The 131,501-nt window shown below is 39.0% G+C and overlaps 2 protein-coding genes across 3 annotated transcripts; both read right to left on the bottom strand.

The window, feature by feature from the left end:
* Positions 1 to 25,897: 25,897 nt before the first annotated feature.
* Positions 25,898 to 38,245, bottom strand: LOC144057751 (homeodomain-interacting protein kinase 3-like). The gene is made up of 23 exons (XM_077575623.1): positions 38,142 to 38,245; positions 37,343 to 37,597; positions 37,077 to 37,268; positions 34,647 to 34,828; positions 34,445 to 34,568; positions 34,238 to 34,363; positions 34,052 to 34,117; positions 32,504 to 32,691; positions 32,156 to 32,434; positions 31,167 to 31,213; positions 31,034 to 31,097; positions 30,881 to 30,948; positions 30,465 to 30,540; positions 30,341 to 30,393; positions 30,202 to 30,259; positions 29,213 to 29,341; positions 29,088 to 29,122; positions 28,840 to 28,963; positions 28,648 to 28,736; positions 28,404 to 28,500; positions 28,266 to 28,324; positions 28,124 to 28,187; positions 25,898 to 27,893 (listed from the first exon to the last, which is right to left on the bottom strand). Exons 1-19 carry the CDS (start codon positions 38,154 to 38,156, stop codon positions 28,667 to 28,669), a joined length of 2,151 nt encoding a protein of 716 aa, XP_077431749.1. The 5' UTR covers positions 38,157 to 38,245; the 3' UTR covers positions 25,898 to 27,893; positions 28,124 to 28,187; positions 28,266 to 28,324; positions 28,404 to 28,500; positions 28,648 to 28,666.
* A 7,476-nt stretch (positions 38,246 to 45,721) lies between these two features.
* rftn1b (raftlin, lipid raft linker 1b) lies at positions 45,722 to 130,036 on the bottom strand. Of its 2 annotated transcripts, none has more exons than XM_077576757.1 (10): positions 129,650 to 130,036; positions 117,944 to 118,117; positions 88,768 to 88,945; positions 81,926 to 82,034; positions 75,442 to 75,802; positions 66,695 to 66,913; positions 59,741 to 59,850; positions 53,546 to 53,649; positions 47,404 to 47,479; positions 45,722 to 46,961 (listed from the first exon to the last, which is right to left on the bottom strand). In XM_077576757.1, exons 2-10 carry the CDS (start codon positions 118,089 to 118,091, stop codon positions 46,434 to 46,436), a joined length of 1,833 nt encoding a protein of 610 aa, XP_077432883.1. In that variant the 5' UTR covers positions 118,092 to 118,117; positions 129,650 to 130,036; the 3' UTR covers positions 45,722 to 46,433. The 2 variants fall into 2 exon arrangements, with proteins under 2 accessions (XP_077432883.1, XP_077432884.1); XM_077576758.1 differs by having other exon boundaries at positions 75,442 to 75,799.
* Between the last annotated feature and the right edge of the window lie 1,465 nt (positions 130,037 to 131,501).

Below are 131,501 nucleotides of genomic sequence, written 5' to 3'. Positions count from 1 at the left end.
ATATAAACTTCAGCTGTTCTGATAGGCTTTTCCTGACATTGGGCCTCTTGAAAAACTTCCATCTTGTGTTTGCAACCTTAGTTCCAAAATTTTGCAGAAAATTTTTCTAGGGCTGCGTGATTATGAAGAAAATATTAATCACGATTAATTTGGTAATAATTTAAATCATGATTAGGACGATTATTTGTTTTTGGGTGTAAAACAAGAAAATGTTTCAACGTAAAAAATATTAAGACAAATACATTTCTTTGAAACACTATGAAAGTTTCTATCGGAACAAACAAGAGTTATTAAAATTGTTATTTGAAAATACAAAAATGTGCAAATATACATATATTTAAGTGTTATATATAATATATATATATATATATATGTCATATATATATATATTTAAACAACTCAAAATTATTATTAAAAATATTTTATTTTTGTTTACGACTATGCCAATTTTGTAATTGTGGAGTGTAAGAATTGAAATTGTAATTAGAATTTTGATGAATTGCACAGCCCAAACAGAAACACAATTGAAATTTCCCAAATCTGTGTGGGAAAATGTGATGTGGTCCGTTGATATCAAAGTAGAAATGTTTTAATTGGTTTATCTTGGTCAAATTTTTTTTATATCATAAATCCCTGCCATTTAAATAGGGGTGTGCAGACTTTTTATATTCATTGTATAATACAGGGAACCCCTATTTCTTGTAGGCGGTACATACAGTAGATAAAAAACAAAAACACACTTAAATAATATTGCCAGACTCACACCCGCACCGTTCTCCAAAATAGAGGCGGAGCTTGATTCAAGCTGTTTATTTGTCACTTGTCATTTGTAGTTTACTGTAAAACTAACTCATAAAACAAAAGCAAACAAAAGTGAAATGTTCCAGCAAACCATATCCTTTCATTTAATGAATGTCTGCTAGCTTAATGCTAACATATAATGTGAAACACCATAGACAGGCTTAAATGAGCATAGATGTGATAACTGTAAACTGCTTCTTAAACGCACATGGCGCAGCAATGCACAAACAGAGCAGGACTTCATTATTTGTCAGCCAACTATTTTTTTTCTCTTTTGGCCGAGTTGTGCTTGTTTTCAAGTTGTCACGTGTGATTTAAGACTTTGATTGAGCCGAGCTGAAATGAGGATTTACAGGCCGACATGCAGCGCCGCCGCTCGTCGGCCATCTTGGCTTTCATCTGGCATCTTTGAGCTTCCCGGATGCAGAAGAGCGCAGCGTTAACAGACGAGCCACTTTTGTGGAGAACTTCAAAGTGGATCTTGTGTGTGTTGCGCTAATTGTCCCGGCGCAGAGGTGGCGTGTTGGGTTAGACCTGCGGGCATCCACGGGATCACAAGAGGAGCTATGAGAGGAGAGCTTTGGGAGGATTTGACAAGAATTGCCAACCACTTTGGCTCTCCAGTGTCTCGCCTGAGGCCAAAAACGTCCCATGTTCGTGTGTAAGATCACACTTGGAATTTTTTTGTTCGTACTAAGACTAAATAGTATGTGTCAAGTCAAAGAACTGCAAAAAAAAAAAAAAGTGTAAGAGGGGACGTTACATAGGAAAATGCCACTAAAGTTTGGAATTTAATTACAATTTTTGAGAAAATTCTACTAAAATATAAAATGTAATAAAAAAAAAGCATTTTGGGAAAATGTTACGGAAGTTCAGTACTGTATCAAAAAATATGCTGAAAATTTGGGGTTGAATTACAGTTTTGGATTCAATTTTTACAAAAGTTAACAATACAATGAAATAATATCAATTTGCGATTTAATCAAATATATGAAAAGAATAACATGAAGTTTGGAATTTAATGCCACTTAATTTAGGAATACAACCGAAAACATTCTGGGTAAAAAAAAAAAGAAGCTACCTACAATTTTTTGGGGAAAAATGGCACTAAGGTCTCAAATTTGGGAAAAGCGCCACTGAAATTTGGAATTTAATTGCAATTTGGGGGAGATTTGTCTAAATTTCATAGTTTAATGAAATATTTTGGCAAAATGCTCCTAAATTTTGGAGTTAATTGGAAATTTATTTGGAATTTAATGAAATTTTAATTTATTCTTATTTTTTGTGTTGAAAATGTTACTTTAGTTTGTAATAGTGAATAATTGCAGCCAAGTTTGGAATTTCATTACAATTTTTGAGAAAATTCTACTAAAATATAAAATGTAATAAAAAAAGCATTTTGGGAAAATGTTACGGAAGTTCAGTACTGTATCAAAAAATATGCTGAAAATGCTGAAAATTTGGGGTTGAATTACAGTTTTGGATTCAATTTTTACTAAAGTTAACAATGCAATGAAATAATATCAATTTGGGATTTAATCAAATATATGAAAAGAATAACATGAAGTTTGGAATTTAATGCCACTTAATTTAGGAATACAACTGAAAACATTCTGGGTAAAAAAAAAAAAAGAAGCTACCTACAATTTTTTTGGGAAAAATGGCACTAAGGTCTCAAATTTGGGAAAAGCGCCACTGAAATTTGGAATTTAATTGCAATTTGGGGGAGATTTGTCTAAATTTCATAGTTTAATGAAATATTTTGGCAAAATGCCCATAAATTTTGGAGTTAATTGGAAATCTATTTGGAATTTAATGAAATTTTAATTTATTCTTATTTTTTGTGTTGAAAATGTTACTTTAGTTTGTAATAGTGAATAATTGCAGCCAAGTTTGGAATTTCATTACAATTTTTGAGAAAATTCTACTAAAATATAAAATGTAATAAAAAAAGCATTTTGGGAAAATGTTACGGAAGTTCAGTACTGTATCAAAAAATATGCTGAAAATGCTGAAAATTTGGGGTTGAATTACAGTTTTGGATTCAATTTTTACAAAAGTTAACAATACAATGAAATAATATCAATTTGCGATTTAATCAAATATATGAAAAGAATAACATGAAGTTTGGAATTTAATGCCACTTAATTTAGGAATACAACCAAAAACATTCTGGGTAAAAAAAAAAGAAGCTACCTACAATTTTTTTGGGAAAAATGGCACTAAGGTCTCAAATTTGGGAAAAGCTCCACTGAAATTTGGAATTTAATTGCAATTTGGGGGAGATTTGTCTAAATTTCATAGTTTAATGAAATATTTTGGCAAAATGCTCCTAAATTTTGGAGTTAATTGGAAATTTATTTGGAATTTAATGAAATTTTAATTTATTCTTATTTTTTGTGTTGAAAATGTTACTTTAGTTTGTAATAGTGAATAATTGCAGCCAAGTTTGGAATTTCATTACAATTTTTGAGAAAATTCTACTAAAATATAAAATGTAATAAAAAAAGCATTTTGGGAAAATGTTACGGAAGTTCAGTACTGTATCAAAAAATATGCTGAAAATGCTGAAAATTTGGGGTTGAATTACAGTTTTGGATTCAATTTTTACTAAAGTTAACAATGCAATGAAATAATATCAATTTGGGATTTAATCAAATATATGAAAATAATAACATGAAGTTTGGAATTTAATGCCACTTAATTTAGGAATACAACCTAAAACATTCTGGGTAAAAAAAAAAGAAGCTACCTACAATTTTTTTTGGAAAAATGGCACTAAGGTCTCAAATTTTGGAAAAGCGCCACTGAAATTTGGAATTTAATTGCAATTTGGGGGAGATTTGTCTAAATTTCATAGTTTAATGAAATATTTTGGTAAAATGCCCCTAAATTTTGGAGTTAATTGGAAATCTATTTGGAATTTAATGAAATTTTATTCTTATTTTTTATGTTGAAAATGTTACTGTAGTTTGTAATAGTGAATAATTGCCGGCAAGTTTGGAATTTCATTACAATCTTGAGCAACATCTGACTAAAATTCATAATACCGTGATGCAGTTTTTGGTAAATCTCAAAATTGAAGGACAATGGTAGGAAAAATGCTTCTAGAGTAATGTTTCCGAAATTTTGGGGAAAATGCCTCTAAACTTTATAATAACAATCATGTTAAATGTAAAAACAAAAAAAGAAAGAAATAGCAAAAATGCCACCAGGTTTTAGAATGTAAAAAAAAAAAAATTGAGAAAAGTACCACCTTGATTCAGATTTAACCAAAAATGTGTAATTTAACCAAATATGTTTGAAATCCAACCCAAAAAGTTGGAAAAGTATCCCAACATTTGGGTGAAACGGCCTCAAAAGCTTAGAATTTGACCAAAAATGTATTGGGGGAAAATTACATTAAAGTTGAGCAATTAACAAACAAAATTGGGTAAAACTCAGTTCAGGTTTTAACCCAACCGTTGGGGGAAAAATGGCACTGAAATTTAACCAAAAATTTTCTAGGAAAATGCCATTCATGTTTGTATGCAATTACCGGTATGTAATTATTTAGGGAAAATACCACAAAAGTTCAGATTCCAATCAAAATCCCACTAAAGCTGAAAATTTAACAGAAGCTTGGTGGAAATGCCACTACAAGCTTGTAATTTAAAATAAAACGTTTTTGGGTAAATTCAAGTAAAGTTTATAATTTAGCCAAAAACGTGACAGCCGTGGAGTTGGCGCTTCCGTGGCGGTACGAGCCGCTCCTTCATTCAAGAAGCTTTAGCGGGATCTCATTTTTACTAGAAGAATCCCAGAAATATTGCGCCCACTCGACATTCCCATCGGGCCCTTTGCTGGTACTGTTTACTCGCCGTTAAGCCGGGCTGTATTTATGACTCCACGCACACACTTACGGCGCTCCCGTATCGGCATTTTCACACACTATTTCTCCACACGAGTGCTTAGCGCACCGGAGAAACAAAACAGATGCGATTGTCAGCACACACTTTAATCCTCAGGCATCCCAGCACGACTGGAACGGCGCGGGGCGAGGCCCAGTGACCCCCCCTCCGCACCCCCCCCCCCATCACCCGACAGCCGCACTAATCCCTCCTTTCGTAGTCTGTCACACGGTTTCGTCAAAATAACCCGAATTTACACGCTATTTTTTATGGAATTTAGCTTGTTTTGAGGGGGTGGTTCCGTCTCATGCAAATGAGCTACTGCCCACCAAACCCCCCTCATCATTGCAGCATAGGGACCCCGACAAGTAGGAGCTAGGGAGTTGAACGAGGTGAGCAGCTTCTATTTGTTGAAGTACAGCTCAGTGTGAGGAATTTTGCCCAAAAATTTCCACTAAAAGTATGAAATTTAACCAAAAAATGGAAACATCTTTCAAAAGTTCAGATCAGCAAAGGATTAAAGCCACCTCAAGTGCAGCTCTCGGACCCTCGTCGGGGTCTACCATCTGAGAGCTGGGTGGTCTCAGGAAGCCGGCGCCCCTCTCGTTGGCTCGTAAAAGGCGACACGGGCAAACAAGGGCCCGTGACGAATGGCGTGCGACTTCCCGAGGCGTGAATGAGCGAAAGTGCCAAAGAGTGAAAAGAGGAAGCCGTGAACACGCTCGGGACATTTTGAATAGGCTGCGTTTTGGACAGGAAGTCAAGGTTGTGGTTAAAATGGCGGTCAATGATGGAGGGGCTTTTGTCTTCCACACAGTGCACTCGCATCCATCTTGGGAAAGACAGAAAGAAAATTAGCATAGTACTTTTTTTGTTGACATTACATTTAGTTAAAGAAATATATATTTGACTGTGTTTAAAGTAAAAAATATTCGTCCGATTTTAATCGCAAAATATTCCATGATATTAGCATTTGCAATCCAAAATAGCGCCCCACAGAAGGGAGAAAGACAAAATGGAAGGATGATAATCCTAGTCCCAAAAATAAAACAAGACATTGAAAAATGAGAATTAGAAACTGAAAAAAACCTCAATATAAAATATTTAATGAGAAAAAAAAAATAACCAAAGAAAAAAAAAGTCTAATAATTATTTCTATTTTAGCAATTTTTTCAAGAATATTGTGTCATTTTTTGGTATTCACACTAGCTTCGACTTGTCTTGGGTAATAAAAGTGATTTAGCATCATTAGCTGATATAATGTTTACTTGTTTTTATGATGTCTGATTTTTACTCTGTCCTTTGTTATAAAGCAATGTTTAAAAAAAAATTGAGTTGCTGTGCTAAATGTTAAAATTTGAACGTGGGATGGGCAAGTTAAATAATGGTTGGGGGAGGGGGGGGGTTTGCTCATGAGAACACGCACTTCCTAACCATTCAGATGTATGACAAAAATGTCATTTTTAAATATGAACACATTAAAAAAAAATGTAAACACCCGATAAAAAAAAAAAAACGCTGACAAACCTCCAATGTGCATCTTCTATGAAAAAATAAAAGTAAAAAAATAAATAAAAGTCTATATTAAAAAATGAAAAAAAATCCGTCAAGAATCCGCAGGTGCTGAATATTTCAGAATCCACGTTGCTACTGTATAGGAAACATAAAAAAATCATAAACCCAAATTTTTTTGGGTGCAATTTTATTTATTTTTTCAATTCATTGGGGGCCACTCAGGGAGTGTGAACAAGCCACAAATGGCCCGCGGGCCACCAGTTGCCCATTTCTAATTTAGATCAAAATGCCATAAAAAAAATATCAGCTCAACTCCGCCGTAGCTGTCTGCTCTTGTGTGTGTGTGTGTGTGTGTGTGGTTGAGTGTGTTATCAGTTTGTGTGTTTATTCGTGCTAGCATTGTGTGTATCTCATTGAAGGATTCAAAGGAGACAATCGTTAACCCTTTGTGGTCCAAGCAAGCATATTACACAGAATCGTATTTCATAACAAGACATATTCAAAAGTCTCAAGCAGACCCGTTTCTGATATTGAAGACAAAGTCGGCCATTTTGTTTAGTCTGGCAAATTCCATCTTTAATGTTGAAGTTTAGTTTCCTTTAAAGGTCCGCCAAGTGTGTGTGAGTCAACAGGATATGCAGAAACGCCAGGAATGCTAACAGACGGCCGGCCTGCGCTGTGCCGGCTCCGACTTATCAGGCAAGTCCCCACTCGCAATCATCCAGCGGACCGAGCGCAGGCCTTCGTATGTATAGACAATCATAATAACCTCCTCTTGGAAGAATTTGCGATTAAAAACAAAAAAATGACGCAAACACACGCGCATGCCTGGCATAGCTGCCGGCCAAACACGGTGCCTTTTGATGACGTCATCGAGCTAATCGGCACAACCCCCCCCCCCCCCCGAGTTTGTGTTTATGGAGCCGAGTTGGAGATTAGGAGCGACTGGAGCGTTTCCACTGCTCACTGTAAGCAGCCCGTCCACTCCATCCATTTTGTGAAGGGGTCCCCCCCCCCCCTCTTATCGAAAGCCTGGCGACTGGGCCACTGACGCTATCACCACAACAGTGTGTGTGTTGACTTAAAACGGGTCAAACGCGTCAGATACGTCTGTCGCCACGGCGTCGTCACGCCATGGAAACTCGAGCAGCAGCAATGCATCATGGGAGGAGCGTTATCGACAACAATGACGCAGCAGTGGTGGGAAGTTGTTGTTTTTTTAACTCGTGAATTTTGAATCAATTAAAGCCATGTTCGTGAAGCCACTCTCAAGGCCACGCCCCTTATTAAAGGCAAAAATACAACACTACAGTTATTATTGTGACTCAACTTGTTCGAATATACGGTCATTAATTATCAAACCAATTTCGGTCTTCAGGTAATGAACTTTTTTTCAGTTACAAGTACTTCCATTTGAGTACTCACCAATAGGCTACTTAGTATTGATACTTGATCATGCCATTGGGTCTTTCAATTGTGATGAAAATGTGCTTTATTTTTAATTAAATATTCTTCATAAACACACTTTGTTGTTGAACTTAAACATATTTCAAAGGTATGTAATTTACTTGAGTAGTTTGTCTGACATCTTGATACTTTTAGTCTCTACATCTGAAAACTGATATCCGTACTTTCTACTGCATACTTCATCAAAAAGGGCAATACTTGTTCACGTTAGCATTGCTAACACGGTGTTTTGATAGCGTGTCCAGTTTTTTTTCTTTCTTTCAAAAGTTAATGTAAAAAAGTAATCTTACCAAGTAATCTTGCCAAACAATATTGCACATAATTCAGTTAAAAGTTGATGTTTACTTTTGTACTTAATTACTTTTCAGAGTCTGTAGGCTTTACTCATAATCAAGTAAAGAGGTGGCAAAAGTACTCACACAGTACTCAAGTACTTCTACTTGAGTACTGAGTGAGTACTTTTGCCACCTCTGCTCAGTGCAGACATAATTGACAAATGCGATGACTTGTTGTTGGATGACATACGACGTACTAGCATGAGCTCGTCTCCACGCACACACACACACACACACACACGCACACACACACACGACACATTGACATAGAACACACACTCATTAAAAAGATGTGGACAGCGTGGGAACAAGTGCGGCGCTGTTGAGTGGAAGATCAACATGGCGCCGTCACACTTCTCCTTATCATGCGCGCACACAGAAGGCACACACGATTGTGTGTGTGTGTGTGTGTATACTAGCAGGACCCACAATATGATAAGATGCTATAAAATGACCTTTTTTTGTGAATTGGATAAAAAAAAAACATGCGAAGGGAACTAATGAAGGGTAGCACGGTGTATTAGTGTTTAGCACGTATGTCTCACAGCCACCAGGTTCTGGGTTTGAATCTCAGCTCTGCATTAGGAGTTTGTATGTTCTCCCCATTTTAATTTTAATTTTAATTTTAATTTCAAATTTCAAATTTCAAATTTCAAATTTCATTTTTTTAAATTATTATTATTATTATTTTTTTTTTTATTCATTTATTTATTTGTATTTAATTTTTTAAAATATATATTTTTAGGCCACATTCTAAAACCATGCTATCCTAATTTAGGCCTCTAAATTGAGGGTTTGTTTGTATTAAAAAAAAAAAAAAAAATACAAATAATTGTTTGTCTCCATGCGCCCTGTTATTCGCTGGCGACCAGTCCAGCGTGTACCCAATATAATGTAGTACACAACATATATATATATATATATATATATATATATATATATATATATATATATATATATATATAAACAAAAAACATTCTTAACTGTTCTAAACCATGTATTAAAATATAAACTTAAGCAGTTTAACTTGTTTTAGCCAGTAGCCTGTCTATGGTGTTTTGCATTGTATGTTAGCATTAAGCTAAAATACTTTGCAAGTCACTGTATGTAGTTTGGATAAATACACAACATGTAATTCTTTATTTTGTGTTTACTGAAGACAAAAAACAATCCAGTGAGAGACTTGTAGTATTTTTAAAATCTCTTTGGAGACTAGCAAACATTCTGAAATGGCCCACATTGCTAAAAAGCTAAAGAAAAAGAAGAAGTGCGGTTTGTGTGCAAAAGGCATTTTGTGTGTCTTCAGAGGGAAGCATTACGATACTATTGTTAATGAAATCTAATCTGTGGGTTCTATTGGGTTATATGGGACCGAAAGTGTGTGTGTGCGCGTGTGTGTGTTATTGTGTGAGGACATTGTGCTGAGCTCGGGTCTTCAGCAGCCTCTTTCTCCATTAATGCTCCATTAGCCAAATTAGAGGCCTAATTGGGAAGGCGAGGAGATCGCTAATGTGTGTAAGTGTGTGTGTGTTTGTGTGTGTGTGATAGAGTAAGACATCCAAAAGGACGTCCGAGAGGACAGAGAAGGAGCGAAGGTGCAATTGGACGCTGATGACAGAAGCGGCCATCTTCCCGCTTTAAAGGGCCGCCGGCGGTCGCTGACGCCATTAGCGGCTCGTTAGCTGATTAGCTCGCCTGGTGGTGGATGAGCCCCAGGCTAGGTGTGTGTGAGTGTGTGTGCCAGGTATAGCTAATGGTGTTTATGATCGCATTGTGTGTGGGGGAGTTGCTTCTCCTTCTGGCGACATAAATCAGGCTACGTTCACACTGCAGGGTGTGATGCCCAATTCTGATTTTTTTGGTTTGTTAAATCACATCTTTTTATGTACTCGACATTATAAAAAACTATTAGAGTCATGCTAAAATTTTTTGTTCAACTCATTCACTCCAAGCCATTTTCACTGAAGCAACCCCCTTTGCCCCCATTTGTTTTACTGGATTTTGACTGATTTTGCAAGATCCACAGAATATTGTTTTATATTGCTATAAAAACATGGAACCTACCAAAAGAAAGATTAGACTCTCTACTTTCATCAGGAAAAAAGTATATATATATATATATATATATATATTTTTTTTATTTTTTTTATTTTTTCTTTTTTATTTTTATTTATTTATTTATTATTATTATTTTTTTTTAATTTTAATTTTTATTTTAATTTTTATTTCTAAATATTTTACTGTTTTGCAGCAATTAGCATTAGAATATAGCTAGAAGTTTAATAGTTATTCACATTCTTGTTGAAAACACTGTCAAAAAGAGCTTGTTGCAACCTGGCCCTGGCTGATCTCTTATACTCTGCTGCCACCTGCTGGCCGTTTTTCATAATAACTACCATTGCTTAAACGACCTCTTCAGGTCAGAAGCTGCATCGAAGCCTTATGTATGCTCTAGCATAAAAAAACGTATAAATATGTTTTTGGGAGTGAAGGACAAAGTTTAAAAAACGTATTTATATGTTTTTGGGCTTGAATGAGTTAATAACTGTATTTCAATAGAAAACCTGAGTTCATCTGATGTAAGCAGGTAAATTTAACCCGGAATGGAAGATGTTCATTTTAGCAACCAACTAACCAAAAAAATGTCATTTTAGGTTATACGTAGACCATGTGTCCATTTCTTTTCCAATTCCAGACGGTTTTGGCTTCTAGACAAGAAAACTTAAGCATAACGATACGGTCTGTTTATTATTGTAGTGTACAAGCGTCTGTAATATTTGGGTGGCCTCGTTTAGTGACGTGAGAAGGTCAAAATATTAGGAATGAAAATTCTGTGCTTTTCCTCCACCGTGATTGACGGCCGTGTTTAGCCAGAAAACACGGCAGCATCCACGTATTGTGTCACCACGTCCGGCCAAAAGGATGATTGACACCCAGATATTTGTGTGTGTGTGTGTGTGTGTGTGTGTGGTCCAACAGTCGGGTGAGCTAAAATGAAATGTGACTAAATCATAGGACATAAACACTTTAATCTTCTTGTGCTTTAATAGGATGCCCGCAAGGTGATGATACCTTCACCTTTGACTAAATTGATCAATAATTGTAATATCTGTTGATAATCTTTTGCGTTGAGAGTCTCTCCGGGGACAAGAAGCAATCGATTAGTTGAAGTTTATCAATCAAATGATGACACGCTATATCATCAAAAGTATCGGGACACGCACAGGATGTTGAAAACATTTAACCTCTAATTGTTATATCGCGGGTCATATTGACCCATAAAATTCCGAATCTTTAGAGATTTTAGTCAAATGGTTCGGCTAGCTTTGTATTTATGATTTAATTTGTATTTAATTTTTGCTTCATTTTGTGTGATTAACATGCAGCAGTGGGTCATATTGACCCATGAAACCGACAACCAACCAACATGCTTGTAACTTGAATAAGTTACACGCTATAAAAACAGTTGGGTCAAAAATCCTCTACTTGGGTCTATATGTATTTATCTGTAAAACAACTCATAAATATTGGTAAAAAATAAATAAAATAAAGGGTCATTTTGTACCTCGAAGGTTGGGTCAAATTGACCCATAAAGTGGATCGGCCCATTTTTAATCCATAATTGGGTTACTTTTGACCCAACTGTTTTTAGAGTGTACTAACTGTATTTTTGTCCAAATATTGCACCGGTTTTGGTTGCTTTGACCTTCGCCGAACCTTCTGTTAAGTGGGTTAGCCCACCTGTAATTTACGTTGTCCAGCAAATGTTAGCTGGACGGACACAAGGAGGGGGGGGACGGTGTTGGGGACCTTCAAAATTCTTTTGACTTTATAAACAATTCCTATTCCATAATATCGCATTGTGTCTCATCAGACCACAACGCTTCACTTGACTTTGCACTGTTTCATCACTTCATAAGTTCCTTAATCAATTGTGTACTCGTTTCTGTATCTTTGATGATTGACAGTTCATCCGCTGCCCATCTCTCTCTCTCTCCTGATGAAGTCTTCCCGGTTGGTCCGACTCAAACACGTCCGCCGCCCCATCTGCGACATTTCTCTGCAGGGGGCTCGTAATCGAATGACAGAACCCCCCCCCCCCCACCTCCCCCTTCCCCCCTTCCCCCCCCGCCCTTGTGAAACCAATTGTACCGCTATTATCTTCTTAGGGCCCCATTTGTGTGTGTGTGTGTGTGGGGGGGGGGAGGCACTTAGAGCGAGATAGTCACCGAGGGCTAATCTCATATTTGGATTTCTTAGTCATCAGATTGGCCAATGTCAAAGCTCCAGTGGGTCGTCGAGACCTCCTGACCGACGGCTGTTTGTGCGTTTTAGCATTGCGAGGTCGCCGACGTGGGCGTTTAGCGCATTGGCGGTCCTGCGGGGGGAGGGGGGGGGGGACGTGTTTGGACGCCGGGCGGGAATATGGGTGATTGATGGACTGCTGGATGATCAATGTCAAGCAGCTAATCTGCCTGTGTGACACTATGGCGTAAACGCAACATGATGACTCGGCGTGTTGCTGTTGAGGTTGAAAAATAATCCTTATTTCTTGGATTTACTGATACTTCGTTACCTCCTGTGATGTCCATAAGGTAGCATTTTGTATCATTTGGTATCATATCATATCATGTTCTCAACTCAACTTTATTTATGTATAGAGCATTTTAAAAGTAACCATAGTTGCATATGAACTTCTGTTTTCTTTTATTGGAATTCAAGAAGTTCAGTGCCATTCAGGTTTCGATTTCCTCCAGACAGGACAAACGTGTCTTAAGGAGAAGCGTCCTTCTTGCTTAGCAGGACATAGATCTGACTGTCATCCACGTAGCAGTGAAAGGAAATACTATGCTTTCTCAAGATGGAACCCAGGGGGAGCAAATACAATGAAAACAGCAGGGGCCCCAAAATTGAACCTTGTGGAACACCATACAAGAGGGCTGGGCAGGGCGGGACCACGGCTAACACCAAAAAATTCTGTATTTTAGTAATAATAATAATTGTAATAATAATAATGTATTAGAAATGATGTATTTAAGTTTAATTTAATCAAATTAATGTAAATTAAAAATATTATTGACAAAATTATAATAATTAAATAATATCATTTTATTATAATGCAATATACAGTGTACAGGTGACTTTTTCTGTTCATCCTTGTAATTTATTAAAATGTCATTTATTTAAATTTAATGTAATCAAATCAATTTAAATAAAACATATTACTTACAAAGTAATAATTAAATAATATTATATTATTATAACGCAATATTACCATATACAGATGACTTTTTCTGTTCATCCTCCAATTGAATTTATTTGAATTTAATGTAATCAAATAAATTTAAATTTAAAATATTATTTACAAAATAATAATTAACTAATAAATATTGTTATAATGTAATGCAATATTACAGTATACAGGTGACTTTTTCTGTTCATCATTGTACTTAATTAGAATTTAATTGATTTAAATCTAATGTAATCAAATTAATTTAAATTAAAAATATTATTTACAAAGTCATAATAACTAAATAATATTATATCATTATAACACAGTATACAGTATAGGCCTTATAAGTGACTTTTTCTGTTCATCCTTGGAGTCATTTTGTAGCTGTGAGAATCTGTACCCCACTTCCATTTAAAAAAAAAGTGAACCCGAGCCATCATGTGACTTTTTCTGTGTATTCCTATGATCATTTCGTCATCGTATGAAGTATTTTGGAGGATCTGGAAGAACATGATAAATCTTTTCAATGTATTTTCTGTCACTTCACTTTGAGTAGACAGCATCTGGTGTGATGTCGCTGCCAGAGGGCATGATGGGTAGCACTTATTACCTCGCCCCCTCACCACCTCCACCAGCACACACACACACACACACACACACACACACATGCAGTCGTAGGGAATATTCCGGTAGTGGCGGGACGGGAAAAGCCGGGTTTCAGCCGGTATTGATCGGCGAACGTAGGATTATACAGTCTGGCTCTATAGGCTGAGCGGCCTTTCATTCCCGCGCTGAATAGATAGACTGACTGCCACCGCTCTTTACTATGTGGATCGATGCAAATCGGCTTCCGGCCCCGCCGCTCAATTGTAACTCAATTTGGTTTGCCATAAGTAAAACTTTTCCATCCTGATGTGATTACACGGGGAGCTCCTCAGCCGCCCGTTCAAGCAACCTGCCTGAAGTCCTTTACTTCTACTATTGTTTCATATCATTTTGAATCATATGCTATCCTATCGTTTTATTTATTGTTTTGTATTTTATTAGTTTGCATCCTATCATGTTATCCTTTTCGTATCGTATCGGATTTGTGAGGTTTGTATTGTTTCCTCGTTGGCAAAATGGCATAATTGCCCAAGTCATTTTTTGAATGTAACATCTTTTGTTACTACCGTAAATTGCAACCAAATGTTAATGTTTCTGCTTTTCTACGCCAACGTAGCGTGAAAACATCTCAGCCCGAACGAGACAGTAACGAGACGAGTGATGTCGTGTGATTGGAAGAGTGCATTGTGCGAGAAAGCGCGCACACAAATGAACCCCGCCTTTGTCCCGACGACGGCAAGATTCAATCTGGCGACTCGTCACAAAGCTCGCAGCTGTAGCCGCAAACAAAAGCGCGGCTAATATTAGCGCAAGAGCCCGCCGCCGCTAACTTGATTTACGTTTTTTTTTTTTACAGTAATGCGTTGGAGCATTGCAGCTGCCTCGCGGCGCAAGACTAGCGTTTTTGTCGGGAGAACGAGAGGTCAGCGCCTGTCAATCAAATGAAGATTTGATGTATCAGCTGATCAAAGTTTGGCCAGTGTGCTGAAACTAAAATCCACATTGAAACCCCACTTTGAAGCCCTAAACCTAATTGGACACTGTACTTTGAACTGGTTAGGATTTGGTTTGACTTAGTTTTTTTTTTTTATATCTCCAGTCTTTCGTGGGTGCCTTTCCTTACATGGTTTCTCTGTGCCCTGCCATGTTGTAGTTGTTTTTTTTTTTTTAATTTAATTATGGATGCTTTAATTGTTTAGCACCTTGAGTTGCATTTTAATGTATGAAAGGTGCTATATAAATATTGATTGATTGATTAATTGATTGATTGATTGAAAGCCTTACTCTAAGTCAAAACCCTACTTTGAAACTGTAAAACTAGTTATAAACGCTATTTTGACATATTAACCCTAACTTAAAACCTTACTTTGTAATCCTAGCCATCATTTTTAAATCCTACTTCAAAAACTAGTTTTAAAAATCCTACTTTAAAACCCTAAACCCATTTTAAAACCCTACTTTAAGTCTAATCATAGTTTACAACCCTACTTTGAAACCCTGACCCCAGTTTAAAAACTTTGAAACTCTCTCCCTAGTTTAAAACCTTACTTTGAAACCCTAACAATATTTTTAAATCCTACTTCGAAACCCTAAAACTAGTTTTAAAAATCCTATTTTAAAACCCTAACCTCATTTTAAAACCCTACTTTAAGTCTTATCATAGTTTACAACCCTACTTTGAAACCTGACCCCAGTTTAAAAAAATTGAAACTCTCTCCCTAGTTTAAAACCTTACTTTGAAACCCTAACAATATTTTTGAAAACCTAAACCTAATTTAATCTAACTGCATTTTTAAGCCCTAACCCTAGTTTAATTAAAACACTACCTTGACACCCTATCCCTAATTAAAACCCAGATTTTAAAACCTACTTTTAAACCTGACTTTTAAACCTAACCCAAGTTCAAAACTCTATTTTTAAACCCTGACCCTACTTTGATGCCCTAACCCTAGTTTGAAACCTTTTTTTCCCCTCCTAAATAAAATCATCCAACAAATTTTCCCCAACTTAAAATTTAAAATCAAATTCACCCATCCCTCACCAGAGTTCTACTCATGTGGAAGCGTCTCTTTCCCACAATGCTTTGCCGCGCGCGTGTGCCTGACGCCGCTTTGTGGCGCCGGTGGTGAAAAGCGCTGGCAAGAAGCTGCTGACAGGCGGCTGAATCAGGACAGAAGCAAAGAAAAACGTCGCAGATGGATCCAAGCATGCCCGCCGTCATTAGCCTCAACGTAATCGCATCATTTTAGTCATTGGGAAGTTGTCGGGGGGCGGGCGGGGAGGACGGGACGGGGGTTGGAGGGAGTATTACACTGTCGGGAAGTCCTCACGGCCGCTACTCTTGATCCTGATATTAAAACTGATGATGCCAAACGACAAAGTCACTTAGCAGCTTTTAATTCTTACTCAAAAAGGGGGAGGAGAAACGTTGCTGTCAGTGTGCGTTCTTACAAGAACGAGGCGTTAGGAGCTCAATATATTACAAGAAACAATACATTTTTGTCTTTTTTTTTTTTTGCTTCAATTCAATGGCCATTGTGCTGCTCCCTACTCGTGTGCGGTGTAATGCAGACATACGGTTATCCTACATGGAGATGGTCAAAATTCCTCAGTAAACCGCAGCAGTGGTTGTTCATTCAAAGAGGTCAAAGAAAGTACTCATATATGTGTTGGTTAAAATGTAATTTTCTTTGGTCCTTCCTCGGGTCTCCTGACGGCCTCACGGCTCTGGCTGGAAGTGTTCGGTTTAGGTGAACGGTATGGGATTTTTTAATAGGTTTTAGGTGAACTAATGAATACACACACACTCACACGCACGCACGCACGCACACACGCACACACGCACACACATGTTCCAAAAAAAAGAAAAAAGAAAAAAGAAGGAGAGAGCAATGATGATGACATGTCAAATCGGTAAAATTACCGAATGAACAATACTGTGCTCTCCCAAAAAAAAAAAAAAAAATATATATATATATAATAGTAATAATAATAAAAAATAAACAAATGTAAGAACGCGACAATGATGCTAATGGTTAGCATTGTTGGCTAGCCTTAAGCTAAACGCGCTTAACTCAAATAAACGTTCGTAATTGTTTTATATACACGTGTCATTCTCTTTGTTTGACGTTTGTGGCAATAAACAGTGAATCGGTTCACTCATATGTTTTTTTTTTTTTTTCTGGAGAGCTCAGTATTGTTCATTCTGTAATTTTACCAATTTGAGATGTCATCATCATTGCTCTCTCTTTTTTATTTTTATTAAAAATTTTTATTAATTTTTTTATTTTACCATTTTTTAATTTTTTTTAATTTTTTATTTTTTTATTTAGTTTTATTTTTTTATTTATTTTTATTAATTTTATTTTATTCTTTATTTTATTCTTTATTTTATTCTTTATTTTATTCTTTATTTTTGTATTTTATTTTATTTTATTTTATTTTATTTTATTTTATTTTATTTTATTTTATTTTATTTTATTATTTTTTGAATGTGGGTGAGAATGTGTATGTGCGTGTGTGTGAGTGTGTATTCATTAGTTCACCTAAAACCTATTTAAAAAATCCCATACCGTTCACCTAAACCGAACACTTCCAGCCAGAGTCGTGAGGCCGTCAGGAGACCCGAGGAAGGACCAAAGAAAAGAAAAAAAAGTGAGTTCCTCATATCTTAACCCCTGGGCGTTATTTGACCATTTTTTGGCTTTTTGTTGGTTCTGACCAAGCCATTTCAAAGTAAAATAACGCCCAGGGGTTAAGGCAGCTCTGTATTATAACGCATTCACACATACACGCGCGCACGTGCGCACACACCCAGATGTATTTGCAGCGCGTATTTGCTCAGGCCAGGCTGCTCACTGACAGATTTAAAAGGTTTGCGTCTTGATTCTTCAACGCTGGCGGCCACCCGCTGCACATGTGTGTGCGCGCGCGTGTGTTTATTGTCTCACGGCAACGGGCCGCGGTGTTGTCATCACGTTTCGTGCGCTGACCACCGCAATTTGGACACGAGTGAAATTTACTCCGTGTTTTCGAAAGTGCACATGTTGCTTTAGGGGTGCAAGGTCAAGTCAAGGTTAAGCAGTCGACCAGGACAATGCTGATCAAAAGGTTCTTCAAGCTTTTCACCACCAAAGGAGACTAGAGGAACATTCACAGTCAGCTAGCAAAATGCTAGCTAGTTTGGTAGCAATGTTTGCAAGTCAGTGACAAGAAGGGATTGGCCAAGTCATTGTTTAGTAAAAGTTAGTTATACAAATGAATAAGGAAAAAGGTTTTAGTTATTCCGTTTTTGTTTTTTTAATTAATCATCACCATCAAGTAAATGAAGAAGCTTTTGACTGCAATGTGAATTTGTTAAATTGATGATTCCTTACTATTAATAATGTATTTATCAAATTGTTTCTTAGTTGAAAAAAAAAGTCAGTAGAGAATAAATTTTTAGAAATACAAATTGACATACACATCTATGCATTTGTTGCATGTGTAAATATCTATCTATCTATCTATCTATCTATCTATCTATCTATCTATCTATCTATCTATCTATCTATCTATCTATCTATCTATCTATCTATCTATCTATTGTATTTTTTATAGTTAAACTAAAACACACAAAAAATAAATTATATATATATATATATATATAAATTATAATATATGTAGTTAAAATACACGGAAGCGTATTGCATTCACTTAAAAAAAAAAGTCCTGTTTTTCTGACTAATTTTTTGAGGGGAGCGTTGTTTTTTAGAATATTTATTTTCCTGTTTTTTTGGGTTTTTTTTACAAATAATTTTCCCCCTGTTTTTCAGAATATTTTTTTTCTCCTGTTTTTCTGAATAATTTTTTTGGGTTGCTTTGTTTTTTTGAGTATTATTTTTTTTCTTTTTTCTGAATATTTTTTTGACAGAAAAAAAATCTGTGAAACTGAAAAAAATATTCAGAAAAACAGAAAAAAAAATAATACTCAAAAAAACAAAGCAACCCAAAAAATTTAGTCAGAAAAACACGATTTTTTTTTTTCCAAGTGAATGCAATACGCTTCCGTAAAAATATACAGTAATAGTATTGAAATATTTTTTAAGAAAATGATATTCACCATTTTTCTCAATTTCTACACCCACAATTATGCAGTATATCTTAACAAATATTTCAATTTGAAACCTTGGCCGGTTGAACATAGTCACAAAGTAAACAAAGACGACATCATCGCTGCAATTTTCCCGGCATCCTTGCGTGTTTATATATATCTCTAAGACGGCGTCTCTTCCAGGAAGCTTGGGTTGCCCAGCTGTCCCCCAATTCCCCCCACCCCGCCCGCTGCTCAGACCTCAGGTCCGAGAGTGGATCAAGACGTCCAGTGACAGGCTCGTGAAGGCCCCGCTGAGTTCACCTTGATGGATGCCCCCTCCAGGTGTTTTCAATGGGGCACAATAAGCGCGGCCCCTCTAATGCATTATTGGGCCATTAGGACCCGGCCCGCGGAGACCACTTACGCGCCGGCCTATCAATAACGCGCTGCGCTCGGGGGGCCCGGGGAATTAGTCATACTGATGTTCTATTTAATCAGAATCTCATTAGATTTTAACAGGGTTACAGTAACCCTGCTTTCATTTCCATAAGAGCAGACATTGCTCACTGATGTCACACGCACGCACAACCAACACGGCAAATGGAATATAGATGTGTGTGTTTCCAAATTATAAACGTCTGTCACTCAACGTGTACTGATACACACCCATTTGAAAGGAACAATATCAGCAAATAACATTGTACAAGGTCATTATTCAAACACAGCAAACTAAGTGGATTTTTAAAATTATTTTCTTTATGTGTGTGGTTAGTCTCAATGATGCACTGAAATGCAGACCCAATGCACAATAGCTAAAAATGTGCCATATAGGTTTTATTTGATTAAATAAAGTTGAACGTCTCTTATTTTACGTCATTTCTATTCAAAGTCATTCTCTGTCAAGAAATGGCAAAATATTGTACACTGAGGAAACTAAAAGACGCTACTACCAAATTGTTCCCAAATGAGAGTCAAAGTGTGCTCGCCTCACTGTAAAACTCGCCATCGCTTGCTAGCTTAATGCTAACATACGATACAAAATGCCTAGATGGTCTTACGTTAGCATACATGTGACATGAACAGCAACACGCAACAAAATAGAATCCAACATTGTCCATAAAAGCACCAAAAAGTTCAACCAAGCCATTTCATAAAAGTCTGCTAGCTCAATGCTAAAATGTAAAGCAAAATGCCCACATGGGCTAATGGAAATTAGCATAGTCGTTACGGTAATTATAATTCACCAAACAACTGTTGCTTTGATATACAGTGATACCTCGGCTGACGAACGCTTCAGCTCACGAACTTTTCGCCTCACGAACATTAACTCTTTGACTGCCAGACGTTTTCAGAAACGGGTTGTCCCCAGTGCCAGCCGATTTTAAGCATTTTGACTGATCTTTCAAGGTCCATAGAAAATTATGTGTTTGGACTATGGAAGCACACATACTACCAAATGAAAGATTGGACTCTCATCTTTCATCAGAACAAAAAGTTTGTTTCTACCTTATTCCATTTTTGAGTAATCAACAATAGAAAATGGTTAGTTTCACCTCTGTTTTGAAACAAACGTCTTTTAACGTCTTTGGCACTCCTCCGTAGGATTTTACTAAACGTTATTTAACGTTTTTGGCAGTCAAAGAGTTAAATTCGCGAGCATATAGTCTCAGCTGACGAACTAGTTTTCGGCGGACGAACCAAATCACGCGACACGAGAAATCCCCAGAAACTGACGCACGCTCACGGCGTCCCAGTTCATCACCCCCTTTCTTTGAGTGCGGACGTGGTTTGCGTTTGGTAGACATTTTGGACCATTTTGGAGTGTACTTTTGCTATCATGGGACTGAAAAAGACCCAACCACAGGCTAGTGTTAAGCCTAAGAAGACCTTAAAGAAAATTACGGTCGAGCAGAAGAAGGAGATCATCGAAAAACACGAACGAGGTGTGCGTTTGTGTGACTTAGTTAATTACAATACAATAGCACATTTATTATACATAAAATAAGGTATATTTTGTGTAGTTTTAAGGCTTATTTAGTAGAAAATTATGTTTTATGGGGACCTGGGAACGGATTATTCTCATTTTAATGGTTTCCTATGGGAAATAAATGTTTGGAAGACGAACTTTTCGCCTCATACACACTTTCTGGGAACCAATTAAGTTTGTGAGCTGAGGTATCACTGTACACACAGAAAAGTAATATTACTGGAGGTTGCTTGGGTACCTTCTCTGCCTCTTCTTCTTGTTCTTAATGATGTTGCGTGTGGGTCCAGTAGAGCTCAGTGCTGCCTGACATGTTGTGGCACAATGTGGTACTACACTCAAGGAGAACAACAAAATACCGACTCGGCTGTATAAAAAAAAAACCTAAAATTTTTTTAATTTTTGGGGGGGCGGGGGGCGCTAACAGGGGTTGTGGTGGGGAGTTACTGCGTAACTTCTCTAAATAGGCCACACGGAAGTGTTCTTGGTAGGTTTGCTGATCTTGCTGATCTTTCATCATCTTTGGCTGCCTCCCTGCTCACTGCACTTTTTCAATCAGCACTTTATTATTACAGGGGGCCCCCTCCTGGTCAAAGACCCCCCAGGTGCTGAGAGTCGCGTGTCAATAACGACACGGTGCGTGCGTGCGTGCGTGTGTGTGTTTGTGTGAAAGTAGCTGGTAGGTTGTGAGTGCAGAAAGACACCTTTCAGCAGCGTATTTATCAATGTATACATCAATCTCAATTCAACACGTTAGGGTTAAAACCTGGGTTAGGGTTTCAAGCTTTACAGTTTTTAACTAGGGTTTGAAGCCACGGTAAAGATGTGGTTTAAAATGAGTGTGTCAAGTCTAGGTTAGGATTTTGAGCAAATGTTAGGCTGTTAATTGGGGTTTCAAGACGATACTAGGGTTTAAAAGTAGGGTTTAAAATTATTGTATCAAGTCTGGGTTGGAATTTTAAACAAGAATTAGGGTTTCAAGCCAGGATTAGGAGTTTCCAATTAGGGTTTACAATGAGCGTGTTAGGTCTGGGTTAGCGTTTTAAACAAGGGTTGGGGTTTCAAATTAGGGTTTGAAATGATCGTTTTTCAGCCTGGGTTAGGGTTTTAACGTTGAGGGTTTAAATTTAGGGTTTTGAGCCTTGATTGTTATATTTTCGTTGGTTTTCAAATGATGGTTTTAAATTTAATTTAAAAAGCATATTTAAAAAAACAAAAACGTAAATGAGCAATTTCAATACGAAACTTCCAATTTGATTTCTTGTTTAAAAAAAAACAAAAAACTCACCATTTGCCCTGATACCAAGAAAGCAGGTCAATTTGACCCGGAACAAACGATTTGTGCCGTAAAAGTGTGAAAAAGAATTTCATGTTTTTTTTTTTTTGTAGGTTTTTTTTCATGGTTTGTTTCTGACACTTTTTGGCTAGTTAAACATGCCCCGGGTCAAAATGACCCTGTTGCCTCATTTATCTCATTTCAGTACGAATTTTTCTAATCAATTTCATTTCTTGTTTCAAAAGGATCATTTGTCAGCGAGTCATTGTGACTTGAACTAGAATATGTGTCCTGTGTCCATGGTTTGTTATTTATTTATTTATTTTTGACTAAGTACATAAATAAAGTTTTCCAATCCCATTTTTTCATGGTTTCGGACACATTTATTATTACACACGTCATGGGTCAAATTGACCCACCCAGCTGTTCGAGTGTGGAACAGGCTGGTTGAGTCCACCCTCCTCTCTCCTAACAAGGTCGTGGTGTGGCCGCCCCCCCCCCCCCCTCCAGAATCAGACCCTTATGCGGCGTGCAGGAAGCCATGCGCTACGCGGGCATGCATAATCTTTTAATATGTGCGTAGGCGTGACAGATTAAAGCGTCGGGGTGTTGACAAGTGACACAGGAGCCTCACTCCGTACTCCCTCGCCCCCTTAGACAACCCCCCCCTCCCCCGATGACCCCCCCTCCCCCTAAGCCTTGCGGCCTGCTCCTTACCTTCATTAAAGCGATTGGCTTTCCAGATTGTTCCCCGATACTCGCCCGTTTATGTCTGCAGCGATAAGAGGCTTACGCTAAAATGAGCGCTAATGAGAGGAGGAGGACGATAAAGAGGAAGAGAAATTTGAGAGTGGGAGAGAAACTCGTCTCAACTCTCAGGTTCAAGCTATATATAATAAACTATACACTCTTTTTTTCTTTTTCTTTTTTTGAACTATACACTCTAAAAAAGTGTATAATTTTTAGATAACCCCCCCAAAATTTGTTGTGTCAAACATACCTAAATAAGAAGTATATTGGCCCATTTTTGACCCAACTTTTTTTTTTTTAATCCAGGGTTGAAAAGGTAAAACCCTAATTTAAAATTCACCCAAGTAGAGGGTCGGTCCAATGTATTTATTTATTTAAGCAAAATTGGGTGGTTTCAAGAGTGTAATCCTAACTCTGGCATTAAACCTGAATTAAAAACCCTACATCTTGACTTAAAACACAAACCTTGGTTTGGAGCACTAATTTGAAACCCTAACATTTTCTTCAAACACAAATTTAAAACTCTAACTTAAGCTTGTAACAACACTTGGCTTCATACCAAAACTGACCCCCCCCCCCCCCAAAAAAAAACAATTGGCTCACCCTGGCTTGAAACATCCTAACCCAGACTTCATACATAACAATAAAACTATGAGGCGAAAACATACTTCTGACTTGAAACCCTAACCTTTGCTTACCACCCTAACCAAAGCTTAAAATAACAATTTTAAACCCTAACTTGAAACAACAGCCCTGATTTGCAACTGTAATTCCAAATTTGAAACCCTACCCTTTGTTTGCACTCCTTACAAACAAACATGGCTTTAAACCCAAATCCAAATCCTGTGTTTATGCAGTCCCGCTTAGATTCGGGTTAGGTTGAGTTCCTTCCTACTACCTTGATCTTGACACCCTAATTTGAAAGAAACCCACCACTGACCTAAAAACCCTGAATTTAAGGTGCTTCTTTTGAACCTTAACTTGAAAGCCTTACTCCGTCTCCCGTGTCTCATCATGTCCTCATGAGTCCATTAGCCACACAGTCCCAGCTGGGTGCCTCCCTGGGGGAGGTCCAAGTTGGCTGGCAGACCAGGCAAAGGGCCCCCCCCCCCACCCCATCCTCATTGTGTGCTCTGAAAGGGACAACGCTAATTGCGGCTAATTTGATTCCAAAGACGTTTGTCAGTTTTAATGTAAACAGTCCACACACAACCTTGCTAATTTCTTTGAGCTCTCACTTAGCCAGCTGACTGCGACCAATCGTCTGTGTCATAAATGCAAGATGGACGTCAAACCCTTATTTGAAAGTTTAGCCTGTGTGTGTCGGCTTTAAAGTCTCATTTGAATCCCTAATGCAGATTTGATACCCAAAGTTTTTGTTTAGAACCCTGACCTTGGCTTCAAACCTCAACTTTAAACCCCGTTCTAAACCTCAACCTTAGCTCTTTCAACCCTAATTTGAAACCCTAATCTATATTTGAAACCATAATTTAAAATCCCAACATTTTATTTCAAACCCTAACCTTGGCATCAATACCTCTCTTGAAACCTAACCCAGATTTGAAACCCTCTTATTTGTTTAAAGCCCTATCCAGTTCATTGGCAGACGAACTTCCAGCTTCCACTTAGCGAGCCGACTGCAACTGATCGTGCGTGCCGCCGTTAATCCTCCCTGAGCGTCGCTCGAGCGCGAGGGCGTCACATGACTGCCCGCTGAGCACATCGGCCTAATCATCGGGAAGAAACCCGCAAAGGAAACCGGCTTTCGGCACCCACTTAAGACCAATACAGAAGTCGGGTCTTCAATTGTTGAAACCCTAACCCAGGCTCGAAACCCTAATTTGAAAAAGGCTATTACCCTAATTTGAAACCCTAACATGTTTAAATCTATACAGGTATTGGGATACCACCTTATTTTAAAACTCCTTCACTCCCGACTGTTTTACTGGATTTTGACAGATATTGCAAGGCCCACAGAAGAGTGTGTTCTATTTCTGTAAAAACATGGAACCTACTAAAAGAAAGATTAGAGTCTCTTCTTTCGTCAGGAAAAAAGTATATTTCTGTTTCCGTTTTGCAGCAATTAGCATTAGAATATAGCTAAGTTTCATCATTATTCTCAAACCTGTTGAAAACACTGGCAAAAAGAGCTTGTCGCAACATGGCCCTGGTTGATCTCTTATACTCTACTGCCACCTGCTGGCCGTTTTTTGTTATAACTACCATTGCTTTAAAGTGACCTCTTCAGATCAGAGGCTGCATCAAAGCCTTATTTAGAAATGTGAGTAATGAGCTTTTTTTCCGTCATAGCCCCTGGTTGATCTCTTTTGCTGTGCTGCCACCTGCTGGTCGTTTGTGCAATAACTACCATTTCTTCCACCATTCTTTGCAGTTGGGAGGCTGCATCAAAGCATTATGTATGCTCTAGCACAAAAAAACCCCCATAAATACGTCTTTGGGACATTTTTAAAATAGAACGTATTTATACGTTTTCGGGAGCAAATGAGTTAAGGTATCGAGTTAATGTTGAAGCAATGAAGACCTCTGTAGTAGTTGGCAATGTCTAGCCACTGTGTTGAAATCCCCAATTTAAAACCCTAACCCAGGCTTGAAACCTATATTAATAATAAAATCTAAAACCCTTACGTTGGCTTCAAACCCTAATTTACTGCTGTGAGTGAACAGTTCGTTTAGCTGTAATGCAATGAAAGCGGTCACCGATGGTTATCAGGCGTTTGTCCCTTCTGGTACTTTCTGCTAGTTGATCGTTTATCTGGCCATCGCAGCGGCAGGTGAGGCGGCCGGCGGCTTTTGTCTACGGGAAGAGCACGGATTCAAAAAAAGCCGGAGGTCAAGGCGTACCGGTAATCCGGACAGCTGCATTGGTGGGATTAGTTTGGCTGCTCGGGCCCAACTAAAAAAAACACATTTCCATGGCGATGACAGTCCAAAAAATCAGCTGAAGGTGAAACACCAAAATGGAGTTTATTCAATTCTTATTCCAAAAGCAACTTCAGGATCGGATCTCGCAGGCTACAAAAATGGTTTGTGATTCCTTACAAACCTGACAAACAAAATACAATATAATTAAACTTGACTAAAAGTTAGTATGGAACAAAATGACTAATGGTACAAACATAAAGCAAAATTCCTCAGCATTTGTGGTTCACTTATTTTCTTCTATTCTTTTAAATCCCAACACGCTGGGTCAAATTCTCATACAAATGCACTGGGTATAAAAAAAAAAAACAGGGCTGTCTCAAACCCTTTTGGCCCAGTGTTGGGTTAGCTATTTCACCCAATTTGGGTTACTATCGACCCAGCAGTTTTAAGAGTATACTTAAAAAAAAATTGCTGGGTTGTTTTCCGAACACACTCGCTGAGTAGTTGTGGATTTTGAGCAGATTGGGTTATTTCTTTTTCAGGTTGAGTTATTTTGACCCAGCAGATTGGGTCAAAGATTAGATTTGGGCGGGATGAAGACATTTTGAAGTTGAAGGGAATTTAATGTAACATTCTTTCAAATTTAAATCTTGGTCAAATCTGCTTTTATTCTCTGAAAAAGTTAAAATTCTGGGTAAAAAGTAACCCAATTCTGGTAAAAAAAAAAAAAAAAAATCTGCGCCTTGGGTTAATTTGACCCAATTTTGGGTTTTGTATCTAAACGAATACAAATAAAATGGGTTGTTTTGTATGTAACAAGTTATAACCAAAATTGGATTATTTCTGACCCAGCGGTTGAGGAATTGCAGTTGGTAATTAAATTGGTCTTATTTTTAACTGCACTTTTGCTGATAAACTGGCAACTCATCATTATGGAATTTTTATCCCTTGTTGGATCTTGACCCAACAAGCTGACTCAACTCAACCCAATGTGCTGCAAGGTATAAATAGCCCTTTTGGACCCAGCGCTGGGTTAGCCCTTTCACCCAATTTGGGTTACTTCTACCAGCAGTTTTTAAGAGTGAATTTATGGATGACAAGGTCACAGGTCACCAACCTAACCCCCTACTTTTTTTTCCACAGAAATCCTGCCCTTTGTCGGGGGGCCCCTAGAGGGTGTTAATTGAATTGCTGTGCAGGGAATAGCGAGAGGCCGTAATGTTGAGATAAAGGCGACTTAAAGGAGGACTGATCATTGACAGCATGTGTTGCTAATAAACATGTCAGTGTCACACGCACACACACACAGCTGTGTTAAACTACACACTTGTGTGCATTAGAATGTTTGCTTTCAAAACATTCTTCTCTTGCAGAGAACTTTTCAATAGCTTGTCAATCATCACCATCATCATTACTTGTTGTAGAAGGTCAGCCGCGGACTAGCAAGGGTGGCTAAAATAAACAAGATTTGGTTGGGGGGAGGTGGCCTATTAACCATAACCATAATGGATTCCTCAAGTAGGCCTCAAATCCTAATTTGATACCTTAATCCTTGATTGAAACCGGTTATCTAAAGAATTTTTAATTGTGTTATCACTTATAAGAAAGATGGACATTGTTAGCTTATAAATAAAGCAGTGCAGCAAATATCTGTCTGTCATGATGTCTCCAGCGACGCAGTCAGTTTTCCTCCTATTTTGCTTCCTTGTTTTCTTTCCTCAGATGTCTGCTGCTGATGTCTGCCGCCAGACACAGAACTACATCATCCATCCACAATATCTACTTACTTGTGTCATGTCTGGACATAAAGTAACTTTTCACCAACACTAAAACAAAACAAAATCTAAAATGTATCGACCTCATTTTCGTGTTTGAAGCTCATTATTAACATAGTTAGTACAACCACAAAACGTTTCATCTGCATCAGCCGCAGAAGAGCAGCGACACACTCATTTTATAAAAGCGAGTGTGGGTAAATGTCCGTGGTCTTTTAGCGACATCTGCCGCTACTTGATGGTACTGCGTGTAGGATGCCACATCTGGTCACCTGACATCTTTGCACGTCGCTCGTTGGTTGTCCTGGGAAATGGAGGAAGAAAACAGTTTACGACTTACATTTTACAACGTCGTGTTACATTTTAATTTGAAGTTACGTACTTGGTCATTCAGTTTAAAGCCTCTTATTGTCACCATTTTAATTTTGATATTGGTTGCCGGTAATTATTATTATTATTTTTAAATTGTTTAATAATTTTTTTTTGTATTTACAAAAAAAATCCACCAACGTCATGTAGCTGAGTGGTTCGTACCATTTTGCATCCGTTTCAATTGAAGACTCCTTGCATTCAGACTGAGCCTCTCAACCTGCACGGACTAAAAAAAAAAAAAAGAGGTACATTTCTAATTAAGTTGTTTTGTATGCTTAAGGAGACAAACTGTGAGATGTCATACCTGGACGTGCACCAGGAACTCAAATTTGCATTCTGACACTGTCGGGACTATCAACAGTTCTGGAAGGACAAAAATGTTGCATAAAACAAATAAGTTATGTCGTAAATGATGGATATACAGTAGTCCATGCACTCATACCATGTGATTTCCCAACGGGGTTTAGCTTTGTTAGCCTCCTTAGCTTCCAGACTGCGATTACAATAAGTGAAACAGGTGCGCTTCCTCTTTGGAAGCACTGGACAAAGAAATTGAAATTGTTAACGAAGCAATGCAAACCTATGAAGACTGTCTGGTGAGGTGTGTGTGGCACTATGGTAAAAATGAATACACAGGAAGAGAAAAATCTAATCAAAATCTCCCATGTTTTGATGGTTGGACTTACAACAAAATGTTTGGACACGTCACGTCTTGTCTTTCATCTTTTTGGCGTCACTCTCATCTTTCTTCTTTTTGCCATTGTCAGTGTCCACGCTGTTGTAAAGAACAAACAATGATTGGTTAACCAGCTCTTGATAACATTTTCTACATCAATCAAAAGTACAGGATATGACGGGATGCACGCCCTCAGACCTACCCACTGCGATTTGTAGTCATAGGTTTGTTTTTGTTGCCGGTGTTCGCCTTCAATTTACGCGCCGCTTTATTTCTCCTTCTCCAGGCTGAGTAAGTGTTCCGTGTCTTTTTCCTTTTTGTCGTTTCTTGAGAAAGACGTCGAAAGAAGTGAGAGGCTGTTACGCAGACTAATGAAGCACTTCCAAGACTTGACAAGCCAATTTTGCACTTCAGTGTTCCTCCAAGGTGAGTTGCAATGGACTGACTTACTACTTTTTGCCGGGTCGCCATCAGATTCTGTTTTTCTGCAAATAAATAATAATAGTGTGTAATATTTGATTTGATTGGGATCTAAAGATTGGACTAAATACAGCATAGTGTGTCCTGATGCTTACCCATTAGCCTCTGTAGTTTTAGCCGTCAACTGGGTTCTTTTACCAGCAGAGGTATCAGCCTCATTACTACTTTCCGGTGTCTGGACATCTTTGGGGTTCATTTTTCTCTTCTTTGTTATTGGTGAGTCTCTGTCAAGATTAAATATTATAATAGGAACTAGGGGTGGGAATCTTTGAATGTCTCACGATTCGATTCCGATTTTTGGGTCTGCGATTCGATTCAGAATCGATTTTTTTATTATGAATGATTTTTTTTATTCAAAATGATTTGATTGACAATGATTTTTGCTTCAATCTATAGATGTGCAAGGAATCGTAATGATCTACTCCAGTCTGACTCGCTAATGCTAATTAGCGAGCTACTCGGCACTTTTATCACTCAAAAGAACGGCTCCACGCTGCCAAAAAAAACAACTTTTATTGGAATAACTTGATCGTGACTTTTTCCTTCTACTCTCTAATGTGGCTACAACTTAACTGTGTTATTAGACCGCGTGGAACCACACTGCCCCTAAGTGGCTAAATCGAGTACAACATGAACAGCGCTCCCAATAAAGGCACACACAAACAAAGGCAAGACAGTATATAATAATTTAATTAAAATCGATTTTGGGACATTTAAAATTGATTCTGAATCGTACTAAATGAGAATAGATTTTTTGGCACACCCCTAATAGGAACACCTTTAAGTTTGTGGTTTGCTTTGTCGGGACATACAGGAAGTAGGTCTGCTGCTTGGACTAGAGAGTTAACCGAATACAGTAGCACAAAACGGGGGGGTTAGTTGACAATTTCTGGACAAGTGATGAGGCTAAAAAACACTAGAAATGAGTCCGGTTCATATAAAAAAAAAAATCCTAGAGATACGAGCAACCCAACTTACAATTTTTTTTCGCGATACCAGCCGTCGTTTGGATGATTTGTTGCTTTGAGAAATTTGGAACCAACCGAAGTTCCATTAAACCCAACTAAAGTGTGTCTCAACTGACCTTTTACTGATTGGTGTAGGTCTAAAACTGCACCACCTCCTTTTCAAACTTTTTTTCCCTAGTGAATACAGTACATTGAGCAACAAAGAAACACACACAAATATATCTTCTCGGGTTTGTCCAGTAGGTTACCCCGTACCTTTTTGCCTGTGGATGTCGCCTGGCTTGGTCTTCCATTTCCCTCCCATGTTGCTAGAACAGTACAGACATGAAAGATTAAAAAAATGCTTAACAATGATAAGATATAGAACACAAACTCTTACTTGATGCTCCTTGCCGTTAAAGACTCTACGTTGGTCATGCTGGTGGCCGCAGATTCAGTAAACATCTTGGCGATTTCTGGGAAAAGAACGGGGACGGCGTGTTGGTCACGACTATTTAAAACTGTCCAAATCTGTTCAGAAAATGCTTTTAGACATATTGTGCCAACATACCGGGTTGGGTAAACAAAGTAGCCGTTTTTTTTTATTTTGAATAACATTGAGAATTAAAGTAGCATTTTTGAAAAAAAAATTTTTTTTCTGAAAAAACAACTTTATCCTTCAAAAAGTACAACCATTCTCAAAAGATTCCAGCTCGCTTTTATTCTTGCAAAAATACAACTTTGCATACAATTTGATCAAGTTATGCGCCGGCGTCTAATTCAAAATAATAAGAGGAGCTACTAAATGTGACTTACCCGTTCGTGTCGGTTCACCATTGTGGATAGTGTCCTGTCTTCCGTCTCGTTTGGTACTTTGGGACAATCTTTAAAAAAAGAAAACTACAAATTGTAGTCTGATCTTGTAATTCATCCGGACCAAATCCAATTTAAAAAAAGAGGCAAACTGACTGGTTGCTGTTTTGCATTGGAAGCACCAATTTTGCCGCTCTGCCGGTCATCACGGTGCAAGCCCCTGTCGGAACGTCAGAAATGATGTCATCGTTCATATTCACATTCATTCCAACAGTAAACTCAATTGTACCTCTTTGCTTCTGGACTGACTCCTGATCCTCCTGCTGTTGTGGTTCTCTGAAAAACAAACACTACCAATGATCCATAAAGGCCAACCAGAAAATGGGACAATTACATGAAGGACGAGTAGTATTGGACATTTGGGTTTGGTTGGTGTAGTTTTTCTCAAGAATCAGTCTTGTATTTCTTTTTTTATTGGCTTTATTTATTTATGATTATTTATTGTTGGATACAATGGCGCCTTTCTAGCAATATTACAGACATGTGTTGCTAAAACTGGAGTTAAATAGTTCTACTTGAAGCAATGTTGTATTTTAAGTCTTTTTGCTTCAATTTATTCCTTGAAAATGAATTATAATGCTATATTTTGGCTAGTTAGGGGAGCAAGAAGGAAGTTAGTTTATGCGTTATAGTTATTCTAAATTAATCGTGAGAATAATTGGTAATCAATTTTTTTTTTAACCCTGGAGAACCCACGGGGTCAAATTTGGCCCCTATAAATTCTGCTACTTAAATAACAAAGACCACCTTTTTTTTTTACAAATTTAACTTCAAAAGTCCAGAGTGCCACTTCTGACCCCTGCATGGGGCCATCTAGTGGATGAATATTGCACTTACATGAGCCAGAGTGGTGGTGACAAGATGGCTGTTTTGTTGAGCGGGAAATCAATCCAAACAAAACCATCTTCTCAGCAAACCATCAGATGGTAAAATATATATATTTTTGTTAATCTATTTCATATCATGTTGCAGAATGCCTAGGAGTATGTTTTATATATATATTTTGATAAATTAGCAACTCTGAGCTAGTTCAAAAAACAAGGGTTAAAATTGAAAAAACATATTTTGGTGTTCAGTGAACTTTTAGCAGTCATTTAATGTATAATTCATAATTTTCCAAAGAAGAAAAGGGTTCTTGGGTTCTCCAGGGTTAAATCTGCATTGTCCTCAAAAAAATCCACATCAGTCGGGCCTTAGTGAAAATCTTCTGCCGCTTACCCTTCCATATGCCACATGTTTTCAAGCGGCGACGACGTGCGAAGGCAGACCGAACGGAGTCGATGCGAGAGAGTCTTGTGCGGATCCAAGTCCAGGTTGTCCAGATTGAGACCCCTCGAGATGCGTGACGAAATCCCCAGAATGTCAGGATGTTCCCGCTCGATCTGCCAAGTTGGACGAGCGCTTACGTTCCCGCGGTGCGAGGCCGGAGCTGCGCCGACCTGAGTCCCGGAGTTTGGATTCTGACAGGCCTGCATCATTTCGCAGCTCAGTTTCATGCTTTAACAGAAGGAATCGGAGGTTTAACCGACTTAAAATGGCTTGCACAGTTTCTTGCCGCGAACCTACTAGAAGCTGTTGCCGTGGTTGAGCGCAAGGTCGGCCATGGTGACGAAGGGATCCTGGAGAATCTGACCGGGGATCAGTCGCTGGCCGGCGTCAGGCCTCAGCAGCTTCTTCAGCAAATCCACAAAGGTCTCCTGGTCTTGGACTTCTGCTGTGGTGTCTTCGTTTGACAGGTGGACCACTTGTCTGACCTGGATCGGAACACACTGCAAGCCTTAATACCGAGTACGCGACATGAGTCGGACTTTTTCTTTTTCGAATGGATTCTGACTCAAAATCCAGGATTGATTTGTGGTTGGTGAGGTGTTGGTACAGTTTGTAATTATTTGGCTATTTTTCCAAGAAGAACAAAAGGGAAGTCCATGGTCAGAAAAGGAGTACAACAGCTAGAGGTCATAGCATTACTAACTGTCCAATCAGATCTCATTATTTGGGGGTTTCATGTGTAATTGTGCCGGTAAGAACATTGGTTTGGTACGGCACATGGAAATTCACAAACAAACATTTTAAAACCCGTGGGCAGTATTTTATTTTGAAATGGCTTGGTCAGAACCAACAAAAAGCCAAAAACGGGTCACAATAACGTCTAGGGGTTAAAAAGAGTGAAAAAGTCTGAGGTTTAATGGTAACCTTGACATCTGCTAGCCAAGGAATTCGCAGCACTGCGTTTACGGAGTTGACGTGTCGCTTCGGGTGACCACATTTTCAAAATGAAAAACCAGGACGATTTCGATGAAAATGAAATGTATAGTAAATTCTCACCAGTAACTATAACAAATTTCAATCTAGTGACTTGTAGTTGTGTTATTTATTCCTTTAGCTAAATGCTAAATGCTATCTTGGTTGACAGCTCAACAACGCTAAACAAGGCAATGTACTCACCATATTCAATCTTTTTTTGCTTGGTCTTGTCGCCCGTCCCGCATTGTAACATTGGAAATACACCGTCAGAAAAAAAAAAAGAAAAATAAAGAAAAAAAACTAAACAAAACAATAAATAATAATTATAAAAAAAAAAATAGAAGAAAAAAAAAAAAGGAAATACAGCGTCAGAAAAGCTCAGCTTGCTTTGGGTCTGACCAGCCACCGCAGCATTAGGCTAGTAGGACTACATTTCTCATGATTCTTAAAACACGGAAGCAGGAAGTAGTTCTAGTTCCGGTATGATGAAACCCGGCTGCTAGCAATTGCAAACGTTCAACAGCTAAATTCCTATTTTGATCGGTTTGTCGTATGAATCTCCCAAAACTGCGACGCTGGCTTGAACCTGTGTGAAAACCGGGGGACAAAACAATGGGGCCAGGACTCGGGACACAAAGCTTAAAACGGGGACTGGTCCACAAACCTGCGACGTCTTACCGCCCTAGTGTACCTAGAAATGGAGGCAGATTTAGCACACCCGACTAGAATGGTATTTTTGGATTAATTTTCTGCAATTGATTTTTTTTGTTTGGCATTTCTCACCTTGGCGGCAGCATTCGCATGCGATTACTCAGGAAAATGTCATTTCTCACCCTACGTTATAAAGATAAAAGAAACAAAACGTGATACCTTGCAAAGGTCATCCAGAGAGTTGATAAAACAGTCGGTGCAGACGTAGCCAAACTCGTTGGGCGTCTAGGGAGAAGTGATACAAAACTGTCGGAAACAGTCAAACCTCAAGACTTTCCGAGCCGTTCACCTCCTAAAGATCTGAGGCCGTTTAGAAAAAAGTTTTGAAACACGCCCCGATTATACCTTTAGTCTCCAGTAAAACGACTGGTAGCCCTTTTTCATCTCGTAAAAGTAGTATCTTGTCGTGTTGAGTCCGATGTTTAGTAGTCTTTGCGGAATGTGACCCAAGATATGCTCAATCTTTCTCAACTGTGGGGGGGAAAAAAAGGTTAAAGATCAAAGTGTCCTTATGTCAGATCATATTTAGATATTTTTGGGGGAGGTTCTTGCCATGTCGTATTCACAGGTGCTGTAGAAAAGTGCAGAGCCCAGAAACAACTCGGCGATGATGCAACCCAGAGACCACACGTCGATCGGCTTCGTGTAGGGACAACCCAGGATGATCTCCGGAGCCCTGAAAATAGCGACAAATAATAGATCTGGCAAATACGGCGTCAAATATATCTCAAGAATATCTCTAGTCTTTGCGTACCTGTAGCGGCGGTTCTGAAAGAGTTGGCCCTGGTTGGTCTCCGAGACGTGCTGGGCTAAGCCAAAGTCGATGATTTTAACTTTGTACGGCCGGTTGACGTGCTCCACCATCATGATGTTGTTGGGCTTCAGGTCTGCGTGGATAAGTCCAATACTGTTCAGAAAATGCAGGCCGACGGCCAGCTGAAGACACGAACGAGTACATGACATTCAATGATATTAGCTTCATCAAGCTGGCTCGCGAGCTTTTGAAGACAATACCGGGTGTTGTGTCAGATCAGCATACCCGTATCTGTAGCCTTACCCTAAACTCAACCGAACACCGAACCTGTTCTCTACAGCGCATGCACAGAAGTGCAAGGTATGCTAGTCCGATGGGTATGCGGTTTTGTCAAGACACCGGGTCTGGTCCGGTGATATACGCTAGCTCAAAGGACGGATAGGAAACACTTAACAGACCTATGCCAATAGAACTAAAACTAAACTAAACTTTTTTTTTTTTTTCTGGAGAGCTCAGTATTGTTCATTCGGTAATTTTACCGATTTGACATGTCATCATCATTGCGCTCCTTTTTTTTGGTTTGTTTGTTTGTGTATGTACGTGCGTGCGAGTGTGTGTGTATTCATTAGTTCACCTAAAACCTATTAAAAAAAATCCCTTAACTCTTTGACTGCCAAAAACGTTAAATAACGTTTAGTAAAATCCTATGGAGGAGTGCCAAAGACGTTAAAAGACGGGGTTTTTTCAAAACAGAGGTGAAACTAACCATTTTCTATTGTTGATTACTGAAAAACGGAATAAGGTAGAAACAAACATTTTGTTCTGATGAAAGATGAGAGTCCAATCTTTCATTTGGTAGTATGTGTGTTTCCATAGTCCAAACACATAATTTTCTATGGACCTTGAAAGATCAGTCAAAAATGCTTAAATCGGCTGGCACCCACGGCATCCCTTTTCTGAAAACGTCTGGCAGTCAAAGAGATACCCGTTCACCTAAACCGAACACTTCCAGCCAGAGTCGTGAGGCCGTCAGGAGACCCGAGGAAGGACTAGAAAACTAAACTAAACTAAAGGAACACTTCCTCGGGCTGCATGGACATGGGAAGTACAAGAACGCAACACTTTCTGAATTCAAGATTAGATGTTTATTTTGTTCACCAGTAAACCGTTTACCAGTTTACCGGAAACAAAAATATCTAATTTTATCTTTCCTCCAACAAGGTTAAGAACCACTGACTTATGACCTTGCCCGTGCGTCCTCAAATGGCATTTGAGCTGGCAAGACGTTTTTTTCAATTTCGACTGCACTTAGTAGTACGCCAACAATGGTACATTTTTCAAAACAGGACCTATTCTGAAACCCTCCTAATCCCGCCACCGATTTAAAAACTCCAAACTCCAAAGTTAGTCTCTTCAGACAAAAGGTCGATTCGGTGATTGTTCCGCACATTGGTAAAGGTTTACCCGGACTGATTTCTGGTCATTAAAAGGCTTTTCAAGCTTGCTGATGATCAGAAACCAGAAAAGTCAGTACGGGTAAAGCCTTCCACTGCATAGTTTGCCGAGAACAGATCTGGTTCTGAAAATCTTGCTATGGGCAGCGGAATTGTACAACACATTGGATCAATGCGACATAAAGCCTCTCAGTTCCTCTCAGAGGTTGACGGACCCAAAATGTACACATTCCACGTTCACACTTTTACAATAGAGATCCTGACGTCACGTGATTTTCGCTGAACGCGAGGAAATTATAGCGCAAGGACATTGACAGTCACTTTGCTGAAAAGGACCTAATATATATATATATATATATGTGCGAGGTGGACGAGTTGGATTTTTTTGGAGGAGTTTTTTTTTGTCAATTTGCCGGCGCTGCTAATGTGGAATTATCCCTTCTGTTGCCGGCGAGTGCTTTCGAATCTGATCATACAAAAGGCTTTACAAGTTTGTACATTCCGGATTTTTTTTTCCCTTTTGATGTATGGTCAAAATGCCATCAAAGTTGGCAGTTTCATGCAATTCTCGGCAGTGTTATTTATGTACGTTAGCAACTTAGCAGCTGCTAAGTCGGCTTCGGCCACCGTCATTTATACCGGAAAAAGTTTTCTTCATGGTGTTGGTCAGTTTTTAAATCCAACCGTGTCATATTTATTAAAAGGTAGCAGCACAAATGAACGAAACGTTAACGTGTGGTAAGAGTTAGCATCTGCTAATTTAGCCACCATGTACAAAGTGTAACATTGGCCTCTTTTGGTAGCCTGGAGCATGCTAGCGCCCCTTTTTTTTTTTGTGCCTCTTCTCGTTGTGGCAGCTGGTCCACAGATGCGTTTTCTATCAGGCCAAAATGGTTGCGCTAACGGCCATTTTGGGCCGCGTGACGTCTACGTCAGGATCTCTGTAAGACGTAGCTTTAGATGAGGGCAAATGTACCTGATGCAGAATGGGTCGGATCTCCTTGACGAGGAGGCACTTGGTGGGTCGGGTGTGCATGAAGTCCCACAAGTTGATGTCCAATATCTCAAACTCCAGACACATGTACAACCTGTCCACAAAGATGCTTTTGCACTGGACCAGGTTGACTTTGTCCATGTCGAAAGCCATTAAGGTTTTCAATGTGCTGGCCTGGAAAAAGACATTCGGATCAAATCAAGCCATCCATAAGATAGCCAATCACGTCTTCTGCTCTGTTCTGGCACCTCCTTCTCAAACATTCCCGGGTCGTTGATGTGCTTGAAGATCTTGACGGCGACTTCCTCCCTGGTGGCCGTCTTCAAGCACTTGACCACGTCGCCGTAGGTGCCCTCGCCCAGGAAGCCCAGAATGTGGTAATCGGAGGCGGGCGAGTGGAGGACCCACAGGTATCCGTCGGCGTTGCACAGCGAGGAGCACATGGCCACGGCCTCCTCTTCTGACGACGTGACGGCTTTGGCTTGGACCCTGTAAGGGGGGTTCTGCCGTCCGCCATTGTACAGGGTCAGAGAGTGTTAGTTTGTTTTTGGTTTCTAAACAAGGGGGGCGAAAGGGTTGTGTTTCAAGCCTAGGATAGGGTTTCATACAAGTCAGGTTTAGGGTTTCAAATTAGGACTTGAAGTTAGGGTTTGGGGGTTCAAGAGGCAGTTTGAGTGTCAAGCCTAGGTTGGGGTTTCAAAGGAGTGTTTCGAGATTCAAACTTGGGTTGGAGGTTTGAAGATTGAAGATGTCACATTTTCAAAGTAGGGTTTTAAAACAGGGCTAAGGGGTTTCAAATTAGGATATTGAGCCTAAATTAGGGCTTCAAAAAGAGACAGATTTTCAAAGTAGGGCTTCACGTCAGGGTTAGGTTATCAAAGAAATATTTCAATGGTTAGGGTTTCAGATTAAAGTTTCAAAACGGGACTAGTGTTAGAAACATCAACCCAAGATTTTCACCTTGAGGTAGGATTTTGACCGTTTCAAGCCAGGTTGAAGGTTTCATTGCATGGTTAAAGGGTAGGGTGTCGAATTAAACTTACTAACCTGCTCGGCAGCCATTTTCCATTCATGGCAGACACAAATGAATAAAACACATCCACCTTTGGTAGCACTAAAAAAAAAATGACCAACAATTTTTTGAAAATTTTTACATGATAAAATGAGCTTTTACTGGAGTTGTCAGTGCGTAATGGCTCCTGTAAATTCAGTGATGATGTCACATAGCTGTGTCAAGTCTCTAATGTAGCGTACCGCCCCTATCGGCATAGTGACATCACATTTTCATTACATCATCATGTGACCTCAGTTCGCTTATACTTGTGGGTTCATAACAAGCCTGCTGGTAAGTATTTTCAGTTGATCAGAAAGCGTCTGTTATATCTTTAATTTGTATAACTAACTTCTTGTCAGCGGAGCAGGCACGTAGGCTAATTGGAGAAGCTAATAGGAAGTGAGGCTAATAGGAAGTGGCAAACATGCTAAATTGACATTTTATTATGAAAACTTAGGCATTTTAAGGGGCCCCAAATACGACCCCACAACACTCTAGTGCACCTTAGAGGCTTAGAAAAAATAATAGCCGCAAGGACCAATTTCGTCAATTGACATAAAATTAGCAAAATTTTATAAATATTTAAAATAGTTTTCTTCTGAGGTACTGTAGTAGCAAACTACATCTTTTAGATTAAGATTGTAAGGGGTTTTAGAGGCGTAAAAAAAAAAAAAAAAAAACTAAATCACACCAAAATTGTTTAGTAATCCGTCAGTCATTAAAAAAAATTGCTATTTTTTATTTTCACAAAAAGAACAAAGGGTGCTAATATCGACAAATTTGGATATCAAATAATTAGTATTATATATATTCTATGCAAAATATTAAGATGTATTACTTTGGCTTCATTAGTAATACAATATTTATAAGGTAAAAGCCGAAACTGAACAGGAAGTTGTTTAAACTTAAGTTTTTTTTTTCTACGTCATCTTTTGTAGAACAGCATGGAGTTAAAATGTGATTCTTTCAAAGATTTGCCGAAAGTTAAAATACAGCCACCCAACACCAGTTTGATTGAATGGTCAACACAAAATTTAGATGGACACGAAAAACCCTCAAGGACCCAAGTCTGAAACTGAACAGGAAGTTGGCCGTTTTAGTTTGAAGGAGCCAAGTAAGGAAGTAAACTAAGTTATCTGCTACACTACCACGATTAACAAGATAGCTTTTTTTTTTAATTAAAGTTTTAATTATTTATATATATTTTTGTTAATGACTTATTTAATGTCCCTGAAAATGTATTTGTAGTGTTTAATTTAAAATGTACCTTTTTCTTTTTACCTGCTCTTGATGTTGTAGCACCGTTTTCCACTAGAGGGCAGTGTGGCACTGAGGGAGACAAGTACCACAAGTAGCACATCCGGTGTGATTGAGCTATTTTTTTTAAGGCTGGAGTTGAACTTAGGAGCTGAAAATTGACCACTTTTATTATTTTTTATTCCCATCGGTGTCAATTATTCTCCCCCTTCGACTACATTATACATGAAAAGCCTTTTGGAAAAATGACTATTGTTAAAAATAGTCAGTTGAGATGCTGTATAATTCAATAAGGTCCTGTGGATCCTCCATAATAGACATGCAAACCTTTCATGATGTCTCCATGTGTGTGTGTGATTGACTCGTCAATGTCTTCAATTAGCAATCAATCAATGCAGGCAGCAGAGTGCTTTGGTGTTGGGTGTTTGCTCTTAATGATCTTTTAGTCTGTGAGCAGTATGGATCGAGTCGGCCTTGTGGGCCCTTCATAACGCCGAGCCGCGTTATTATGGGCTGAAATATTGACCTGCGAGGGCCGTGCTGGGGCCTCGTGGCATTATTAGGATTTTCGCATCCATACGGAAACAAATGGGACCGTGATGTACGCTCGTGCTTCTCATGCCTTCATTTGTCCGTTTTTGCAACACGTTCACAAGCCACATTTGTGTGTTTACACGCTGAATGTGTGCATGTGTGTGTGTCCAAGCGTGTAATGCGGCCCTTGGGTGCCGTGCTGCGGTGCAACAGCGGCGCAAATATCCCATCAGTGTAAGATGCAAACTTTTGACCTTTTACCACTGAGCAAAATCGAGGGCCAAATGCACATTTAATGACGTTCTGGTTTAATGACGCCATCAACAAAACATGGGTTGGAGTGCTAATGAGATTATTTGATTAAGACATGAGAGTAGGAAATGAATTAGAGTTGTAATGTAATATGCATCAATAATTACTGTAATGTAAATAACAATCTATCCATTATGTGTAATTTTTTGAAAGTTTGTCATTTATAACTAATTGATTAACTCACTGGTGTCCAAACTCGGTCCTCGGGGGCCGGTAGTCCCGCAGGTTTTGGATATTTCTCTCCTCCAACACAGCTGAAGCTCATCAGCAAGCTCTACTAAGCCTGATAACAATCCTGTTGATTGAAACAGGTGCGTTGGAGCAGGGAAACCTCCAAAACCTGCAGGACTACCGGCCCCCGAGGACCGAGTTTGGACACCACTGGATTAACTCATTCACTGCCGTTGACGGCTATAGACGTAAAAAATTCATTTGAACTATTTGTATTAGTTTGACACTTTTTTCCACTTTTGTAATTAAGAGTATAAAAAAACCTTAAAAAAAATTATTAAACATTTAGAACAGATATAAAATTTGTGATTAATTGTGAGTTAATTATTGAAGTCATGTGATTAATTACGATTAAAAAATGTAATCGCCTGACGCGATTAAAAAAAGAAAGAAAAGATTGTTAAAAATTAGGGGCGCCAGGCGATTACAATTTTTAATTGCATTAATTCACTAGTTAACTCACGATTAATCACAAATTTTATATCTGTTCTAAATGAACAATAAAAAAAATGTAGGTTTGCACACTCTTGTTAACAAAAGTGGAAAAAACATGTGAAACTAATGGAAATAGTTCAAATGAATTTTTGACGTCTATAGCCGTCAATGGCAGTGAATGAGTTAAATAAATGTTTACTGATAAAAACAACATTACATTTGCATTATACTTTACTAATAGTTTACCACAATTGGCATCAATTCCATGGCATTGTTTAAGAACCCAATAAAGAAGCACACATGTGGACATTAAATATAAATACTTTTATAATGTACAAATTGTACAGATGCGGCGGCGGGTAACAATAATAACAACGTAGATGGACGGGACAGCATACAGATATAAAGAATACGTTGACACCATCACTGGCATGTTATCTTTTCATACACAAACAGGCAGCTGGAATGATGAAATATTCAAATGTCTCCTTCCTGACGTCAACAAATAAAACACAATTAACCACAATCCCTCGAGTGCGGTTGGCCTCTTATCGGGAAAAGACGGCGTTCCGCGGCTCTCGTGATGGGAGCGCCTGTCAAGGTTACGACCGTTCGTGCCTGTCTGAATGGAATGTTCAGACAAACAAACTGCTATCATGTGACCTTGATGATGTCATTGAGGGGAGGGCAGGCCAATGGGTTGACATGTTTAACAAAATAAAAAAAACAAAAAAAAAATGAACATAAGTAAAATTTATTAAAAGTAATTTCCTGGCAATGATGTAAACGGATGTGTCAAGGCAAAATTGAGAACTTGAGATACAATGTGACAAAATATCGATATCGCAATCCGGTATCGTTGCCATCGTGTTTTCCTAATTCATCCCACATATTTTTATGGTAAATTATGAAAGAAAAGCACATTTTGTATGGTTAATATTCTTTAATTAGGTGTTTTCTTCCAATATATTTATTATTACTAAATGAGAATTTTTAGCTTATTGCCCCTTTCCAATCAAAAGTGGATGCCTCTTTTATAAGACGAAGCAATCAGCAACGGTGGACTCTTAATTAAAATTGTAATGTGGTAAATGTCAATACATGACGTCTGTGCCCTTTGACCCCTTCAGATCCGTAGATGATTGCAGTGTAAATGACATATTTGCGTGTCTAAAGCGATAAAACGCATCATTTGGAGGATGTCAACACTTTTGGCTCATGATTGGAATCCTAGCTGACCAATCACAATCGTAAGATGATTTGCATGATGTTCATGTTAAAAAATGTGACATATACGCTTGGTATGTTTACAACACATTAAAGCCATACTACCCTGGCGTCCACTATAACAAATAAAAACATGAGATAACCCCTCCCCCCCAAAAAAATCCACGTTTTTATGTGGGAAGAGTCAAAATCTGTAAAAAAAAATCAAAATAAAAATGTCCAGCAGAAAAAATGCGGCTGTGAAGGGGTTAAGTGATTTGCATAAGTGAAATAAAACATGAAATAAAACATTCAATCAAAGCCCAAGAGCAGCCCCCCCCAAAAAAATTCCTCCACCAGTGAGTCAATGTTCTTCACATCTTGGAACACAATTAAGAGTGCTTCTCCCCTCTGGAAAAATCAATCCGACGGCCAAATGTGACCCTTGAACCCGGGCGGCCATTAATTAACTCTTTGACTGCCAGACGTTTTCAGAAAAGGGATGCCGTGGGTGCCAGCCGATTTAAGCATTTTTGACTGATCTTTCAAGGTCCACAGAAAATTATGTGTTTGAACTATGGAAACACACATACTACCAAATGAAAGATTGGACTCCCATCTTTCATCAGAAAAAAAAGTTTGTTTCTACCTTATTCCGTTTTTCAGTAATCAACAATAGAAAATGGTTAGTTTCACCTCTGTTTTGAAAAAAACATCTTTTAACGTCTTTGGCACTCCTCCATAGGATTTTACTAAACGTCATTTAACGTTTTTGGCATTCAAAGAGTTAAGTATGACCTCAGACTTTGCCGCCGGGAAGGGACGCGGACCATCAGTTTCAAACCAAGAAACCCTCGGGAGGTAGCTCGAAGCATGAGGTTGGTCAATATAGCAATAGGCAACTAGCATAAAAACGTTAAAATCATATTTAAAATGTCGCCTCCCCTCTGCAACGTTGCAGTGATGTCACCTTCAAAACACTGAAAATAAGTGTCACTTGTGTGCCTCAAATGTACATTTTTAAAAAAAACAACAGTCTGTGAAATACGATAATAATCAACATTAAAGCCTCGCTCATCTGTCTAGTTCAAATTTGGTAGCAATTGCAGAAAATCTTCAGTAGTCTGCCAAATTTCCCGTGGATAAGTGGAATTGGCTTTGCGGGCTGAATTGGGAATTTTTAAAAATCATTTCTGTCTGCGAGGATCGATGGAAACTGACCCTAAAATGGTCACTTGAAAAGCAAAATAAGACGACTTCTGCATGGATTTAAGACGTTTTTGTGGGTCTACTCATAATAGGCAAGACTAGGCATGGGCCGATTACCGGTTTACTATGGTATGAAAATGTTAAGGTTTCAATAACCGCTTATATTATCTGTCACTGGTAATGAGCTCTTCTTTTCTTTTTTTTTGAGGACACTTCTAAGCAGAGTCTTTGATGTGAATTGCCTTCAAATAAATTTAATGTCATTTTTTTTGGCGAGCAGTTACGCAGGGAGGAGGAGGATGGGGTATGCCCTTTAAAAAACATGTACAGTATATGTGTAGGTGTCGGCGTGTACTGGTTAGCCCCAAGGACAACATGAATACCCCCAAATTTGTTCTCAAAATAGCTCACCAGCGATGGGACACTGTGAAAAAAAAAATTAATCAGAAGAAGAATGTTATCATTTATGTATGTGTTTCTTTATTTAAACTTAACATGGCACACATATGGTAATGTACCGAATATTCTTATTTTGTTTAAAAATAAAATAGATTGTGTTGAATTTTAAAAAAAAAAATGCTGTTTTTGATTTACTCTAATATTTCAAATAAGTACATAAGCGTGGGACCGCCAATGTGACGTAAACAGCTTTGACTGGAAAATACATTTAGACGTATTTAAATACGTTTGAAGATACTTGTAAGCTAAATGCTAAAAATATAGCATTTTCCGGTGTAATGCCACAAGGGATTGCCTTGCGCATGCCCCATGGCAGAATGGCAATGACGAACAGAAATCATGCACTGGAAATATAATAAATCATAAAAATTGCAAATACAATTTTTATTACGTACATAATTTTCGAACGTATTGGTATAATGAAGACCAAATGCTATTTTCTATTTTATTTTTTTTATAAGTCAATACTCGATACTTGGCCTTTTGGGTAAAAATGCAACATATTTAGCATTTAGCCTACAAGTATGTTTATTTGCAAATACATTTGAATGTACTTGTTTACACGAATTTGCAAATAAATAAATTTTACAGCTGTCATTTTAATACCCAATATGCTTGCTTCAATCTAACATCGGCCCATGCCTAGACAAGACTACTAAATTTCCCATTGCTAACTGACACTGGCTCTGGGTGGATACGATTCTGGGTGCCGTTACTAAGCAAAATTTTTCAGGTATTTTTTACATATGGGGAAGTCCTCCAAGCAACAATTTACTTAATAAATCAACAACAACAAAATCAAGACAATTAGACTCGTTAAGGCTAACTGGTCTCGCACATTTTTTCCGCTCTACACAAAAACATCACCGGACAAAAAAAAACCACACGAGCAAACACAATGCATCTGGCTCGGGGGAACTGTTACATTTAAACAGCAAAACAATCAAAACCAGAGAAAACTTTCAGTTCACATTCAAGTGTGAACTGTGTGAAATCGGAAAGCATTTTTTCCTGGGGTGGACATTATTGTCAATAAAAGAACTCCTCCCTCTCCTGGTGTAAGAAATGCCTGATTCCTGACAGACGTCCTAACGACAAAAGCCATTAGCGACCTAATGAGCAACCGTGTAGCGGCCGTGGACGCCTCTCACCTTGGCGACCCACCCGCTGTCCCCGCCTTTTACTACACGCCGTTACCAAACGCCATCTCGCAACTCGCTTATTGTGACAAACAACACCCGCTGAGGAGCGCTTAAATAGCCGGCGGTAGAAGCCACGCTAGCTTCCATTACTTCAAAACGAGCCAATTCATTTAGATTCCGTTTTTTTGCGCCACAGGCACCTTGCGTTCGTTTTATTTAGCTCAATTCACATCCTGGCAGTTCGCACGTTTTTTTTTTGGGGGGGGGGGGTTGTCTGTTGTCAAGTGAAATTTAGTAGAAAATGTGGTTTTAAGACGGTCCAAGCTTACGTGATGTACGGATGGCGTGCAATGAGCGAGTTTGCGCAATGACGTGAGAATACGTCAGTTAGCATCATACTTGATTTTCATTAGACTGTTTTATATTTGTGATTTTCATACAGATATTTACTTTAATTGTGACTTTCTAAAAATGTAGGATTTTAGGTTAATTCGTTAGACTTCAGCATGTTCTGACTTGCGTACAAGTTCAAGTTACGCAACCGCTAACTCAGTTGTAAACTGACAACTTCCTATATTTGAATTCACCCCACAATTAAGACACCACAAATGTAAATAATGCTAACCTTTAGCTTGCAGCTAATGGTACCGTGGACCAAAAGTGGGAAATCCAGGTCCAGAAAGTAAAAAACCCTGCCCCAGTTTGGCTTTAGCCCCAAGTGCTAGCTAGCAGCTCCCTAGCTAGCTCCCATAGTGCTTGTTTACTTTTTAGGCAGCTAGCCAGCTAGCATTAGGGGCTAAAGCCAAACTGTGGCAGGGTTTTTACTTTCTGGACCTGGATTTGCCACCTCTGCTGCGGACCTTGATGAGGAACACTGAGTAGGAATCCATCCTCAAACATTAAAGCTACATGGCATTCCCGTGAATTTCACATCTGCTTGTTTGGAACATTCTGTATGCAAGGTGAGCGTAGCAGTCAATGTTGTCGCTCCGACGCTACTTTGGATTGCCTGTCGCAAACAAAGTCCTCCCCCATTATTGGCCTTCTCGTCAAGGCAACCCTTCAGATCACGCAAAACTAAACGAATCAGTTTTTTTTGTCTTTAGGCAGTCAGTAGTACGATGGGGGTTGGCCAGGGTTCTTTGTTGTTGTCTTTTTGGATTTTCTCCAAAAGAGAGTCCAATTTTTTTTTTTTCTGTTTACATCATTCATGCAGCACTCCTTATCCCTTTAAAGGCAGAAGGTGTGCAGGCCAGCAAACAAACAGCAAGCTCGGGTTTGAGGTTGAAGTCCAGTCCCAGCATCTTCAATTGGTTCCTTCAGGTCCTCCAGGGATTCATGGTACATTCACAACGTGCGGTTATACAGCAGTCGGTGGATGAAAGGTGACAGTTTTAGAGGTCGATGCAGCTCGTGACGCTCCCAAGTCCAAAAAAATGTGTCGGTGTGAACCCTGTCTTAAGTTGAAGCTTTTAGAGGTAGGGTTTCCACAATTCCGGTCTACTCTTGTAGGATTTCGTTTATCGTTGGGGTCTGTGAATCTGCCACCATATCCTTGTCCTTGACATCCAGGCCGACTGAGTCTTCGGTCTTGGATTGGTTCTGGTCTGGTTTATCTTCATTTTTGTCTTCGTCCATTTCTAGGCCATTTTCCACTAAAGCTTCAACTTCCTGCTCGTCCACGGTCTCGGCCTCCATTTTGTCAGCATCAGTAGCTTCTGTGACTTCCTGGCCGTCTGTCCTCTCCAGAGGCTCTGTCGATCCCTCTTCGTCAAGTTCAGGCGTTTCCCTTTCTATCTCTTCTACTACTTCAGCTACTTCCTCTTTCGTTTGGAGAGTTTCTACATTGACGGCGTTTGCGTCTTCAATCTTTCCATCTTGCCCGTTCGGTTTCTCGTCTTCCTCATTTCCAACCTTTTCCACGTGATTGGGAATCTTCACGTCTTTTTCCGGTTTAGGTTGAGTCTTCTTGTTTTTGTGTTTGATGCCGTTTTTGTTGGTCTTACCGCGAGGTTTGAAGATCAGTTTCTGTAAAATGGGAAGTTTGCATTAGCGTGGCAGCATTTGGCAAAGTACATCATGAAGACATAAGTGTTTAAAATGAAACAAATCTGACTATTAAGGTTCAGTGGAGAGAAGTCATCGTCTCAAGATGAACGGTGCAGAAAAACAGACTCAGGAATCTGGTTGACTTGTGCTATCTCCTAAATCTTTGGCCTATTAACTGTGTTGTGTCGTTCCACTCACACAAAGGTTAACTTCAGGGGTTATCACTACTATTCGGGGTCATCTACAATAAATGTCCAGCTCTGCTTCTGTAAACATTTCGCCCACTGCCAAGGAATTCACCATAACGCTAACAGAGAGACCATTGTATTGGACAAAAAATAAAAGGGAAAACATCTGGATGGGGGCCACAGAGCTATGACATTAGCCAGGAAAACAACAAGAGAAAAGTGAGGTCGTGTACCTTGGATTCCCTCCGCTTCCGGCTCAAGACGGGTCGCTGCAGGAACACAATCTGTTTGGTTGCCAGACTGCCATCGCTACAGAGGACACAAGAACAGGGAATGGCGTGATCCATAAGTTTCTTGGTAGGCAGCACATTTTTTGGTATTTTTTTCCAGATTTCTGCCAAGATTGAAATGTTTGGCTGGTGGTTCGTCCAGTTTTGTATTCTGGGGCGGTTGTTCCTTTCTTGGCATACACACTCTGAAGTCCCAAATGCATTTCATCCTGAGTTACCTTCAAGTCAAGATGGTTACAAATTTTCCTGGTCTTGGTCTTGAGAGTAAATACTTTGGTCTCTGAGACAAGACCTTGTGTTAGGAACGTTACGTTTCTATAGCACTTTTTGAGAGACAAAAGGTTGCAATGGTCCCCAACTACTGGGCTGCCGACCGGTCCCCAGACCATTTGGTACCAGGGTGCACATAGATTGAACAAAAGTATTGATTGTCAGAGTCTGAAAGGTGGCCCTGTACATACAACTCTTCTGCTCACAAGCCATGAGAAAATGAGTGAAGACAAACAAACGGGGAAAAAGCAAAATAAGGGACAGAAGCAAAGCCTACAACTTCCAACAGGGATGTGATTTTTCCGCTAATTCGCGGAATTCCGCTTTTTTTATCTCCCCCCCCCCACAAAAAAAAAAAATTCCGATTTTTTATTTTTTATTTTCTTAATTTTTTTTAGTAATTCATTGTGTATGCACATGACTCCGACAGATAACATCTTCTGCTATAACAAAGACATTTGTGGTATGCTCTAATATGAGTTACTTTTCATTTGGTCATGATACAATTATTTGTTCATGAAATTTGAACTCTTCAACATTATTTATGTGTTAACTTAGTAATCACATTAGTTAGATATGATGATATTCTCAGTGATAGTTTTTAAAAGCAAAGGCAGTCCAATGTTTTTGAATGTGACTGATTTTGAGTTGACTAAAACTGCCATTTTATATGTTTTACAGTATATGGGATAGTTCAATATACATTGAAAATTTATGCTGTTGTTTTGTCTATTTCTTTGTCATGTGAGTGCATTGAAAGTACTTAAAAACACGGAAAACCCATGAGCTCCGGGGGGCTTCGCCCCCCTTGTCCCCCCACCCTGGACCTAGCTGGGTGCTAGCGGCCCCCAGACCCCCGGCTAAATTTTCAGATAATTTCACTTTGGTCAAATCACATCCCTGTTCCAAGAAAAACCGCTGCATTTACCAGACGATATCAGCAGTTTTACTTAAAATCCTCATATTGATTGCTGCAGGTGGTTCTTGTAACGTACCAAGCCCGTTCTGTGTAATATGTGCTGACTGGCTTCTAAATGAGGCAGTAAAACCTTGCAAACACACACAAACACCCTGCGGATTTGCAGCATCCCATCTTTTTGAAAGTTGCAAACAAATGCTGACTAACGTTATGCGCACGTTGTCATCAAGAAGGAAGAAAAAAGCAGTTTTATCTTCCACGTGATGTATTTTGGATGACTTGTCCTGCCGTTTGTAGTACGGAAGCAAGATCAACTTGAGTCCCGTCTGTATTCGAGACGAAGACTTTTGATAAAGAGGCGACTTCCCAGCCGCTCTCATCCGCTGGTTTCGCGGAACCGTGACCTCTTAACTGCCGTCATTTGTCAGCGCCACTTTCGCACCGGCAACGCACTTTGTAATTTGTCTTAGAGCATCTTTTTTTCCCACCGAACAAAAGCTCCTATGGCTTCCACATGTGCCCGTGTCAGGTTTTGGGTCGGCGCCCCTGTATGATCCCAAATCCTTTCAGTCTTTTCTTTACGCCGCACTCATTAACGAGACGTCTGCTCTGTTTTGTTTTGTTTTTTTAAACGGGCCGCTACAGGCTGATGCTGACAGCTTTATTGTTTGCTTCTGCTTTATGGCTTTCATGTTCCATCCTGCTGTTTTGGACTAAAATGGAGCCGTCCACGTCGCCCACAAGTAAGAGCTCCGGCTGCTTGATGACGGCTCAGCAACATTAAAAGCCCCGCTACAAATATTCCATTTCGCAACATGAAATAGATGCGAGAGTTCTTATATAAACCACCCCAAAAAAAGCCTCACAAAAACATCTTTTTCCATTAACGGCCTCCTCGCGCCATCTCTGCGAGCTATTTTCTAGGCTGTCAAGATTGCCGGACGGCTTCCTGGGGAATCAAAGGCGAAAAAAGCGAGCGCGTTTTCCCAGCAGAAGCTTCAGTCCGGCTTGTTGAGGAAATGACAGGCCTTTGTGCAATACTCTGCTGCGCTAGTAAGACGTCACATCTACTCGCTATTGAATAGACCTGGAGGTGGTAGCGTCCTAATACAACATGGAAGAAGGCTTCAAAAAAGCACATGAAAAGTCACAAACTGCTCTTAAAATGGACGCTACACTGTAAGATTTGTCCTTGACTGGTTTCTAGTTGGTGTTGTTTTATTTATAAACCCGGTTAATTTGGAAGGTACGACACAAGGCGGCCAAATCAGACAAGACGTTGATTATTTATTGTTGGCACTTGAACAGCTATAGTTTTCAGGGATTACGGTTCAAGGTAGTTGAGGCTTTTTCACACTGCACTTAGTTTTTTTTTTTTGGTGTTTACCGCAAAGCACAAGTACAAGCTTGCCCATATTTGGAAGTGGCTGCTTAGCGGCCTACCAGCCTGATTGTCTTTATGTGAGGATCGTTCCTAAGCAAAAACCTACTTTTATATATATATATATATATATATATATATATATATATATATATATATATATATATGAATTTGAAGTTTTACGCTAGTAACAGTTCTTCAGATATTGTCAAACCTTAACTCTTTGACTGCCAGACGTTTTCAGAAAAGGGATGCCGTGGGTGCCAGCCGATTTAAGCATTTTTGACTGATCTTTCAAGGTCCACAGAAAATTATGTGTTTGGACTATGGAAACACACATACTACCAAATGAAAGATTGAACTCTCATCTTTTATCAGAAAAAAAAAGTTTGTTTCTACCTTATTCCGTTTTTCAGTAATCAACAATAGAAAATGGTTAGTTTCACCTCTGTTTTGAAAAAAAAAAAAAACGTCTTTTGACGTCTTTGGCACTCCATAGGATTTTACTAAACGTTATTTAACGTTTTTGGCAGTCAAAGAGTTAATAAATTATCGTTGGTATTAACTGAGATCAAGTCCAATAATCCGTTTGTTTTTTCTCGTTGTTGTAATGACTATGAGCTTTTGTTTTCCTATGCAATCATCAATCGAACAAGGCTTTTTTTATGTGTCCTCGCCGTCCTTTTTTTAATTTTTTTTTTTTATCGTCGAACGATGAGGAATGACTTAATGGCTGCGAAATGTAATCACCAGCTACACTAATTGAATGCAGCCAAGGCGCGACGAGAAAAAACAAAAAAACATTTGCAGACATGTTGTTTCAACGAGCGAGCGAGCAATAGCCGCCGCGCAAACACGCCTAATGAGTATCAGAGTGAAATGTATCATCAAACTGTTTGCAGGCTGGGTGAGAAATAAGCTGCTTGTTGTACTCTATCTAGGCCGGCTTGATTAATTAGCTCTGTTGTGTTGTGGCGTGGAGGCACTTTGCGTGTAAAGGGGGTAAGAGGGAGGGATTGGGGGGGGCAGGGGGGGCAGGGGGGTTGCTGTATGAGATCATGAATCAGTTGTGAAAGAGGAAAGAAAAACATTCAGTCAATGTGCTGATGGAAATATGTAACACTTCTCTCCATTAGTGGGACGTATCGCAGCTTTTTGTCAATGGAAACGTGAACTGACTGAACTGTTTTATGCAGCGTTTACAACAGATCGGGTTGAAATAAAAAGGGCTTGCTGTGGGCGGGCTGTTACTGAAATACTGGTACTGTGATATCGACCTTCCGCATACTGGAATCGACCCCAGAACAAAATATGGATATTTTTATATTTTTAAGACAAATTTATAATCAATTGTGTTTTGTATTAGTGTCAGCATCCCTTTTGGTATCATCAATTGTGTGGAATTTTTCTTCTTACTCATTTTATTATTATTATTATTATTATTATTATTATTATTATTTTGCCATTAGAAGCTTGAAAAATTTTTTTTCTTCTTCTTTCTTTGTTCTACAAGAAGGGTTTCTTGCAGTAAAAAGAAAGAAGAAAAAAAAAACTTCCAACTATGGAACTTTTAACTCTTTGATCCCAAAAATGTATTTATATGTTTGTTGTTTTTTTTTTATGTTTGTTTTGTTTTTTATGCTAGAGCATACAGTACAGAAGGCTTTGATGCAGCCTCTGACCTAAAGAGGACGCTTAAAGCAATGGTAGTTATTACAAAAAACGGCCAGCAGGTAGCAGCAGAGTATCAGAGATCAACCAGGGCCATGTTGCAAAAAAGCTTTCCCCCCAGTGTTTTCAACAGATTTGTGAATAATGATGAAACTTAGCTATATTCTAAATGCTAATTGCTACAAAACAGAAACAGATAGACATATACTTTTTTTGTTCTGAAGAAAGAAGAGACCCTAATCTTTCTTTTGGTAGGGTCCATGTTTTTATAGCAATAGAACACAATATTCTGTGGGTCAAAATCCAGTAAAACAGTCGGGAGCGAAGGGGGTTGCTTCAGTGACATTGGCTGGATGTGCATGAGTTCATTATGTTTATTTTATTTTATAATTTTTTTACCTTTAAAAGTCTCCTTTTGTTATGGATTTTTTTTTTGAACTTTCAGATGCCCACTTCTACCAATGGATTAAAATGATTTGCTTTTTAATGAATGAATTAATTTATGAATTAAATAATTTTTAGAATGGGAAGAGCTTTACTGGCGGTAAAACAAAAAACAAAAACAACGTCCATGTTATCTAAATCTAAAAGTTGATTTTATAAAGGTATTGTAGACTTCGCCCTCCTTTGGCTTTGGCACTCCATAGTTGCAACAAAGGAAAAAAAACAACCTAAATGACCAATAACACTGGCGGAAACAGGCTTCTGACACTAGAAAAAAAACACAATTTATTTGATTTTTTTAATAGCAGACTTCATATATCTTCTTTTAATTTAACCGTTTGATTCTCATCCCCAAATATGACTTCAGTTTTTCAACTAGCTCGAGTAGCCTACCACAGCATTTAGGAGCTTTTCCTACAAGCGTAGAAGCTTTGACACATGAAGTTTATGTCACCGCGTTCCACCTTCTCTTAACCAAAAGCGGATGTCGCCGTCGCCGCCGCCACTAGCGATGAGTCAGTGCGGGCTTAGCCGAGAAAGCGTTTCAGCGTGGAGGGTTTTTCCTGTGACGGGCGGCAGCTGCTCTGCTTTAAAAGTTGCTGAGAAGCAGATTTAGGTCAGCGTCTTAGAGCAGGAAGTTTGTTTGAACCGCAACTCAAGACAAGGTGTGCATGCTGGCTCTGTTCCACTTGATACAATCTAGGCCAAGCGATGGTGGAGAGAAACAGCCACAAACAAGTGTGAAAGGAGATGACCTATTAAGAGCTTTCACAAGTCACATCCACGCTCGGCACACACACGCAATGACAAAAACAATAAGGCTCCGGAATTGAGTATATTCAAATTTGGTAGCAATTGGACAAACACTTTGCCTTTAACTCTTTGACTGCCAGACGTTTTCAGAAAAGGGATGCCGTGGGTGCCTGCCGATTTAAGCATTTTTGACTGATCTTTCAAGTTCCACAGAAAATCATGTGTTTGGACTATGGAAACACACATACTACCAAATGAAAGATTGGACTCTCATCTTTCATCAGAAAAAAAAGTTTGTTTCTACCTTATTCCGTTTTTCAGTAATCAACAATAGAAAATGGTTAGTTTCACCTCTGTTTTGAAAAAAAAACGTCTTTTAACGTCTTTGGCACTCCTCCATAGGATTTTATTAAACGTTATTTAACGTTTTTGGCAGTCAAAGAGTTTGTTTGTTTGACTTTGAAAATGGACAAAGCAAAAAAAGTCACTTCAAACTTCCTGTGTCTTATCAGGCACGTCTTGAAACTTTCTCCTGATAGACACAGCTGCCAAATTTCCTGTTTCTAAGTGAAATTAGCTTCGGGTCTGAATTTTCCCAAAATCTCAGGTGGTGTCACTGCTGCCAAATGTTAAGCATGGGTGATTACCTGTTGGTCTTGATGACAGGTGTTGGCAGCACACAGGTGAGTCTCCAGCCGTACATGGCCAAGGACTGCAGCAGGGGAACATAATCAGCCTTCACCTGCAAACCCTGTGTGGAAAAAGACACACACCGCTTATTACAATCAACCCTGCAAAACAATAAGCGAGGCTTAAAAACAGCATCAACTCTCGCATATGATTATGCGTATCGGTGCTTTTATTCAAGGCTTTTGTGTCATGTTGGAGTTTTCGAAAAAGGTTGGAAAAATGAATCAAGCACGGCAAAAAAATCCCCAGTTGCTATGAGTCAACATAGCAACGCGCTGAGCTGATGACAAGCGTTTGTCAGCACACTAAGACCTTGAAAAAAAACAGGCTGCTCAGTGAAACTGCTCACTTTGTGGCGAACATTCATGTCTTGCTGTTTTAGTTTTAGTTTTTTTTACGAGACACCTCACTGTCAGGAAACATAGAAATTTGAAGACAACATTGTGTTGCAAGAACATTCAAAGTAAGAGCAGAAGTCTTGAGATTTGAGGTTGTCTTGATTTAGTGGTATTGTGTGATTTGGAAGAAGTGGGATTTAACAGAACTCTCATGGGATTTTGTAGAAGTCTTGTGAGATTTAATGGAAGTCTTGTGGGATTTAGCACAGGTCTCGTGAGATTTCACATAAATCTTGTGAGATTTCACATAAGTCTTGTGAAGTCTCATGGGATTTTGCATAAATCTCATGAGATTGCACATAAATCTTGTGAGATTTACATAAGCTTGTGAGATTTCACATTAGTCTCGTAGGAGTTAATAGAAGTTTCGTGAGATTTCACATAAGTCTTGTGAAGTATCATAGGATTTCGCATAAATCTCATGAGATTTCACATAAGTCTCGTGAGATTTCACATAAGTCTTGTGAGATTTAATGTAAGTCACGTGAGATTTCATGGAAGTCACGTGAGATTTCATGTAAGTCTCGTAGGATTTAATAGAAATCTTGTGAGATTTCACATAAGTCTTGTGAAGTCCCAGGATTTCGCATCGATTTAATTAGATTGCAAATAAGTCTTGTGAGATTTTGCACAAGACTCGTGAGATTTCACATAAGTCTCGAGATTTCACATAAATCTTGTGAGATTTAACACAAGTCTCATGAGATTTCACACACGTCAACATAAGTCTCATAAGATTTAACAAAAGTCTTGTGGGATTTAGCAGAAGTTTTGTGAGATTTAACAGAACTTTCGTGGGATTTAGTAGAAGTCTCGTGAGATTTAACAAAAATCTTGTGGGATTTAGTAGATGTCTCATGGGGTTTAGTAGAAGTCTCACGGAATTTAACAGAAGTCTTGCGGGATTTAGCAGAAGTCTCGTGAGATTTAATGTAAATCTTGTGGGATTTAAGGAAAATCTGGTGGGATTTAGTGGAAGTCTTGTGTGATTTGACACTAGTGGGCAAAAGTGCATAAAGTAAAATAAAACGTGAACATTTTGTTTGCCCTCTGAATTGTTTTCCAGTAAAGCTTTCCTCTTAGCTCCGTGAACCTTTTAATTTAATTCAAGTTGTGAGCGAGCGCGTGAAATCAAAATCAAATGCTGACATTTTTCATGCAAATTGCCAATGTAGAATGCATGTACCAAAACGTAATAAAAGGAACTAGTAACCTCAAACAGGAAATGAAGCAAATGAAGTCTGAATTAATGCACTTTGATAAGACAAATAAATGGGAAAAGGTAATGAGGCCCGCAAACAGACACACATAATAAATGTCAAACATCACAAAGATTTAAATGCAATTTAAACTCATTCAATGACGTACGAGCCAAACGCAGCCTGGAGGGAAAGTGGAAAAATAAACATAAAAATGTCAGGCAAGAGAAATAAGTGATAAGCGCTAGACGTGTTCTGCAAGTAAACAACTGCACGCATTCTGCATTCAAATGTCAACAGCGTTAAACCCTCGCCTCAAATCATAAAAAGTTGTCTTCGTCACTAACCACGTCAAAGTTGAGCTTGTTTTTGCGTTCACTCGCTTCATTTTTTATTCATGCGGAGTTTTGAGTTTCGTTGGGTTTTGTTTAAAGACGACACACCTGCTCAGGCTTCCGCTGTTTTTTTTTTAATCCAAACATCAAAATGACACTGTTTCTTCTCTTGTCAAAACAGAATTTGTACGATCTTCAATTATATTAATTTAGACTACTAAGGACAACTTAAATGATGGAGTGGGCCACAATTTTTCATCAGTGCTACTGGGGGCTACATACTGTAGGATCAAGGGCTTCCTAATCTGATGTATGACAAAAATTTCAAATATAAAAAAAAAAACATGATTTCATAATGCGTTTCTCAATGCATGTATGAAAGATCCACTGTCTTAAAAAAATAAATGAATAAAAAATTATATACAGAGTATGTGAGCCGAAAAGTTCGTCTTCCAAACAAGTATTTCCCATAGGAAACCATTGAAATGAGAATAATCCGTTCCCAGGTCCCCATAAAACACAATTTTCTACTAAAAAAGCCTTAAAACTACACAAAATATACCTTATTTTATGTATAACAAATGTGCTATTGTATTGTAATTAAAGAAATACACTGTACTGTATAATAAAGTGTTTTTATTTGCAAAACTTGCAACTTGCCTTTGTGATGGTACAGTAGTTGAAGGCTTGATGGAATGGAGTGGGAGGAGGAGGGAGGGAGGGAGTTACTGTTTGGAAGGAGAGTCCTCCGGTGTGGCTTCTCTTCTTTGCTTCTTAGGAGACTCTTTATCCTTGTTGCTGACTAAAAACCTCTTAATTGACACCTGTTGCTTTCTGAGTTGTAAGGTCTTACGAAACTGAGGCATCACATTATCATTCATCGTGTTGATGATTCTCATAGCCACAGTCTTTTCTGAATGTCTGAATGTCTTTTCACTCCACTTTGCTAGCATGGTCTTGATGCTCTCACTTGATGCTGACAAACGCGCACCTCGTTCGTGTTTGTCGATGATCTCCTTCTTCTGCTCGACCGTCATTTTCTTCAATGTCTTCTTAGGCTTAACACTAGCCTTTTGTGGGGTCTTTTTCGGTCCCATGGTAGCAAAAGTACACTCCAAAAGTACTCCAAAATGATCCAAAATGTCTACCGAACACAAACCACGTCCGCACTCAAACAAAGGTGGCGACGAACTGTGGGACGCCGTGAGCGTGCGTCAGCTTCTCGTGATTTCTCGTGTCGCGAGATTTGGTTCGTCCGCCGAAAACTAGTTCGTCAGCCGAGACAAAATGCTCGCGAATTTAATGTTCGTGAGGCGAAAAGTTCGTGAGCTGAAGCGTTCATGAGCCGAGGTACCACTATATATATATATATATATATATATATATATATATATATATATATATATATATTTCTAGTGCAAATGGCTCTTTTACATAAAAAAGACTATCCAAGGACGGCAACAAAAAAAAAATGCCGATCAACAAACCATATTAAGTGCATTAAAAAAAAAAAATCAACTCATTCAACATTTTAATCTTATTGAGGTGCCATTTTTGTCCTGCATGTCATTCCAAATTCGCCCCAAAAATATTTGGTCTACTCACGTTGCAGTAACGGGCAGTGTAAGACCCAGTGTAAGTGCAAATAAGCCATGTCTGCCATCTAGTGGTGAATGGTGATATTACAACTTACTTAAAACTATAGTCGACTCCTGCACACTTGTGGTTTATCAAATTTTTTAATATTTTAGCATTTTCCATTTTTTTTTTAACTGGGATTTATTTCTTTGTATTTTTTTTTTTTTTTACACATTTCTCTGCTGTTTTTGCAGAAATAATGTTTTGGGGTTTATTAAATTTTTTTTTATTGTGGGGTTAGGGGGTTGAAGGGGCCACTCAGTGTGGTTGGGGGCTGCGTGAACAAACCACATCTGTTCGTATAATCCAAGTCTGCTCTCTTTATGCTAACATATAATATGAAACACCATAGATGAGATAACAGAAATTAGCATACGCTTGATGTTATCGGAAACATAAACCTACAAACACCTGCTACTTAATGGAGTTTGGTTTTCCCAAATACTCACAAGGTATAAAAAAAAAAGTAGGACATTTGATTACGTATGTGTATAAACGCGGGTGCGTTCTTTGATTGGAAGCATCCTTCGCGCTGAAGACGAACACGTCACCAGCTCGCATGTCGCACATGCCTTGCAGTGTGTGATATCTCAGTTCTCCCTGGCGGAGGTGAGAGAAGAGGCGACCCAGATAGCAGCGGGGCTAATTTGCACCAGCGCTCGACGTGAGAGGTCGCGCTCGGCCTGTCAGGTTCCGCCGGTTCGATAAAAAGGACGGAACGCTGCTCACCGGCGATCGCCGCGAGCCTCGTGCTGCGCTAAATCGATGGATTTAGACTCATAAATGCTCAGAACATCGTGAAGATGTTTTTAAGGCAACATCCTGTTTGATTGAAGTCATTGAAGTCAAGCTTTTGCAGTTGTTTGAAGGCCTTTGAGTCAAATTCAGGTAACTGAGGTGAACTTGAAGTAAACGGGGTGGTGAAGATGAAGAGTAATGCAAACGGGTTCAATAAGATCGCTTATGTGACGCGTAAGTCAAAATAACGTAAAATCTCGCAAGACTTCAATAACATGAAATGACCTCGCGTGCTGTGAGAATTGTTCATTTCAAAGAGTTTCACCGTCAATTACTTGGTAGCTAAAATGGCTGAAGTTGTTGCAGTTGTTTCAAAGTTTAGATTTATCATAACATCTATGCTAATCTCTGTTAGCCTGTCAAACTATATAATAGCATCAAGCTAGTAGACTTTTGTTAGGTTAATTTATATGGTTTGGGGAATATTTTTGTGTTAAAGTATACAATGTTTAATCCTCTTGTTTAAGATGTCAGTTTTACATAATAAAAGAAATATATTCTGTTCATTAAACGGTGAAAGCCATTTTCTTAAGTGAGAAGCTTTTTGGTATATTGATAAAATCGGGCCCAACGTTGTGAGCTAGTAAAAATTACAAATCAACCAAAAATGTTATATTCCATGTACAATATATTGTATTATATATCTTGTGCTCTGGTCATATGATTGGCTGCGCTTCACGGAGTCGCCTCCTTATTAGCTCGTTAAGACCGCCAGTGCGGCAGTGGACCGTCAAAGAGGCGAATTGGTGGGACAAGGAAAACGTCCTTTCACACTTCGAAAAGTCTAAATTCCATTAGCGAGATAGCATCTGTATACACGCACATGCGGCACAGAGTACACACATGGACAAGCAGGCATCCGCACACCTTTTAAACACACCGGACAGAAATCCATTTTAACACCAAACCTTTGCTGACGGAAGATGTAATCGGGAGCTGATAAGCGCTACGCACACACACAGTCAATATGTCAATAAGATGTACTGCATGTTTCAATGTTTCATTCCACAAATAACAAAAACAACCAACAAAAGTAGTGAAAGCAAAAAAAAAGAAGAAAAAAAGACACAATTGTTGGTACCGTTGCCCACAAATGTTCAATAGGGTTGTGATCAGGGTTCTTCAGAAAATGCTTGTGTTGTTTTTAGAGTTTCTTGGGTGTTTTTAGTTTTGGGCCTTTATCCCATTTGAGAGCAAGTTTTCCAACACCGGGTAGCTCGTTTTGGCTTCAGAATGCCTCAAATAGTCTGGCGAGAAAATCAAGAGATTGACGAGAACTACGGGCAAAATATGTCGTACATCCTGTTGTTAACTCATTCACTGCCATTGACGGCTATAGACGTCAAAAATGAATTTGAACTATTAGTTTCACATTTTGTTTCTACTTTTGTTAACAAGAGTATTAAAACGTAGAAAAAAATCTATTGTACATTCAGAACAGATATAAAATTGGTGATTAATCTTGAGTTAACTAGTGAAGTCATGTGATTAATTACAATTAAAAATCGTAGTCGCCTGATGCCCCTAATTAAAAAAAAAAGAGAGAAAAGATTATAAAAAAATTAGGGGCGTCAGACGATGACATTTTTTAAATTGTTATTAATCGACCAATCACAAATTTTATATCTGTTATAAATGCACAATAAAAAAATTCTAGGTTTTCATACTCTTGTTAACAAAAGTGGAAAAAAATTGGAATTCGTTCAAATGAATTTTTGACGTCTATAGCCGTCAATGGCAGTGAATGAGTTCAAATGCTAATAAATGCTCAAATGTTTACTGACGTCAATGACGGTCCACTGCTCCACCACGATGGCGTCGTAGGTGGTGTTGGCTTCGCCTTCGCCGGCTTCCTGGAACACGAAGACGCTTTCCACAGATTTGGGAAGCAAATCTGCAGAGAGGAAGGAAAACACGGCGGCCGTGAACAGCCGAGAAAAATAAACACTTATAAGAGCAAGTGTTTTAGAAATCATTTTACATATCTGGAACCTTCAACTTCATACTAGGATTGCAACAACAATTGCTTTCAACACATCAGGTGGTCGCTAACTTAAAATTTTACGGTACAAGCAGAACATTTAGCAAAGTAAATATTCCTATTTCCTGTCATTTTCATTGTATCGCTGCTAAATGCTAAAACAGTAAATGCAGGAAGCACGTCTTAAATTCACATTATATTATAATAATAAACAAGTTATACATCTGCTAATAAAAAAACGTTAAGTACATGTTTAGTGCCAGTATCAGCAAATGGAATGTTCCATACAGAACAATGTGCAGTTCGTTGGAATACCTCGAGGAGATGAACTCCCGCAAGTCAGGTTTCCATCCAATTGTTTGGAATTTTTTTAAGCAAATTTACTGAAAATGTGCAAAACAGACATGCGACTCATGCCCGTTTCCATCTGTTCGTCTTTTGCGAATATAGAAAGGGCACTCCGCCGCTGTAGGTGGCAGTATACACCAATAGAGATAAAACAGGAAGTGACGTCATATGAGTTTGCTTTTGTCATTTTGTGGCGTTTCTTTGCTGTTTTCCATCTAAAATTGCATTCATATTTGCTTCTTTAATTAATTCCAAGAAGATTTCTGTTTCGTCGTCCTCCCAAACAAACTTTACTTTAACGTCCGGCATTGCGTACGTGTGACGTAATACCCGGTCAAAACGCGTGACGTGTATCTGGTCTTATTCGCATTTTCCTTGTTTTTTTTTTGATACGCTTCAAAACTCAACGCCAAGCGTAAAAACTATTTAGCAAATTTTAGGCGCTTTTTCAAAGTTTTCTGCATTTTTCACCATGAATGTTTCCTCACAACATGAGTCGGATTCATCAAGATTTGTCAAGAGGTTCATTAGGAAGAAAATTCACACCGACATTCTGCCTTATAAATCGTTGTGGTGTAAGGAAACCGCATGCTAAACTAGTCATATGTCACACATTCGTTGCCATGACTACTATTTTTATTTTTTTTAACCATTTCTTCTGCTTCCTTTTGGCGGGTGGCAAATACTTTTTTGGGTGCGTTACTGCCACCTTTAGCATGCTATAAAGAATGCATGACTACTACTACTTCTTCCTACCTTCTTTCTAATTTTAATATATACAAGTCATAGGACCAGAGCAGATGCGTTTAAAAAATAATTTTTTTTTTTTTTTTCACAGAAGAGCTCAGTATTGTTCATTCGATTTGACATCATCATTGCTCTCCTTTTTTTTTTTTTTTTTTTTTAAAAAACAACAAATCAATTAAAAAAAATTTAATAAATGTTTTTTTTTTTTTTTTTAAATACATATACATATATATATACATATACACACATATATATATATATATATATATATATATATATATATACATATATATACTTACTAAAAAATAATAATTTTTTAAGAACAATGGAGCAGCAATAAATAAATGAGATGTTTATTTATGTAGGATATGATGCAGGAAAAAGGAAGTGCAAAAGGAGTGACTTGAGTCACATGATCTCAAACATGCTCCAATGCTGATATATTTCCTCCGCATCACATCCCAGACACACTGGCCTTCATGACCCCCCCCCGTACACACCCCGTGTCTCTTCCTATTCCTTTGAAACACACACACATACACATACGCACACACACACGGTCATGCAGGCTGGCCCTGAGTGCTTTCTCATTACTGCCCTGCCATTTCCACACTAATACAGTTTGCCGGAGCCCAGACGCAACACAAGACACTCCACATTTCATTACGAGACCCCAATAATAGTGTTGGGGTGGGAGGGGCGGTGCCTTGTGGCTGGAGCGACAGGAAGGAGGATAGAAAAGCAGACAGACAGCGAGGGGATTCATATAGATGCCCCCCCCCAAAACCTAATTAGGACTGGTGCACTCTCAATTGAAGATGTTTCAGACATCTGCTGGCTCGCTCTAATGCAGACATTGTTCACTCCAGACCCCCAAGACTCCCCCCCCCCTTCAATACCATTCAAACCTCCAGATTCGCTTTTTTTTTTTTTTTTTTTGTGGTCCTCTATCCATTTTGGAAGTGACCGTTTTCCGTTAACCAATCAGCACACTGCATTGTGTCCTTCATGTACCTTACTGGGCTTGGTACGCCGACAGAAACGCGGGATTCGTTATCCCTTAAAAAATCTGTTATGAGGTGAATTGGCCGAAACGTCTAACATCTAGCTAATGCTACATGTATGTTAGCATTTAAGCTAGCAGACTTGTTTGGACAACAAACTTTAACTGGCAGTGTGAAAGGGGCTAGAGTTGTTCTGGATTTTGTTTTGCCCTCTGAGTGACACATATTCACCAGGGGAAAGCCCGCACCGCTGGGCGAATGCTGATGTTTGATGTCAAAGCGATGCCTTATGGGTGGTTAATCATCAATAAATGACGGTGTGAGATGAAAAATGAAATATACATCATTTTGTGCTCATTAGTGCGTGCGCATTAAAGGCTCGGAGACAGCGTGTGACCAGGTCATGTCCATTTCAAAATGGAGGCCGGGACCGGCGCTGACAGCTCATTTATATTTCACACAGTGGACGGGACGGATGTGCTGAACGTGTGTGTGTGCTTGTCGTAGGAAGGCTGGTAATCACTGTTGCCGGGCAGACTCCACATGACAGTAAACGACTGAATAGTACAAATCTGTCAGTACTGTAATTGACTCCCTCCCGCAAAAGGTCTGTAATGGCCTATGGATACCGAAAGATGACTCTAAAGCACTACTTTTGCCTAAATGAAGCTCCTCAACTCACTTCAACATAGTCCCTTCCTTGACACCAAGATGCCACAGGTTGGCGGCAAAGTACTACGTTTACCGTTTGTGACCATGAAGGGCATAAAAGAGCCTATTAACGGAGGACTTTTTGTGCTCAGGCCATCTTGGTGCCATGTTAAAGTAAGTTGAGGAGATTCATATAAACAAAATTGCATGCAAATGTTGGGTGAAAACTTCTGCCTTTATAAAGTCAATAAACAATCAATTTTGATTGATGGGGTTAGATTTGACAATATTGTCACTGTCGAGCAAAACTTATTACTGTATTCTTCGGGAAATAATAATAATAATAATAAATAGCAAATGCTTGTAAGTTATTAAACATCATGCTGTTGGCTGTTTCCAATATTTTGCCCGTCTCAAGTAGCTAAAGAAGGTAACCAAAAATTAATTAACACATTCAAATCAGGATTATTTTCTGTTGTAGATGATAATAAAAAAAATAATAAATAAGCAAAAGGCGGAGTAGTAACAGTAATGTTTGTGGATAGAGGCTAATCCTTTTTAGTCCTACACAGCTTGAGATATGTAACAAAGGGATTAGCTCAGTGCCGGTTGTCTTGTCGCTACATAAGCGCTGGCTTTTTTATTTGTATTTATTTATTTTTTTTACTTTGGGTGCCACCACTAGACAACAGTGTATTTAGACATCAAGGAAACAAAGCTATGCAGCAAATAGGAGACTGCGGCTGCATGGCCTTAAACAGTTGTAGGAAACCACAGAAACTGAGCGGCACTGAATGCATCATTCGGACTCATCTTGACATTGGCTGTGGACAGGAGGCCAATTTCACGTGGAGACTTAAGAGTCTAACACGGCAGTATTTGTAAAAAAAATAAAAGAAAATCCTGTAAAAGTGTTTTCAAGTATGTAAAAAAACAAACAAAAAACAAGTGCACTCAAAGAACATGAATATACCGATAATGTTATTGTTATTTCAACATTATTAATTTAATTTCAATTATTCGTTATTTAATGCTTGACTAATTAAATGTTAATCTGAACACACATTCAATTTTAATATATTTTTTATAAAGTATTAATTTAATTTTAATTTAAAATTATTTTCATTTAAAATATGCATTTAATTTAATGCATTCATTTAATCTAAATTTAATATATTCATTTAATTTTGAATGAACTAATTCGAAATGACTAAACCAATTTTAATACGTTAAATTATTGTCGTTTAATAACTTTACTTTAGTTAGTAAATGTATTATTTTTATTTGATACATACATTCATTTATTTTTAACTCATTCACTGCCATTGACGTCTATAAACGTCAAAAATTCATTTGAACTATTTCTATTAGTTTAACATTGTTTTTTCCACTTTTGTTAACAAGAGTATGAAAACCTCTAAAAAAAAATTATTGTACATTTAGAACAGATATAACATTTGTGATTAATCGTGAGTTAACTACTGAAGTCATGCGATTAATTACGATTACAAATTTTAATCACCTGATGCCCCTAATTTTGGAAAAATTTTTATTTAGTATTTTTAAATCGCATCAGGTGATTACAATTTTTTATATTAATTAATCGCTTGACTTCAATAGCTAACAAATCACAAATGTTATATCTGTTCTAAATGTACAATCAATTTTTTTTAAAGGTTTTCATACTCTTGTTAACAAAAGTAGAAAAAACAATGTTAAACTAATAGAAATAGTTCAAATGAATTTTTGACGTTTATAGCCGTCAATGGCAGTGAATGAGTTAATATCGACATCTGGGATTTCTATGATATTCTGCAACCTCTCGCCAGCCCAACAACACAATTTGCGAAACGTATTTATGACACGGGGAAAAAAAGGCACGTCGGTTGATTTCAGTGGCAGCGCGTTTGTCGTCTTTGCCCAAATTTAGAACGCGTGGCGGGCCGAGTGTGGCGCGTGTTGAATAGCGGCTCAGGCGTGCGTATGACAAGAAAGAAGGAAGGAAAGGGAAGAAAAAAAAAAGGGCTCCAAATCCTCACAGCAGCTCTGGAGAGAGATTAAGCTATTCGGCTAACAAAAGGCACAGTCCCGTTTTGCACTTCCTCAGGAAACTCCACTCTGGGGAGGCACTGGCGACGTGTGTGTGCGTAAATCTTTAATGCGTTCGGTAAATTCAATATGCTTTAATACCTGCGGCCACAGTGAAACAAACAGACCAAAACAAACTTGCACATCACAACACCGTGGCAGCAACCCGCCCACCCACATGTGTATGCAAACAATGGCCCTAATGCTCCCTCTCATGATCTCATGATGCCGCATCACCATGACAACACGTGTGTACGAGGAGGACGTGCAGTGATGCGGCGCACTCGCTGTCATGTCTCGCCCTGGAGCAAAAGCGGATCGGGAGGAAGATAGGGAAGGCGGTGGAACATTTGCAGGAAAAAGGTCACAACGCGGAAACATGACACCGATGGTTGTTTGCTTGACCAAGCGCCGTGCGCCGCTTTTAGGAACTGTAGTTATTTATGGATGCCATCTTAACGCATGGATGAGAGTTAACTAACATCCCAGGCCATTTGAACTCGGTTGCTAACCAAAGCAGCAGCACCTGAGCATGGAGATGTCTCATGGGTGAAATGGCGTTTTACTGCACGCGCCATTTATAAGAAGTGACCTTATGTCTTTTAGATACTGCTTTTGGTATCAACCTTGTTGCAAAGCCACATCGCCGGGAATGCAGATTGGCCAATCACTTTTTAGGATTTGTAACTTTCCCGTGGGAATTTTTTTAAATTAGCACCTGAAAAATGAGAATGACGTCACAATTCGACAATAATTCAAATACACTAATAAAATAAAAAAATACTCCTGACCAGGGTTGTAATAGTTTGGCATTTTTCATTATAGTTTTTTATTTCATTTTGACTTTTGTTTTTTAAATTCAGGTAGTTTTAATTAGTTTTTAGAGGAAGTTTTGGTTAGTTTGTTTTTATTTCGAAAGTGCTTTGCTTAATTTAGTTTTTTATTAGATTTAGTATTAGTTTTTTTAATTTTTTTTTTAATGTATGTGATATATTTTGAGTACAAGATAAAAACAAAGGTCATTAAGTATTGTGCAAACTACAATTCTCAAACAATTGTTTGACCGTAATTTTGTGTATGGGTGTAATACCAAAATACTGTAAACACAATTAAAATGAACCCTGAACATTCATGTTTGATATTAATTGATAAAGATGAAAACAATGAACATTTTCACTATATTATAATCACAAGACGTAGTTTCAGTTAAGTTTTTGTTTAAAAAAAAAAAAGATTTTTTTTCTTTAATCTTGTTAACAAAAATGTGTTTCCAAATAAAATTTTAGATACATTATTTTTTTAAGTTTTCATTCACTTTAACTCTTTCACTGCCACTGACGTTTAAAGACGTCAAGTAAAAACCTACGGAGGGCTGCCAATGACGTCAAAAGACGTCATCCAATTTTATTTTTTTTTTTATGTGTGTCTCCATAGTCCAAACACAACATTTTCTGGGGACCTTGAAAGATCAGTCAAAATGCTTAAATCGGCTGGCACTGGGGACAACCCATTTCTGAAAACGTCTGGCAGTGAAAGAGTTAATAAATTCAGTGGACGTGTCTATCATAAAGGGATGGCCATTTTAGTTTGAATCATCCATTTTGGTCCAATTGCAGGGCTTATACTACTAATTGCTTTAATTTCTATTCTTACAAGAAACTTCACTGCTATTTTGCCACTACAAATTTCTGAAGGAAGCTTTAATCTTGTTATCGTCTTCATCATCTGTGTTTCCAGACGTTCACTTTGCCAGATGAATGAATTACAACTTGTTTACTCTCTTTGCCTTAACCCCCCAAAGCCTGCTAAAGAACCCAAACAGGAAATAGTTTGGTTGCCAGCAAGAAAACCCAGACAACATCACGTGTCCTGCCCCACACACACACACACACCAACACGACCACCCGTTATTGACTTACCGTCAACGTTTCCCAGGTGGAAGTGTCCGTCCACCAACGAGGCTCCGTTGTTAAAGTGCTGCGTCATGTGATCCAGCCAGTTAGCTTCTACCTCTCGGACGTCTCCGCCTCCGCCGTTGATGCTGGCGTGCACCTGCAGCGGCACCTTGACCGTGTAGTACTTAAACGTGCCGCCCTCGCGCACCGCCGGGTGGTTGTACAGAGCCAGAAGTTCGGAGCCTGTGGAGACCAAAGGTGGACATTGTTACGTCTTGTTTTTAGCTCCTAGCGCATGCTACCAAGGGTTCGACTGTCACCTCTGTCCTCATTCAACATGTCTCTCAGACTTTACCACCACCACCAAATCATTTCTTTGCAAGTTAGCACAGCGTCACTATTTTCTTTTCAGTAGCAATTAAAAATTAACTAGAAAAATTCCCGTGGAAATTTTGAATGGGACTGCTGACTCTTGTAAATGAGCTGAACAGTTTAAAATTTAAACCACTGGAATCGCTCAAGAAATGTGGAAGTTAACCATAATCAACATCAACTAAAAATATCTCACTGTCCCTTTAAGAAAAATGCACTTTCACGCACACACATTTGACTTTGTAAATGAGCTGAACAGTTTAAAATTTAAACGACTGGAATCGCTCAAGAAATGTGGAAGTTAACCATAATCAAAATCAATTAAAGTAGCTCACTGTCCCTGAAAATGTGTTTAAAAAAATGTAAATGAGCTGAAGAGTTTAAAATTTAAACGACAAAAATCGGTCAAGAAATGTGGAAGTTAACCATAATCAACAGAAACTAAAAATATCTCACTGTCACTTTAAGAGCGCACACACATTTTTGACTTGGAGCCGTCGCGCGCCCCACATTCCATTGAGATTGTATGAGAGACGCACCCCTTGAACAAAAGCCTCTCACGACTTAACGATTCGAGAATGGCTCGTTAGAACGGCAATGGTTTGGGGAACACGAGCATGTTCTCATTTTTTTAATCGGATGAAAAATGACCAAATGAGAGCAGGTTGAAAACTTATGATTTATCAGAAATGAAGAGCGAAAGGCGCCTGAATTTAACATGGAAGAGATAGGCGAGTTCGTCCGACTTGTCCTCGCATAAAGTGAAAATAAAGGTACTAAATGACACCTTACCCAAATAAAAGTTAGTTTGTCTGAAAGAAGACACTCGTGACTACAAAATGTGAGAATTTGATGTCTAGTGAGCAAAGATTGTGGCCATGGTGACGAGTTAAAGTGAAACTTTTGGAAGTACATTTATTTGTTCCCGCGAACTCTAAAGTTAATTGCTCCACTCTGGCACTTGCAATACACAACAATGGGAGAAGGCTATTTGTCTGCTGTTTGCTCACTGTCTTTGAACCCGCACAGAGGGGAGAGCTTACATTCCTTAAAAATTTTTTGGACACTGAGCTAAATATGGGAAAAATTCCTACAAAATGAGCTAAAATTCGTATCGGTCGGATAACGTATGTGTGCGCAGCGTGTCTTGGAAAAAGGTGCTTGATCTGTAATTTGTTCCCCCTTTCTCCATTCATTTCCTATGGGAGTTTTTTGGGAGTTTTTGGGGAATTGCGTCGCCATGGTAACTCGGAATTCCTAGAAAAGTAATGCCTCACCGAGTCAGATCGAGCCGCATCGTTTGATACCTCATTTGTCCCGGTGCGATCTACGGTACGGGCCGCATTTAAGCGGAAAAATCCGTGGAAGATGATATAATAACCGCAATAAACCCATTTTTGTAGGATAGTAATATGTGCTGCTTGCTACGCTCAGCAGTCCCATAATTAATTAAAATCAATCAAAAACACAAATGACATGTTCCTAGAGATCAAAACACTTTGATGTCAGAAAAGATTTACAACTGTCATCCATTCAGAAAGGAGTGATTTCAGAGTGCTAACAACAATAACCAGCGGGAAAAGCATCCTTGCTACTTCCTGGCTGTAGTCAGCACGCCCAAATATGGGCAAGCTATCGTCCCCGCGATGCACCCCCGGAAAACTAAGTGCATTGCGAAAAGGTGAAATGTTTTGCTCGTTTTGGTTTTATACTCTACCAGATTGTGACCTTAAACTCAAAGTACGTCCTCGCTCTTGATTTCCGGCCTACTCTTAGACTACTAAGTCGCTCGGTTCATTAAAACAAAGTCAGAACTTTTGGCATGCGACTCTTTGCTCCGTCTGTTCTGTATGATTAGCATAAACTCCACTGGCGCGATATGTGCTGATCTGCAAAAATCCGATCCCCCTTTGTCGCTCGCTTTCTCCTCTCTCCGACCCAAACGTGCGGCGAATTGAAAACGGCTCGGAATTTCCTGCCATTGTTTTTCCAGGAATGCAGCAAGTTAAGAGGGAGCGTTTACACTGTAAGTTAATTTGCGGCCAGACTGAGTGAATAATGCATTAAAGGCTTTGCCGCCGGCTCACTGTTTACATCAAGAGCAAGCGTATACATAATGCAGACGGCCTCGGGAGGGAGAAGAGAAAAGAGCGCACGTGTCCCCCGCATATAAGACGAGCCAAGTCGGACTTTTTTTTTTCTTTAAACTGTTATTTTGGTGCAAATATTTTTGCTCTGCTTGCACTCAAACAGGAAAAAAAAAAAAAAAAAAAAGACGAACAGATGAAGGAGGCGGTTAGCGAGTGCACCTGAACCACAGTTGACCAGATGGACCAACAGAATGGGACACAAACAAACACTGGCCCCACAACACACACACATAAAAAAATAAAAAATAAAAGACAGACACACTTGGATGCGGCAGTGAGCGAGTCAGGGCTCGGTTCCGGTGTCATCGCGCCGGCAAAAATGAATCATTCATGAGCACGTCCTGTCAGGGTGGTGTGACGGGCGCGGCGGCCGGACGCCAAACTCTTCCCCCCCGAATGTTGACATTTCATCCAGTCACTGCGCAATTGTCACGAGGCACAACATTGGAAAGCAAGCCGGCCAACATTCTCCCCAAACGCCACCCACGCAGACACATTCGTCTTCGAGGATTCATCACGGGTCGCCGGTGTAATGCAAGCCGGACGTCCCGGAAGTCCCACTTCGAAAACCAAACGATAGTACCGAGCGTCGTCATACATTGATTGACAGGAGATCGTTCCGTAACACTTATTCACGACGACGGCCATCTTGCGCAACACAAAGTGGAAGTTTACTGTTAATAAACAAAAAATGATATTACTACGGCTTACTTAGAAGCTGAGACCGTCGCGATATTGATAGTATTCATATGCGGTCATTTGCCCCACATTGTGTGCCGTTCACGGGTCCATGGAATGTCGAATGGGAACGGACAAAGAAGTGTCCGGAATTGCAAAGATAAATCGAAAGGATTTCCAACCGACAAACTCTACCAAAGTGTGTTCTTACCATTTTGATTAATCAATTATAAGATGGTGAAAATGCTTTTACTATAATGCGATCATGATATATGTGAGCCGCTGGCTAAAAATAGATCTAGTGGTCAAGAGGTCCGATTTTGCGATCTCTTTAAGGTCTACCCTCCTTAAGGTCTCTTATTTTCCTTTCCGGGCAGCCTAAAAGTAGAAATTGTTGTTAAAGTGAACGAAAATAAGGGATGAATCGACAATGTGGTTGTTTTTGTTGTAACATGCTAGCGCTAGCAGCTAGCGCGGTCGGGGGAACTAGTAGTGATGGGAAAATGAAGCCTCATGAAGCACTTGTGATATTTTTTGACTCCTCTAGATGGCACTATTGGTTTAAAAAGGCAGTGGAAATGTAATACATTTTCATTGCACTAGCCTTTATATTTGAACCAAGAGCACCATCTAGAGGAGTAAAAAAAATAGTAAAAGTGCTTCATGAGGCTTCATTTTCCCATCTCTAGGAACTAGCTAACTTGGTTTAAAAATAACCCGAGATTCTTCACCTCAAATTCACAAATGATTTATTATACTGCCCCCAGGTGGCCGTGGTGAGTACACCACCTTTTAGCCGTTTCCAAACCCGCAGTCCACTTAAAACTACCACTAAAGAACGTACTGCTGCAGGAGACACAAACCAGAGATGACCGATTGTGAACTTTAGCTTTGGAGTGTGGATTACACTGCAAATGAGGCCCAATTTTCAAATGGTGATGCGACATAAAGAAAATGATATCAGATGACGCCCAACCTCTGAGAGTGCAAACTCCAGATGAGCAGATAGTTAAGTGTTAAAGATAGCAGATGTTTCTTTATCTGCAACCGCCTCAGCGGCAAATAACATCAATCTTTTAGCGGGGCCTCGCACTTCGCAGACGATAAAGACAAATAAGATGTCTTTGCGCGTGACCTTCCTCTGATGACTCGGCGTGTTTTGCGGCTTTTAGAATCTAAGAACAAGATGCCTGATCTGTGTTTGGAGCAAAGCACTAAAACGGTCATTATGGTTTGTTATGCATCATCAAATTAAAGTCCTCTTGTCTGTGTAGTGTCTCGGGTCATCCTATGCTCATGTTGCTTCAGCAAGAAAAAAAAAAAAGTTCACTCCAGCCGTTTGCACCCTTTTGGCAGTCTACCGCCATCTGTGCTGGATAGCAAATGTACTGTTGAATTATTTGAAGTTTTGCCTCATTCTTTGCCTTAAGTCAAAAACAGCCAACAACAGCAGGATTGTGGGTGATAAACTCAGATGACACCTTTTCTTCTTCTCGACAGTTGATTTGAATTACGGTGTCACGATCGGGTTGAAAACCTTGAAAGAAATAACATTGTCGTCCATACAGGAAACAAACTTAGTTTATCATTACAATTACTTCCTAACATACTTAAATGACTACGAAATAGTACCGGTATTCATTCCATCAAAAGAAAATAACCACAAGGCAGAAGCAATAGCTAAGCTAAGACATGCTAAGGTCAGGCTAGCATGGCAAGACAGGTTACTTAGCAATTCACATTTAAGGTTAACATTAGCATGCCAAGCTAATTGCTAAGCTAATGGTTAGAGTATCATGGAACTAACACTTGAACGTTTGAAAAATCACAACATTTTAGCACATTTGTATTAGCATATTGGCAAAGCTAATAGTTAGGTTACCGGCTAACAATCGCAAATATTAAGCACTGCGCGTCATTATATTAGCATTGCCATGTTAAGCTAATGGCGGAGCTAACGGCTAGTGTAACATGCAACAAACAAACAAAATTAAGAAATATACATTAGCATAATAGCATGTAGCGCATGTATACAATTAGTCAAACTGTATCCCATCAGTTGTATCCATGCGGTTTGTTTGACGAGGCTCTCCTTATCGCCACGTGGCTAACAGTTAACTTTTCTTGATGAAACCCGGTGACTCACACAGCAGCTTGTCTACTTCCTATCATTTCAAAATAAGAGCTCATACCTGTCGAGCGGGTCACTGAATCTCGGACTTGACAGCGCACCAAACCCATCACGTCTTTCCGCCAGACATGCGATAAACTAAACTGCTCCTTCCAGAATTTCTCTGTCTGAATTTCTCTTGTCTCTTCTTTACATCCTACCCGTGGGGCATAACCACTAATAACATTCAATTTAAAGCTTCAGCCTCATCACTCGATTTGACGTTCTTCTCACCCCCCAGGACATTCTGAACTACTGTCATCTTCTTTTAAGACAACCTGTACGTATGAGACGGCGCCTTTTGCCGGTTATTCACGATAGCTACCACCTTGGCACAATAGGAATAAACACAAGGAATACAAAATAATACGCAGTCATACAAGTCCATGACACGCACAGGTGGGCAAGAGGCAAAGGAAGGATTCAAGCTATTAACTCTTTGACTGCCAGACGTTTTCAGAAAAGGGATGCCGTGGGTGCCTGCCGATTTAAGCATTTTTGACTGATCTTTCAAGTTCCACAGAAAATTATATGTTTGGACTATGGAAACACACATACTACCAAATGAAAGATTGGACTCTCATCTTTCATCAGAAAAAAAAAGTTTGTTTCTACCTTATTCCGTTTTTCAGTAATCAACAATAGAAAATGGTTAGTTTCACCTCTGTTTTGAAAGAAACGTCTTTTAACGTCTTTGGCACTCCTCCATAGGATTTTATTAAACGTTATTTAACGTTTTTGGCAGTCAAAGAGTTAATGCTAAATTTGTCTAATCTGAGCGGGAGAGTTCTTCTGGGACAGATCAATCTCAGCCTTCCGAGCTTTTTTCCCCGTCACGTCTCTCTTCCTCTCTCTCTTGGTGTGCCAACGCTGGCCGCCGCGCTCGGGGATTAGCGCCGACAAGCCGGCAGAACCTCCAGGCGTTAAGAGAGGGAGAACACGGGAACATGGGCTAGCTTGGCACGGGGGATGGGGGGCTCCTCTTCACACGCCGTCTGGGCTAGCGGGTGCCGAGATGAACCGAGAAAGATGGAAGCCATCGGGACTCGCGGGGAGGCCCAGATGGAGACGCCGTCATGTCATGTTACGTGCAAGTCACACATACATTTACAGTATTTTGCAGAAGATGTATTTTTAGAGGTCTACATGATCTGGTTTTATCTAGAGGTGAAGAAGAAGTGGGCGTCTCCGTCTGCCGTTTCAGGATAGACGGCAGGCGTAAATTCATGCGAGGCTTACGAGGAACCCGACGAAAGAGTTGCGGAGGATTTCACAGACGTCGTCGTGCTAATTGGGTTTCTGTTAAGGTTTTTTTTTTTTTTTTTTTTTAAGCGCTATGATTGTTTCTGGGAAAGGGGATTACATCCCGAGGCAGAGTGTTATTGTGTAACGTTGAGGCAATAGCGGGAAACCATATTGCTGCGCTCATTTTTATGTCAACAGACAAAATACAGGTTCTCCATTTTGTGTCGTGATTGGGCCCAATTGACAGTTAATACTAGCGGAAATGCTCTGATGCGTACTTAGGTTTGGTACACTTTTTCTCTGGCATCTTTGGAAGAGTCCCAAATTACTGGGATTTTCCCAGTTTTGAGCCTTGTGTCTCGTGTCCTTTTGTTTTTTGTTTTTTGTTTTTTCCGCAGGTCACCCGGTTTTGTGTCATGGAATATGTCAGTCATACACTTGTCATTGCGATTCATCCAACAAACATATTAAAAAATATTTTAACTCATTCCCTTCCAGCCATTTTCACTGAAGCAACCCCCTTCGCTCCTGGCTGTCTTACTGGATTTTGCAAGGCCCACAGAATATTGTGTTCTATTGCTATAAAAACATGGAACCTACCAAATGAAAGATTAGAGTCTCTTCTTTCATCAGGAAAAAAAAAAGAGTATATTTGCATCTGTTTCCGTTTTGTAGCAATTAGCATTTGAATATAACTAAGTTTCATCATTATTCTCAATCATGGTGAAAACACTGGGGATAAGAGCTTGTTGCAACATGGCCCTGGTTGATCTCTTATACTCTGCCGCCACCTGCTGATCGTTTTTTTGTAATAACTACCATTGCTTTACGCGACCTCTTCAGGTCAGAGGTTGCATCAAAGCTTTCTGTATGCTCTAGCATAATAAAAAACAACAACATAAAAACATATAAATACGTTTTTGGGAACATGGCCATATTTAAAATGGAACATTTTTTATAATTTTTGGGGCGCAAATGAGTGAACTGTTAAATTCCTTCCAATTTACTTTCACATTCACGTTTGTGTTCTCATTCTCATCCGCATCTGAATGGTCAAACTATTTCCTGCTTCCGTGTTTAAGAATCATGGGAAATGTAGTCCTACTTGATCTAATGCTGCCGTCGCCAGTCAGACCCTGCACAGGCTGAGCTTTCCTGCCATCATATTTGCAATGTTACAATGCGGGAGTCCGGGCTTTCGGCCTTCCTGGGTGAAGTTTGCATGTTCTCCCCGTGCTTGCGTGGGTTTTCTCCGGGTTGTCTGTGTGTGCCCTGGATTGGTTAGCAACTAGTTCAGTGTGTACCCTGCCTACTGCCCAAAACCAGCTGGGATAGGCTCCAGCACCCCAGCGACCCTTGTGAGGATTAAGCGGTTCAGGAAATGGATGGAAGGATGGATAAAGTAATAACACAACTACCGGTCAACCATATTAACTAGTAGTTTGTTATAAACAGTTCCTGATGAGAATGTATTGTATATTTGATTTTCAGCAAACTTGTAGTGTCCCAGTTTTTAATTGTGAAAATGTGGTCAGGAAGTGTCACACATGACTAATGCGATCATTACTTTCTCAGTAAATGATGGTGGCCAGCATGCAAAAAAAAACAAAAAAAAACGTGCACATGCAATTAAAGTACGGCGTCACTCATGATTAATATGATTGCTCTGATGCACAGTTATTCATAACCACAGCTAGGAATAAACAAGACCCAAATAACTCACAGTCAAAGAGAAATGATCCAAGCAGTTGTGTCCTTTCCCCGATTGGACAAGTTGACCTTTCGCTATCTTAATTACGGCTCGTTAGCACTTTGCGTGACATCCTTATCGCGATTGTTTGGATTTGTTGGGCAGGATGAAAATGTCCCGCCTGTCTTCGGGGGTCTGCAAGCTGCGCACAGACTGAAATGATGACCTTTGCCGACCCTCCACGGACCAATTAGTGAAGTGGGTAGAGGAGGAGGGTGGGGGGGGGGTCCCTTTGCAGACGGAACAACACAAACGCTTCCGGGCCATTTAAACCCAAAACGTTCGAAAACCGGGACCAGGTTGTCTGATTGGTGGAATGTCTCAACGTGTTTTGCAGAAACTATGTGAAAGGGACTTCAAATTCAAACTATTGATTTTTAAGATCGTAACCATGGTTACCACTCACCATAGGTTCTCTGCTGGTATCTGGTCCTCTGCTTTGTCTCTGGCACGCTGTCCTTATTGTTGTTCCGACACGGCGACTCCTCCGATATCGCTGACGAGGTGGCCGAGACCTCTCCCAAGCCCCCCGAGTGATTCCCGGAGTTCTCGCACGTGTCGGTCTCCTTTTTCGGATGACCGTGGCGGGTGGGGCTGGAGGGGTCGGAGGGGCTGCAGCTCCCCAGGGAGCCCAGCACAGAGCTGGGGCTGGAGTGCAGGGACAGCGAGGGGGTGTCTGGTTCTCGGATCATGGTGCAGGGGGCCCCGTAGGGCTCCTGCACGAAGCCCACGAATGTCACACCTTGCTCAGCCGCGTCCTGGATCTGCTGTTGGGAAGAAAGACACCGAGTCAGTCATAAAGTCATGTTGGATTCAGTTTGAGGGAAAACTTAACTCTGTCAAACCCAAAAACGTATAAATATGTTTTTTCCATTTTTTTTTTTTTTTTTAATGCTAGAACACACAGAGGGCTTTGATACAGCTTCTGACATGAAGAGGTCGCTTAAAGCAATGGTAGTTATTACAAAAATCGGCCAGCAGGTGGCAGCAGAGTATAAGAGATCACCCAGGGCCATGTTGCAACAAGCTCTTTTTGCCAGTGTTTTCAACAGGTTTGTGAATAATGATTATAATAAATAAATAAAATAATAATATAAAATAAAATAATTGCTGCAAAACCGAGACAAATACAAAATATACTTTTTTTTCCCCCATTGAAAGATGAGACTCTAATCTTTCTTTTGTTTTTATAGCAATAGAACACAATATTCAGAAATCTGTCAAAATCCAGTAAAACAGCCAGGAGCGAAAGGGGTTGCTTCGGTAAAAATGGATGGGCGTGAATGAGTAACTAGTGAGAACTTGAAATTCAGCCCCCAAGCCGAGTTTCACTTTGCAACACGAACTGTGGTGTGTCATGAGTACACACACAAAGTAGCCAAAACGCACAGGAAGTCCGCTATTTTAGTCTCCATTGATCCCATCAAACATAAATTGTCAGCCGGTTGGCACACCCTGAAATTGGCTTTTTAGTTTTGCCTCCGAAGCCAGTTTCACATAGCAACAAGAAATTTGGTTGGCATGTGTTTCACACAAAAAAAAGTCTCAAGAAGCAATAACAAAAAAAAACTCAATCCAACAGGAAGTCTGCCATTTTTGGTTTGAATTATACTTATTGGTTGACTACAACTTCCTGGAATGCTTTTCAAAATTCAGCCCCCAAAGCCAGTTTTACCGAGCAACATGAAATTTGGTAGACACGTCTATCATGAGGACACCCACAAAAAAGTCTCAACAAGCCATACCCGAAAAGACATTTTGGTTAGAAGCGCCCATTTTAGAGTTCTTCAACTTATTCACTTCCAGCCCTTTTCACTGAAGCAACCCCCTTCGCTCGCGGCAGTTTTTCTGGTTTTGACTGATTTTGCAAGGCCTACACAATATTGTGTTCTATTGCTATAAAAACATGGCTTCTACCAAAAAAAACAGATTAGAGTCTCTTTTTTCCATTTTGCATTTGAATATTTTTATCATTATTCACAATTCTTTAGAAAACACTGGGTAAAGGGGCTTGTTGCAACATGGCCCTGGTTGATCTCTTATACTCTGCTGCCAGCTGCTGGCCGTTTTTTTTGTAATGACCACCATTGCTTTAAGCAAACCTCTTCAGGTCAGAGGTTGCACCAAAGCCTTCTGTCTTCTCTCCATCCTTCCTTCCTTTCCTCAGTCTCTCATTTGGTCTCTTGAGGTCAGTGCTGGATTTCACTTTCCTTCCTTTTCTTTGATCCTTCCTCGGGTCTCCTGACAACCTCATGACTCGAGCTGGATTCTGAAGTATTCGGTTTAGGTGAGCGGTATGGGATTTTTTAATAGGTTTTAGGTGAATTAATGAGTACACACTCACATGCACGCACACACACACACACACACACGCATATGCACATACTCGCGCACATACAAAATAAAAAAAAAGAGAGAGAGCAATGATGATGACTTGTCGAATCGGTAAAATTACCGAATGAACAATACTGAGCTCTCTCAGAATTTTTTTATTTTTTTTTAAAAAGCCTTCTGTATGCTAGTCAGGTTCAGTAAGCTCACATTAATAGAAACGAGCATATCAAAAAAAAATAAATAAATAAAATAAACGTATAAATATGTTTTTGGGACCATGGCAATATTTAAAATAGAACATTTTTATACGTTTTTGGGAGTAAAATTCCATAACATGAAATTTGGTATGCATGTCTGTCATCATCAGCCATAAAAAGTCTGAAGAAGCCATACCTAAAAAAACAAAAACAAAAATGGGAAGTCTGCCATTTTGATTCAACCGATCATTTTCAGTGATTCATCCAAGACAGATCGGGATGGCAACGTCAAAGTTTTCCAAAACTCAGCCAGTTGAACTTATTAACATGAAATTCACTCATTTGTCTTTCATGAGTTTGAAGCCATGCCTTAATACGGACATAAAGTCTGCCATTTTGGTTTGAAGCAGCCATTTTAGGGGTCACGTTGGACATACCAACTCACCCTAGAGATTTTGTTTGATTGCTACTAAATTTCAACCGCATGTGCTAACTCGGCAGACAGATGATGGTGGCAAAGTTCGATGAGTCACCATGAAAACCCAAACGTTACTAAAAAAAAGACCATGACCAAATGTTTTGTACGATGCTAAAGAGACTCATAGACTCCGCCTCCTTTTGAGATACAAAATGGCCAATTTCCTTCCCCAGATCTTCTGTTCTGTTCCTCTACTCATTTACCTGAAGAACCCCCTCCAACACACACGCACACATACTCCGATGTGTTGCTGTCGATCGGCATTTAATGTCGATTGTACCATCGAGAAAGATTGAGGCGTTTGTTAACGGGCGCCATTCTCAGCGTTGAAACACGACGCACACACACACGCAAACACCCCAACGCTCGCCTTCCCGCCGTCTCCATCTCCGTGATGGAAGAGAATAAAAATCAAATTGCAGGTTATTCACTATGAAATTAAATTGGAAAACAGTCAAATGGCTTCCCGGCCTTATTGCTTCATGCGAGGCGTCGCCTGCCGCGCCGCGCTGCTCCTTGCCATGCGTCCAAATGGAATCACGCCGATAAAAGCCTGTTTTTCATTTAAGGCTAATGCGGGCGGGAGGGGTGATGGACGAGGTGATGTTGGGTTCGAGCTAGGGGTGGGGGGGGGGGATGAATGGATGTCCCCGGCGCATTTGAATGAATTCATTTTCAATAACGCTATCGTCATTACCATCGTTTGTTAAAGGCCTTGTTTGACCAAGTAGAACACACGCATTAATTATAATAATGTTATACAAAGCACACCCACAGTATTAGGTCGGCAATCTAATGAGATCCGCTATCAAAACATCTGCCTGGAGAAAAATAATCATGCTCACTATTGAAATGACAGTCAGCGGGTTATTCATTAAGAAATATGTTCATCATATCGTCGCCATAATACTCTGGCCAGTCATTTAGCTTTCTTCTTAAGGTTGTTTCATCATTGACCACCATAAGAATATGTTGAAGTAATAATATCTGACATAATTGTAGCGCATTGTTTGTGTAAATTATTGTATAAGTGTGTAAATTATATTGTGTCATAAATGGATTGAATCACATCACAATTGTAGTGAATCGAATCATGCTGTAATTGGAGTGAATCGCAACTCAAGTGAAACAAATCATATTGGAATTGGAGTCCATCGCAATCGTAATTGGAGTGAATCGATTTATATCGTAATTGGTGTAAATTGCATCACAATTGCAGTGAATCGAATCATATTGTAATTGTAGTGAATCGCATCACGATTGTAGTGAATCGAATCATGCTGTAATTGGAGTCAACCGTGCCGTACTGTAACTGAATTGAATCATATTGTGTCATAACTGAGGGAATTGTTGACTGATTGATTCATTTAAACCAACCAACCAATTGATCGATTGGAGTTGTAATCGGAAAGAATCATATTATATTTTAAATGGAGTGAATCGCATCACGATTGTAGTGAATCGAATCATGCTGTAATTGGAGTCAACCGTGCTGTACTGTAACTTCATTGAATCATATTGTGTCATAACTGGAGGGAACTGTAGCAATTGATTAATTTGAACCCACCAACCAATTGATTAACTGGAGTTAATCAAATCACATTGTAATTAGAAAGAATCATATCATACTCTAAATGGAGTGAATCGCATCGCAATTGCAGGGAATCGAATCATACCAATACATTTCCTGTTTCAATTAGCATTGCTAGTTAATTTTTTTTTCTTCTTTTAATGTTAGCAGCGCTTCCGATTTCCCAGCAGCTCTACAGTATTTTAACATGGAAACATTCAACAATTAGACGTGCGTTCAAAAGTTTAGATGAGGAAATTTCACCCCGACAGCCCGAGACCCGAACTTTTTGCGAGCAGCGTCTGATCCGTGCCTGGTGACACAAAAAAAAAGCCCTGCTGATGTTTGTGCAATGAGCAGAGACCTCCCGGGATCAGACGGGATTGCTGCGGGTGTCACGGTGATATATTCATGACACAGTTGAGATATTTCCGTCTGGATCAGCCGCGAACAGATGCACCCGTCAGACGCGGCCTCGGGCGCGACCGTTCCCCGCGGCGTAAACACCGAGAAGGTAGCGACAAGGTGAGCCAGACGCCTTTCAGGTCAGAGCACTTTTGCGCCGCTTGCGTTAGCCAAGATGATTGCCAGGCGGAAACCGCAAAACAATATTCCGGAAGCAGCCCGCCAGCCGGGTAACAACAATTTGGAATTCTTCCCATTTCCTCCGGGTGACGCTATTAAAGAGAAGGCATGTGAAGGTCAAGATGGAAGCCGGCGGATAATGACAAGAGATTGAGAGAAAGCCAAAATAATGATAGAGAAGGAAAAAGTCGTCCCCGTCCGTCTCACTCGGAATAGAATTCCGGCATTCCCGCTCAGCTCAGCAGATGAAAACGATAAGCGGCGGTAATGAGGTCCAACAGGATGGCGGAGGCATGACTAATGGAAAGGCGAAGAGGGTTCGAGGGGGAGACTTCAAGGGGAGGAATGGGGGCAACATTACGCAGGTTCGACAGTGGAGAAGAAGATGATGAAGATTGAGTTGTTTGTGTTTGGCAGAACTTGAATTAAGATAAGACGTATCACATTGCATCCAAATTAGAAAAATAATCGGAATTGGAGCCCATCAGTGAATCGTAACTGGAGTGAATCATATGGTAAGCGACAATTACCACAAAGGATCTGACCAATATTTATGAGTTGTTTTGGTCAGATCCTTTACTTGGGTCATAAATTTGGGTCATTTTGTATAAAACAACCCAGAAAGTTGGGTCAAATAGACCCAAGAAGAGGATTGGCCCATTTTTTTTTACCCTTAACTGGGTTATTTTTGACACAACTTTTAGAGTAACCCAACTGTTTTTCGAGTGTATGATACATCGCCATTACGATACACTCTAAAAACAGTTGGGTCAAAAATAACCCATCTATGGGTCAAAAATGGACCGATCCTCTACTTGGGTCTATTTGACCCAACTTTGAGTCAAGAAATGGGTCTTTCAGCGCAAAACAATTAGTAAATGTTGGTCAGATCCTTTACTTGGGTCAAAAAATTGGGTCATTTCGTATAAAACAACCGAGAAAGTTGGGTCAAATCGACCCAAGTAAAGGATCGGTTCATTTTTGATCCATAGTTGGGTTATTTTGGACCCAACTGTTTTTAGAGTGTATCCTAATGGGGATGTATCATACACTCTAAAAACAGTTGGGTTACTTTAAAATTAGATGGGTATGATGCATCCCCATTACGATACACTCTAAAAACAGTTGGGTCAAAAATAACCCATCTATGTGTCAAAAATGGACCGATCCTCTACTTGGGTCCGTTTGATCCAACTTTGAGTCAAGAAATGGGTCTTTTAAGTAGAGAAACACTAAAAGACTCAAAGTTGGGTCAAACGGACCCAAGTAGAGGATCGGTCCATTTTTGACCCATACTTGGGTTATTTTTATTTTATTTTATATAAAAATAGTTGGGTTATTTTAATTTTATTTTGTATAAATATAACCAAGCTATAGGTTGGGTTATTTTTTATTTAATTTCATATAAAAATAACCCAACTATGGGTCAAAAATGGACCGATACTCTACTTAGGTCTATTTGACCCAACTTTGAGTCAAGAAATGGATCATTTAACGTAAAACAACTTCTAAATATTGGTCAGATCCTTTACTTGGGTCAAAAAATTGGGTCATAGACCCAAGTCGAGGATCGGTCCATTTTCGACCCTTAATTGGGTTACTTTTGAACCAACTGTTTTTAGAGTGTATTGCTTTGTAATTGTAATGAAGATCATAACTGGTGAAAATCATATCATTCCGCAATTCTCGTGAACGTTACAATTCGATATGGTCTTTGCATTGTTACCTTCTTGACGTATCCCTGGATGAGCTCGGGTGTCGGCACCTGCTCTGCGGGCACGCACTGCTCCAACTGCAGCCTGCACGGCGGGCCCTCCGCCGGCCTCCTGTCCACCCTGCGCGGGGGGGGCACAACATTAGCTCCACTCTGACTTTGATGACAAATGGAGATTTCACTCCCCCCCCCCCCCAAAAAAAAAAAAAAGAATAACGTGTTGTTCTGCGCGGGGAACGTGTAAACATTTGCCGCCGGCCGGGAGTGTTGGCCTGCGGGAGGCGACGACAACAATCTAACAAACTTAAAGACTCTCGCAGATGAAAGGCAAGACGAGCGAAGGCAGGAAATTCCATGCAAATCTCCTAACACAAAACACACACACACACACGCACACACGCCTTCCCTCAAACACAAGTGTGTTCAAGCAGGCTGCTTTCTATTTATAAGAAGACGCTTCCCCTCCGTTCTTCTCCCACGTGGGCCCCCAGGAGGAGAACGCCGCCGTTTCCATCTCCCTGCTGCTCATCCTGTTGACAAGAAGCCCCGAATGGCCTTTTCCTCACCGCATGCGTGTGTTTGTGTTGGTGTGCGCGCGTGTGCGTGACTAGAGAGAAGCCACCCGATAAACAGCAGGGTGCATTAGAGCTTCTGGTGTTTGACCTCGGGTGCGGACAAGATGACTTTTAACGTCTTATATGCACGCATGCATGCACGCACACAAGCGGATGCCACTGTCATCACTTTTAGCGCATGTGTTGCAATTGAAAAAATTGGAGTGCATTGCAAGAGAATCGTTTAGATTTTCTTTTGAAACGTATCCGAATTAAAGTGAAAGCTATCAGAAATGGAGTAAATCATATTAGATCGTAGTTGGAGTGAATATTACCCTATTTGGAGTGCATCACATGATATTGAATCTCATTTGCTCACAAAAACGTATAAGTACGTTCTATTTTAAATGGTCTAAGTGTCCCAAAGACGTATTTATATGTTTTTTTGTTATGCTAGAGCATACAGAAGGTTTTGATGCAGCTTCTGACCTGAAGAGGTCGCTTAAAGCAATGGTAGTTATTACAGAAGCGGCCAGCAGGTGGCAGCAGAGCGAAAGAGATCAACCAGGGCCGTGTTGAAAAAAGATCATTTAGCCACAGTTCTAAACAGGTTTGCGAATAATGATGAAACTTAGCTATATTCTAATGCTAATTACTGCAAAACGGAAACAGATAAAAAATATACTTTTTTTCCTAATGGAAGAAGAGAATCTAATCTTTCTTTTGGTAGGTTCCACCTTTTTACAGCAATAGAACACAATATTCTGTGGGCCTTGCAAAATCAGTCAAAATCCAGTAAAACAGCCAGGAGCGAAGGGGGTTGCTTCAGTGAAAATGTCTGGGAGTGAATGAGATCATTGGAATAGATCATATTATAATGGGAAGGAATTAGAGGTGTAACCAAAAAAATGGTTTCAACCAGAAAATCGATTCGTCTGTTTTTATTTAAAAGGTGTGAGTGCACCAAATCAAACCGAATCGAATTGCCACACTTTGAACGATATCGACGTGTACGTAAAAAGTCACCGCATCGTATCGAATTGAATCGGGAATCCACTCAGTCGGGCCGAAGCAAATCGTTTCACCAGCATATCAAACCGTCCTTCGATTGTTTCGAACCCTACGTATCGGAAACCGTATCGAATCACACACCCCTCGAGTGAATCATACCGTAATTCTTTGCGACTCTTTTGCATTGCGATTTGAGTGAATCACAGATTAAAGGTCAAGGCATAGACAATATATAAAAAAAAACTATTACAATTTATAACGACACTGAATTGAATCCTATTATATTGACAGAATGGAGTGTATTGCGCCATAATATGAAAAATTGATGCTGTATTAAAAGTGAATTGTATTGTGTGGAAAGAATCGTATTTGAAGTGATTCATATTGTAAATATGACGAGTGCAGGGAATCGTGTCACATTATAATGCGAGTCAATTCTATCACTCTGACTCAATTCAATAAATCAGGTGTATTTACAGACTCATAAAAAAAAAAACTGCCACAAAATCAAACAAAGTACAAGTTGTTTTGGAACCGGATCGAACCGGATTGTTTTGGAATGGCGTGTTTTGCATCAGAATTGGAGGGAATCATATCGCAGCGAATCGTATCGAACCTGGGGTGTTAATAATTTTCCTAACTCAAGCGAATCACATCATAACAGCAGTAAATGCATCATGCATGAATTGAACCGTACTCACAATGCATTAAATGGCTTTTGTATTGCATCACAATTGGACGGAATTGCATCATAATTGGAGCGAACCATTTTGCAAATGGCAAGCAACAATTGGACGCTTCTTTGAGATGATAAGTGGGCTGCAATTCGTCATCCTTTGTGCATTTTGACAGCAGAATGCCAGAGAGCTTTTTATGAACACACCTGGGAACTGTTTTGAATTGTGAAGGGAAAAAAATGGCATGATATGAAAAAACCTTGGTGGGTCTGGCGAGAGAGAATTGAGGACCGGTCGCCGTGGTTACCGTTCTAACAGTAGGAGTGAGTGAATTGCTGTGAAAAGATTTGCTGGCGGATTTCAACTGTTGGATTTTTTTTTTCTACCCGACAATGTCCATTTTGTAAAAATAATAATAATAATAAAAAGAAACACTTCTATCTATCTAAAGTACAAAAAAATAAACCTTTTTTTTTGTTGCGCAGATGACATTAAAAACTAACATTAACATGAATTTACGAATGCTACATTCCATTTAATCTATTTTTACGCCCTTGTGCTCTGTTTGTCGTCGTCCAGGGAGCCATACGCGCTATAGTTTACACACACACACACACACACACGCACTAACATAATGGCGCGTTTTAAAATCTGTTCTCATGTTACTTTGCAAAAAAGAAGAAGCAATGAAAGATGAAATGAAAAGCTTTTAGCATGAACACGCCACCGGATTGGGTGTGTGTGGGGTGGGGGGGGGGGGGGTCGGGGCAGGGGGGTCCATTTTGTCAGCCATGCGCTGAGAGTCGTGAAAATGGTTCCTTAGAGACAATCTAGGCATCAAGAGCGCTAATGCGGCGTAATTTGATTTGGGCAGAAAAAGGTTGAGACCGCATCCGACAGCGCATCCGGCATCGAGACCACGACAGTACATTCTTCTTCTGCTGTGTTTGATTTTGCCACCGGGGGCAGTATAATGCAAAGAAAAACCATTAAGACTTTTGCAACTGCTGTTAAGTTACTCATTAAACTGTTGTGATACCAGTCACTTTTTGCAGAGGATAAAGAATACATGCCTATGAGTCATGTTATATTGTCTGTCAACATGTTTGTTCAAATATTAACATCGCCAACATCGCCGGTGGTTCTTATAATGGCCTATAAGGCAAAGATATGCGTTTTTTTTTTTTTAACAAAGTTAATACGCAATTACCAATTCTCTTTATGTTTCGTTTGACAGAAAACTTCAACTGGGATAGGCACTTAACAGCTTGAAGCCTCTCACTATTTTGAAAAACTCTTAACTCTTAACACTCCCAGCCATTTTCACTGAAGCAACCCCCTTCACTCCCGGCTGCTTTACTGGCTTTTGACCGATTTTTTTCCTTCCAAGTGTAAATATTAGCCGACTCTAAAACTCAGTCTATTTGGTCCTCCCACACCAAAGAGTCTTTCTCTGCGTACTCTGACTCCCTCTCACATTTAAAAAACATGCATATTTTTGGCTCATTGAAGACTAAATTGTCCATGTGGTGGACTGAGAGGGGGGAAAAAAAGTGCAGGAATGAGGGGGAGAAAAAGGAAAGAGAGTGGGGGGGGGGTAATTGGGAGTTAGGGAAAAGAGGGAGAAAAGGGGAGGAGAAGTGAGCGATGGAGTGACTCAATCTGGAGGAGGAGCACAGGGAGGCGAGGTGATGGGAGTCGGGGGGGTTGGAGGAGGAGGAGGAGCCATAGAGAGGGGGTCGGGGATTTGGGAGGGAGAGTTGGGTCTGGAATACATAAACATTTTTCAAATCTTACAAGAGGTTTTATCTGTGACAGACACATAGAGATAAAAAAAAATCAGGCTCAGGTCATCATATACTGTGTGTGGTCTGCTCCCATCGACTCAACAAGAATGTAGGACCAAAACGGCCACAATTAAAAATAAATAAATGACTAAAAGCGAAAAATAAAAACAGATATAAAAATATAATTAAAAAATTCAATACAAAAAATAAATATAAATGGAAATAAAAACAACTATATATATATATATATATATATATATATATAGTTGTCTCTTGTTTATGGAGGACCAAAACTGAACTGCCAACATTAAAAATAAATAAATAAAAAATAAGATAAAAAATTAAATCCCCCCAAATAAATATAAAATATAAATGGAAAAAAAAATTATATATATATACTGTATATATATATTAATTTTTTTAAATTTCCATTTATATATTTTTATTTCCATTTATATTTATTTTTGGGGATTACATTTTTTAATCTTATTTTTATTTATTTTTTTTTCATTTTGGCAGTTCAGTTTTGGTCCTCCATAAACAAGAGACAACTATATATATATATATATATATATATATATATTTTTTTTTAAACACATAACATAAACAAAAAAATGCCACAGAGTTCGGGAGGCAGCGGAGGAGCAACTTAGCGTGGAAGACGAAATAAGGGAGTCGGGAAGCAATTGGTAGAAATGGAGTCAAGGAAGGGCGGTAGCGTGTAAGCAAAGAGAAGGGAGTGACCAAGTGAGGTCAAGGGAGCCAAAAGAATGAGGGAGTGACTGACACGGAGGCAACTCGCAGACACAAGCGTTTGTTTGTCTTTGCATCCTGAGGGCGCTGATGCTCAAAATGGCAGCGCGGCACCCGCGGTGCGAACTCTTGTCTTGGCGCATCACCAGCTCCGCCCGCTTAGGCCTCTTGACAGGCGTCCAGCGGGCGGCGACGGGAGCCTCCTGCTGAGTCGACACACCTGATGACTCCCCCCCCAACATTCACGTCGCGTTAACGTGACCGATGTTGATGTTTGCTGTTCATGGACGCTTTCGATATGCAAGCGTACCCGAGCGGACATTTCTGTGACATCACTTCCTGTGAGATAAGTGGACATTTAACATAAAAGCTTTTTCTCTCCTGCAACAGCCGACGACCGGGCTATATAAAAAGACTCCCGGCGGAGAAGTCGACTCCCTCCGGTGCCTTTCTTCTTCTTCTTCTCCTCCTTCTTTTTCCTTCCTGCTTTCCTTCCAGCCGTCCATGCGTGGCCTCAATCCATCGCTATGACAACACAGCGTGCCACAGAACATTGCTTCACATTTTCACCTGTTTGTGAGTCGTTTCATGCCGGCCGCTCACCTCTATTGCTCTGTAGTGGGGACCTCATTATCCCCCCCCAGTCCCCCCCCCCCCCCAAATCTCCCACATCTACGTCTTCTTCTCGCAATCAACCGATGAATACTTCCCATCAGCCTTTGCCTGCTCAACTGCAACCTCGCCACATCGCTGCCTAATGGAACATCGGGGGATTTGACAGTTGACATTTCATATGTTTCTGATGCCAGGCGGGGGTGTCGGCGGGGGTGTCGGCGGGGACAATTTGCCGCCCATGTCAGTCAAGCGGAATGTACAACTTGCTTGTCTTGTTTTCGAGCTGCTTATATTTTGTGCTTTCACACAAGAAAAACACATTTTAGGTCACTTTTTTTCCACTAATGTAGATGTGATTTTTTTTTTGTAAAATTATTTAAAATTTTATTTTTAAATAATATGGTGCCCATCTCAACAAATTCCAAATTAAAGTAAAAAATTAAATAAAATTAATAATAAAAACAAAAATGACTGATCATTAAATTTTCTCTCGAATAAAAAATTTGCAAACTTGACATGGATCAATTCGAGATATTTAAATATGCAAGAGAAGAACAAGGCAATTTATTATTATTATTTACATTTTACATCTTTTTTTCCAGCTATCTTTCGACTTTAAAACACGCAAGTCGTATTTGTCAATTATAGTACTGTTTTTTAAAATAACAATGTTAAATTACTTTTATTTTCAACTTCAATGTCAGAACGTATTACCTCAAAGTACTAGTTACGTTTTTCCCTTTTTCTTTTTAAAATAAAGGTGATGTTTTACAAGGGGGTGATTCAATACCATGTCTGCTTTTCTTCCCAACAACACACGCAGTATAAAATGATTGTAAATAGCATTATTTGAGGTATTATGAACATATTTGACTATTTTTCAATATTTAAAAGTAAAAAATCGATGTCATTAAAAATGGTTTTATTTAATATTTATCTATTTATTTATTCATCCATCCATCAATCCATTGCCTGAACCGCTTATCTTATATTATTTTAGATCTTGAGCTGAATTTGCGGCCGCCCATATCGTCCAGAAAGGACTCCTGATAAAGTTCTGTCGTTTTGTGTACTAAATTACATCAAAAGTGAACTTACTTCAGACTTTATAATTCAAGAAAAACTGCATAAAATGAGCTTGTTAAGTAACAGGTCTCACAAGACGATACTCCATTTCGAAAATACTTTTTGGGTTTTTTATTTATGGCTGGTAATTAATCTTTAATCCCCCCCCCATCAAGTCCCTCATGAGAACCCAGAGTTCTCTGCGATTCCTTCTTTCCTGGTTCTAAATCTTGCATTTTACGCTACTGATCAAGACCACCCAGAACTCACTCAATAGCGCCCCCTGGAAGTCAGCACATGCCTATCCGGAAAATTGGACAGGAGGTCGGCCATTTGGGGTGAGGGTTAGGGTTCGTTAATGAGCGCGTAACTATAACAAGGTGCGCACGTACCCATCGTTGATCTGGACCAGGATGGCGCGGTAGAGTTGGTGTTGCGGGCTGTTGGACTCGGGGCCGCAGGGGTGGATGAACGGGTGGATGGCGGCCAGCAGGAAGCCCTGCTGGTAAAGCTCCTGCAACTGCTCCGGCAGCTCTCGCACCGACGACAGACGCAAGGTGGACGTCCCACCTGAGACACACCAACAGAGAGGATGAAATTAACCATTTTTGGAGGAATTTCCTTTTCTTAAAAAAAAAAGAAAAAAAGAGTAGAGTTCAATTGTTCATCGCTGTCATGGGCGCCGCATGGCAGCAAAGTTTGATGTGCCACCATAAAACAAGAAACTATAATTACTATACTCATTTTTGTTCATTAATATGCACAACAATAAAAAAAAAAAATCATCACATTACTGAAGGAGAACTGATGAAAGACGTAAACGTATTTGGCTGACATTCTTGAGCTGCAGCTGCAGCATCAGTTAACTATAATTAAAACTGTCCTACAAAAAAAAAAAAAGATAAATAAAAGATCTGACGATTTGCAATTCAGATAGCAAAGTGATTAAGAATTCACTTCAGGTTGGTTTTGCTAAATTAGCCTCGGCGCTCCAGACCTAATCGGAGGAGATCAAAATCCAATCAGCGCTGATTGCTGACGCCGCAACGTGCTCGTCGGCGCGGCGGTCCGACGGCAGTAGCGTTAGCGGTGGCTAACGAGCCGCAATCAGCCCGCGTTGTTAAATAAAAACGCATTAGCCGCTCAGCCTCGGAGAGCTCCTCTTTAGCTAAGAATCGCTAAAATCGTCTTCGCCTCAAGTCAAAGTAAGGTCGAAGGGAGGCCATTGCTAATGTCTTGGCGGAGAACTCTGCAATGGATTGTGGGTAACATTTAGAGCGGTGATTCCCAACCACAGTGCCACGAGAGATTGCCGCAGTCAATGAACCAATTTGACTTCATTAGTCCCAAAATGATTTTTACATATACTCACAGTCAAAAGGTCAGTTAATATAAAGAGGTCCAGATCTCAAAGTGAGTAAATAAAATGGGAGGAGATTGTGATTTCCGTATACACTAGATCACATTTTTCAGACATTTTTGGTGGGCTGTGAGAAAATAATAAATTCCCATCACTTCATTTTATTCATTCAGAATTTCTCATTTCTTTCAAAGAAAGGATGATTTAGTCATTTGCTCACAGAAAACCAAAAAAAGTTATATTTTAAATACTGTCATGGTCCCAATAACGTATTTATCTGTTTTTTAATAGGGGGTTTTATGCAAGAAGTTTTATGCGGAAGGCTTTGATGCAGCCTCTGATCTGAAGAGGTCGCTTAAAAGTCATGTTGGATTCAGTTTTAGCAAACTTAACTCTGGCAAACCCAAAAACGTATAAATACGTTTTTTTTTTTTTTTTTTTTTTGGGGTGCCAGAGCGTACAGAGGGCTTTGATACAGCTTCGGACATGAAAAGTTTGCTTAAAGCAATGGTAGTTATAACAAAAAACGGCCAGCAGGCGTCAGTAGAGTATAAGAGATCAACCAGGGCCATGTTGCGACAAGCTCTTTTTGCCAGTGTTTTCAACAGGTTTGTGAATAATGATGAAACCTAGCTATACTCTAATGCTAATTGCTGCAAAACGGAAACATATAGAAACATATCTTTGTTTCCTGATGAAAGAAGAGACTCTAATCTTTCTTTTGGTAGGTTCCATGTTTTTATGTTGCTTCAGTGAAAATGGCTGTGAGTGAATGAGTTAATTGCCAAGCCCTAATTGGAACACAATATAAATCCTACAACAATACCTTGGCCATTTATTTATCGATTTATTATCCCACATCAATAAAGTCCTTGATCTGACATTGAGTCAACCCAACGTTTGAAGAAGGTTGAAAATGTTGTCTGCTGGCGAGGTGGCAAAAGTGCACATCTGACATCCCAGAATGTCCTCCCAAGAAGCAAAGTATTATGGAAGCACTGACAGAAGAAGGATGATGTCCTCAGGGGGCGTAAGTGAGCGCCCGTCTAAAAATACCCCCCCCCACCCCCACCCCAATTTCTCAATCACAGTGTTCTACTGCACCACAATGCTGCCGCTTTGGAAACTAACAGGCGTGAAGGAATTAACACAAAGAAATAGGCCGCTATGGAAAATGACTGAAATATACCCCCACTCCTCCATTTCCATCTTCCTGCACCACTGGCGCATTAATCCTTCTGTGATCCCTAATTTGGTTTTCTTGCCTTTGGTGCGAGAAGAACTCCTGGTGGAGGGAAGCGAGAACGAGGATCAGAGCAGGAAGTGAAAAGCTGAGAAGAGTAAATAAGGAGTACTTTCAATTAGCTGCGGAAACACAGCCGCGGGCCACTTCTTCCCCTTGTGGGCGCTAATCACTCTGGGAGTCGCTATTAATCCCGTCTTTTAAAAACACACACGCTATATTTCATCATCGCAGATCACACGGGCTCCGCCAAAGTGCAATTTCTGGATTCGGTGCTTGACAACCAACATGAAAGCCGACGTGTCGGCCATGTAGGCAACCTTGCCAATGTTTTTCCACAGAAAAATCAAACGTTCATGATAGTGTTCGCCCGGATATTGGCAATTCGCTGTTAGCTAATTTACCTATTCACCTGATATCATCATCTGTATTATTGTATTAATAAAGGAATAACAATGTGTTATATAATATTTGTATTTTATTGTATTATTATTATTATTGCTATTATTAATTACTATTATTATATCGATGTTAGGAGTAAATAAATTATCTCTCCTTCCTAGCCTTTTTTAAACATGTGTAACCTAAGTTGAGTTTTATTTTTGATTAGATTTTAATGGCATGGTTTGCTTGAAAAAAATATTTCATATTAATCAATCAAAAACCCTATTCACAGATATATATATATATATATATATATATATATATATATATTTTATTTATTTATTTATTTATTTATTCATTCATTTATTTATTTTTTAATTAATTAATTAATTTATTTATTATTATTATTATTATTTTTGTCCTTCGTAATTAACTGAAAATCTCACCTATTCACAGTTTTTGTACTCAGGCCATAGCTATATCTAATTCCAAATCTTGTGGAATCTTGGTACCTACACTCTAAAATAACCCAATTTGGGTAAAGTTGACCCAACTTTCTTGGTTGTTTTTTTGCACAAATTAACCTTAAAATGTGGATTGTTTTGTATACAGAAACCCCTAAATAAAATAGTTCAGTACAAAACAACCCCCAAAACTGGGTCATTTGCTACAAAACAACCAGAATGTTGGGTCAAACTGATCCAAGTAGTGGATCGGTTCATTTTTGACCCAAATTGGGTTATTTTTAACACAACTTTTTTTTCTTTTTTCTTTTTATAGTGTAAGACCTACATTATGTTGAAGTGAGTGGAGGAGCTTCATATAGTCAAGCCAGTCAATTTCAGGCGGTCATGTTAGAACCCTTAAAATATATATCATATATATATATATAATTATTATTATTATTATTATTATTTTGTCCAATAACATGTCAACGGTTGGCAAAAAGCCAGCCAAAGAATAAAGAAAGGTAAAACATAAAACTACTCGCATTATCCAGATTACAGCAGGTAAAATAGTAATACTGAATTTTATTAGTATCAAAATGAATGGTGTGTAGTGCATTACCACCAACTCTGTACAAGCTATCAACAAAAAAGCCGACATGAAAAACAGGACGTGCCTGCCATTTTTTGTGCATCTAGCATGCAAAGTAAACAAAGTGGCGTTATGACAAATAACAGCAAAAATAGACGCTTTTCTGTCTGACAGGCAACAAATTGGTTTTCCGTGAAATTGTGTTAGCGCAGAGTCAGACAGGAGCATTAAACACAGCATGGCTTGAGGGGTGGGGGTGGGTGGGGTGGGGGGGGTTGTTTATATGGATGTACCACGAGGACGGCGTCGCAAGCCTCGGGGCTCGGATTCCGAATGGCTGATGGAGTGAGAGCTCCTAATCAAAGATGGCAGCAAACAATCTAAGAAGGAAATTGGACCTGGAGGTGGCGTGACGCCACCCGCCGCGTTTGTCTGCACTGATATTACGTACTGTGACATTGTTGTTTATGTTGACATTCACTTCAGATGCTGTGTTGGGTGTGTATATCCAAATTCCAGGTTAAGATGATAGTGATTTTAAAGTATTGGGTCATACCAATGCTAGATACCAAATTCTCTGTTCACGAGCGGTTCGGTTGCGCTGGTAAGAAACAAACATCCATTAACAGTGTTGACGATGAAAACAATGAACAATACATGCGGTGTGAATATTCATAGTGCGTGCATCCCAAAATAAATATTATGCAAATGTGTAAAAAGAACATCTGCTCGGTGTATCTGCCGGCAGGCGCACAAGCGAGTCACGGTGGTCTGCCACAGTGTGAATTGCATACTGTATGTATGCAAACCCATTTACACCCCGAAGACCCCCGAGGCGGTCGGGAGCAGGTCGGCAGCAGGTGGCCACTGCCGACTTCCCAGCAAACATTTTCAAAACAACTCCTACAATATGAATTGGCGGAGAGCAAAATGAACCGCCTGCTGAAATGTGCAGGAGCAGGTCAATGTTAATGCTCTCGAAACTAGAGATGGCAAAATGAAGCCTCATGAAGCCTCATGAAGCACTTTTACTATTTTTTTTACTCCTCTAGATGGTGCTCTTGGTTCAACTATAAAGGCTAGTGCAATGAAAATGTATTACATTTCCACTGCCTTTTTAAACCAATAGTGCCATCTAGAGGAGTCAAAAAATATCACAAGTGCTTCATGAGGCTTCATTTTCCCATCACGACTCGAAACCCTCATTTGAAACCCCAAACAAGGCTCTAATCTCTCGTTTGAAATTCTAAACTCAGGCTTAAAACCCTCATTTGAAATACTTTGAAATAATAATATATAATAAATATATAATATTATATATATATATATATATATATATATATATATATATATATATATATATATATATATATAAAATATATAATAATAATAATAATAATTAAAAATAATACTTAAAAACCATTGTCTTGAATCTTAACATTGATTTAAAACCGTAACCCTGAATTGAGATTCTAATTTAAAACAAACCTTGATTTGAAATCCTAATTTGGAAAAGGAAACGCTAAGTCCAGTTAAAATTACTAATTACAAATCCCTAAAACAGATTTGAAACCCTAATTCGAAATTCTTACTCTGGTTGGAAACTAAAAGCCAATTTGGAAAATCTAACCCATGCTTGAATTTCAAATTTAAGACACTAACACTGGCTTTGAGCCATAATTTGAAACCCTTACCCTTGTTTGAAACCATAATTTAAAACAACAAACAAGACTTGAAACTGTCATTTAAAACCCAAACCTTGTCATAAACCCTTCATTTGAAACCCAAATATTGGCTGAAATTATAACATTAAACCTTGTTTGGAACTCAAATCCAGGGTTGAAGCCCTGTGCTAAACCTGGTTTGAAAATATACCCTAACTTGAAACCTTAACCCAGTCTTAAAATCCCTGAATTTAAACCCTAACCTTGCTTTAAAACCCTAAATTGAAATCTTAAACAAGGCTCGACACCCCAACAGCTGTAACTCTTATTTGAAACCAAATGCCAGGATGGAAAGCTTAATTTGAAAACATAAACTAGGCTTGAAAACCTAACCTTGTTTTAAAGCCCCGATTTGAAACATTAACTTTGGTTTGAAACCCTAAACAAGGCCTGTACTCAAACTCACTTGAAACCCTAATTTGAAACACATCCAGTAACAAGTCAATGATGAAACATGTTTAATGTTTTAACACAGAAAGGATTAAAAACTAAACGAGAACCTCATTAAGCCGAACACACACACACAAAAAAAAATCCGTATTTCTTTTCTTGTCCCTGAGGATAAATTCCACTCAATCAAGAGCGTCAGCGCTCCCTTTTAATTAACTCTCACAGATTGTTGTCTCATGTCAAAGCAAGAATCGCATTGATTTTGTCATTCTTGTTCTGAGGTAGACGTTTATTGATCAGGAACCTTATCGGGCAGCTTCAAACATCACTGAAGGTCTTTTGACGCCATGACAACAAAAGCCCACTCCTCATTTTTAATGACATCTGATCCCTCCAAGATTAGTCTGATAAACTTGAAAAGATAACGACTTCAAACCTGAACTTTAAACCATGAGCCAAAACGGAAACCCAAACTTGAAACACTAACTCTGGCTTGTATCCTTAATCTGAAACCCTAATTTGAAATGTGATGCCTGACGTGAAAACCCCAATTTGATAGCCCCAACCCTAGTTTGAAACCCCTCATTTGAAACTCTAAACCATATTTCAATCCCTAATTTGGAGCCCCAACCCTTGTTTGAACCCAAAGCCAGGATTGAAACACTAAACCTTGTCCTGATAGTCCAATTTGATATCTTAATAATAATTAACTAGTAACGAATAACTAAATAAAATAACAGAAACACGCATTTGAAAAGTCTGAAACCCCGAAATAACAAAACAAAAATAAAAATAAAAAATAAATAAAAATTAATTCATGAAATAAACTAAAAACAAAAATGCTTTAAAAAAAAAAAACTAACTGAAACTACATTTTAGTTCAAGCTAAAGCTAACTATAATTATAGCGTGAATTTTCATATTTGTCAGTTAATATTATACATGAGGTTTCATGATACACTTTAAATATATTTATTTCATTTTGTATACAAGAAATAAGTTTTTGGGGAATTGTAGTTGCTACACAATACATATACATTGTCATCTTTTTTTTATTTTTTATCTTGCACTTGACAAACGCTCCACATATTAAAAAAACTAAAACTAATATTAAAATCAATACAAACGAAAATAAAACAAAACCTTTCAGAATATACAAACGAATTGAAACGACCAAACTAAAGCAAACAAAATAAGAACTTTAATGAAAAATCAAAAAGTATTATAACCTTGCACATGCCGACCGAATCGATTTTGTTCAGGGATCTTTCTACTTTGTCGAAGCGAGAACCCTACGATATAAAACCGACTCTCTCACCATCGAGAAATGAATCAATTATAACTGGAGGTGGCAGAAGAAATGTAACAATAAGCAGCGCATTTCATCCTCAAAAGCGAGAAAGTCAGACAATCGGCGTTAGATCAAATCGACTTTGACGCCTCGCTTGTGCCAGGCCGCCGTCACTCAGCAGGTTTAAAAATAGATGAGTAAATATGAAATTAATATTCACACGCACGACGCCTCCGGGAGAGACATTTGCATGCGCTGAGAAAAATCGGCTGGCATCCATTAGCCGCCCCGCTGCCACCAAAAATGAAGACAGGCTGCAGGTCCGACGTGTGTTTGTTTTAGACGCACATGGGACACACATTTGGGTTTCAAATGAAGGTTAGGGTTTCAAATTTGGGTTTTAAACCTCAGTTAGGCATTCAAATGAAGGTTAGGCTTTCAGCCTGGGTTTGGCTTCCAAACTAAGGTAAGTGTTAGGGTTAGAGATTTGGGTTTCAAGCTAGGGTTTCAAATCAGGGTTTCAGGACAGGTTTGGGCCTTCAAATAAGGTTTCTAAGACCAGTTTAAGTATTCAAAATACGTCAGAATTTAGATTTCAAAGCAGAAAAAGATTATGATTGTAAACCAGGAGTAGGGTTTGAAAGCCTGGGTTAGGCTTCCAAACTAAGGTAGTGTTAGGGTTAGAGATTTGGGTTTCAAGCTAGGGTTTCAAATCAGGGTTTCAGGACAGGTTTGGGCCTTCAAATAAGGTTTTTAAGACCAGTTTAAGTATTCGAAATACGTCAGAATTTAGATTTCAAAGCAGAAAAAGATTACGATTTTAAACCAGGAGTAGGGTTTGAAAGCCTGGGTTAGGCTTTCACACTTAAATTAGAGATTAAAAATTACAATTATAATTTAAAACTAGGGTTAAATTAGTTAGGGTTAAGGTTGGGTTTTAAAAGAGGATTAGGTATCAAATTCCGGTTTCAAGGCAGAGTCTGAGTTTCAAAGTAGGGTTTTAAGACGTGAATGAAGTTCCAAAGTGTTTTTTTTTTAATTATAAAATACCGTTTTTGGGTTTCAATTTCAGAATTAAAAAAAGGGGTTCAAGAAAGGGTTAATTTGTCAAGATATGGTATTAACTAGTATTAGGGTTTCAAGACTAAATGAAGGTTTCAAATTATGGTTTTAAACTGTGTCAGGATTTCAAATAAAGGTTTCGAGAAAAGGTTAGGGCTCCAAGTTAGACTTTCAAGTCTGGGCTAGGATTCAAAAGTAGGGTTTCAAGACAGGATTTTAAATTGGTATTAGTGTTTCAATGATGTTCGGTTTTCAAAGTAGGTTTTTGAGACGGAATAGGTAGGGTTTCAAAATAGAGCCTCAATAGAGTGTTGAAGTAAGCTTTCAAGACAGGGTTGACAACGCTTCACATCTGTCATCCAAATTAGAATTAGGGTTTCAAATGTAGAGTTTTAAGACATGTTTCAAGTTAAGACATGGTTGGAGTGTGAAATGAGGGTTTCAAGCCTGGATTAGTTTTCAAAGTAGGGTTTCAAAAACAATTTTACAGCTCTAATACGAAACCTACTGTATGTGCCATTATTTCAAGTAAGTACCGTAATACATCGCGTAAGCGGGCACACGAATATTGAATGCCGCGCTGCTTATAAACATGTGCGCCCGCATCAAGTCGTGGCTGTAATTGGCACTTCACACTCGACTTTTCTACCCGTGAAGTCGCCGTCTTGTTCTTCAGTGGCCAATTAAAAGCGGTTCTCAGACCTACGGGGACCTCCGCAGGTGGCCCCTTTTGCCGTCATTAGCCCCCGAAAACATGGAGGCCGTCCTCACCCTCACCTCCCATTAGATTGCTTTACGTTCCCCTCCTTCTTCTTCTTCCACATCTTTCCTCCTTTACTCACTGTGGGGGACCCGCAGCTTCTGTCTTTGCCACTCCAAAGCCCCCCGTGGACTCTCTTCACTGCAACACTGCTGCTGCTCTACAAAAATCTGGTGGTGTTTTGAAGCCAGCAGGAGGATTTCAAAGCAAAGCTTTCAAAACAGGGTTGGACCTTTCAAATTAGTGTCTCGAGATGACAGGGTTAGGGTTTCAAAGTCAGGTTTGAGTTGAGGGTTTCAAGGGTTAGCGTTAATTAAGGTTAGGGTTACTTTGGTTTCAAATCAGGGATTAAGGTGTAAAATGGAGGTTTCACATCTTAGTTATAAATTAAGGCCTAGGTTATGGTTTGAAATTTGGGTTAGGGTTTCAAAAAGGGTTGAAATTGAAGATTAAGGATTTAAGATTGGTTCTGATTTTTAAGCCCCAGTTATAGTTCAAAATAGGGTTTCAAGACATGTTTGGGGTTTCAAAGTCAGGTTTGAGTTGAGGGTTTCAAGGGTTAGGGTTAAGGTTAGGGTTAGTTTGGTTTCAAATTAGGGATTAAGGTGTAAAATGGAGGTTTCACATTTTAGTTTTAAATTAAGGCCTAGGTTATGGTTTTAAATTTGGGTTAGGGTTTCAAATTAGTGTTTCAAAAAGGGTTGCAATTGAAGATTGGGGATTTAAGATTGGTTCAGATTTTTAAACCTCAGTTATAGTTCAAAATAGGGTTTCAAGACATGTTTGGGGTTTCAAAGTCAGGTTTGAGTTGAGGGTTTCAAGGGTTAGTGTTAAGGTTGGGTTGGGTTAGCTTGGTTTCAAATCAGGGATTAAGGTGTAAAATGGAGGTTTCACATTTTAGTTATAAATTAAACCCTAGGTTATGGTTTTAAATTTGGGTTAGGGTTTCAAATTAGTGTTTCAAAAAGCGTTGCAATTGAAGATTGGTTCAGATTTTTCAACCTCAGTTATAGTTCAAAATAGGGTTTCAAGCCATGTTTGGGGTTTCAAAATCAGGTTTGAGATGAGGGTTTCAAGGGTTAGGGTTAGTTTGGTTTCAAATCAGGGATTAAGGTGTAAAATGGAGGTTTCACATTTTAGTTATAAATTAAGCCCTAAGTTATGGTTTTAAATTTGGGTTAGGGTTTCAAATTGGGTTAGGGTTTCAAATTGGGTTAGGGTTTCAAATTAGTGTTTTAAAAAGGGTTGCAATTGAAGATTGGGGATTTAAGATTGGTTCAGATTTTTAAACCTCAGTTATAGTTCAAAATAGGGTTTCAAGACATGTTTGGGGTTTCAAAGTCAGGTTTGAGTTGAGGGTTTCAAGGGTTAGTGTTAAGGTTGGGTTGGGTTAGCTTGGTTTCAAATCAGGGATTAAGGTGTAAAATGGAGGTTTCACATTTTAGTTATAAATTAAACCCTAGGTTATGGTTTTAAATTTGGGTTAGGGTTTCAAATTAGTGTTTCAAAAAGCGTTGCAATTGAAGATTGGTTCAGATTTTTCAACCTCAGTTATAGTTCAAAATAGGGTTTCAAGCCATGTTTGGGGTTTCAAAATCAGGTTTGAGATGAGGGTTTCAAGGGTTAGGGTTAGTTTGGTTTCAAATCAGGGATTAAGGTGTAAAATGGAGGTTTCACATTTTAGTTATAAATTAAGCCCTAAGTTATGGTTTTAAATTTGGGTTAGGGTTTCAAATTGGGTTAGGGTTTCAAATTAGTGTTTTAAAAAGGGTTGCAATTGAAGATTGGGGATTTAAGATTGGTTCAGATTTTTAAACCTCAGTTATAGTTCAAAATAGGGTTTCAAGACATGTTTGGGGTTTCAAAGTAGGGTTTAAATTTAGGCTTTCAAATAAGTGTTTCAATACAGATTTAAGATTAAACTAGGGTTTGAAGACAGGGTTACGGTTGCAGGCTTCAATAAAAACTCAGGGTTTTAAATTAGGGTTTCAAACTAGGGTTATATTTAATGTTTAAAAAAAAAAACAAGAGGTTTTATTTATTTTATTACTTTTTTTTTGCATTAAAAAAGACCAAAGTAGAGATGGTAACATCTTCATCAGCCACGTTCTTACACACTTCCTCGATAGTGACGCTATGCACAGTAAATCCTGACATTAATCTCCAGAGTACTCCAACACTGAGCATCTCGCAGGCAGGTCGTCTGTCTGTCTGTCTTTCTGTCTTTCTGTCTATCAGTCCCTCTGTGAGAAGTTCCCAGGTGACATGTTGCATTTGTCTCCCTTCGCTTAGGAAGCCGCGAAACAGGCAGGCAGTCGCGACAGCCGCTTCGGCACTGACATTTCAAGCGCCGCGCTGGAGGAATGTCAAGTGAAAGTCAAAACACTTCCTCAGACGCTTTGTCACATGAAAGGCGAGAGTCACTCATCCCATGTCTTCAACAATCCTCCAGGCCCGGCGTTTCCCAACCTTTACTGGGGCAAGGCACGTATATTTTCCATCAGTAAAATCTCACATTTTCTTCCATGATATTTTAGTGCAATATTCACAATGTACAGAAACATTGAAACATTAAAAGCCATTTCTCGAATACAAGAATGAAAAGTCAAGGTAGGAATTTGCCCTCTTCTCAAATTCTTACATTTTTCAAAGTTGCCCCATTTTAATGTTTCAGATCCTCAAACAAATGTAAATATCCAAATGTAGTTTTGAAATTGTGATTTAGCTACCAGGCCAAATGTGGAAAAAGTTCTTGCCAAAACCTAATAACTGGTTGGGCCGATCTCAGCAGCAAGAACTGAACTGAAGTCAAGCATTTTCTATAACTGGCAACGAGACTTTCACATCTTTGTGGAAATAATTGGAGCCACTTTTCCTTGCAGAATGGCTTGATTTCCGCGACACTGGAGGGCTTTCGAGCATGAACGGCCTTTTAAAGGTCAATCGGATCCAGCTTCAGAAACCAAGCGCACTTCAGCTTGAGGTCATGAACTGATGGCGGGACAACAAACATTCTCCCTCGGGATTTTCAGGTAAAGACCAGAATTTACGGTTCCATAAATCACAGCAAGTCGTCCAGGTCCTGAACTACCAAAGCAACCCCAGATCATCACACTACCGCTAACATGTTGATGAAATAGTAGAATAGTATTCCAAAAGTTTTGCGAATCAGTCATATTTTTTTTTTCTTTTTCAAACGTAAGATAAGCCTTTATTTATTAATTTTTTTTATGGCATTTTTGCCAAGACTCTTCCTTATTGTTGAGCCATAAGCACTAAATGTAACAGTTGGATGAAGCGCAGATTGATTGGTGATGCCTGGAAAGGGAGGGGAAAAAAATGACATAAAAGAAAAGCATGTCATCGTGTTTTGGGGGGAAATGACCGATGCTCCATTTAAATCCCTTAACTCTACTTCTGGTTCCGCTGAATCCATTTCAAAACACTTTAATGCCGCAAAAGATGAGGAGCAGCTTAATGCCGATCGGTTAGCGTAGCCTGTCCACGAGTAGCACGCCGCTCCTTATTTTTGACCTCGGCACGTATGACACAACAGATCCTGGGTCAGTCGGTTTCTCTCACGATCACATGATCCATTTTTTTAATCATCCAGCCCCAAGACACAGTCATTTGTTTGCCCTGGCTGCTGTCTTTAAGGATGACAAGGTAATTACCCAGCAATCCAGTGCACCTAATGGACGACCTGCAGCGCCGCCTCAACGCCCCGAGAGTGTAATTGTCGCGTTCCCACATCCAAATTATGCTAATTGCGCCGAAGCTCTGCCTTTTAAGCAGAACATGCGATATTTGACTCATGCTGCCGTGTTTGACTACCAGGAAGTTGTGCGCGACGCAGCTCGGGAACAAAAAAAAAAGCCTCCCCCGTCCAACCCCCTCGCTCGTCTCCCGCCGTCTCTTGGCAACTGTCAGCGGCGGAAAAGACGGACAAAGTGCGCTCGCTTCCTGAGATGGAGGTCCACTTTAATCCCTGAGCATCCTTCTCTTTATAAAGCTTTTTGCTGAACAAATTATAGGTAGTTTCAAACCCGCCTTGGCACTTAGCTGCCTTGAAAACAAGACGTTTTGGGTCTCAAGCAAAGAGAAAATTAGCTGATTTTTAGCCGGCTGGACGTCTCCACGGTTTCCCGGCCGGCTTTAAGGTGCCTTCAATGATGCCCGCACAAAAAGAGAAAGCAGCCTTATTAGCATTTAGATGCCTTGTTTACCCTGAGAACTTCTCTGTTCTTATTTAGCATCGCGTCCCCGGCCAGGATGTGGCTAAGCTAAGTACCTCAAGGACACGCAAATTGTTGACCAAGCGAAAAATGAGCCTTACGCGCTTTCTGCGGACTCGATTTACTTTATCTCATCATTCCTGCTTGCGTTCAGAATTCTAAACATTTGCTATGTTTTCTTCACACTATGAATTCTGACATGACTAGCTTAAACGTGTCTTGTTTTCTAGGTTGTCATTTTTGCCCCCATACTCCACCCAGACGCAATGACCAATGCCCTCCTGTCTAAATGTTTCACATTTGTAACCATCGGACACATTAACTAGGGAAAGTTCACAAATGATCGCCAAAACCAAAATGGCTGACTTCCTGTTTTTTTTCTGACATTGCTTCCTGAGAGTTTATCGTGTGTTTGGATAAATGACATGTTGTAATGTTCCGGGGGCAGCCATTTTGTCCTGAATAGCCACCTGCTTGCTATCTTATCGACTGAGATTGACACCAAAATTCCTGCCGTGATATCAATTTCAGTCGATGGCAGGTGGAAAATTGCAGGACAAATGGCAGCCACCTGAGAGGGACAAAAATGGGCGGAGCCAACTGGTGCCTCTCTATTTACATTTGACAAGGCAATTAAACAATAGCGTTGCTTGTAGAGGAGCGCAGTCTAGCCAGGTGCAACCAATCATACATTTAATTAAAGCACACGCTTTTACTATAAATGAAGTCAACTCAAATTATTCAACATTAAAAAAAATGGCTTGGACTTGGATGTTTGTATCTTTACAAAGATTAAAAAGGAGTAAAATGTCAATTGCGTTTCTTCACCTCGCCGGAAATAAAAAAAAATAAAAAAATAGCGTCCGTGTGAAAACGTTTTCAGGCTCGCAAATTGCTCCCGACTGCGGAACCGAGCCGGGTCTCCAGTGAGCCGTTTGCCGCGTTTTGAAGTCAGCGTGTTGAATCCACTGTATTTTACTGCCTCGGGTCTGTAGGGCAACACTCGCTCTTATCTATCTACCGAGCTATTAAACACCGACGGTCCGATTGTCTTCGACTCTTTGGGTGGCCTCACTTCCAGGAAGCAAAAGTGTAGAATTGTACTTTTTGGAACGCTTTGTCGCTGCTGTTCAAAGGTTCGACTTTTGTCCGTTGAAATTTGAGTTGTAGAGTTTTATTTGTAATGCTGAAGCATTCCCACATATGTTATTGTTTTTTTTTTATTCTCCACATTTTACTAATACTTCCGATTCACACCGTTTAAAATTTCAACTTGCTTGAAAAATTCACGCCTCCCGATATATATATATATATATATATATATATATATATATATATATATATATATATATATATATATATATATATATATATATATATGTATATATATAGTCTGATTCCACATTACTTACAGCACAATTTAACGTTAAATATCAACTTTTCTTCATTCATTTTCAATGGGACAGACGTTGAAATTTTGCAATTGGTAAAGTGTATTGTCTAGTAACCAGGAGGTCGTGGGTTCAAATCACACCTTTGACTACCATATCAAGAAATGCATTATAATTTCACTAAAATTATTAAATGCATGCTAGTTTTCAGCCTAAGATGACACTTTTCAAAAAAAAAAAAAAGGTCACATTAGCTCAATAATTAGAGCAATTACTTTCCACCACATGAGTACCTGGGTTCGAACCCCGCTTGGACCACATTTTAGTACTTTGGTAATTTATGTCAGCTAATATCATTCCGCTTTTCAGCATTTCCACACATTTTCTGCAGAAATTGCACTTTGTCTAGTTTGTTTTTGTTTGTTAATACCCGACCCGCTACTTGGGTCAATTCGACCCAAATTTATATATAATCCCCAAAATTTATTTTCACCCAAGTAGCGAGTCAGTCCAATTTTTGACCCAAATTGGTCATTTTGACCCAGCAATTTTAAGGGTGTGTGTTTGTCAATTGAAAAATATTTTCATGGGAAACCAGTCTGTGGCGAAAAAAAAAAAAAAAGGTTGGAGACCTAAATAAACAAAATTTTAATTTTAATTTAATTTTAATTTTAATTTTAATTTTAATTTTAATTTTAATTTTAATTTTAATTTTAATTTTAATTTTAATTTTAATTTAAAATAAAAATTTAATTTTAATTTTAATTTTAAATTAAATAAAAAGTAATGACGTCAGTCGACTTCTAATCAACTTTGATCTCCTTATAGTTGAACAGTAAGTAATGGACAGAAATAAAAGTTAGCTTCTAAAATGACTAAAAGACAGCACTGTAAAAAATGATTGGAAAATATCAAAGTATTATTTTCAACCTGGACTCGGAGCTGATTTCACTTCTGTTGGCAGTCTCTTACCAATTGACTGCGGCCTAACAGCCAAATGCCGCTTCACCGTGTTTGCTTTAATTGATTGATTGAATGTATTTGTTTGTTTTGTTCGTACCGTGGATTCCACTCAATGCTCCGAGTCTGTAGACTTCAGAGCTCTTCTGGGTTTACATTCAATCAGCATTTCTTGAATGCGTTCAGGACCCAAACCAGACCAGTAGCAGAATTTAAAAATTCCACCACTTACCCCCCTTAAACCGACATTGACCTGCTTTTATAGCACGATAAACAAACAAAAGGCTGGCGAATATCAAAGCAATTTTTTTCGAGGTCCGTTCGATTTGCCAGCGTACCTAATGAGGTGTCGTCTCGGAAAACCAAAGTGGAGCCGCAGCGTATGCTAATAGGAAGACGCGGCCAATCCATCACACGGCTTCACGAGAGCTAATTAAGTCCAATTATAGATGGGCCCGAACCTCCCCCGTTGAGCGACAGGTGGTCTTTCCTGGTTAAAAATCTGACGAGATAAACAAAGGCATCTCAGAGAAGGGAAATTTGAGATTCATCTGCCCTCACGACTCATTTATTACATTTATTTGGTTAGTTTCTTTAGGGTTTTATATCTCGTTAGCCTGCAGGCTAACGTCATGAAAATACATTTTCCGTTTCATTTATTATTATTTATTATCACAAGTGTGTGATTTGTTTTGGGAGAGTTTCGGGTGATTTCCTACCTCGCATATACTGGGGATTAAATTCGGGTTTGAGTTTCGGGTTTGAGAGGTTCAAGCATAAGGTTAGGGTTTCAAGACTCAAGTTAGTTAGGGTTTTTCAAATTGGGGTTTTAGCTTTCAAGTCGCCATTCAGGTTTGAGGTTGGGCACAGGGTTTAAAATCAGGGTTTAGAGCAAAGGTTATGGGTTCAAATAATAGATTCAAGATTCAGGTTTCAAATGAGGGTTTGAAGCCATTTTGAGCCAGGTTTAGTATTTCAAACTAAGGTTTCAGATAAGGTTTGAAGTCATGGTTGCAAGCCAAATTGAGGGTTTTAGTTTATGATTTCAAGACAGAATTAAGGTTTGAAACGTAATCCAGGGTAAGGATTTTAAAACCAGGCTAGAATTTCAAATTAGGGTTTCAAGACTCAAGTTAGTTAGGGTTTTTCAAATTGGGGTTTTAGCTTTCAAGTCGCCATTCAGGTTTGAGGTTGGGCACAGGGTTTAAAATCAGGGTTTAGAGCAAAGGTTATGGGTTCAAATAATAGATTCAAGATTCAGGTTTCAAATGAGGGTTTCAAGCCATTTTGAGCCAGGTTTAGTATTTCAAACTAAGGTTTCAGATAAGGTTTGAAGTCATGGTTGCAAGCCAAATTGAGGGTTTTAGTTTATGATTTCAAGACAGAATTAAGGTTTGAAACGTAATCCAGGGTAAGGATTTTAAAACCAGGCTAGAATTTCAAATTAGGGTATCAAGGCCAAGTTGTGGTTGGGATTTCAAATTTCGGTTTGAAGCCAAGTCTGGTGTCTCATGCCAGAAATAGGGTGTGAAGTAAAGGTTAGGGTTTCAAATGATTAATTTAATAAGTTAAGGGTTTCAAGTCAGGGTTTCCAATTAGTGTTACAATCTAAAGCGGTTTAAGTAAGTTGAAGTTTTCAGGGTTAAGTTTTAAAATTAGGGTTTAAAGTAAGTCTTAATTAGGGTTTCTAGTTAATGTTTCATGTTTTAAGTCAGGCTTATGGTTTCAAATTGGGGTTTCAAGCCTGAGTTTGTGTGAAGTGCACTTACAGAACCTTTGGTTTCTCTCCGAGAGAATGAAGCACGCTGTAGACAGTGAAAGCACAACATTACGGCGTCAAACCGCACAAAATGCGTCCACACGGCAGCCGGCCGCTGCAAGGTGAACTGTGATTGCTTTTCCCACTCGGTCTCTCTTGCACATCGGCAAATTCATCACACCGACAAATGGCGGCAATCAAAGAGCAGCGCGCATGCAAAAGCGCCTCAATCAGCGGGACCCTTCACCGGCCGCGCCGGGAATAAAAAGAACGGTTAAGTGAATATGCCGTGCGCACGTTACCGCTCGCCGCCGGTGCGTCACATTGACACCAAATCTGACGGGATGACATCAAAACGATGAAGAGCCTGCTGTTGCTTTCAAGCTAACGTTTATAGCTGTAAAGGGAGAATCAGTAAATACTCATACTGTATATATATATATATATATATATATAAATATATATATATATATATATATATATATTTATATATACAAAAAATTTAAAGACAAAAAAAAACACTTTGCTATTTTGGTATTTTGACCATTTTTCACACAAAAATTCTAAAGGACAATATTTCTAATTGGAAATGATGTCAAAATTCGTCGATTAATTGACAACTAATCGATTATCAAATTAATCAATAATAATTTTTGGGATAATGAAGACATTGTTTGGATTTTTTTCTTAATCGTCCAAATGTACGGAATTTCAATTCCTCAACGGTAAATATTCTCAGATTTCTGTCGTCCTTCCAAGAGAGGTGTTCAAATCCCGGACGAGCCCCCAATGTTAAGTTATGTTACTAATCGATTAATCGAAAAAAAATAATCGACAGATTAATGGATTACTGAAATACTTGTTAGTTGCAGCCCTAATAAAGTGGTAATTTTTCCCCATTAAAATGAATGGAAAAACGACTTTTCTGTTCAGTCTGCCACAAAAAAAACTGAAATGTTTTGTAATGTTTTAATACGATAAATACCACCCAAAATAATTGTACTTTATTAAAGAAAATACGGTAAAAACATCATTAAATAGAATGTAAAGAATTAAACCGTTTCTGTATCATGATTAATTCATAGCGGTTCCTTCTAGTGTGCTTGATTTGGCCACTGGGGGGCAGTGTTATGTCATTATATGAAGAAGACTTTCACAACTACTGCAAGTGCCTCAGTTAACTGCAATAATATTTTTGAGTACTAATGTACTGTTTGTCCTCAAATATCTGTCTGCTTAAAGATTTGTAATAACTCCACATAGATGCTATTCGTTAGCCTGTCTATGGCGTTTTGCATTGTATGTTAGCATTAAGCTAATATAACACATTTATGTGGTAATTCTCTTGGTTTTACACGTAGTTTACAGTAAATATCAAGTGGGAGGTGAAGAAATAAAAATGCCATTACACACACACAAACTACACACTGCGTGAAAGTTGAATTTTACCTCGGAGAAAGATTACGAGTGTAAATGCGGAGGAAATCCACGGCACGCTGCAGTTTACATCAGCGAGTCGTGAATTAGCATACGCTGGCCATATGCCAACATCTGCTCAATTACATCCGTCTTACTTTCAAGTCGCATTAATGATATGCAACTTTCATCAATTATGTACGAGCGCAGTAGTGACGGTTGCAACCTGCCGGGTGAAGAAAAAGTTGTTCTGTTGCTTTTCAAGGTCATGCATGCTGCTCTCGCCGAGGATCTGGGCTTGATTAGTCAGGCCTGATTGCCCATTATTGTGGTAATTAGTGGCGTCGTTTCTAACAGGGATGTGTTCTCAGTACACTGCCAATGGTACGAAACTGTTAAAATGCATATGGGAAATTAACGTCAATTCGGATGTGATACGATTCCCTTCAATTACGATAAGATCAAATGAACTCGAATTCTGATGCGATGCGGTACACTCTGCTTAAACGAGTACAAAATGAACTCCACTGCCAATGTGATACGACTATCTCCAAATTTGGTACCGTATAATAAACTTCCAATTCCGATATGATACGATTCTATCCAATTACGATACAATTATCCTCAATTATTTTAGATGCCATTAACTCCAATTATATTTTGACATGGTTTGCTTCAATTACTGCATGGGTACAATTCACTGCAATTACGATGTCAAAAGGTTCACGGTAATTATATTATGATTTACCAATTATGATATAATTAACTCCATTCATGGAGTTAACTCCAATTAAAATGTGATACAATTTCACTCCGATTACAATAAAAGTGACCCCAATTATGACATAATAAAATTTGCTCCAATTTCAATACATTTTACTCCAATTAAAATACAATTCACTCCAGTTACGATTCTTTCCAATTATTATTTGATTCTTTCCAATTACAATGCAATACAATTCACTCAAATGACCATATGATGCGATTTGCTCCGATTACAATACAATTATTCCAGTTACAATACACTTATTCTACAATTCTTTCCAGTTACGATACAATTCGATTCGCTCCAATTACAATACAATTACTCCAGTTACGGTATGATTCCCTACAATGATTATACAATTCTTTCAATTATGATACAATACAATTTACTCCAATTACGATATAATTGAATCCATTTTACAATATGTTTCTTTCCAATTACAATGTGATGGAATCCTCTCCAATCACAGTACAATTCACTTTTACAATTAGCCCCAGTTACAATATGATTCATCCCAATTACGGTTACGATTCTTTCCAATTCAGATGCAATACAATTCACTCTAATTACAATACAATTTACTGTAGCTAAAATATAATGATTTAAAATTGCAACAGAATACATTTCACTCCAATTACAATATCACTCTCTCAAAATTCCCTTTAATTACAAATTACAATATGATTTACTTCCATTTCAATACGATTAACACCAGTTACGAAAGGATTTTTTTTTTCCAACTTCGATACGGATACAGTTAACTCCAGCTTCAATATGATATGGGCAGGTGTACCTAATGAAGTGGTCAGTAAGTGTCCATGTAGTTATTTCTGCCCATAAATCACATTAAACATGACGTGGTGGGAGGGGAGCTGGGGTGGTCCGGGAAGTCTGGAGATGAAGCGCCCCATTGTGCTCCGCCTGGCACTTGATTAGTCTCCATTAGCGTGTCAGGATGACAAGACGGGACGGGATGGATGGATGAAGACGATGGAAGAGGTGTGTGTGTGTGTGTGTGTGTGTGTGTGTGTGTCTTAGTGCATGCGTGAGCTGTTTGCTTCTTAACGCAATCACTCGGCCCTTGCTCTGTCTATCACTGTCAGTGTGCGCGCGTATGTGTAGATACGGTCTTCCTCGAGGGAGCGCATGTCTGCCGCAAGATCTGAAAGTCTGCCAGCCGGCGCCGCCCCGGTGGCTGAATGAGTTCACTGCATCAGCATATTTTGCTTCCCCAGAATGACCTTGCTCCCATTTAGACAACTTTTTTTTTTTTTTTTCTATTTCATGAAAGATTTGAATAATTGCAGGTAGGCGAGTGAGGGGCTCACACAAAAACACACGCAGATTCTTGAAATAATTAAAAAGATACTTTCCGTGATGAGTGTGGAATGACGAGGTTCACTTTTCTGCCTCAGTCAGGAAATTTTGCTTTCTGTGTTTTAATTGGCAAGAGAAGAAAAGAAAAAAAGGCTGGAGCATATTTAGGCGTATTTAAAAGCCTTGTTAAATATTGTATTTAAAATTTTATATAAATGTGATTTTTAATCATTGTGTGTTAATTTGTTTTTCCCATCTTCCGAATTTAAAGTGATCTTTTCAAGTTCACGTTGATGCTTTTAATGAAGTTATTATTGAACTCCCCCCCCCCCCCCAAAAAAAACCACACATCTGTAAAAGAAAAAAAATTCAGTTATTGAGCATTTGGAATTGTGATGATGTGGAATTTGATCCATATAACGTCCGTAAATGTTGTGAGTTTTATCCATCAAACAAAAACAAACAAAATTGAAATGATTTGTCAAAATGTTTCATCATTCATTATTGCTGTCACGGTGAATTGAATTGGTGTCACATTTGTATCAATGAGGTTATCATTAGTCCGATTAATCAGACGATATTAGCTTTTTTTAAATTGGCAAAAATTAGATGTTTTTTTTTTTTTTGCAGATAGTTTTTTTTTTCATTGCCACATCAACAAAAAAAGACGTTTATTCTTATTCATTATATATTTTTAAATTAACTCATCCATTGCCATCGACGGCTATAGACGTCAAAAATGTATTTTAACTATTTCTATTAGTTTAACATTTTTTTTCCACAAGTGTGAAAACCTAGATATTTTTTATTGTACATTTAGAACAGATATAAAATTAGTGATTAATCGTGAGTTAACTAGTAACGTCATGCAATTATTATTTTTTAATTTTAATTAATCACATGACTTCAATAATTAACTCACGATTAATCCCAAAAAATTTAATCTGTTTTAAATGTACAATAATTTTTTCAAGGTTTTCATACTCTTGTTAAAAAATATGGAAAACTAATAGAAATAGTTCAGATGAATTTTTGACGTCTATAGCCGTCAATGGCAGTGAATGAGTTAATCAGCCGATCAATTGGTTATCATATTTTTCCTGCCAAATATCAGAATCAACATAGGCCTTTAAAAAAAACATATCGGTTGAGCCCTAGCTATTGTGAAATATATATATTTTTTATAGTATATCCATAAAACGTTTTTTTGTAACTTATGTCAGAAATGATTTTTTCGTGATCATGATGAATTTGACTGAAAACAACTTCAGAGAGTTCAACTCCTTCATTCGACATCATTCCTCCCGCGTGTCAACTTTTTTTTTTTTTGTTCTGCTGAGAGCAGTTTGCGATCATTTGTTGCCACATTTGTGTGACATCACCACCGTGAGCGAGCGAGCGAGCGAGAGAGAGAGAGAGAGAGAGAGAGGGAGAGAGAGAGAGGCTGCTAAACCGCTTCCAAATGTCGCAAAATCAACTTTGGCTGATGAAAGCCGGCGTAAATTGGAGGAGAGCTGCAAGCAATAAAGCTCGTCATCTGCTTTTATTTCGCAGCCGCCACGCACACACAAAAACAAAAGTGTCTGATATTGGAATGGCGGCGGCGGGGAAAATATGAGGACATATGAGGATGTTGTGTGCGCGCGTGCACGTGCGTGTCACGGGTTGTTTTCATTGTTGTTTTATTTCATTTTTTAAATTGAGTCGATTTTATTCGTTTTTGGGGTGGGTTTGATAGTTTTTATAAGTTTTTGTTTTTTTTAGAAAATGCCTCATATTCAGTATTTATTTATTAATTTTAGTTTTTAATTAATTTATTTATTTTAATGTATTTATTGCGTGCAATATTTAAAAAAAAACATCACGGTAAATATTTTTGGACTACTATTTTTTTGTGTGTGTGTGTGTATGTAGTGTTTAGAGTGTTTTTACACCTCTAATGTTTTGGAGAACATTTGTGCAACATTTATTGAACATTTAGGGAATATTTGGGGAACATTTAGAGAACATTTGGGGAACATTTTGAGTAAAATTTTGGGCAACATTGAGGAAAAAACTAGGGGAACACTTAGGGAACATTTGTGGACCATTTAAGAAACATTTGCACAACATTCAGCAAGCATTTAGGGAACATTTTGGGCAACGTTTAGTGAACGTTTTATTTGGAGTTCATTTAGAGAAAATTTCGGTACGATTTAAGGAAGTTTTGGGGAACAATTCCAATTTTCTTTGGTAAGCATTTTGAGTAAAATGCTGGTAGCATTGAGGAAAACAGTTAGGGAACAGTTTGGGAAGATATAAGGAAGATTCCGGGAGCATTTCGGGAACTTTTTGGGTAACATTTTGGGCAATGCTTTGGGAACATGTAAGAAAACTTTCGGGGAACAGTTAGGGAACGTGTGGCTCAGTTTGGAAACATTTGTGCAACATCTAGCAAACATTTAGAGGATATTTGGACATCGTTTTGGGAACATTTGGGTAACAATTAGGGAACATTTAGGGAATATTTGGTGTACATTTAGAGAACATTTGGGGGAGCATTTGAATACTTTAGGGGGAGCATTTGAATACTTTTGGGGGAAATTTTGGGAACATTGAGGAAAAACTAGGGGAATAGTTAGGGAACATTTGTGGATCATTTAAGAAACATCCAGGAAGCATTTGCACAACATTTAGCAAGCATTTAGGGAACATTTTGGGCAACATTTAGTGAACATTTGGAGGGCATTTAGAGAACATTTGGGTAAGATTTAAGCAAGTTTTGGGAAATTTTCCAATTTCCTTTGGGGAGCATTTTGGGAACTTTTTGGTCAACATTTTGTAGAACATTTAAGAAAACCATTGGAGAAAACCATTGGAGAACAGTTAGGGAACGTGTGGCTCATTTCGAAAAAACATTTGTGCAACATCTAGTGAACATTTAGAGGATATTTAGACATTGTTTTGGGAATATTTGGGCAAAAATTAGGGTACATTTTATTGATATCACGTTTACAAATCCAATGTACCATAATGATAGAAACATGAACCAAAAAAGTAGAGCACTTGTTACTTAGCGTTTCAGGCTAAGTTAAGTGACAAAAGAAGGGTCGCCGAAACAAACATGCAAGCTTGTCGCCTATAGGAGCGACGCCACCTGCTGGCACTCTTTTGACTTTCACCAAATGATTATTTGACCTTTTTTTCTTCACTGTAATTACCACAATGCTGTATGGGGAGTAACATCATGGTTTGCAGGTGCCCCCCCCCCCCACCCCTGATCTCATCCTTCTCAATTGACACGAGCAGCCGTCACGGCATCAGGTGAGGGACGTGCAAAAAAAACATTTGCGCACCCCCCCTTTCACTTCCTGCCGCCCCCTTGTCTTTGCATCACAAGCTCTCAGATGCAACTCGCCGCTGCGGGAGAGGTCAGTGAGAAAGCGTCGCGCCAGAGTGTCTTTCCGGAGGGAGATTAGTGGCGGGACGGCGGGGGAGCCGGGACTTATCCCCGCGGCTCACCGGCTGGAGAGCTGGAATTGAATCCCTCTCACTGAAGGCCAGCGTGACATTGAGTCGGGAATTCATCGTCTTTTTTACGCCCCCTTTCTTGTCTTGCGATATGCTCGCACTCAAACGCTTCCAAAATTATCCATTGGAAGTAATGAGTCAACTTTATTTATATAAGGTAAAAATAAAGACGTCATTATTGATGATGATGATGTTTGATAGATCTCTAATGTACTATATTTAAATCAGAGTTTTTTTTTTTTTTTTTTACAGCTCTAATGATGGGAAGCATTTAGGGATCATTTGGGGAACGGGGAGGGAACATTTATGGATCATTTAGAGAGCATTTGGGGAACATTTGTGCAACGTACTTAGGGAACATCTGGAGTGCATGTCGAGAACATTTGCCATAAATATAGGGAACATTTGATGGAGAGAGGAAAGACTTGAGGGGCATTTTGCGATGTTTTGGTAAGATTTTGTGGAATGTTTTGGGAACATTGTGATGGGAACATTTGTGCAACATCCAGCGAACATTTTGGGAATTTTGAAGAGCACTTGGGGAACATTTGGTGAACAATTAGGGAACATTTGTGGACCATTTAGAGAGCATTTGGGGAACATTTGTGCAACTTGAATACTTAGGGAACATCTGGAGTGCATGTTGGGAACATTTACCATGAATATAGGGAACTTTTGATGAAGATTTGAGGAGCATTTTGCGATGTTTTGGTAATATTTTGTGGAATGTTTTGGGAACATTGTGGGAAATCTTTGGGGAACATTTGTTCACATTTGTGCAACATCCAGTGAACATTTTGGGAATTTTGAAGAGCACTTGGGGAACATTTGGTGAACAATTAGGGAACATTTGTGGACCATTTAGAGAGCATTTGGGGAACATTTGTGCAACTTGAATACTTAGGGAACATCTGGAGTGCATGTTGGGAACATTTACCATGAATATAGGGAACTTTTGATGAAGATTTGAGGAGCATTTTGCGATGTTTTGGTAATATTTTGTGGAATGTTTTGGGAACATTGTGGGAAATCTTTGGGGAACATTTGTTCACATTTGTGCAACATCCAGTGAACATTTTGGGAATTTTGAAGAGCACTTGGGGAACATTTGGTGAACAATTAGGGAACATTTGTGGACCATTTAGAGAGCATTTGGGGAACATTTGTGCAACTTGAATACTTAGGGAACATCTGGAGTGCGTGTCGGGAACATTTACCATGAATATAGGGAACTTTTGATGAAGATTCGAGGAGGATTTTGCGATGTTTTGGTAAGATTTTGTGGAATGTTTTGGGAACATTGACCTTCGGGGAACAGTTAGGGAACGTAATTATGTGGACCATTTGTTCACAATTGTGCAACATCCAACCAACATTTGGGGAATTTTGAACAGCACTTAGGGAACATATTTTTCATATTTATTGTAGCTGTAATGTACCATATTTATATCACATTTAACATTCTATACACTTTTTGGAATTGTGTAAAAAACGATGCATCGTGTAAATGCAGCCACTATAACCTGATGGCATCCGCTTGTGTTTACCCAGCATGCCTCTTCGCTGCTTCTTTTCAGGCAGCATCAAAGCAAAGCTTCATTGGCTGTGATTGGCCCCTGGCTGGGATCAATATGTCGCTATCGACTGCGGTGAAATGCAATCAGTCTGGGCTAGCAGCAGAGGAGCAACGCGTCTACATTTAACCCCCCCCCCACCCCCAAAAAAAGCCTCCACCCAAAGGAACAAACAAGGAAGTGAACTCAGCCTTCACCTCACTTCCCGCCAAGTGGGCGGTCCCATGATGTTTTAGTGATTTTTTTTTTTTTCCCCACTCAGTCAGCAGACTCAAAACTTTTACGGTGGAAACAATAGGCTAAGCTTGTCTTTGCTCCGCAGACGCACGCATAGTCAGCATTTCATCCCCCCCTCCCCCCCCACGTCCCGACAGAATCAGCGCAGCCATTATCCCACCCACAGCAGTGAAAACAAAGCATGTTTATAGCCAATAAATGCAAACATTTTACTATGTGTACCACAGCACTTGCAATTTTCAATATTTTTATGATTAAGGCAAATGAAGGACGTTATTTATTCACTCAACTTACTTAACTTCAGGCACGGGTTCTGGAGCATTATTTGTGCCAATTACTACTAAACTACTGTATTTATTTATTTTGGCAGATTTCCTGTTCACATTTTGGATGATTCCAACAGACTTTTTCATGCATTGCTATGATTGGCATGTCCAACCAATTTGGTGTTAATCGGTGAAACTGTTGTCGGGGGCTGATTTTACTTTCCAAGTGACCTTGTAATGATTATGCCACTTTGACACCATTACATGGCGTAGGCAAAAAAAATTTTTTTTTTGTGTCGGCCATCTGTCCGGGCTACCTGCTTCCGAATTGGGATCATTTGCCTCATGGGAGTTTGCGCCTTCCAATTTGCACAAAATGGCTGTTTTCGAACCAAAACGATCGATTTCCTGTTTAATTTTGGGTTTTTAAGACTTTTTCGTGCATCCTTTTATGGTGTCCACTGAGGCACACCAAAAATACTTAATATTTCCGCCACGATTCAAACACTTCTAATACATGACGTTACATTTGTAATTATCATGTAACATTTGCCAATAAAATGTTTCATCATTGCAAACAGGTGCGTTTTGAAAAAAAACATCACAAGCATGTTAGTAATTAGACTTACAGTATTGATTATTTACTCGAATACACATATCAGTTCATACATTGCTTACATCAATAACAAAAGGTTTATATTCCGGTATTCTCATAAAACCTCGAGAGATTGCGCAATTGCCAACAATGTTGCGCTCCTTTAAAATAATCACGTCATACATCAATGATCTTAAATGCAATCTTTTCTCTTCCCAGCAAAGGATGAGTAACCGTAGCTCGAATGTGCTTAGAGAGCAGCGGCGTAAAACTAATTAAAAGACATCAAGTCTCATTTGTTTTATCGCCCCAAAAAGCCACAAGTAGATGAATTTAAGCGCTAAATGCTTGCGACATTGACGCTCATCTCTTTGTGTAAAAAAAACATCAAATGCGACTGGAAAGTTCCTATTATCAAGAAGAATGATCAATTGGGTAGATATAAAGAAGATCTGGTATCTGCATATGACTAGCGGTTGTGGCGGCTAACGAGCTAAGATAGCTTTACTAATGCTCTTACTGGCCTATTTTTCAATTTTGTGCTTTTGATGCGAGCTAAAAATTGATACATGAAAAATCAGACATTTTTAATTTTTTTGTATTAGTTTTAAAAACAAATAAAATAAGACAAATTTGCTTTTCAGTTCCTTTTTTTTTTTTTTTTTTTTTCCTTAGGAGAGCTCAGTATTGTTCATTCGATTTGACATCATCATTGCTCTCCTTTTTAAAAAAAATAATAAAATAAATAAATAAAATGTTTTTTTTTTCTTTCTCTTTTTTTTTATATATATACATATATACACATATACACACATATATATATATATATATATATATATATATATATATATATATTTATTTATTTTTGTATGTGGGTGAGCATGTGCATGTGCGTGCGTGCGTGTGTATTCATCAGTTCACCTAAAGCCCATTAAAAAAAAAATCCCATACTAATAATATAATATAATAATAAATTGCCAAATGCAGAAACATCAATGTAAGTTATCACGATGTGGGGGCTCTCGCTAACAGACAGAATTAAGTAACCAGAATTAGGTTAAAAAATTCTATATACGTAGACCATGTTTCTATAAATTTTGATATTTGGTTTTTATTTGAGGCTTTTCAATTGCTAATAGCTAATTTGTGCGATACTTTTTTTTTTTAATATTGAGAAAAAAGTCTGCATTCATTTTGTAAAGTGGCTTGTTTACACAAGATTAATGAATCATTGAACAAGAATGATTTGTTATTGTTATATAATTCATTGATTATTCCATACCTTACCTATTGCGCTGAAGCGCTGAAAACTTACACTAATAAAATTTTTCTTTTACAGAAACGTGCGATTCGTGTTGTTTTCGGTTGTGGATACAGACACCACACTAATCCTATATTCATAAAACTTCAGCTTTAAAATTTAATGAATTGATGGCGTTTAAACGCCTTAAAATAATGTATAAAGCCCATCATGAAATCTTACCAATTTACATGAAAAAATATATATATATATATTTTTTTAAATTTAAAGGGAAAGTGAGTAAAAATTAAGAGGAACAGATATCTTTTCCAAACCTAAAGAAATACAGAGTAAAACAAAACGAAAGATGTGTTTAAATTCAAAGTGTCAGTTTGTGGAACAATCAGGATTATAAAACAAAATCATCTCAATCCATTGAATAAAAAATGTATAAAAGCACAATTTCTGGAAAAATATCATTAGCACAAGGTCATTCTATTCAATTATTTTGTTTAATTGTTGCTTAGAAAAGTGTTGACCTTTTGTGTGTGTGTGTGTAATGATTTGAAAGTTTTTCTTTTTTCTGTCCCCTTTCATTTCTTTTTCTTTTAAAAAATAAAATGATTTTTTTGTAATTGAATTAGGGCTGGGCGATATGGCCAAAAAATAAAATATCGATTTTTACAGACATTCGAGACGATTACGATTTTAATCTAATAAACCCAACAAACATTTATTTAAAGGCAAAAAGAATTCCAGACAACAATAATGTATGATTCTAAATTAGTTTTGACATAAACTCAACATTCATAGTTTTTTTCTTAAATGCCACAATTAAGTAGTTGGTAGCTATTGTAAACCTGTCTTGTAAAGCACCCATCCAGCATTCTGCCACAAAAACATTTGAATGTCACTCAACATAAGAACAACAAAATTCGTTTTCACCATTTAGAACATTTTCAACGATTCGATTTTTAAAATGATGACGCATCAAATTAAATCGATTTATTGCCCAGCTCTAAATTGAATTAAATTCAATTGAAAGTCTTACCGTCCTTGCCGATGAGGAAGTCCAGGTACCGGTAGGTGTAGGCCACGCCCACCTTGGTCTCCACCTGAGGTCTCTTCAGCGTGGAGTAAATCTTGCCCGGCGACTTCTCTTCCGACGTCGGCTTCATCTTACGCAGTCCGCAGCCCATGACGCCACTTGGTGCACCGCCCAACACTGAAGGCCCAACAAACACATTTTCACTTGCAAATCTTCACCCAAACTTTTCATTTTTACTATTTTGGTTCTTTGGTTTGCGAGGTTTCTGCATCCCAAAACTTAAAAGTAAAACGTCGAGTTCAAACACAAAAACACGTCATTTTCCCACATTTTTCATGCGAGCCATTGAGATTAGAGCTGCTGGATGTTGAAGAAAATATTAATCACGATTATTTTGGTCATAATTGAAATCACCATTAGGGCGAACATTTGTTTATTTGGTACAAAACAAGAAAGAAAAAAAACGTTAAAAATATGAAGACAAATAAAATTCTTTGAAACAGTATAATTTTGCGAGTTCCTTTTGGTCGAAACAAAACTTATTAAATTCGTTATTTTTAAAAAAATTTAAAAAGGTGCAAATTTATAAATATAAACAACTCAAAATGAGTTAATCTTTTTTGACAACTATTGCTGATTTTGTAATTGTGGAATGTAATAATTGAAATTGAAAATGAAATGAGCCCTAATTGAGGTGATTAGTTTTGGGTGGCAATAACAGTGACTTTAATGGGTTAACCTTGGTCAAAAGTTGACCAATAAATCAACCTAAAATTATTTTGGCAGCAAACCACATTGAGTGAGTCGTATCTCAAATGAAAGCGCTTTATGAGGGATTTCAATCTCTGTCATTATGTGTCAATAAGTCCTCATATGTTGACGCGATGACAAAATCAATTTCTGATTTTGTTTTCTTTGTCAGTTCGTCAGTTCCCCTCGGAACGGCGGCTAACTGGTTAGCTTGCGTGGGTTTTCTGCGGGTGCTCCGGTTTCCCTCAAGAAAAGCATGCTAGATTAATCGATCACTCTAAATTGTCCTTAGGTGTGATTGTGATTGTTCGTCTCTACCCCGCCTACTGCCCGAAGCCAGCTGGGATAGGCTCCAGCAACCCCCGCCCCCCTCCCTGTCAGGACTAAGCGTTTCGGAAAACGGATGGATGTTATCTTTCCAAGAGCCAACCTCGTCACAGACTAAATGGTTGTTATTTTACCGCTAGGCTTTGGGGAGGGTCGGAATTATGAGCCGGCAGATTAGTGAGCTCTCCTGTAAAAAACAACAATACGCATTCTTATAAATCTTTTGTTTGAACTGTTTAATAACTTTGTTTTTACATACATAAACCACATCGGATTGTAGTAATGCAACATTTTAATAATAGAACAATGCAATCCGCTTTGTAATACTTTTCCCTTTGATAGTGTAAGTATTGTTAAACATTTGAAGTGAGCCGGGCTCATTAATTTTAATATTGGGTTCAAAGACATGAAGGAAAAGCTATGAATAGAGAAAGCGCATTAAAACAACATTAACACAGCGCCCCGACTCGCTGTTATCAAATTGGGCAACGTAATCAGTGTGGCTGCTAACGCGGGTGGTAAAACTGAACCGCATCTGAAAAGTAGACAAGCGTAAAGCATTAACCCTGTAGAACCCACGGGGTCAAATTTGGCCCCTATAAATTCTGCTACTCAAATAACAAAGACCTTTTTTAATTTTTTTTTACAAATTTAACTTCAAAAGTCCAGAGTGCCACTTCTGACCCCTGCATGGGGCCATCTAGTGGATGAATATTGCACTTACATGAGCCAGAGTGGTGGTGACAAGATGGCTGCTTTGTTGAGCGGGAAATCAATCCAAACAAAACCTTCTCAGCAAACCATCAGATGGTAAATTTTATTTTATTTTTTTAATCTATTTCATATCATGTTGCAGAATGCCTAGGAGTATGTTATATATATATATATATATATATATATATTTTTTTTTTTGGGATAAATTAGCAACTCTGAGCTAGTTCAAAAAAAAGGGTTAAAATTGAAAAAACATATATTTTGGTGTTCAGTGAACTTATAGCAGTCATTTAATGTAAAATTCATAATTTTCCAAAGAAGAAAAGGGTTCTTGGGTTCTCCGGGGTTAAAAACGTGTAGGAAATGTCATATTTGCACATACCCTGTACATGAGTTTCAAAGGCAGGAGAAATAAGTGCGAGCTGGATACGCCTCTTCAAATAAATAATTAAAGGGGAGTAAATATGGTTGATTTTTCACGCCTTTGCTCTTCCTTGTTACCAGCAGAGACCAAATGAAATGCAAACTAGCATGAAGGTGAAGTCGCCCCAAAACACGGAAAGAATAGACAAACATCGTATGTTATGGATTATGGCGTGCAGAAATGCAAAATGGATGAAAGCGGGCGGCGGATGCTTCATGTCTTGGCTCTCCAAAATAATCAAGCGCACGTCTATTTAGGGACCACCACATGGTTTTGCCCGGACACAATGAAACGACAGGACAGGAAGTGCGGGGGCTCGGGCATTGTGGCTCAGGGGGGGGGTCGGGCGTGCAGGAAGTGCGCACAGTTGGCGGGCGGTTGCGGGACAAAAAGAGGAAATGAGCAGACGGCGGCTTCGCTAATGAGGTGAGCGGCGAGAATGGAGGAAGGTGAAACTCAATCAAGGGAGAAAACGGGGGGACGCGCGGCTGAGGGGGCGTGAAATGAAGACGCGGCGGGAACGGCAAAGCAAAGGAGCTGGGGGGGGTGGATGCTGTCGATTAATTCGTGAACGTCAGCGCACATCAGAGTCCAACGGGTAAACAGGAAGTCTTGCGGCCAACGAAACGCACGGCAAGTTTGAACGCACTCTCGTGACTCATCTCTCGACGGCCTGCAAAATCTTCGTGTCATCTTCATAATCTTGCGGGAGTTTGTGGTTTTAGCGGGAAACTCACTAGTGCTCAACACGCAATCGAATTCAAACTGACATTTCAATGTAGCGCGATATGATTCAAGGACAGTTCGATTTTCAGTAAAAAAGGCTTTTTTATCAAAAAAATGTTTGCCCGCCAAACTTGAAGGTAAAAAAAATGACCCCAGTAGTTTGACATGAACTAATATTCTGAATGTCATATGCAAACAGGAACTTTTTGTGGTATGGACCGATTTGGGTCGGTACCTCCGAGCGCCGATTCACGTAAAATCAAGCGGTGCCACGTTTTGGTTCTGTATATAAAATAAAATAAATTAATTAAAAATTAAAAAGAGAGAGAGAGAGAGTACAAAAGTACCGAAAATTGGTACCATTGAGTTCCCAGGTACCGAGTATTGGAACAGTACCGGTTCAAATGTGAAACGTAGTTAAGTGTTCGGTAAGTTACAAACTCTAATGGAAGTACAAAAAAAAAATTGTAATACAGATTAATTTATTAAAAGGGAAGATAAAACTATTAACTCATTCACTGCCATTGACGGCTATAAACGTTAAAAATTCATTTGAACTATTTCTATTAGTTTAACATTTTTTCCACTTTTGCCAACAAGAGTACAAAAACCTAGGGGGAAAAATTATTGTAAATTTAGAACAGATATTAAATTTGTGATTAATCGGTAGTTAACTCGTGAAGTCATGTGATTAATTACAATTAAAAAATGTAATCGCCTGACGGGCCTAATTAAAAATATATATATTAAAAATAAGGGGCATTTAATCGTAATTAATCGCATGGTGATTTTATATCTGTTATAAATATACAATATAAAAAATCTAGGTTTTCTTAAAAAAAAATTATGAAATTATTATTTTTTTAAACTAATAGAAATAGTTCGCATTAATTTTTGACGTCTATAGTCGTCAATGGCAGTGAACGAGTTAAATAACTTTTAAATAGGCAATTTCAATATTGAGGAAAAAAATTTAGATAATTTTTCGATATATCGAAAACACGGATGCTTATTGATGAAGGAAGATCCGGAGAGTGGAAGATGATGAAGATGAAGGGCCTCGTCAATATCGACATCTGAGCTTCAGCACCAATTTCAGGATGCGAGCAAGCGGCACAATGCGGACCCCGGCCCAAAACCCACCGCCGCCTCCGTACCATCTCAAGGCCCAGACACACACACACGCGCACGCACACACTCTCGCACAGACAGATGAAGGCAGCTATCGCCATGGGAACGAGCCCCTCGCCGACTGTCGGCTTCTCAGAAGAAGAATAGGCAGCAATCTCTCTCAGCCTCTCCCTTCTTTCATTGTCACTTTCTCTCTTTCTGCCTCTCTTCAGGACCACCACCTTCTCCACTTCCCCCCCCCCCCCCTTCCCCGCCGCTTCCCAGCTCCTCTCGCAAGCCTTGGGCAGTCATGAGTTTGATTTCGCCGCATAATCCGTCCACGCCGGGATTTGTCGAGGCAAAAAAGAAAAAGAAAAAAATCTCAGCCGTACGTTTGCAAAAACAGCCCGCGGGACGTCGGAAAGCTCGCAAACCACGAAAGGGATTCAAAGTCGTGTTTGGAGAGGAAAAAATGACGTGTCATGCTTGCGTGGTCATCGTTTCTATATGAAAATTTGAAATACGATCATCTTCCTGATCTACGGCGTCTCAGGTGTGTTTTGTGGAGCACTTGGCTCAATCATATTGTGTCATATTAGAGTGAATTACATTTGTGCCTTGAGATGTGAGTTTCATTTGTTCCAAGTCCATGCTTGTAAATGAAAACGCTCAAGTTCGTCTACGTCAATCGATGGGATATATAAAAAAAAAAAAAAGAACATATTCAACTCTAACGATATTCAAAAATTTGAGTGAATCGTGCCTCAGAACATGCAGAACATAGTAATTAGACTTTAAGACGATCATGATTTTTGAAGGCCATCACCGATTACCAAAAAAATAATAACCAATCATCGATCCGATCAGAAGATGGACAAATCTATCTAATACTACTGTATTTCAACACCTTGTTTTTTTTTTTGTTTTTTTTTACTGTACACTGCAGTCAAAGCCCGTTATTGGATTGGAAGGCCCCGCCCACGAAATAGCCAAAATTTGCATAATTGGTGCCCAGTGAAATGCATTGGGGGGAAAACAAAATAAAATAACCCCTAAAAATTGTCCCTAAAACGCGGATAAATATTCAATACACAGAAATGGGAGGGGGGGAAAAATGATAGTAAATGATGATGCTGTAGTGTCTTATTTTGCAAATCCATTCCATAACGTCATTACTCAATCGGCAAACTGTGGCATTACAACCGATCACCAATTTTGCACTAAACACAAAATATCTCCCTGATCCAGCCAATCAGATTTGCGTAAAATCGAATTATGGCTGAAGCATTCCCACATATGTTATTGTGATTTTGATTTTTTTGTTTTGTTTGCCGTCAAACAACTCCCACATAATACAAATTTCAACTTCTTTCAAAAATTCACGCCTTCTGGGGTATTTATCGTCTGATTCCACATGACTTACAATATTCGCACAATTTAATGTTAAATATCAATTTTTCCCAATTCATTTTCAATGGGACTGACATTGCACTTTTTCCCACTTTCCATTCCCACTTCCATACATACAACTGATCATCGTTAGCAGCTCTCTGATACTGCTCACTGTGCTCAGTGGCGCATTTGATCAAGGGCATTGTCCAGTAAACAGGAGGTCGCGGGTTCGAATTCCACCTTAAACTATACCTTGCAAATATATCCATGGCAATTATGTTAAGGGATGTACATGTATACCAACTGGCTATCATAGTTCCAGTTTTCCATCTAAATGAATGGAGGGTACTGCATGCCTAGGTGGCGCTATTGAGTGTTTTTTTTTTCATTTTTCCATTGTATATCATTAGTTCCAATTTTCCATCTAAATGAATAGAGGGTACTGCATGCCTAGGTGGCGCTATAGAGTGTTTTTTTGTTTTTTTGTGCATTTTTCCATTGTATATTAGTTCCAGTTTTCCATCTAAATGAATGGAGGGTACTGCATGACTAGGTGGCGCTATTGAGTGTTTTTTTTTTCATTTTTCCATTGTTTATCATTAGTTCCAATTTTCCATCTAAATGAATAGAGGGTACTGCATGCCTAGGTGGCGCTATAGAGTGTTTTTTTTTTGTTTTTTTTTGTGCATTTTTCCATTGTATATCATTAGTTCCAATTTTCCATCTAAATGAATAGAGGGTACTGCATGCCTAGGTGGCGCTATGGAGTGTTTTTTTTTTGTTTTTTTGTGCATTTTTCCATTGTATATCATTAGTTCCAATTTTCTATCTAAATGAATGGAGGGTACTGCATGCCTAGGTGGCGCTATTGAGTGTTTTTTTTTTCATTTTTCCATTGTATATCATTAGTTCCAATTTTCCATCTAAATGAATGGAGGCTACTTTCAGATAACACTTTTCCATATAAATTTCATCTTGCTTCAAAAATTCACACCTGCCGGGTGCAAGTCTGCTTTTTATTCATTTATCTTTCAACTACAATTAATACTTTGCAATTTATCTTTCAACTTAGCATCCAGCTATTAGCATTCACCTTTTAGCATTCCCACGCAATTTCTGCAGAAATTGCACTTAGTCTCGTTGTATTTGGAGTCAATCAAATGGTTTTGAAATTGCAACAAAACATATCAAATGACTTCGCACTGTAATAGGAGTGGATTGATTTGGAGCGAATCAATATGGCATCGCAATGAATTATAATGCAGTGTATTTTAGTTGTAGAAAAAAAAAATCCAATCTTATCACACCTGCATTGGCGATGATGCTATCACATTAACTGGAGTGAATCCGATCCCATCTGGACCAGCTCTCCATATATGGTCGCATTATTATCGACTTTTATATCATATCGAACCCTGTGCTGGTGTCTTCAAAAATGGCAAACGTAAACACATAAGGTATCTCCAACCAGGCTCATTAATTCATGGGAAAAAAAAAATAAAAATAGCCTGAAGCTGACGTTGTTAGACCTTTAGGCGTTTATCGACATGTGCACATTACGCAATCAATAAGCGCTGCAATTTTCCGACGCGGTCGTTACAAGACGAGTCAGTGATCCTTGCATGACCATAATGACGACTCCGTGTAGGAGCATGTTTGTTATCCGACAGTGATTATACATTTCAAAGACGGACGGATGCATGAAGTCTTTGGGGGATATCAATAAAAAGTGAAGCCTCATATATATATATATATATATATATATATATATATATATTTTTTTATTTTTTTTTTTATTTTTTTTTTTATTTTTATTTTAAAGACCGCAATGGAGATGACACTGCTCGAGATGAAAACGGCAGAGCTCATCGAGAGACAGGTCGCCCGCCGTGTTGTCTGACTGGTCACGTGGTCCGAAACGAAACACAGCAATTTTAACACCAGTGGGACGGAAGATTCGTACCGTTTGAATCCACAAGGGCTTAAGTCAAGGAAAGTAAGGCTATGATGACACCTGTGGCAACGATAAACATGCGAGCTTTCAAAAATGAGGGTTCCAAGGCCAGGGTTAGGGTTTGAAAATTGTGTTTGAAGACAAAGTTAGTATTTCAAACAAAGATTAGGGTTTTGAGACAGAGTTGGAGTTTCAAATTAGATTTGAAGCCAATTTTAAACATTGATTGTTAGGGTTTCAAATTAAGGTTTTAAGACAGTTCCAAACTAAGGTTATGGTTTCAAATTAGGGTTTCAAACTAGAACTTGGGTTTGAAATTGGGATATGAAGCCAATTTTTGAATTTCAAACTTGATAAGGTTTTAAATGAAGGTTTGTAGACAGGGACAAGTTTCAAACAAACATTACAGTTCCAAATTGGGGTTTCTTAATTTGAAATTTCCCAATCCTAATTTAGAGTTACGGTTTCAAATTAGGATTTGAAGCCAATTTTCAAATTAAATTACAAATTAAGGTTTGACGACAAGGATAGGGTTTAACAAAGGTTACTATGTTAACTTAGTGCTTCAAACCAAAGCTAGGGTTTTAAATTAGGGTTTAAATGCAATGTTAGAATTGGAAACCAGGGATTTAAACAAGTGTTAGGATTTTAAATTAAAAACATCTGAAGTTAGAGTCAAGGGTTTCAAAGTAGGCTTTCAGATTAGTGTAGACTTAGTGTTAAAGTGTCAGCCTGGGTTAAGGTTTCAAATAACCTGAGTTTAGCCCAGGTTAGCATTTAGGTTTCAAATTTCAATTAGCATTTAACACAAATGTCAGAATTTTAAACAAGGTTGTTTTTTTTTTGTTTTGTTTTTTTTACAGTTTGAACCCTAGGTTAGGGTTTCAAGTGCTACCCCTTAAGCATGGTCTTCTTCTGGTCCAAATAAATTAGCCTGTAACTAAATCTAAACTATAGACTAAACTAAATTCAAATAAAATAGTTCCTGCTGCAGGAATACGCTGTTCGTCCAAAAGTTGCTGGTTTTGTGTTTACGTTGGCGCGCTTTGAAAGCTCCTCAACTCCTCCTCGTTTTGTCTTTTGGTGAGAAGAAACCATTTGAGTCAGCAGACATTTTACCTTAATGACATTCAACAGCCCACACGGGAGGCACAAGCGCACGACCGTCAAGTCGTTACAGCAACAATGACACACGGCGGGAAAACAGCCGATCAAAGGAAGTGTCCACGTTGTCAAATTACGTGCCAGCGTCCACTCGTACCCGCGTTACAGTCTGCGTTAATGATCTTTGCGAAGCGGGAAGTGTGCCTCCCCAGGGGGGGCGCTGCTGAGTCGTGAGTCTAAACGTGTGCTTAGCTAGCGACTTAGCATGTGTTGTCATTGTAAAGGCTGGAGAGTTGCTGTGGGAATTTTTTTTTTTGCCATTTGTGAGCGAATGTTGGACCGAAGAGAGCGAAGGAGACTTGCCAAACCTGTCTTAAAAACACTCTTTTGAAGCCTTAACTCAGGCTTAAAACGTCATTTGAAACCCCAACATTGGCTTAAAACCCTAATTAGAAAGCCTAACCTCCTTCTTACATCACAAACTCCATCTTAAAACCCTGATCTGAGGCCTTACCCTGAAACCTTAATGAAACGCTGTTTTGAAAACTTGACCTTTATTTAAAACACTAAGCCAAGCAATCAAACCTTCATTTAAAACCCTAAGATTGGCTTCAAACCCAATTAAGAGACCCTGGCCCTGTCGTGAAAAAAAACTTCTTCTAGCCCGACCCAGGCTATATTGAATACTAATTTGAAAGCCTAACTCTCTTTTCAAACTTTAACTCGGGCTTAAAACCTTAATTTGAAACCCTGATTAAAGTTCAAACTTGAAATCATGAAAACCTTATTTAAAACCGTTTCAAAGCCCAACTCTATCTTAAAATCCTCATTTGAAATACTAACCCTGTCTTGAAACGGTAACCTTTGTTCAAAGAACTAACCCAGGCTTTAAACCTCAATTTTTAGCTTCAAACCCAAATAAGTAACCGTGACCGTAAACCATGTTGTGAAACCGTAAACATCATTCTCTACTGTTGTCCACAGTTAAAGATTCTTCACTGTCATTTAAGTGTAAAAAAATAAAAATAAATATGAACCCTGTTGAGACTGCTCGTCGAGGATGAAATACTATCACGGAAAATCCAAAGAAGAATCAAAATGCATTTGCAGACTTAAGCCTTTGACGCTGGCTGAAGTGAGGTTTTCACGCCATGTCACGCCTGACCAGCGAGGCAAACATCTGGCGCACACAACGCGGAAGAAGCGAAGGAAGGAAAACAAAACTTTACACATTTTTTTTTAAGCATTAGTTGAACTTTGACCTCTTTCCTGCGGCTCGGTGGCATGGCTGCAGTGTGATGCAACGCCAATCGCTTCCACATTTACAACCGCGCTTACCGTGTGTGTGTGTGTGTGTGTGTGTGTGTACCAACAGTGTAACGTTAACTCCACAGGCCACCAGCTGGAACTAATTATCTGCACTCTCACTCTCACACAAACGCACAGTGAGACGCAAACGCACACACACGCCTTTTCCTCTCTCATGCCCCCTTTACTTCCTCCTTGCTGACATCCCTCAGCTTGTTTTTTCCCCATTTAAGCCGCCGTCACGTACCTCGCCGTGCAATCTTATGCCCATATTTGGGGTATAATGTCAGGACAATACTGTGATTACGCAATACAGACGAAGAAGACTTTCACAACTACTGCAAGCGACTCAGCGAGATGCACCAATAAGAGTCGGTTTGCGCAGAGCATAAAGAATATATGCTGTCTTGTGTTAGCATTAAGCTAGTGGAAATCAAAGTTCTGTGGTTTCAAATACACGAGTCTTTTGTTTATGTTTTCTTTGACAGTAAATTTCAACTGGGAGTGGCATTTTGCCGCTCGAAGCCTTTTTTTTTTTGAAGAATTGCTTACTATTTGCTTGTTGGAAAGCAAATTAAGTTCTCTCATACTGCGAGGATTTCAAAATGTGATGAATTGCCATTTGATTACCATAACAATCTGCCTGGTTTATATGCTCGTCACAGGCAAAAGTGATACAAAAAGCCGTTTGTTTTCACTAGCATTTGCATTTGGGGAAATGTCAGAAAGGTCCGGACGTTCGTACACCCTAAAAACGGATTGGTCAAATTTACCAAAAAAATGGTGTTTTCAAACAATATATATTGGTAATTGGGCCAATTGATACAAATTGGTCATTCTGACCAAGATTCTGGATTAGTTAATCTGTGGTAGAGGCTGACATTATTTCGGGAATCCTGTGACCACCACTGATGGTCACACCCACCTAAGTGGGGCAAATTTTTTTTGACCCATCCCTTGAGGAGGTGAGCAGCAGCAGGAGCCGTGCTCGGGTATAATTTGGTGATCTAACCCCGCAATTCCAACCAATAATGCTGAGTGTCAAGCAGGAAGGCAAATGGGCCCCATTTTTATAGTATTTGGTGTGACCCGGCCAGGGATTGATTAGGCCACTGATCTGGTCACACCTGGTGATCTATCGAGACACACATTTCCATTTTTAAACTACATTATAATAATCACATAATAATTAATAAATACAATTTGAATACAATAAATATATTTCCAAGTGATCTATCTAGACTTACTTTATTGTAAGTTACCAATTTCATTGGTTGTTTGGCTAACTAATAAAATTTATATGCCCTTAACCACCCTTAATGGTCAATGTCTGACCAATCTATTGGTTAATCAAGCCAATATGAGCTTAACCTACTAGATTAATAGATTTTTATCCAATCCATTTTTAGAGTGTAATTAGTCAATAACGACGCAACAACAGAAAATAGGGCATAAAACACGATGAAAACTCCTCCAAAAAGTTTATAAAACGCACTTTTCTTCCATATTGTGTTGCAAGATACTATCGACGACAGCATGTTACGAAGTCAAACTTTGTCATTTACAGACACAGAAACAAACACGACCGTTTTTGTTACCTGGTTACCACATCCAGCACGTACGTACGTCTGAGCGGTTAACATGCGTGCGTGACGATTGGCCGATCCAGGTGCAACGGACGCGCGTGATTGGCACTCCCCGTACCGGCCGGATGAAGTCACGTGACGTCGGCGTGAGCGCGCGTGCGCCAAACTTGTTCACGCGTGTCACGGCCAAAACACCAAACTGTCAACTTTGCGGACAAATCGCACTCACAATTGCGTTTATTTTCATCAGAAAACAGACGAATGATGATATATTAGGCGGGAATATTTGCCGAGAAGCCCGTGAGCGAACTTACCTCTTGCTTGTGGATCAAAGTAGAGCGAGCGCGAGCGTCACGCGGAGCGAAGCATCCCACGCGTGGACGACTTGGCCGGGTTAAGTCGGTGTCGGGTCCGAGCTCTCCTCCGTGGCCGAACACAGTCCTCCAGAAGCGGGGCGAAGACGCTCCAAGTCCCCCGTTTGGTGCGCGCGGATGTTCTGCCAGCTCAGGGAAACCACATCCTGTCACATTATTCACCAACTCCGCCTCCTCCTCCTTATTGTTGTTATTCTTCCTCCCAGTACGCGCGAGTGCCCCCGCTCGAGTGTGTGCGTGCGCGTTCACGTGATCGTCTGGATGCGCGTGTTGTGACCCGGCAGCCTCGAGTCGACGTCTGCCGCGCAGCTTCCACTCGACTGGCTAGAATCCATCTGAGGAGAGGCGAAGGGAAGGGATGGGTGGGATTTAATGGAGGACGGGGGGGGGGGGGGGGGGGGGGGGGCTGGGAAATACCAGAGTTGAAGGGAGGAAGGGGGCATGTTTTGGGGGAAGATTGACTCAAGACAGATCTTTATTTAATTCTACCTTTCATTCACACCATCCTTGTTAATTTCATTCTATCCTTCCTTTCAACCTTACCATCCATCATTCCATCATCCATTCAGCAGCCATCCATCCTCCCTTTTCCCTTCCCTACTCCTTTGTGCGACCCTTAAAACTGCTGGGTCAAAATTAACCCAATTTTGGTTTAAAATAAATAAATTGGACTGACCGGTCTCCAAGTCCTCGAGAACTCTTATCAGCCTCGTTTCTGTGTCCTTCCTCCAACATACCTGAATCAAATGATAAGCAATAAGTCAACTCAGCAATGTGTTGAAAAGCAAGTGTTTTTGCTTTATTCTGGTTTCATTAGGTAGTATTTTTGCACCTGTGACAGTTTGAAAACATTCAAATGTTTTTGAAAACACTGCTGATAGACAGATACGATTTAATAGATACAGTAGCAGCTCGATTGTTTGTTTGATTGACTGACAATGTAGTTATGATAGACAGCTACAGTAACCTTTGATGGTAACAAACTAGCTAGATATGATAAAGTAGCATTTTATATTCTTAAACGGTGGTTTCCACTACAGCAGCAACTTCACATTCTAGATCCAGATCAAGAGCTGTAACAAAGGCCCTTCCTTTACAATAAGGTAATTCTCACTTAACGTTGAGTTACTCAAGGTGGAAGTCATTTATTTTAGATATTAACTTGGGTTAAAGTGTTTTCTCTATTTTCTGTCATGCACAGGAAACGAGTCGCTCGCCGTAACGGAACATCTTTTTGTAGCGAGCCGGCAGCGCCCCCTCGTGTCAAATGTGAAAAACACACCCATGATACTAGCTTTTCACATCACAAAACAATAAACACAAAACTCGACTTTAGTCATATTTCCTTGCCACCTGGTTGTAGTTTTTCAGCAAAACGTTACATGAACATACTCATATTACCTTTATCTACATAATTGAGTGGACATGTCATTTTTGGTGCACTGTACTACTTAGCTGTTTAGCTACACCAGAGCATGTGATGATGTTGTTACCTAGCTCGCAAATCCATAGACGTCTGTAAAGTCAAATTTCTTGACTTAATTGTATTGACATAGGCTTACCACAAACAAAAAATAAATGCTTCAATTCCTAATTAATCTAGTAGTTATTTTTATACCGCACCGCAGACCAGTGGATACAACTACAATTTTTTTTTAAACCCACTTCATTAATTCATTTAAATTCATTTGAACTATTGCTATTAGTTTCACATTTTTCCACTTTTCTTAACAAGAGTATGAAAACCTAGAAAAAAAAGTATTGTACATTTAGAACAGATATAAAATTTGTG

Source organism: Vanacampus margaritifer, chromosome 9 (assembly GCF_051991255.1).
Source record: "Vanacampus margaritifer isolate UIUO_Vmar chromosome 9, RoL_Vmar_1.0, whole genome shotgun sequence".
In the NCBI taxonomy this organism is placed as follows: Eukaryota; Metazoa; Chordata; class Actinopteri; order Syngnathiformes; family Syngnathidae; genus Vanacampus; species Vanacampus margaritifer.
This window is presented reverse-complemented; position numbering and strand designations above follow the sequence as displayed.

Bases quoted from the DNA above. Each gene is read 5' to 3' on its own strand.
- rftn1b (XM_077576757.1), bottom strand. From the start codon at position 118,091: ATGGGCTGCGGACTGCGTAAGATGAAGCCGACGTCGGAAGAGAAGTCG. The intron at 66,914-75,441 runs GTGAGTGGTAAC...TGGTCTCCACAG, and splicing joins ATACCAGCAGAGAACCTATG to GCTCCGAACTTCTGGCTCTG. The intron at 59,851-66,694 runs GTAAGTCAATAA...TCCTCTCTGCAG, and splicing joins CCACCTGGGAAACGTTGACG to ATTTGCTTCCCAAATCTGTG.
- LOC144057751 (XM_077575623.1), bottom strand. The intron at 30,260-30,340 runs GTACGGGGTAAC...TGTATTCACTAG, and splicing joins CGACATCCACAGGCAAAAAG to GGAAAAAAAGTTTGAAAAGG. The intron at 28,964-29,087 runs GTAAGTCAGTCC...GTCTTTCTCAAG, and splicing joins TGGCGACCCGGCAAAAAGTA to AAACGACAAAAAGGAAAAAG.